This window comes from Bos indicus, chromosome 14 (genome assembly GCF_029378745.1).
Source record: "Bos indicus isolate NIAB-ARS_2022 breed Sahiwal x Tharparkar chromosome 14, NIAB-ARS_B.indTharparkar_mat_pri_1.0, whole genome shotgun sequence".
NCBI classification, from domain to species: Eukaryota; Metazoa; Chordata; class Mammalia; order Artiodactyla; family Bovidae; genus Bos; species Bos indicus.
The window spans coordinates 60,179,185-60,323,363 of NC_091773.1; the positions used below are offsets into that span (position 1 = coordinate 60,179,185).

General features: G+C 41.5%; 1 long non-coding RNA gene and 1 other non-coding gene across 2 annotated transcripts; both read right to left on the reverse strand.

Annotated features, from left to right (window-relative positions):
- Positions 1-9,257: 9,257 nt before the first annotated feature.
- On the reverse strand, positions 9,258-121,279 carry LOC139186819 (uncharacterized). Its single transcript, XR_011570423.1, has 3 exons — positions 121,092-121,279; positions 99,334-99,388; positions 9,258-9,519 (listed from the first exon to the last, which is right to left on the reverse strand). It is a non-coding gene; the product is annotated as an uncharacterized lncRNA (long non-coding RNA).
- LOC139187020 (U6atac minor spliceosomal RNA) lies at positions 60,757-60,882 on the reverse strand. The gene has a single exon (XR_011570726.1). It is a non-coding gene; the product is annotated as a U6atac minor spliceosomal RNA (small nuclear RNA).
- Positions 121,280-144,179: the final 22,900 nt, after the last annotated feature.

A 144,179-nucleotide genomic window follows, 5' to 3' on the forward strand; every position in this document is an offset into this window, starting at 1 on the left:
CAGCATCATATTGTCATAATGAGCAGGAAGAGCTGCTGCACTGAGTTTTGTTTCAATTACAGTTTTAAATAGCAGAAATTGTTATTGCCAGTTTCAACATAAAGAGATATACTCCAGGTATGTGGGACTTCCACATTTACTGGAAGGGCTAGAGGAGCAAACTCTAGACTAAACTTCCAGGCACAGCTGCCAGCCCCCAGAACTCCCATCATAAGGAAAGTGAGTGCTGCTCCCGTAGGAAGCCCCTCCTTCCGGGAGCTGCTGACAGCTGTCACCTGTCTCTGTCACAGTGTGTCAGCAAAACAGGCACTTCACTTCCTGAAATCTCTCTCTCTCCTTAACTCTGTTCCATATTCAAGTGTTATTTGGCTGCGTGTCGTTGTTGAAACTGAAATCAAACCCAGGACGTAAGCTGCAAGAGAGTCTGAGAAATGTCTTTTTCAGCTTTCCACCCTCTGCAATGAAGGGGTTACCCCATAGCGGGGTTTGGAGAGAATGTTGAATAGCCAATTTGCAACATCCGCAAGTATCTCCTATGTGGCAGGTACTTTGCCAACTGGGGAAGGTAGGTACTATACCCCTACTTTTCCAACAAGGAGACAGAGGCTCAGAGAGAGTAAAATCTGGTTCTGGATGACCCGGCATGTAGGGGTGGGCTCTAATTCAAAGTCAAATCTGCCTCATCCCAAGACTGTTCTTTCAACCACACCAGTTAATGACAAGTGCCTTAGTTAGTAATACCTCACACAGGTCTGCAGTAAATTAAACACTAAGAAGTAACAAAGTCTGTCCCTTGTTGTTGTCTTCATGTTGCCATTACCCCTGATCTTGGGAAATATGTGTTTGTGGAAGAAAGCTTTGTCTTTTTACTAAGGTCTAACAACAGTGTTTCCATTGTTTCCCCATCTATTTCCCATGAAGTGATGGGACCAGATGCTATGATCTTCGTTTTCTGAATGTTGAGCCTTAAACCAACTTTTTCACTCTCCTCTTTCACTTTCATTAAGAGGCTTTTTAGTTCCTCTTCACTTTCTGCCATAAGGATAGTGTCATCTGCATATCTGAGGTTATTGATAATTCTCCCAGCAATCTTGATTGCAGCTTGTGCTTCTTCCAGCCCAGCATTTCTCATGATGTACTCTGCATATAAGTTAAATAAGCAGGGTGACAATATACAGCCTTCACGTACTCCTTTTCCTATTTGGAACCAGTCTGTTGTTCCATGTCCAGTTGTAACTGTTGCTTCCTGATCTGCATATAGGTTTCTCAAGAGGCAGGTCAGGTGGTCTGGTATTCCCATCTCTTTTAGATTTTCCACAGTTTCTTGTGATCCACATAGGCAAAGGCTTTGGTATAGTCAATAAAGCAGAAATAGATGTTTTTCTGGAACTCTCTTGCTTTTTCAAAGACCCAGTGAATGTTGGTAATTTGATCTCTGGTTCCTCTGTCTTTTCTAAAACCAGCTTGAACATCTGGAAGTTCACAGTTCACATATTGCTGAAGCCTGGCTTGGAGAATTTCGAGCATTACTTTACTAGCGTGTGAGATGAGTGCAATTGTGCAGTAGTTTGAGCATTCTTTGGCATTGCCTTTCTTTGGGATTGGAATGAAATCTGACCTTTTCCAGTCCTGTGGCCACTGCTGAGTTTTCCAAATTTGCTGGCATATTGAGTGCAGCACTTTCACAGCATCATCTTTCAGGATTTGAAAGAGCTCAACTGGAATTGCATCACCTCCACTAGCTTTGCTCGTAGTGATGCTTTCTAAGGCCCACTTGACTTCACATTCCAGGATGTCTGGCTCTAGGTCAGTGATCACACCATCATGATTATCTGGGTCGAGAAGATCTTTTTTGTACAGTTCTTCTGTGTGTTCTTGCCACCTCTTCTTAATATCTTCTGCTTCTGTTAGGTCCATATCATTTCTGTCCTTTATCAAGCCCATCTTTGTATGAAATGTTCCCTTGGTATCTCTAATTTTCTTGAAGAGATCTCTAGTCTTTCCCATTCTGTTGTTTTCCTCTATTTCTTTGCATTGATCGCTGAGCAAGGCTTTCTCATCTCTCCTTGCTATTCTTTGGAACTCTGCATTCATATGCTTATATCTTTTCTTTTCTCCTTTGCTTTTCATTTCTCTTCTTTTCACAGCTATTTGTAAGCCCTCTTCAGACAGCCATTTTGCTTTTTTGCATTTCTTTTCCATGGGGATGGTCTTGATCCCTGTCTCCTGTACAATGTCATGAACCTCTGTTCATAGTTCATCAAGCACTCTGTCCATCAGATCTAGTCCATACAGTGGAAGCAGTGTCAAACTTTATTTTGGGGGGCTCCAAAATCACTTCAGATGGTGATTGCAGCCATGAAATTAAAAGACACTTACTCCTTGGAAGGAAAGTTATGACCAACCTAGATAGCATATTAAGAAGCAGAGACATTACTTTGCCAACAAAGGTCCATCTAGTCAAGGCTATGGTTTTTCCTGTGGTCATACATGGATGTGAGAGTTGGGCTATGAAGAAGGCTGCGCGCCGAAGAATTGATGCTTTTGAACTGTGGTGTTGGAGAAGACTCTTGAGAGTCCCTTGGACTGCAAGGAGATCCAACCAGTCCATTCTGAAGGAGATCAGCCCTGGAATTTCTTTGGAAGGAATGATGCTAAAGCTGAAACTCCAGTACTTTGGCCACCTCATGCGAAGAGTTGACTCATTGGAAAAGACTCTGATGCTGGGAGGGATTGGGGGCAGGAGGAGAAGGGGACGACAAAGGATGAGATGGCTGGATGGCGTCACTGACTAGATGGACGTGAGTCTGGGTGAACTCTGGGAGTTGATGATGGACAGGGAGGCCTGGCGTGCTGTGATTCATGGGGTTGCAAAGAGTCAGACAGGACTGAGCGACTGAACTGAACTGACTGAACAACAGTGTTGGGGTAGTGTAAGTTTGCATGGAGTCTGGTAAATCTATTTTTCACTAAAAGTTCCTGAATTCCAAAAGTAAATTGAATGTCATTAACTCCTGAGAGCAGCTAACCTTATTTTCTGTTTCTCTGTTCATGATGTAAAGCAAAGCACATTCTCATTCTGACTCAAGTCCTTGCAAAATTACCCAAATCAGTGTCAGTATCATCAAAGGACGGATCTTCTGCCTCTATGCTGTCTTTTTTGTGGCTTCCTGAGTCATTTAACAGTCACTCTCAGAATCAGGAAAGTCAGTGTGTTGACAGATCTTAAACAATATAAGCAAGAGAAAATTCTCAGAAATATATCAAGGGCTGAGTAAGTCGGGCTACTTAGCTAGAGAATTGCTGAGAAAGAGCAACAATAGACAAGTCACCTCCAGAGTGCTATCAGAGTGCTATCACTCCTGGCAACTGAATGAAGGTCTGGGGAAGTCAATGGAACCCAAAGAGAGAGCTCTTAAGAGTACATGACCAGAGGACAAAACCAGGTCCTTGTCACAAACAGAAAGCCAGGCTCTCAAGCATGTAGGGGAACATGGCAGTGTGTGTGAAGAAAAATACTGAAGTGGAAGGCGAGAGACCCAGTACCTGATGGCGGTGTTATAGTCGCTAAGACATGACCCTGTGGACTATAGCCCACCAGGCTCCTCTGTCCCTGGATTTCCCAGGCAAGAATGCTGGAGTGGGTTGCCATTTCCTTTTCCAGGGTATCTTCCTGACCCAGGGATTGAACCTGGGTCTCCTACACTGCAGGCAGATTCTTTACCAACTGAGCCACCATACCTCTTTGCAAAGACCAAGATAGACCTAGGTAAGGTGCAATGTTGATGTGTATAAGGGCCAGAGATTCATTTAGATAGTTCCGTGGAGCAGTAGGGAAATACCAAAAGAAGGACAGAAATCATCTTATCATCAAGGTTCAAACCAGACAGTCCAAGTTCTAACAATACAGTAAATCCCCTACATAAGAACTTTCAGGCTGCAAACTTTCAAAGATGCAAACTTATATTTTACCAATGTCAGACGTGAGTGAAATTGCAGCTTACCCTCCATCTCCAGATGATCTTTCAGCTCTAGCATCTCCCAGCCCCTCTCCCTCCTCCAGTCAGTAACTCCTCTTGCCTGTTCACTCAGTGCCTCTTGCCTTGTACTACACACTGTACTTTTCAAGGTACTGTACTGTAAGATTAAAAATGTTTTATTTGCATGTTTGTTTTTTCACGTATTAGCTGTGTGAAAAGTATTGCAAACCTACCACAGTACATTTATATGTAGCCAATTATGTTAGTTGAATATCTATGTTGCAGGAAGCGGGACCCCTTCCAGGGCCCGAAACTGGGCTCTTGTCTAACACTCAGAAATGAATTGTCTGAAGAGACACATGTGCTGACAAAGCAAGAGATTTTATTGGGAAAGGGCACCCGGGGGAGAGCAGTAGGGTAAGGGAACCCAGAAGAACTGCTCTGCCGCGTGGCTCGCAGTCTCGGGTTTTATGGTGATGGGATTAGTTTCCGGGTGGTCTTTGGCCAATCATTCTAATTCAGAGTCTTTACTGGTGGCACACACATCGCTCAGCCAAGATGGATGCTAGCAAGAGGGATTCTGGGAAGTGGACGGACACGCGGTGTCTCCTTTCGACCTTTCCCGAACTCTTCCTGTTGGTGGTGGCTTATTAGTTCCGTATTCCTTATCAGGATCTCCTGTCATAAAACAACTCATATAAATGGTTACTATGGCCAGGGTGGGAGGTTTCAATCAGTGTACTTCTCCTAACAACTGGGCTAACTTTGTTGGACTTACAAATGTGCTCTCAGAACGGAACTCATTCGTATGTACGGGACTTACTGTAGTTCAAGGGACATGAGAGAAGCTACAAACTCAAGCCACCAAAATAAGCGAATCAGAGGCTAAGTAGAGACTATAATGTGAATGAGGAATCATTCCATTTTTCAGATTACCTGAGACTAATTTATATTGATTATTGAGTACCTGAGTTATTGCCCTGACTTTACAATATCAGGGCAATAAAATCTGAAATCCTACTTCAGAAAAATATCACTCTGATAAAACCGTCTTCTCCTTCCAGTCGACCTGTACAACCAGCTTCACTATACCTGTTCTTAGACATCACCAGAATCTTCAATAGTTCTCACATCTTTATTAACTCTATATCTTTTCAATCACCCCCTTGTCCACACACTCAATATCCTGGCTCATTTGCCCTTTCTTCATCCACTGTTCTGTCTAACTTTCATCCATGGCTGTGTTGCAGGAAGGAGGATCCCTTCCAGGGCCCAAGAGTGGGCTCTTGTCTAACTCAGAAATAAATTGTCTGAGAAAATACACATGCTGATGAAGCAGGAGACTTTACTGGGAAGGGGCACCCGAGTGGAGAGCAGAAGGATAAGAGAACCTAGGAGAACTGCTCTGCCATGTGGCTTGCAGTCTTGGGTTTTATGGTGATGGGCTTCGTTTCAGGTTGTCTTTGGCCAATCATTCTGACTCAGAGTCCTTCCTGATGGTGCGTGCATTGCTCATCCAAGATGGATTCCAGCAAGAAGGATTCTGGGAGGTGGTTGGACACTTGGCATCTCCTCTTGACCTTTCCAGAACTCTTACAGTTGGTGTGTTCCTTACTAGGACCTCCTGTCATAAAATAACTCACGCAAAAGGTTACTATGGTGCCTGGCCAGGGTGGGTGGTTTCAGTCAGTGAGCTTCCCCTAACAGCTGAGCCCACCTCATTGACTTCTTCATACCTCTCAGAGGACCCAGAGATGGACACTGCACAAGTGGAAAGACTGGTATCAACAAAAATTCATAGTCAACAAATGGGTGCCCAGAAAAAAAATCTAATAAAGAAAATCAGAGATGGGTCTAGGCATATGTGCTTGAAAGCTCTACAGATGATTCTGATGTGACAAGAAGACCTCTCAGAAAAGTTGCTCTCTCCTGTCCCCTCTTTTTTTTCTCTACCTCTCTCTCTCAAATAATTACAAAAATCTAAACTCCTAGTTGCTTCAATAATCTTTATCTGAAGATAAGCATGTGAGGAAGACAACAGCATGAAAAAGAGAAAGTCCCAAAAGAAGCAGCAGTGTCCAAAAGCCCTGGGGTGTCCCTAGACAGCCAGCACGCTGGGGGCTGTGGGAGGGATTACCGGCAAGGATTAATATTACCTCAAAGTGCTCCTCTAGAAGGAAGATCTCCAGACACCCAATGGACCCAATCAAGGGGCCATATTGCAACCAAGTAGGACCCCATGGGGCCTTCCCTGGTTAGACACCTCCCCCACATCCTCTGCTCTAGCTCCTCTCTGAAGTACTCAGATAATAGTATCTCATGCATATTTCCTGAGTTTTTCAGATGCTAAAAAACACCAAAAGGAAGAAATTAACTACTTTGATCATGAGCGCATAGCTCCCAGACCTATTGGTGCCTAAGGATTAATAATGGTCAGCTGCCCTGTTATCTCAACATCAACCAGTCAGAGAATTGAGCATGAACTGATCACGATCACAATCACGTCCCCTGGGATGGCCCTTCCTCGTGTTGCCTTTAAAAAGTCTCGCTGAAACCCTCAAGGAGTTCGAGAGGTGGTGGGGAGGGGGGCGGTGGGTGTGGGGACAGGGATGAATCACAGTGTCTCCTTGCTTCCCCTGCAGTAAACATCACTCTGCTCCAAACTCAGTGATTTGGTTCGTTTGTCCTTGCTGTGCACAGGGCACACGAACTTACACTCAAACAATTCGATCATTGTGTCCTCTGGGTAAACCACTCAACCATGACCAACCCAAGTCAGAAACTGCAAGGTGAGAACAGAAGAAAATATTGCTAGAAAATAGGTGAGATTAGTGAATATTGGGATTTAACAAACATTGATGACACCCAGCCTAGATGGTGTCCTCTGAGGAAAGCAGCCTGGGCACAGCCTGTCCTAACAGAATGGAGCAGACAGAGTCAGAGGAGCCTGACCCAATGCATCTTATCAAGTGTCCCCAAAGCAGTTCCATCATGTCCTGAAGAGGAAGACATGGTAAAACTCAGCAAAACTCAGAATTGACACAAAATGCATGTCCTAATCAGAACTGGATTAACCCATTATCTGATAAATTCCAAGGATTTGGACTGGGGAAAGGGCATTCTGGGATGACTCTGAGACCAACAGGCTCAAACTTTGAAGAGAAAGTAGAAAAAGCATTTGGTGAAGTCTGAGAGGAAAGCAGAGAGCTCTCCACCTCCCAGTGCAAGGTCCTGAACCCCCATGATCCCTCCCTGTTTTCAGCACTATTTTTAGGAAGTTAGATGAAACCTGAGCCTTTCTTGTTATGTCGACCAGACCCCTCCCCACCAGCACCAATAATCACATGAGCTTTTGATATTGTGTGTTCACAGTCTAATAAGTTCAAAACTTTCTATAACAGATCCAACCTACTTTGGGGAGATTAGCCCTACTACTTAGATCCATTGACAGCAAAAGTCAAAAGAGACTTCGCTTCTAATCCAAGCTCTAGCACCATCTACCATACCCTCACTACCATTTTTTGAGCCCACTTTTGTGGGCTCAGAAGAGGCCAGGCTCTTCATCTACAGTATCTTATTTAATCCTCATGACAACTCTATGAATTAAACACAAGTATTGTTTTTGTCTTTCGGATGAGGAAATTAAGGCACAGAAAAAGTAAGTCACTTGCAATAAGTCACAGTAGCAATCAGAATGTCAGAGGCCAAGTCTGACTGCCCGGTGTCTGTTATCTTAATTACCACGGCATATGGCTTCCGATCACTCTGAAAATAGTACCACCCACACTGGAAGAAATACAACAACCCTCACTAGACAGCAAGGTCTCTGTCTTGAAAGATAAAAGAAATCATGGCAGCCCTAAAGCCAAGTAAGCCATGGTTCTAAAGAAGTCATATATATTTTGCCTCTCATACCTGCCTCTTGAGTCTGGGTTTTACAAAATCCTGTGCTCTAAACTCAGAAGTGTTTATCTTCCATCTGTCTCAGTAACTGATGTACAGGAGAAGGCGGTCAGGATAATAACAGCTCAGTTTGGAGACACTGGCCACGTGACCAGTGTTGTGCTTCAGTTAACACGTATTACCTCATTTATTTTTCCAACAACCTTAAGAAGCTGATAGTTGAGAATTCCTGTTTTATAGATAGATATGCAGAGAAAATGGATATACAGCAAGGTTAATAACTTGCCTCACATCATATAGCTAGTAAGGAAAAGAAGAAAGATGCAAACCTGGGCAATTTGATGCCAGGGCCTACGATCTTGCACCTCCTTAAGAAGTTTCTGGGGAAAATGCAAACTGGATATTCCTTCCATGACACTTTTGTTTTCAGCAGAAGTTCCAAATATTCTCACAATCTGTGCAGGTCCTGCTGGGACACTGTATTCTGCCCCCTGAGCCCAGCCCCCAGTCTGTGTAAGAGACACTCAGAAATTCATTGAGCCTTGCAGGAGGCAAATTCATAGAGGCAGGCGGTGAGGATGACTTTGGGTCAAGAGACCTAAAGAGACCCAGGTGACCCTTCCCTCTGGGTTGCCCATCCAGGGCAGAAGGTAAGCAGGCAATCTTGCCCTTTGCCAGGTTAAGCCAAATAAGGGGGCTTCAAAAGAACTATTTAGGGAGTGAAACAGGTAGTCTTTTGAGTTTAAAGGATGTAGGGACCAGCCCCTCAATTATGTCTGAGAAGTCTAAATACGAAAGTCTGGACTACCCAAAAGGGCCTCTGACAGCCTATTCCAGAGTTGGGGGGATCCCCAAGGAACTTCTGCAGGGAGAAGAATAAAAAAAAAATGCTGGACTTTTCTTCTGTCCACAAGAGAGACCAAGTTATGAGTGCCTCGCCTGTCCTCTCTGATCCCTGTAACCAAACCTGCAGAAACCCACAAAGTAGGTGCAGGTAGCTGGGGAACCAGAATAAGAAGCTAACTATCCCCACCTAACCCACCCCAGCTTTCCCAGCAAGAGGTGAGACCAAGATGGGAGAAGGCCGGAGTTTCAAGTTAACAAGACCCCGTGACCATCAGGATGAAGAACAATGCTCTTCAGTGCCCCAAGAAAGAATAAGATAGATTTAGATATATCTTATCTAAAGATATATCTCACTTACATGCCGGCCCAGTAATCTTGCACAAGGAATGTACCATTGTTAATTTTCAGTTTCCTTTAACCAAGAAAAATGAGAGTTTGGGTTTCTTGTGAGGATTAAATGAGATGCTGCAGGCAACCTCTTCCATTGCCTGTCACACAGTAGGCAATCACTTCATGATATGTGTTTTTATTATCACTGCTTGTGATGTCACGTTTCAATCTGCCAGGAAGACTGTCAAAAGCTCAAGCAGCTTTCTACAGAAGAGCTCAAATTATAAAAGCCGCATAAAATGATGTGGACTTCGGAGAAACAGTTCTGGGCTCATTGTAGCTTTTCCACTTATGGATTATGTGATCTCAAGCACGGTATTTACTTTCTGAAACTTGGTGTCTTCATCTGGGTTTTTTCTGTCTTATTCACTGTTTTTTTTTTTCTCCAGAGTCTGGATCACTGTAAGGCAGAAAGAATAAATATTTATTGAATAAACTAATTCTTCCATAAAATCATAATAACAATACCTTTCTCACACTGTGATTTGGAGGATTAGAGAAGCTAAGGCATATGACACCGTAATACACTGGCATATTAATTTCTGTCTTATTCTTGATTCTCTAGGAAATTCCAGAAAATGAAAAGCTGATTTTTCCCCCCTCTTCCTCCTTCCCATGTCTTAGCAGAAGAGGCCTTGGTCTTAGACTTGCTGGCCACAGAAGGAAAGAACTTTTTCTTTAGTTGCATTATCTTCCCTGATGACAACCCACACATAGGAAAGTCTGTGAGAATTGAATCCTCGGAGGGCAGTTGTGGACAAGAGATAAGAGGAAGGCAGGTGCTTTGATGAGGAAGGGATACCCCAGGCCCAGATACTGAAAGGACTGGGGCCTGGAGGAGAACCAGAAACCTGCCCCTAAAGATGGCAGAAACCCCAATGGATGAGTGGGGATTTGATATCAGCCCCTAACTTCTCTGGTGGCTCAGACAGTAAAGAAACTGCCTGCAATGTGGAAGACCTGGGTTCAATTCCTGTGTCAGGAAGATCCCCTGGAAAAGGGAATGGCTACCCATTCCAGTATTCTTGCCTGGAGAATTCCATGGAGAGAGGAGCCTGGTAGGCTACAGTCCATGGGGCTGCAAAGAGTTGGACATGACTGAATGGAGTGACCAACACTTTCACTTTTTCACCTCAAGGTTGGACGGCAGGAGCAGCGGCCCAGGGACTAAGCTGGGTGAAGAGTGGAGACACAAAATAAATGTCTTAGTAACAATGGGCCAAAGACCAGAGGTCCTTTCTGAGCCTCCTGTCTTGTGCAAATCCTGAAGCTATGGTGCATGCCCAAGGGAGGGGAAGAAACTTATTCCTCCTCAGTAAAAACTCAAATTGAGTTTCTCACCAATCCTAACTGGTCTTGTGTTGTTCAGCAGCTAAGTAGTGTCCAGCTCTTTGTGAGCCCCTGGACTGCAACATACCAGGCTTCCCTGTCCTTCACTATCTCCCGGAGTTTGCTCAAACTCATATCCATTGAGTCAGTGATGCCATCCAACCATTTCATCCTCTGTCATCCCCTTCTCCTCCTGCCTTCGATCTTTCACAGCATCAGAGTCTTTGCCAGTGAGTCAGCTTTTCACATCAGGTGGCCAAAGTATTGGAGCTTCAGCTTCAGCATCACTCCTTCCAATGAATATTCAGGGTTGATTTTCTTTAGGATTGACTGGTTTGATCTCCTTGCAGTCCCAGGGACTCTCAAGAGTCTTCTCCAGCACCACAGTTCAAAAGCATCAGCTCTTTAGACCAGTCTATGGCTGGTATAGGCCAATCCAGATCTAATCTAATTTAATAAGAAAAGAAATAGAATGGTTGGACACTTGAGTGTTGTGGAGATAAGTCATTTAAGTCCTGTATACGCACAGCCTCTGATCTAACGTCTGGCACTTGGGAGAAGCTTAAGAGATGCTACTTTCCTCTTCTTACTGACCAGCAAATTCTGTAATGGTCAAATCTGTTGATCTTAGAGATGATGGATGAGGCTCCTGCTCAAAATAGGAACCTTATGTTCTTTATTTCTCAACATGAGTCAAGTTCTTTGACCTCATTTTCTCTACTCTCTGCCTCTCCACTCTTATGGACAGCTGAATGTTCCCCACAAACTATGCCAGCCACTATCTTCTTATTCCTTAAAGATATTTTGCAAATATCCATCCTTCTGCCTTTTCCCTGCATCCGTCTCAGAATATCCTCCTTTCTTTCCATTCCTCTATGTCCTGTCCATCCTCCAGGTATCACCTTCTATCTTTATTCCTTTACAGACTTCTCAGTGCCTACTAGATGCAGTGCTTGCACATAGAGGCTCCCTTCCCTCAGACATGCTTGCTGTTCAAATATTTATTCATTCATTTAACAATATTTTTTTCAAGTGCCTATTGCAGTTCAAGCTCCATCAAAGCTAAAATTGTTTGCCTAATTTGTTCACCACTACATGTGCAATGCCTATTATAGTGATTTATATTTTTCAGATGTCGATAAATATTCATTGAATGCATAAATGAAGGGGAAACGTTGGTGAACAAAAGAAATAAGACTCTTGCTACTAATTTTTGTTGTCTTATTAGAGATAACTGTTGTAAGTTTTTCTTTTCCACATCTCAAAAATGATAAAGTCCACCAAGGTTCTGTTTTAGATATTTTTTTTCTTACTCCAGTGGCAATGCCATCCACTCCTGCAGCTGCAGCATCATCTCTACACAAGTACATCTGTCTGATTAAGGATTGATTTTTCTTCAGTAACTTCTTTTCTGTCCATTTAAGTCGACCTAAACCAGAGACACACATCCTCAGGCTAAGGGTACAACCCAACTTTCACATCATCAACTAATCACTCAAGACACAGGAGAAGAAAAAAGAAGATCCATAGATGGACAAGTAAGGACTGCAGTTTCTCACCACTCCTAGTGGCAGAAGAAAAGGAGTTCCATGTGAGATTTGGAATGGGCAGGAGAGGGAGGGTGTCCTGGAGCCCACGGCTGAGGATCTGGGCCACAGAAGAAAAGGAACTTCTATTAAGAGTTCCAGAGTGTAACAATAGCCTAGCCAGGTATTTCATGCATATTAACTTAGTAAATACAATCATCCTGATGTTACTGTTCCCAACTTTACAGACAAAAAAATTGAGGCAGAAGGAAGCTCAGTAATACCTCCAATGTTTACGGAGTCTGTGAATAACTGGGTAGGACCCAACTGAAGCCAAAGGGAACACTTTTAACCACTCTTACCATATTGTCCTTGTAAATACAAAGTGATAGTTGCCGGGAAGGGCAAAGCTTCCAGGCATGGGATTATCACAGACATACCTCAACCAAGACAAATACATATTTCTAATCCTGACCTCCTTCCTAAATTCCAGACTATGTTTATATCTCGGTTCTAAAGAATTTCACCAGATTGTCTCTCCAGAATGTCAAACAAAGTATGTCTAAAGCTGAAATCATTACCTTGTCTTCCGTACCAGTTTCTCTTCCTGAATTCTCTAGTTCTGTTAGCATTACCCCTACTTTTTCATTCATATTGTCCGAACATCAATATCTGCTTTCACTCTTCCCATTCCTTTTCACTTTACCCCCAGTTAATTGTCATGTCCCATAGACTGACTTCCGTAATATCTTTAAGACATGACCTCTTAACTCCATTACAGCTTCAACCCTGATAACCATTCTTCACTGCATAATAGCTATGATCCTTCCAAGTGTTTATCCTGAATCACCCTCTATACATTTATCCAAAAAATCTTTATTATAGTCATCTTCACAATTCAAATCGATGACTATTTATTATAGTCGTCTTCACAATTCAAATCGACGACTATTTATTATAGTTGTCTTCACAATTCAAATCGACGACTATTTATTATAGTCGTCGGAGCACAATTCAAATTACACTGCTACCATAGTCAAAAAATCAAGCCTTCCATGACACCCTGACTCCCCATAAATATATACAAATGCACCCCTGTGAACAGAAACTCCCACAGTCCCCCTCTTTTTCCATTTAATCCTCAGTGTCCGGCCTGTTGCAGTCCTCTAGTGCTTTCCTATGTATCTCACACTATGCTATGCTATGCCCATTCAATACTTTCCTCTGAGATTTTCCTCGGAAACTGTTCTGGCCTTAGCTTCTATCTGATGTGTCCTTGTCCAGGTCACCTCCAGGGGTATGTGAACTCCCACTCCTCAGAACCATATATTGCTTAGTTTGCATCCCTCTTAAGACACATATCACATGCTACTTTGCATTTTCATGTTATGATGTAGTTACTATTCCATTACCTTGTTGGAAGTTGAGACTGTGCCCAAAAGTGCCCTTAACCAGGCACTGTGGCAATCCTGAGCAGCCCCTGTCCACTCTGGTCATGCTCAGGTGGCAAGGAATTTGCTGCCATGACAGTATTTTCTCGGGTGACAGAAAGACTGGAGCGGTAGCTCTCCTCCAAGCTCCCATACAGCAGGGCTCCCAGCACTCTGTAACTGGTCTGGCCTTCCAAAACCATAATCTCTGTTGACTCAGCTTTTTATGTTTACACACACACACACACTCCTTGGCCAAGCGGTGTTCTAGCATCAGCCATGCACTGATGCTCCATGTCTATTTCTAATAAGGACTCTACCTTGGACACTGCTCAAGACCCCCTTTCTCCTTAAAGTGAGTTTCCTCTTGAGATCTTCATTTATAAACAGTTGTCCTCGATCATGGTCACTTCAATCCATCAGACATAGAACACTGGATTTCAATGCAAAGTGATTCATTCCCTTCCTCCAAGAATCCTCCTTGGTCCCTATCCACATCAGCTCTACAGCGTTTTGTTATTATTGTTGTTTTTTGAGGGGGCCGCGCTTTGTGGTGTGTGGAATCTTAGTTCCCTGACCAGGGATCAAACCCCGTCCTCAGCAGTGAAGTCGAGGAGTCTTCACTGCTGGACAGCCATGGAATTCCTTGCCCAACATCTTAATAACCAAGTGGCTCCACCAACGTTTATCCTTTCCAAATATAGAAGGGATGTTGTAGAGTAGTATTTCTACCTCTGGCTACTAATAACTTCTTAATGACAATTTTCTCCTCTTATGATTCTTCTGAGTACCATATACTATGCATCCTCTCCAGTTACTTCACAGGAAATAGACCTTGAGGGATCAGTGAATTGATAAATCTTTTCTCCTTTGGTTTCTGTGGCCCTCTAGCTCATGGCCTCAGAAATTTCCCCTGCACTTAAGTACTGTATTTCATGGTATTTATATTTAATAAAAGTATATGGCAGTCTCACATTTGGCCTGTTGATGTTGGGTATGTGGTTCAGGCTTTTTGAAACTCAGGCTGGGGAATCTGAGGAAGTGATGGGGAGGCACTGAACTTGAGCACTTAATTTCAAAGTAATAAAAGACTAATTCTCTGCTTTATCAAGACTATATACTCAGCCTAATATATACCTGAGTTTTTTCAAGCAATGGATAGCTTTGTTAATTTTTTTTTTTCCCGTTGCTACTGGAAAGCAATTTATACCTGCAAGGCAGTATCAGGGTTTCAATAAACTCCTGGAAAAAAAAAAAAAAAAAGCAGCTCCAGATTGGAGAATTTTCAAATACTCCTCATTTTTGCAAATCACATTTCAAAAGGGAGAGAATTTGCATATTCAGGGTGAAAGCCCATGGAACTCTGCCTCATGCCCAGTTTTATAGAGTAATTATTTCTACATTTTTGAACTGGCACCACCTTCAAAATATGTCAGCTCAAACTGCACACTAGACATAGGTATTAATTAGTCAGGCTAATTATCCGAACTTGTTTAGACTAATCAAGTGATGAAGCAGCTTCAATCTGTTGGATTTTTCCTGAACAACTTCACAGTGAAACATGAACTTGTTATGACTAGTGAATTGCACAAACACAATTTGCCGCTGAGAAAGGCCTTCCGCATTGGCTGAACAGGGGTTCCTTCTCACAAAGCCCAGTCCACCGGTGGACTCTGCCTCCAAGGTACTTTGAAAAAAGGTCTTTCTGCCTCCTTCCACCAGAAAATCAATACTGCACGCTGGAGGGGAAGACGGAGAGTGAAAACATCCTCTTCACCTGAGTGAGTAAACACCAGCTCTGTGCTAGGGATGGCGCAGCACAGAACTGCAGGCTGTGAGACAGACTGCAAATAAAACCTTTTCCGGAGCCGAGAGTGGCCAGGCCAACGCTGAGCCCCTAAGCTGGCACCGCGGAGCCCTTGGCCTCATATAATTTCATTTCTCTGCGACTGAGATCAGTGCGTGCCTGCAAAATTGCATAATGTGCCATTCGTGCAGCTGTTACCCGGCAGACCTATTCTTTGCACACCGATTAGCCCGCCTGCCTCATCAATCCCCAGGAAGGGCGAGAGAAGCAAAGTTTCCAGCATCACATTGCATTCTTGGCCTCTCCTGCATCGCAAACCCCCCTGCCCCTCCCACGGTGAGAAGAAAATCATAGGCCTGGAAGCTTCAGTGAATGAGAGCTTTGCGTGGGTCCTGTGTTCCCCAGCTTTCAACACTTTCTGGGAAAGATAAATGTTGTTCACATCCTTTGTATCTTAACCTGGTTCTGTCTCCCTCTCTCCGGGTTTAAAACAAAGCTCCCTTGCCTCCTGGCTGCTCCTCTGTTTTTTCCTGAATTGTTCTGGTATTTCTGGCTTCTCCCCACGTTGAGTCAGATCCGAGTATGGGTGGCAAAAAGCTTCTAACGTCATCATGAAATAGGAAAGGTGGGCAGGCTCTGACAGCTTTTAGCAGCCCACAGCCTCAGGCTAGTATTTTTCCGCTACAATGCTGATAAAAGATAAGACATTGTTCAAATGTGCCTATGCTGGGAACCGTCTAAGGCAGGGCTTTCAAAATACAAACCGGTGCTGGTTCCCAGGGACAGAATTCACATCTTCCTTTGTTCTGCTACAAAGCTCTCAGGCACCCCGGTAGAAGGGAGCCCTCATTACTCAGGGCACTTCTGAGGAGCTGTGAGAAGCACAGAAGGAAGTGGGACTGGGAGCCATGCCCTGGATGCATCTGAAATCAAAATGAACTGCCAGCATCCTTTCCCTCCAGCACTCCCTGAGCTCTGCTTGGAGGGAGCCCCTTGCTTTTTTCTACTGATTTTTTTCACTAGTAATTAAACTAGATTATAGAGTAATTTCTGGACTATTCATCTCTCCTAATATTAAACTATCTATGTATATGTGTTATTTAAGTTATAGCATATAAATAAAGGGAAATGTGCATAGGTAATTGAATTTAAACCATAGGCTTTTTGTGTGTGTTGTGTTGTATTTGATAAATCAAAATCCTTAGGAGCTTCACCATGTAAAGACATTTTACTGTATCAAAGTGAAAGTGTTAATCACTCAGTTGTGTCTGACTCTTTGGGACCTCATGCACTGTAGCCTGCCAGGCCCCTCTGTCCATGGGATTGTCCAGGCAAGAATACTGGAGTGGGTTGCCATGCCCTCCTCCAGGGGCTCTTCCCAGTGCAGGGATCGAACCCAGGTCTCCCGCATTGCAGGCGGGTTCTTTACCACCTGAGCCACCAGGGGAGCCCATTTCACTGTATGCTGCTGCTACTGCTAAGTCGCTTCAGTCATATCCGACTCTGTGCGACTGTATATCTGCTTTCAAAACCCATAACGCTTCTGGTCGTGTGGTTCTTCTCATGCATTTTTTTCCAGGTGGGACGTGTTTTCTCATCTTAAAATGAGCATAAGAGTACATTTCTTCAAATAGAAAATTGTGAAAATTTTCCTAGATTCCTATCTATCAGTGCTCCTTAAGGCTAGATTTTGAATAACCTATGGTCCAAGGTCTGGAATAATCTCAGATAGATCTTCTGCATCCCAAAACATAGCATTTTGCTCTAGACTAAAGTGTACTTTGACTCAACTATCTTTGCAGCATTGTTGCCTTTTGTCCAGAACTGCAACTGCAGTTTTGGGGTGAACTATAAATATAAATATGAACTATAAATGGGGAGAAATTTCTGAGGTCCCTGTTACCTTTTCATCCTAATCACTGGGCAGAAGCCTCTCTCTCTCCTCCTCTGTCTTGTACATGTACACGTACATATACATACACATTTTTAAAAAATCATCTTATTGGTTGGTCAGTCTCTAAGGTACTTCTGCAACATACCTGATGAGTGCTCATCCAAATTTTACCAGAATATCTTCACTGAGAAGAACACTGCCATCTCAGAAGTACGTTTTTATATTATATATGTATATGTTTTGCTGTTGTTATTTAGTTGCTCAGTTGAGTCCAGCTCTCTGCGACCCCATGGATGGTAGCCCTCCAGGCTCCTCTGTCTGTGGGATTTTCCAGGCAAGAATCCTGGAATGGGTTTTCATTTCCTTCTCCATGTATTTACCATACATGTATTTACTGCATACATAAAAATACACCTAAGATAAAAATTACTTTCAGTGACATAAAGTACTTAGAGTGGTGTGCAACCATCACCACCCTCTAGTTCCAGAGGATCTTTATCACCCAAAAAGGAAATCTGTACCCGTTAAGGACCCATGACTGCATCCCCATCCTCCCCCTTCCTTCCCAGACCCTAGCAACCACTAATTGTTCTCTATCTCTCTGTGGGTTTTTCTGTTCTGGATATTGTATATAAATGAAATCCTATGATGTGGTCTTTTGTGTCTGGCTTTATTCTTTTGGCATCAGCAGCCCTTCTGGGTACAACTCATCTCTAGTTAATTGCTCTGAGACCCATCTTCCATTTCCCTCCTCTCACCTCCCTCCCCAGGCACGCACCCGGGCTGTTTGCATCTTACTCAGTGTGCAGCCACGGGTCTGAGATCGCCACCCCCGGGGAGCACCTCTGAGACACCGCACTGACAGCCCTTCTGCCAATACTTGTTTCGGGTCTGGCTGGGGCCTCCTGAGGCGCTGAAAGAGCAGCAAATCACCCTCAAACTTCTCCAAGGTTTTTTTTTTCTATTTTAAAATAAAATGTGAGAGGCGCTTTTCCCCTTCCTGACAACTGTGAGTGATAATTAGCTGGTAACAGAAAGTCTCCCCTGAAGCGTCACAATGAGCTGGTAGTTAACAGAGCGGGTCTCAGAGCTGCACCACGGAGCAGCTCCAAGTGGGACTCGTGCTCATGGCCAGAAGAGCTGGCGCTGATCCCCTGTTGCAGACATCTAGCCATATGCAGGGTACGCACACAGCACCTGCACTGCCTTTGGGTTCACAGATGCGGCATAAGAAAGAGCAGCCTGTGGTGCGCTGGGGACAGGGCTGGACTCCAAGTGAGAAGATCCAGGTTTGAATCGTACTCGCTGTCGTTTACTAGCGTGACCATGAGCAAGGCATGGACCAACCCAGCCTTCCGTTAAAGAGGAAGGTCACGTGGAATGTGACTAACCTCACCAGATGGTGGTTAAGACTGAAGAGAAGAAAACAACTTTTCTTCAAGAGAAGAAAAAAACCACATAAACACTGTCCGTAGCCTGTGAACATAGTCTCCAGATGTCCATAGCATGAGAGCATCAGGAAGGCGGGAACCTGGTCCTGATTCCTGCTGCCATGCCTAATGTGTCGCTCAAGACAGAGTAGACACTTGGTAAGATTTTCATGAATTTGTGAAATGAGGAATCATGTTGTTTTTCTCAGTAATCAGAGTCACACAATTAGCTGCCAAGGAGCAGCATCACTAGGTAACTATCCAGATTATTTTTATTCATGGTAACCAAGTTACCATAAGAGAGTGTCTTGCCCCATTGTATTTCTTCTGAATGACGCTAGACTTGGAGAGGAAATGAGAAACACGGTTCTACTAAAGAAGAAAACAGGAAACAAAAGGTGCCTTCAATTTGAGATGAGCTCTTTTTATGAACCTAAGAGAACTGACTCAAAATGTACCACTTCAAGTATTCATGCTTCTTGGGCTCTACCTGCTCTGCGATTATATTTTACTTCATGACCCATCACAAAGAGAGTGTATTCACCAGTGTGTATAATATCGTAAATGTTGTGCTTTTAACTCTAGAAGCTTATATATGTACTGGCTTGGAACCACGTAACTTCCTCTTTCTTTTCTTCCCCCTGTCATTCTTTTCTTCCTTTCTTTATTGCTTCAGCAGTAACTTAACGTTTTGTTTTCAAATAAAGTTGTTGAGATGTAAGTGACAATATTTTCATGTAAATCCTTGATTTACATTTAGTAGTCATTAGTATTTTTAGTATTTCATCCTAAATACTTCGGATTTTACCATTCTTTTAAAGTTATTTTGTCATACAACCACAATATAACGACAACATTTTGTCATGCAACCACAACAGCAATGTTGGTGTTGTCACTCAGTTGGGTCTGACTCTTTGTGGCCTGATGGACTGCAGCTCGCCAGGCTTCCTCGTCCTTCACCATCTCCCAGAACTTGCTCAAACTCATGTCCACTGAGTTGGTGATGCCATCCAACCATCTCATCCTCTGTCACCTCCTTCTCCTCCCGCCCTCAATCTTTCCCAGCATCAGGGTCTTTTCCAGTGAGTCGGCTCTTGGCATCATGTGGCCAAACTATTGGAGCTTCAGCTTCAACATCAGTCCTTCCAATGAATATCGAGGGCTGATTTCCTTTCAGATTGACTGATTTGATCTTATTGCTGTGTAAGGGACTCTCAAGAGTTTTCATACATACATACATTTCATACGTACATACATAACAATGACTTCTCATTTTATCTAGTATCCACTCCAAGTTCAAAATAATTTAAAAGAATGAAAATGTCCTTTTACATTATTGCTTTATTTAATTCAGGATTTGCTCACAGCCTATTAAGTACTGGGCTTTGTTACCCTACTTCTTGGCCTTAGCGCAGCTTAGGACTGTTCAATAGGTGCTCAGTGGAACACACATTTTTCATGGAACAAACATTTATTGACCCCTTCCATGTGCCAAACCATGTCTTAATTGCTAGTGATGCAAATATAAATAAGATACATTATTTTTCCTCAAAACCTCAAAATTTGGGTGAACCAAAATGAATATTGAAGTAAGCTAATGAAGACAATCAAGATGAATCTACTAAGCTTAGTATTTGTTATTTTTCCTTCAGATAAAGCTTTTCAGGCAGAGTGTGATGACTTTTCCCAATAGCAGCATCACTTTATCATTTCATACAGCTAAAAATGTGGATTTCAATCTCCACTGTATGAGCAAAACCCCAGAAACTTTGCTGAACACACATTCTTTTTTGTTGGTGGTGGTTCAGAACTGATATTTATGTTTAATTGTCAGAAAGAAACTGGATATTTAAATATTCGATTAGCCTGCTCAGTGACAAACCAACCCATCCTGTAGTGGCTTTCTGCCACCTACAAGATAAAGGGTCACCTCCTTTAGCCTCCTGCCAGACCCTCTATAGTCTGATCTTGCCTGTTTCTCCAACCTTATTTTCTGCCTTACATCTTAGGTTCTACACAAACTGAACAGCTGATTTGTCCCACCCCTAAATCCTCCCGTATTCCTCTTAGGACTTACGTACTTGGCCTCCTCCAGGCCTCTGCAAGGAATACTCCCCCTGACCTTTTCATGTCCTCTGCCCCAACACCTAGGCTCTACACATCATTGAAAACTCAGTTCAGGTGGCCTTCCTCCAGGAAGCCTTCCACGACCCCCTGAACTTGACTGGGTACCCACTTTGGTCTTCTAGGACACCTTGCATAAATCTTGTTTAGTACATACGTAGCACATGGTGCTGAAATAATCTGCTGGCAGCCTGACATCTCCCTCCTCCCCTACCTCAGAGCACACATGGCCCTCTCCAGGGCCAGGCCTAAGTGCTCTGCATCTCAGCTTCCCCAGAGCACAGCCAAGGCCTGGCAATCGGAGGCCCTCAAGAATTTCTTGGGCAGAATTACCAGAGGATGACCATGAGAATTAAGCACAGAGTTACACATTTTTAAGAGATAAAGATCACAATGTTGTTTTCAATCACTTCCTAATGTTGCCGCTGGAAGGATGTAAGGGAATGTTCTAGTGTAGTCCTCTTTTTGGTAATAGAAGATACAGGAGGAGAGAGGACATGAATGTTCATTGACACCCAGGATGTTATTCAAGTCCTGACAGAAAAGAGACAATGATGCCCTTTAGCAAGATAATTCCAGGGGAGTTTGTTTGACAAAAGGACTATTTACCAAAAAAAAAAAAGAGATGGGTGTAAGGGCAGCACAAGCTGTGATTTAGTAACCTGAAGCTAGAAACAGCAGAGGAGCTATTAACCATTCCTAGGATAGGGGAACCAGCTCATCCCTGTTTGTCCGGGACTGTCCCAGTTTTAAAACTCAAAATCCCATGTCCTGGGAACACCTCAGTTCCAACAAACCAGGATGGTTGATCACCCCACCTAGAGCGGAAGTAGATAATAAAGGAATGGTTATTGAAACCTAGGAAGAAAGATGGTCCCCTTCAAAAGGAAGTGAGTGATCTTCGGACAAGGCCACATTCAACTCAAAGTGACCACAGAGGGAGGAGGTCAGGTAACAGAAACTTCACTTTCCTCGCTCCTTCTCACCTCCTGCAGAGGCTCTGCGTTGAGTTCCCCATGAGCCAAAGCCAACCAGAAGCCAGGCCTGCACTGGTGAGCATCCATTGCAGGGCGGAGGGCAGAAGATGCACACAGAGCCGAAGCAAGCCTGCAGCGCACGGAAGGACCTGAGGAAGATGTCCAGCTCTGTCTAGCAGGGACCTCAAAAGTCTCAATGCAAGTAATGGGATGGCGTTGATATTACTCAAGACTTTAGATGCTGTTGTTGTTCAGTTGCTGAGTTGTGTCCGATTCCTTGTGACCCCATGGACTACAGCACGCCAGGCTTCCCTGTCCTTCACCATCTCCCAGAGTTTGCTCAAATTCATGCCCATTGAGTTGATGATGTTATCTAACCATCTCATCCTCTGTCATCCCCTTCTCCTCCTGCCTTCAATCTTTCCCAGAATCAGGATCTTTTCCATGGAGTTGGCTCTTCACATCAGGTGGCCAAAGCATTGGAGCTTCAGCTTCATTATCAGTCCTTCCAATGAATATTCAGGATTGATTTCCTTTCAGATTGACTGATTTGATCTCCTTGCTGTCCAAGAGACTCTCAAGAGTCTTCTCCAGCACCACAAACCTCAGGCTCTCCCTGATTTCCAAACAATTTCAACAACTGAGGGTTGTGGGGAGAAGGATGCCTTTAAATTCTTATGCTCCCCTCTGGCCCTCACCTCTTCTTCAGTCTACTCATTGCCTTGCCATCCAATGGAAGTTATCGCTGGTTTTCATGGCACAGATTCAGATGTAAATTGCAACCCTTGCCTCAAATTCCACAAAAAAACATCCACTCACAAAGGCAGTGTTTGTGTTTATCAGATTGTATTGGAGATTACTCCTTGGAAGGAAAGTTATGACCAACCTAGATAGCATATTCAAAAGCAGAGACATTACTTTGCCAACAAAGGTCTGTCTAGTCAAGGCTATGGTTTTTCCAGTAGTCATGTATGGATGTGAGAGTTGGACTGTGAAGAAAGCTGAGCACTGAAGAATTGATGCTTTTGAACTGTGGTGTTGGAGAAGACTCTTGAGAGTCCCTTGGACTGCAAGGAGATCCAACCAGTCCATTCTGAAGGAGATCAGCCCTGGGACTTCTTTGGAAGGAATGATGCTAAAGCTGAAACTCCAGTACTTTGGCCACCTCATGCAAAGAGTTGACTCATTGGAAAAGACCCTGATGCTGAGAGGGATTTGGGGCAGGAGGAGAAGGGGACGACAGAGGATGAGATGGCTGGATAGCATCACTGACTCAATGGATGTGAGTTTGAGTGAACTCTGGGAGTTGGTGATGGACAGGGAGGCCTGGCATGCTGCGATTCATGGGGTCTCAAAGAGTTGAACATGACTGAGCAACTGAACTGAACTGAACTGAATTGGAGATTTGGAGGGAGATCAAATAAAAGTTTACATCTCAAAGAACTTCAAGTTGAACAAGGCATCCTTGTGCTTGGAAGCCCTTCAGCCCAACCACCAGAAGACTTGATGGGCTACATAATCCTCCAAGTTACTCAGCCTCACATTATGCCTTTTCCACACTGTCCACCTCTCCTCTCATGTACTCCTTCAATAGCACAAAAAAATGTAACCTTTGTTAGCCATTTCTTTCCAGGCTTCTACAGAACCCAACACTCAAGTCCTCCAGATCTCACCTTCTTCCCCACAAGTCAGTCTACCTGAGCCAGCTCCCTTCTTGTGATAAATTCTGCTGCCAGCTGTCAGTGGAGAAGTTTTCTAGGGAAAGCTGTGCATTTTGTTGTAATTCTTTGAGAAGGTTATTAATCAATTTGCATAAAAGCTTCTATCAATCGCTTTCTTGTCTCATGGGATGCAATTCTTCCTCTGAACACCTCACAGTGGGAGACATCACCCAGAGTCAGCATAAGTGAGCATCTCGTAGTTGGAGTAACACAGTCATGGCATACTGAGCTCGTCTCTTTCTTTTAAAAGGCTGATTCAGGCAGCTTAGGCTCTCAGCTCTTTCAAATTACACTGAGATGAACATGACTGCATACAAGCTGCCAGTTCAATCGTAATTTTGATTTCCAAATCCCGTAAGTTTCCATTTCTTCAAGGGTTATTTTCAAAACGCCATCTGCATGCCCAAGCCGTTTACAACTTTTACCTTTGCCTCTAATATAGGACCAGTTGTGAACAAAAGGCAAGATCCTTTCAAAGAAGCACAGAATGTTAGTTTCATTTTCTATACCTGTAGACTTGATAGGGAAAGGCAAAGGGAAGTGACTGGATCCAGCTCATGGCACTGGGGAATTGCTCCCAGTTTATTCTGATTCTTTTGTGGGTAATTAGAGAGCGACACAGCAGCAGCAGCAGCAGCAGAGAATGTGCGCACTCACTGCTTGACTTCTGGGTAGAGGAATATCTAAAGGCAACTGAGGGCAAATTAAATTATTATTAAGCCACTTAACTCAGAGTTCAGTTCAGTTGCTCAGTCGTGTCCAAACTCTTTGCGACCCCGTGGACTGTAGCCTACCAGGCTCCTCTGTCCATGGGATTTTCCAGGCAATAGTCCTGGGGTGGATTGCCATTTCCTTCTCCAGGGGATCTTCCCAACCCAGGGATAGAACCTGGGTCTCCTGCATCGTAGACAGACGCTTTACCATCTGAGCCACCTGAGACTGCAAATGTCTCATGTTGTTTTGCCTTAATTCAGACTTCAGTGTTATATAGATACTTGCATCTTTAGGACCTACTCTCAGCCTTGCATTTGCTAACTTATTTCCTGGAATTGGTCGATTTTAAAGATTCTTAAAGATTAAACATAATGTGAAGTTACGCCTTTTTCATTACTACTATCCACACATCTTATTGTTCAGTTCTAGAAGGAGTCTGTGTTTCTTTAACTTTATAAACTTTATATACAGAGTCAGAGAGGGATAAAGGAAGAGGGACCCTGTAGAGATGGCTCCTTGGTTTTAGCATTAGCTCTCTGAACTTTGGAGATTGAGCTTTAGTAGTTGTTAGGCTGTTTTTAGGGCTTCCTTGATAGCTCAGTTGGTAAAGAATCTGCCTGCAATGCAGGAGACCCTGGCTTGATTGCTGGGTTGGGAAGATTCCCTGGAGACGAGAAAGGCTACCCACTGCAGTATTCTGGCCTGGAGAATTTCATGGGCTGGATAGTCCATGGAGTCACAAAGAGTCAGACATGACTGAGCAACTTTCACATTTTCCAGGCTGTTGTTAGCTATAGATTATAGAAGCACTGCTGGAAACACCTGCCTAAGGAAACAATAAATGTCTTTATGGCTTAAAGCCCTTTTAATTGGGTTTCCTGTTATCTAGCATCTCTGGAATTCCCTGGAAGAGAGACTTACCCATCATAGTCACAAGGTGGCTGCCACAGTGGCAGCCATTGCACTTGGCTGTAGTTCAAGGTAGGAAGCAGGTAGGTAGCCAGGACAGTAGGAAAGTACTATCCCTGTATACTACTCTCTTTTTATCAATGAGGAAAAATCCTTCCCAGAAATTCCCTCATCCATCTTATTGACCTGAACCAGGTCAGGTTTAAGAGGAGGCTGGGACAGTGGGTAATTTTATCAAACTTTATAGTGGCAGGCAGACAGGAGAGAATGTTTTTCAGCATAACTGGAACAGTTGCCATTCCTGAAAACTGCACAGTACCCAGTGAGCCCCCTCCTGGGAAAATGCTCTAGACCTGCTATATTTAAACCGTTCCCAGAGCCTCATGACTGTAATAATACAGAAGTATATATCAAATCAAGCAGTAGCCCACATAATTCACATGATGACTATAAGGAAACCTTCCTAAAAGGAAATAATTCAAAAAGAAAACTAGAAAATGGAATACGGGAGAAGATTCACAAGTGCTTCAAGTTGCCAACCAAATGCTATCCTAGGCCTTTCATCCAGGCGACCACTTACTAATAAATCAAAAGTGGAGGAGCGAGCAACAATGCTTGCACAAAATGACATGCTCTGCATTGGGAATAGACTGTCCTGATGAATTCAAATTGGAAAACAAACTGGTAAGGTTCTCCCTTTGCTGCCTGCCCTCTCCTTAGCCACTTGCCGGACCCACTACCTGAGCACAGACCCTGCAGATTCAGGTGCCAAAACCTGAATTAGTCGAGGCAGAATTTAAGCTCCAGCTTAACAGTAAGCATTTGGTGACTCGTTGAGACATGCCTCATGAAAGAAATGTCACCAGTTTGGCAGACACAAGTGTCTTGAAAGAAAACATTCCAATAGAATGTACTGAAACACAAAATCGGAGCACTGAGCCAGGCTTTCTGAAGCAATCCAAACATATCCAGGGGGTGGGAAGGCCAGAAAGATTTTATATATATATATTACACATATATATGTAATTTGCAATTTTATTCTAAGTATCTTATACATAGAACAAAATTCCAAATTCATGTGTCTTTATTGGTATGTGGAAATATCACATCTGGGGTGGCAGCCAAACATGGCACATCTGTGCTAAGTAAATTTAAGTTATGTATTCTTTAAATGCTTTTTGAGGACGTGATAGGATTTTTTTCTACCAACACTTAGCCATCTTAGCCATCTTCTCAATTTACTCATCCTGACCAGAGATAATCCAATCCAATCCAGGGTCTAACATTTCTCCCTGCAGTTTAACAGCTACATACACTTGCTGTTTATTTAGCTGACAGACACAGAATCACAGGAGAACCACTAGGGGCCTGTCCTTGGCTTTCTCTCCTGGACACTGGAAGGAGCATAGCAACTAGAGGTGATGAGTGTATAGGAGGCAATGTCCTTAGAGGTAGGAATTAGTAAAGGACAGGGCCTTTTGGAAGAGGCAGTGCATCAATCCCACCAGGTGGAAATGCCACAGCCGGCCAGCACTGGGACCCCAGCAGTCTCCAGACAGGGTGCTTGCCACCCAGAGCTTCAGATACCCACATGCAGCTGGCCTGGGACTAGTGGCAGAAGAGCTTCTGCCAGCCCGGTGCAAGCAGAGTGGAGCCGGGAGACCCTTGATTCTCAATCAGGGACATTTTGTCCCCTGGCAATGGCTCAGCAGGTAAAGAATCAGCCTGCAGTGCAGGAGACAGAGGAGACACTGGTTTGATCCCTGGGTCAGGAAAATCCCCTGGAGGAGGAAATGGCAACCCACTCCAGTATTCTTGCCTGGAGAATCCCACGGACAAAGGAACCTGGCAGGCTATAATCCATGGGGTTGCAAAGAGCGGGACACGGCTGAATGATTAAGCACACAGGGCGTATTTGGCAATGCCTGGAGACATTTTTGGTCATCGCAATGGGAGAGTGCTGCGAGCATCTAGTGGGTAGAAGTTATAGATGCTGTAAACATCCTGCAACACACAGGACCACCTCTCATCCTGACAAAGAATTATCCATCCCCTCACATCAATGGTTCCCAGGTTGAGAAGCCCTGCCCTAAACCCGAGAGGAAAGCTGAGGCTGGGAACACAGAGGAAAGCTGCCCAGGACGCAGTTCTTTGTCATTAGCACTCAGTAAATTACAGGGATTGTCATGCATTCATTGTAAACCCAGCTGTATTGCTAACATACAAGCGTTGAAAAGCTTGAATTTGATCAAATTCCTTTATCTCACTCTGTCTCTGCTGTTGCTGCTGCTGCTGCTAAGGCACTTCAGTCATGTCCGACTCTGTGCGACCCCAGAGAAGGCAGCCCACCAGGCTCCCCCGTCCCTGGGATTCTCCAGGCAAGAACACTGGGGTGGGTTGCCATTTCCTTCTTCCACTCTGTCTCTACTTCCTCACTTATACGTTGAGGATGATAAGAATACCTACCTGATAGGGCTGTTGTAAATAATTCATATATTATTTTCTGAGCTTCATTATGGACTTTCACGAATATTATTTACCTCCCAGAATTTTTCAAGGACAAGATGAAATAATGCATGTGAAATTATTACAAAATGTTAAAACACTAAACATGTAAAGGGTTAAAGGATTAGAAAGCTGCCTGCATGGGCTTCAAATACAACTCAATGCAAATATTTTGAGAGGGAAAAAACGGTGTGCCCATTTTCTTACTGATAATTTTCTATTCATTACAGTAGGATAACTAAGCTATTTAAAAATATATTCCCCACTCTGCTGCCCATGTAGAAGAGTAAAGACTTTTTCAGTGTGACTTTAAGTGGGGCTCAGTCTTGGGACTTCTTTTCTCTGTCTACATCTATTTCCTAGACAAACTTATCAATCTCAAGATTTAAGTATTAACCAGTAGAAAATAGTTGCCTATTTTCTGGAGACAACTATTTTCTCCAGTCCAAAGCTCTCATTTGAAATATAGACTCATAGATTGTCCTAAAATATACAGTTGGCATCTGAAACTTAGCATGTTTAAAACTGAACTCAATTGCCCTTAAATAGTCATTCCATCGTCTGGCCAAAAAATGTAGGAGCCATCTGTGCCCCCATTTCTCACATCCCACATTCAATAGGTCTGTAAACATATCCAGAATCAAAAGACTTCTTGCCTCCTCCACAATATTGATCTTTTTTCAATATTTATTTTTATTTATTTAGCTGCACTGGGTCTTCATTGTGGCATGTGGAATCTTTAGTTGTGGCATGCAAGCTCCTAGTTATGGCATGTGGGATCTAGTTTCCCGACCAGGTATCAAACCTGGGCCCCCTGCGTTGGGAGCGCAGAGTCTTAGCGGCTGGACCACCAGGCAAATCCTTGCCACATTGATTTTGATCGAAGCTACCATTACCTTTCTTCTGGATTATTGCAATAGTTTCTAAATAGCCTCCCTACAGCTGAATTTCAACAGATTAGCCAAAATGATCCAATTACAAATTAATGAGATCTTATCAGCCTTCTGCTAGAATCCCTGCACTGTTCCCTGTTCCACTCTGAATGAAAGCTCCAGTCCCCATAGCATCCTCCAACATCCCAGCACCTCCACCCTTTCCTTGCCAACTTGGCCATATCTCTCACTTTCTTCCTGACTCCACTCTTCCCCAGGCTCTCGAGCCTTTCCTGGTGGCCTTTGCATTTGCAGCTTCTCTCTCTGGAACATTCTACCCTGACTCACATCAGGGCTCATAGGTCACCTCCTCACTATTCTATTTAAAATTGCAAACATCGTCACCCCACCCCCACCCTACACTTGCATTTGCTCTCCTCTGCTTTGTTTTTCTCCATAATAATCCTTTGCATCTGACAAGGTATTCAATATTTATGTTACTTAATTATTGCTTTCATTCTCTTCCCCTACTAGAATGAAAAAAGCCCCAAGATGGTAAGAAGTTTTGTCTTTTTTGTTCATTACTTTATTTTCAGCAAGCACATCAGTGTTTGATGCATAGTTAAATAAGTTAAATATTTATTAGTAAATAAATGCACGGAATATTAGAACACAGAGACACACACATTTCAATAATTAATAATAATTCTTGGAGGGACAGTCTAATTTTATGTTAAAAAAGAAAATTGTTCACTAATGTTACCTAATCTGTATAACATTTCCATCTGAGAATAGATATGCCATTTAACAATGGGGAGGGTGAGGTGAAGTGGGAGATTAGGATTGACGTATATACACCGTGTGTGTCTGTGTGTGCTCAGTCGCTCAGTCGTGTCTGACACTTTACGACCCCATGGACTATAGCCCTCCGGGATCCTGTGTCCATGGAATTCTCCCAGGTAAAAATATTAGATTGAGTTGCCATTCTTTTCTCCAGGGGATCTTCCCAATCCAGGGATCAAACCCAGGACTCCTGCATTGCAAGTGGATTCTTTAAAGTCTGAGCTACCAGGGAAGGCCCATATATATACTACCATGTGAAAAATAGATGGCTGGTGGGAACCTGCTGTATAGAGCAGGGAGCTCAGCTTAGTGCTCTGTGATGACCTAGACGCGTGGGATGGGGGGAAGGATATCCAAGAGTGAGGGGATATACATATAGACATAGCTGATTCACTTCATTGTACAGCAGAAACTAACACAGAATTTTATAAAGCAATTATACTCCAATACAACAACAAAAACACTGGCTTAGAGAGATGCTTCAATTCCCCTTAACTGGTTTCAGTCAATGTCCTGGAACTTGCAGATACGTAGAAACAAGAACCATTATAATATCCATCCAACCAAAACTTTACCCTCTACTGCTTTCTTTTGCAGAAAAACCTCTCAAAAAATCTGTAGTTACACTTCTCCTTTACTCTGTGGGTGTGTTTGTATGTGTATGCTCAGTCTCTCAGTCGTGTCCTACTCTGGAATTTCCCAGGCAAGAATACTGGAGTGGATTACCATTTCCTTCTCCAGGGGATCTTCCTGAACCAGGGATGGAACCGCTTCTCTCTGTGGCTCCTGCATTAGCAGGTGGATTCTTTTACCATTAGTGTCACCTGGGAAGCCCCACATCAAATTCGTTAGCAGAGTGTTTTCTCCGATGCTTCCCAAACTCTGTCTGCTGAAGGGCTGTAGTGTAGGAATTTTAAGTTGTCCAGAGAAAGCGTTCCAGGTGTTGGGATGGAAGAAGAGTTCTAGATGCCTGTGATTTGGCCACACCTCTGCTTATATCATGTATTTTTGAAAAGTTAAGAAATCTCAAGAGGTCCACTGCTTCAGTCCAAATGTGTAAACTACATGTCCTAAGGTCCATGTAGGTTGGTGTGATTACTCCAAGTTTGGTGTCAAATTTCTTAATCTCTCGAAGCCTCTGTTTGCTGACCTACAAAACTGAAATGGTAATACTATCTTAGTACCTGCCAGGATTGGAGATGGCTGTCTGTCTAGACTGAGCCTTTTTCACTTTATTTCTTTTAGTGCAGAGAGCAGGAAATTGTAGGACTCGAGAAGTCAAAGATAGTCAAGGAAGTTTTCTCTCCCTTTACTTCCCATCTGAGAAAGTGCTATGGAAATTCACACTTTACCCTCCCTACTCTCATCTCTCTGCTGAGGTTGGACTACTTTGCTGTCTGGCAGTCAGTCCCAAGCCTCGGAACAGGAACAGCTTACTTGATCAGAGAGAAAGACCCAGAGAAGTGGGTCTTTCTCTGTAAGGGTCCTTCTCTGTAAGGAGTTTCTCTGTAATCCCCACACAATTTTGACCCTATGGGGCAACTGCTTCAAAGGTAGAGGGTGTTCTGGTCCTTTAATAGGTCCCCTAAATGAAATGGTGGCCCTGTGGAGGCAGCCAGTCATCTCTCTCCCATCATTTGGGATATATTTATTTTTTGGTGTTCTGTTATTTAATAGAGATGGGGAAATCAAACTAGTGTATGTTTAAACAGAGTTTTTCCCAAGAAATTTGCAAACACTGCATTTTTTTAAACTATATATGGTTCTATCTTCTGGGAAAAGACACATGGATCTTTATAAGAAAAGCAACAATCGCCACAGCCTATTAACTCTGCATTTCAGAAAATAAAAAAAAAGAAAGAAAAGAAAAAGAAATTACATGGTGAGCACATGTGGTGAGGGTGGAAGCAAGGAGGTGCTTAAAGTTCCTGAAGAGGTTTTTAACCACAGGAGCTAAGTAATAATCACATATTTCACAGGAGTTCTCTAAGGTTTGAGTGAAATCAAAATATGAATTCATAGCTGAGAACGTAAGAACTTTGTGCTTAGTAGATGATAGTTCCCTCTGCCCCTTTCTCTTACATTCACATCAGAATGATGTCTAGTGAAGTTGAATACTTCACCAGCTCCCTAACACCTCTCACTGCCCCTAAAAAATGGGGGCAAACATGATGATGCTCTTTATTTAAAAAGCAAGCAAGAGCGGGGTGAGGCAAAGGCTGTGGAGACAGGATTTTTTTCTCTGTGGACTGTTTTCAATATATGCACATGATGCCACAGGGACAAGTTAGAGAAATAGCTGGTGAAAACAGGGCTAGTAAGACATTTTTGTTACTATAGAAATGATTATTCTTTGTTGATACAGGAGCAATTAAATGAATTATCATATAGCTCTTCCTTGAATACCAAGAATGAGATAGAGCTCAATGTTGAAATTTAATCCTATTTCACATATATATCTATGCCATATGTAACATATATATGATACATATATGTGTATGATACATATATGTGTGATTTACTTATGCAGTTACACACAGGTGTGTGATATACATATGTGGTTACACTTCTGTGTATGTATAATATACATACACATTATATGTATGCATTTGTCCTTGTGTGGGATGAGTGTGTTTATCTGCAAGGCCATAATTCAAGCAGTTAAATATAAAATTTTTGATGGAAGGAGAAAAGTGGACATTCACTTGTATGTGCATATGTGGCAGAAATATTTAACTCTCATCAGTTTTCACTGGCTATCCATAGGCTTCTCCAATTTTCCATTTTCCCATGCAAGTATGTGGAATTGTGTGACTGGTTTCTGCACAAGAAATGTGAGCAAAAGTGACATATGTCACTTTCTGTCTGGGATACATGAGTTGTGAGTCCTCCAGGCAATTTCCTTATCACAACATGGAAGCAGCCTGGATCACTAAGTTCCCATGGAGGAGTTTCCTGGGTGCTTAACTTGAATTGATGAAGATGTAGTATGAGCATGTGAATGTGTGTGTTGGGGGAGGAGGCTTATTATGGAAAGCCACTGAGATTTAGGAGTTAGTTAATGTAATATATTAGTTATCTGTTGGACATAAAGAATTTCCCCCACCCTTCCCAGCTTAGTAGGTAGAAGCAACAAACATTCATAATCTCACTGGTCAGGAACTCAGGAGTGGATCCCCTTGAGGATCACTATGAGACTGCAATCAAAGTGTTGGCCAAGGGTGTAAACATCTCAAGGCTCTCCCGGGGCAGGACAGTCTTCTTTCTAGCCCACTTGTGTGACCATTGGCTAGTCCTAGCTCCTTGTGGCAGTTGGCCAAAGACACAAATGGCCTCTCTGGAGGCCAGGCAACTGGCTTAGAGAGAGTGAGATATAAGAGAAAGAGAGATTCCAAGATATTATAATTTAATATTATAATATCAGCCATAGTCTTTTTATAACCTAATCCCTTAAGTTATAAATGCCCTATTCTGTTTGTTTGAAGTGAGTCACTAAATCCATTCCAGATTCAGGGAGATAAGAATTTCAAGACTGAGAGTACCAGGAAGTGGCTCACTGGGGCCATCTCAGAAGCTGATGACCATACACAGCATTGCCCAGTCTGCCCTGAACAATACAATATTCTCTTCCACTCGCATGCCATTTTTAAGCATGAGTTACCTTTATAATGAATTACCTTCATAAAGACTTCCCTGGTGGTTCAGACAGTAAAGAACCTGCCTGCAATGCGGGAGACCCAGGCTCAATCCCTGGGTCGGGACGATCCCTTGGAGAAGGGAATGGCTACCCACTCCAGTATTCTTGCCTGGAGAATTCCATGGACAGAGAAGCCTGGTGGGCTACAGTCCATGGGATCACAAAGAGTTGGACAAACTGAAGGACTAACACTTTCACTTTTTCACTTGACCTCTATACTACATCAACAAAATCCAAACATTAAAACCTTCTTCTATACCATGTTTAAAAAAAAAAAAAAAAGCTACCCGGCTAGAATCTCAGTACTTTTCCCTTAAAACTAAATAAATAACCACCTAATGTGATGGCCAGATGGTAAGATTATCCTCACTTCAAAGTACCTCATTACTCTCCAGTTCTTAAACACACATCTTGGAAGTGACTCATTTTATCCCTGCTTCATTTGTACTTTTGTCACACTCAAAGATATCTCCTTTGCTATAATCTAAACTATTGGGAGGTCTCCTGACCATTCTTTACAGGGGAAAAAAAAAAATTGCTACACGTTAATTGTATAGAGACGGACATGACTGAGTGACTAAGCAGAAGAGAACCAGACAGTAATTCCTTTCTAAAGTCAGGTTCCCAAAGCTTACACCAAGTGTTGGAGATGCTACCCGTCAGTAATTAGCTTCACTTCTGCTCAGGGCTACTCTATAGACACGTGACTGTTTATCCACATCTGTACCATAGCTCTTCAAAATGCTAAGATAATAAGGCAACTGGGAGATTAAGCTAGACTAGGACCTGTCAGCTCACCAAGCCAGTAGGATTTGGGTCCATCTTACAGGATTATCACCCATCTCAGGTCACTGTCTTGATGAAACAGGAAAGGAAGAAAGTGAGTATAATTACATACTGAATGCCTTTACATAAAAGGTAAGGATAAAAACTTCAAGAATTTTCCTCTATATTTGGAAAGAGAAGACTTAATAGGTAAAAGTCCAGAGACATCTTTAGTGAGAGAAAATCCAGAGGTAAAAATAAGCTGATATCGGAGATAGGATCCAGGAGGTAGGACATAAAATCAAACAGAATAGGGGGTATTGAGGAGATAAGATTGACCTTGATAGTTAGTAGATTTCAACTTTCTAAACAATAGTCATCAAATTCCATCCATGCCATTTTGAGAGTGGACTCACTTTGACCATTGTACTCTTTTTAAGAGCTGGGTAAGATTCAAGTGAATCTAACAGCATGGTAAAGTTGGCAAGTGAGGATAAATCATTTTTAATAGTTGCAGTTTGTAAAATAATGGTTCCTGTGGGAAGAAAGTGAGGAGTTTTTACCACAGCTGGGTAGTCCCTATAATTTCCTCCATTTTCCTCTAAAATCCCACATCAGCAATGTAATTGTCCGCCTCACTGTCTCCCCTCCACCCCAGATGGAAGGGAGCAAGAACACTGAAGAGAATAATAATGTGACATTCAATAAAGTGTTCTCAGAAGAGCCCCGGGTTAGGCTGAGGAGTAGGACAGAATCCAGAGGGGGTGGAAATAAAGCACCACTTCTGGGCACAGTCCTGGGTTTCCAGAGGCCAGAGTTACTCAACAGAGGTCCCCCCTCCGGGGGCCAGGAGAGGGCAGATATCACACTTCATCAAGAGGGACTTGATATCATTCTTCTTTCAGAGCATCTTCCCTCATGTTGATTTTACTTACTGGCCTTCACTTAGGTTTCATTTGAAAGAGATTGGAAGTTTAAAAAAAAAATTAAAAAATAAAAGGAAAATATTTTTTTAAGAGAAATTGTCTAGTGGAATATCCATCAAAGATAGACAGAGGAAAGGGGGAAAAAAATCAAAACCGGAAACAAGCTCATATTCCAACAATAGTTTAGGACCTTCCAGGAGACATAAAAGCAGTCCTGCTGGGCTTTCTGTATTTGCCTTGTCTCCCTCAACTCTTCTAGCCTCAGAGTCTATGGGTGGATAAAGATCTTCCTGATTGTAGCAGGATTAAATGAAACTGCATGTGACAGATAAGCCACTAACAGTGGTCTGAACAGCATAGAAATATGAAGGCTCCACAACGGTATTAGGGACCCATATGTTTTCTAGCTGCAACCCCACCATCCCCAGGGTCTGGCCTGCATCCTCACTCCCCACAAAAGTAACTAGAGTTCAGAGACCAAATCTGGTTTTCCAGACAGCAAATCAGACAAACGAAAAGAGGACAGCTCTTTCGGGGCTGTGTTGCAGGGTGTTTCCGGGGCTGCCTGTGTCAGTCAGCTACTCCACATAGCGCTGTGTTGCGGGGTGTTTCCGGGGCTGCCTGTGTCAGTCAGCTGCTCCACGTGGCGCTGTGTTGCAGGGTGTTTCCGGGGCTGCCTGTGTCAGTCAGCTGCTCCACGTGGCGCTGTGTTGCGGGGTGTTTCCGGGGCTGCCTGTGTCTGTCAGCTGCTCCACGTGGCGCTGTGTTGCGGGGTGTTTCCGGGGCTGCCTGTGTCTGTCAGCTGCTCCACGTGGCGCTGTGTTGCGGGGTGTTTCCGGGGCTGCCTGTGTCTGTCAGCTGTTCCACGTGGCGCTGTGTTGCGGGGTGTTTCCGGGGCTGCCTGTGTCTGTCAGCTGCTCCACGTGGCGCTGTGTTGCGGGGTGTTTCCGGGGCTGCCTGTGTCAGTCAGCTGCTCCACGTGGCGCTGTGTTGCGGGGTGTTTCCGGGGCTGCCTGTGTCAGTCAGCTGCTCCACGTGGCTCTGTGTTGCGGGGTGTTTCCGGGGCTGCCTGTGTCAGTCAGCTGCTCCACGTGGCGCTGTGTTGCGGGGTGTTTCCGGGGCTGCCTGTGTCTGTCAGCTGCTCCACGTGGCGCTGTGTTGCAGGGTGTTTCCGGGGCTGCCTGTGTCAGTCAGCTGCTCCACGTGGCGCTGTGTTGCGGGGTGTTTCCGGGGCTGCCTGTGTCTGTCAGCTGCTCCACGTGGCACTGTGTTGCGGGGTGTTTCTGGGGCTGCCTGTGTCTGTCAGCTGCTCCACGTGGCGCTGTGTTGCGGGGTGTTTCCGGGGCTGCCTGTGTCTGTCAGCTGCTCCACGTGGCACTGTGTTGCGGGGTGTTTCTGGGGCTGCCTGTGTCTGTCAGCTGCTCCATGTGGCACTGTGTTGCGTTCCTCTCATGCCTGGCCATCTGACCTAGGTTTGGACAGCAGGGTGACTCTGCTTCAGACTGCAGACCTGACCAGGCTTGGCACCAGACTGTAGTTTGGACATCAGTCTATGTTTTATTTGTTCATTTTGTGGCCCTGGGTTGATAGAGTCAGCAACATGAAACACGAAACATGTTTTTCCCGTGGTGGAGGTCAAATGCTCCCAGAAGGTGAGGTAGAAACATGCAATGCCTCTTAGAGTCTCAGCTTTGAACTGGCACAGAGTCACTCCTATCCATGTCATTGGCAAAAGCAAGTGCCAAGGCCAAGTTCAAAATCAATCGGACGGGAAAGTATACTCTTCCCATGAAAGCTGAGGGAGAGGAGTAAATATTTTCTGAATAATAACGTAATATATTACACTATCTGTGCCAGGGGTCCCCAAGACCACCCACTGATTTGGTGATTCACTAGGACTTACAGGTCATTATACTAGGTTACAGTTTATTATGGGGAAAAGATACAAAGCAAATTCAACAGGGGGTGAAATCCAGAGGACCCTGATGCTCACTTCCCAGAGTATCTCCTAGAGGAGTCCCCCGGCACCCACAATTCATCCACACAAAGTGATGTCGGTCAGGGAAGCTTGACTAAGTTGATGCGTCCAGCATCAGTCACGCAGGCATATGGTGCCTGTGGGATTAACTGCAGACACTGAAGTCCCAGACCCCAAGAATGAAATTGTTTGCACAAAATATCTAGATGAGCTGGTACAGTGTGATTGAAAGCCCAGAGCATGCAAAACACTTTTATCAGTCAGAACATTTCAAGAGCTCAATTCTCAGAAAGCAGCCAAGGGCCAGGCATGGAGCAGACACTTCTTGGGCATGTGGAAGGTTTGAGCAATTGGGCCCTGTTCAGTTAACACTTTCCTGGACACCATCTCATAAAGCTTCCTCTGAGAAAGACCAAAATGTAATCACATTGGCCACAGTTAGTGCCACACTGACCACTTGATGTGAGATGGGAAAGTGAAAGCAAAAGACAAAGTTAGGGAAATACCACTACTTAACCAATGACAGGGCTTCCCTGGTGGCTCAGCTGGTAAAGAATCTGCCTGCAATGCGGGAGATCCCTAGGTTGGGAAGATCCCCTGGAGAAGGGAAAGGATACCCACTGCAGTATTATGGCCTGGAGAATTCCACGGACTGTATCGTCCATGGGGTCGCCAAGAGTCGGACACAACTGAACGACTTTCACTTTCACTTTGACCAATGACAATAACAGCAATACTATGCTTTACCTCAACCAAGATGCCATTAATTATAAGACATATCATGATTTTAATACTGCTAAGAAAAAGGGGAAATGCAGCCAATAAGGATATAATGCTTTCACTTTACATATTTATCAAAAAATATGAAACCCATAAACAGAGCTCAGTGAATTTTCATAATGTGAACACATCCAAGTAAACAATACTCTAAGAGCTAGAACATTGCCCTGAAAGACCCTTATGCCTGTCCTCAGTGACTACCTCCCTCCAAAGGTAACAATTATCCTGGTTTTTAACAACACTGATAATTTTAAGCTAATTTTGAATTTTATATACATGAAAATGTACATTATGTGCTCTTCTGAGTCTGAGTTTGTTCTGCATTATGTTAATGACATTCACTCATATTGTTATATATAGTTATACTATAGTTACTATCATTGCTATATAGTATTCTATGCATGAATATACCATATTATAATTATCCGTTGTAGTATTAATGAATATTTGGGCTATTTACGATTTGAGTATGCTACAAATAAGGCTACTATAAGCATTCCTATATTTTTATTTGGTGGAAATTTAGATGCATTTCTTTCGAGTTCATGACTAGAAGAAGAATCACAGGGTTAGAGCAGATACGTAGACCATGCTAAGTTGCTTCAGTCATATCCGATTCTTTGTGACCCTATGAACTGTAGCCCGCCAGACTCCTCTGTCCATGGGATTCTCCCTGGCAAGAATACTGCAGTGGGTTGCCAATTCCTCTTCCAGAGGACCTTCCCAAGCCAAGGACTGAGCCCATGTCTCCTGCATCTCCTGCACTGCAGTTGATTCTTTTACCCCTGAGCCACCAGGGAAGCCCCCACCACACCTCCATGACCAAGGTGCACTTTCAATGGATTTGGAGCCTTTTTGAAAGACCATCACTTTCCCATTGTTCTGCAATGTCACCTTGTCATAATCATCATTTAGAATTTGTTTTGTGATCAGAGAGCACTTCTGGAATTATTTTGATAAAACTTATTACACATCATTGTTTTGTATTTAATAGATGCAAAAGGAAAACAAAAGCAAAATTAATTTATTTAATTAATTATTTAATTAATTATTCCTGAAACTTTCATTCCTTCAAAGTCTGACTCTTTAACCTTTCAACTCAGCCACTGATGACTGTTTTTCCACAAAATGGGGTCCTCTGTGCCACCAAGAATGCTGGCAATGCAGCAAAAGAATGCTCCATTGTTGTCCCAGGATTTTCTTTATGCTTTTATTTCAATGTGCAAAAGATGACATTAAACAACTTCAGCCAAAGCCACAGTGATTTTAAGATATGTCCAGATTTCAGAATTACTCAAATATGAAAATATGGATGGCTTAAAATCAAAGAACTACAGTTTTTATCTTGGTTCGGGCTACTAGAAGCCTGAAACAGATATTTTAGTTTATGAATTATGAAGAAAGTGTTTTGTAGGGAGAAAAAAAGAAATGCCCCATAAGAAAGGGAGAGAAAGAGGAGGAGAATGGGAGAATAGGAAAGGGGAGGAGCTAGGCAAGAATGTGATCTGCAGAGACATTTAGCTTTTGCTGGCTCCATGCTGGGGAATGAAAGAGGGCAAGGAGGGTGGGGTGGCCTGTATCCTTTTGTAACCCATGTCAGTCAATCATTGGCTGCCAGCATCATGGAGCAGGGTGAGTTGCAATCTCCCCATAGAGTTTCCTCCCTCTTGATAAGAGCAAGTCCTTAAAGATTAGGGTGATCTTTCAACATCAACAGCTCAATGTAGCCATAATACTTTAAATTAATTGAGCACTTACTACATCCATAACAGGTACTCCCCCCTTTTAACAAATAGGAAACAAGTTTGGAGAGGCCAGGGTGATGATGCTTACAATAAAAGGTACATGGTAAAGTGCCAGGGTCACACAACTAGTCAATGACTGAGTTGAACACTGGCAGTCTGATTCCAGGGCCCTCGTTCTTAATCTCTATAAGTGTGCTACTTCTAAATAGGGCTTCCCTGTTAGCTCAGCTGGTAAAGACTACACCTGCAATGCAGGAGACCCCAGTTCAATTTCTGGGTTGGGAAGATCTCCTGGAGAAAGGTTAAGCTACCCACTCCAATGTTCTTGGGTTTCCCTCATGGCTCAGTTATTAAAGAATCTGCCTGCAATGTGGGACACCTTAGTTCAATCCCTGGGTTGGGAAGATCCCCTGGAGGAGGGCATGGAAATCCACTCCAATATTCTTGCCTGGAGATCCCCAAAGACAGAGGAGCCTGGTGGGCTGCAGTCCATGGGGTCTCAAAGAGTCAGACAAGAGTGAGTGAGCAACTAAGCACAGCACAGCACTTCTAAGTAAACTCAGACAGGTAGGTAATCAAGTGCATTATTTACATGATGGAAATGAGAAGCCCCTTGGGAACGGAACACCGGCCAAATAAGCAAGACAGAAAGATTATATTTGATTTTATAATGCTGATTATTTTTCCAAAGTCACAGTTCTGTTTTGTTATCAATCCTGGTTTCTTTAGATTTCCAGACAGATTCTCATCTCATCTTTGGTGCCAAAGGAGATTAATAAAAAGTAATTAATACTTCACCATGTACTTTTATTTGTAAGCATTTATCATCACCTTGGGTTTACCCTCCTGGACACTTAGGCGTTACCCTCCGATGTTTTCCGTGTGGAAGGAACAGTTAAGGCTTTATCTTGTGATCATGGAAGATCTTTGCAACTCACATAGCTGATTTTCTTATTGTGGCAATGATTACTTTGGTTCTTTGTAATTTTGGTTTTCATGAATTCCCTTTGACATTCAAAACCATTTTCTTCCTACATTTCTCCAGCAGCTTTAAATAGCACTTCATAGGCACAGACAGCAGAAAGCTGAGACTCACCTTTGTGTCTATTTGATTGACTTGACCTCAAAAGAAGCACAAAAGTTGGGTCTTTGCAAAACTGCTTAGACTCATATTAAAATATTCATCTCATTTTTTGGCCCCAGCCATTGCTGATTCATATTTCTTCTTTCCCATCCCTCCCCACCCTCCATAACCTCATCTCAAAAAAGAAATCAGCATTTTAAAGTGACAAGCCTTGTATAAACCAAGTCAACATATAAATCTGTAGCCTAAAATACAAACCAGAGACCGAAGAGACTTGTATTTGAATCCCCAGATCATTTCTGGGGTACCCCCAGGCTTCTCCTGCAATTAGCAATGCTAGCTCAAGATTATCAAAGCTATTCAGGGATTGTACTAAATCCCAAGGTAATTCTTCTGGTTACACTTGGTAAAGATCCAGGCCCTCATAACTAACTTCATCCTTCATAATTGAACCAAAAGATAAGCAATCTAAAGCCCACAATGGTTCCTTAATAGCACATATCAGAGGGGAAAAAAAAGTGGTGCTAAATGTTGGCAAGAATGAACACTGGCAGTTGGTGAGGGGCAGAGTTTTATAAAAGTCAATACACTGTAAGGACAAAACTGATCTTCATCTTGAAAATTCTGTTTAGGCTTCCCTGATGGCTCAGCTGGTAAAGAATCTGCCTGCAACGTGGAAGACCTGGGTTCAATCCCTGGGTTGGGAAGATCCCCTGAAGAAGGGAACAGCTACCCACTCCAGTATTCTGGCCTGGAGAATTCCATGGACTGTATAGTCCATGGGGTCACAAAGACTGAGCAACTTTAACTTTCATCTAGAGAAATGTAACAACTCACATCAGAGCTTTGGCACCTGCTGTTCAGTGTCTTTCACCATGCTTAGAAAGAGTCAGGGCTGGGGCAAAAGAGATTGCTGCTCTGCTGGACAGTTCAAGGTAATAATCAAAGGGGATAAAGTTGACCTCCAGCATCTTCTCACTTCCTCTTTTAAGTAATTCTTTTCTTTATGCAGCCAGTGCCTCTACCTCTCCAGGGTCACCTGGTTCTCCTGACCTCATTTTCCCTTCTTTGTGTGACAATTCAAAGAGATTTGAGCAAAAATTAATGTCAGAACCTTTGGAGAGCAGAGGGGCCTTCAGGGTTCATGTTGATGTTACTGTATGGGCAGCACCAATCACAAGAAAAATTGCTTATATAACAAGTAATGGAGACGAAGATATTTAAGAAGTCAGAAATCCTCATCTCTTATTCATAGTTCTGTGTTTTTCCGGTTGCCACTGTTGTGTTTTTTAATCTCAGTGGGAAGGAAAATAGTTGAGGGCTGGATTCCCTAGCTGATAAATGTAGACACAGAAGAGTAAAAGGATTTGTTTCCTGGTGTGAGGAAATGGAACGGTGTTGAATTTTTTTCATGGAGATTCGAATGAATCTGAGTGCCTATGTTTTGTAAGCTAATAGACAAATCCCCTTAATCCTGGAATAAATGATTCCAATATTTATAGAACACTTAGCAAAGTGCCTTCTCAAATATTTTCCGATTTATCTTTCTATTATTCTGTGAAACAGAATGACCTGTTTATCTTTATCCCCGCTTGGTGATTAATTGTCAGGCCAACACTTACATAAGAGTTAGTGGGTAAGTCAGGATGTAGCCCAGTCCTCTGGCCACTAGTTTATGGCCCTGCCAAATCTCTCTGATCGGTAGGGTAACACAAGGACTTGATGTTTGTGCTACTAGCTGCAATTCTGAAATTTGAGCGCACCCTGAAGTCTGTGACAACATTCACCTCATCTGTTTTTATGAACCTGGTATTAGAGGCTGGTCTGTTGACAAGTCTATTCAACTAATTTCAAGACACATGAATTTCTCTTTTCTAGAGCCATTGGTTTTGCCTCAGTTGGCTCCCTTGATTCACCGTTTCTTCTGTTAAGATAAAACTCACAGAAGAATTATCTCCTCCACCTGGGAAAGCAGTAATATGAGACAGTGAAATGACAAGACAGAGCAAGAGGAAAACAAGACAGAAAATCTTTTTTTACTACCTGCAACTCAAAGGAGACTGCTTTTATGATAAGGTTACTCTGAATACCTTCTTTAAAGTCCTAGTAAATAACAGTGAGCAATTATTTTAGTGAAAGGGCCATTTTGACTAATTCAAGAGTGGACACGCAAGAAGGAGTCGAATCTAAGAAAAAATATAGTTGTTATGGGAAGTATGTTGAATGAGCTATCCTTTCTTTCCTGGAAATCCTGACTTAGCTAATGGCTAGTGCAGAAAAGAAGCATATTCTATGCATCATCAGTAGAATGGGTGCTTCACGAACAGAAAAGATGAACATCCCCACCCTCAGAGGCAGACAATGAACCATAAAGTAATGAATAATTTAATTTTATACTGTTTTACTACTGTGGAAAAAGAAAAGATAGAGCACGATATGAGGAATCAGGAGTGCTGGTATTTATAAGGTGATAGGGTAGGTCTCAGTGAGAGAGTGATACTTAACGCAAAGACTTGATGGTATGAAGATTAGCCAAGAGAAGCCAGTGCAAAGGTCCTGAAGCATGAATATGCCTGCAGGTTTGAAGAAGAGCAAGGAGGCCAGTGTAGGGCTTCCCTGTGACTCAGACAGTAAAGAATCTGTCTGCAGTGCCAGAGACCCGGGTTCGATCCCTGGATTAGGAAGAACCCATGGAGAAGGAAATGGCAACCCACTCCAGTATTCTTGCCTAGGAGAATTCCATGGACAGAGGAGCCTGATGGGCTACTGTCCATGGGGTCTCAAAAGAGTTGGATATGATTGAGCGACCAACACTTTCACTTTCTAGGAGGCCAGTGTGGCTGAGGCAGAGAGAGCAAGGAGGAGATGAGATTCAAGAGGAAATAAATTTTGCTGACCTCAGAAGCCACTGCAAAGACTTGGGCCATCACTCAGCCAGAGCCGATCCTCCATGTTTCTAAGGAGACAAGAGGCCCGATTGCCCTGGATCATGCTGGCAGCTGTGCTGAGACCACCAGGGAGAAAGAGGAGACAAGAAGAAATCAGGGAGACTGGTTTGGATTTACTTCAGTTAGTAAATTCTTCATCTTTTCTCCTGTAGTCTAGATATAGCTAATAGAACAAGTTTTTATTACTCCCTTTCAATAAATTCTTTTAAAATGGTCTAACATCTGCCTCAGAAAGTGGAGATACTTGGAATCTATTGTTCTTCACTTTAATACTTCAGATACATTTGAGTCAGTTCTAATGAGGTGGGTGAAACTGGAGCCTATTATACAGAGTGAAGTAACTCAGAAAGAAAAACACCAATACAGTATATTAATGCATATATATGAAATTTAGAAAGATGGTAATGATGACCTTATATGCAAGACAGCAAAAGAGACACAGATGTAAAGACTCTGTGGGAGAAGGTGAGGGTGGGATGATTTGAGAGAATAGCATTGAGATGTGTATATTACCATATGTGAAATAGATTACCAGTCCAAGTTCAATGCATGAAACAGGGCACTCAAAGCCGGTGCACTGGGATGACACAGAGGGATGGGATAGGGAAGGAGATGGGAGGGGGGTTCAGGATGGGGGACACATGTACACCCGTGGCTGATTCATGTCAGTGTATGGCAAAAACCACCACAATATTGTAAAGTAATTAGCCTCGAATTAAAATTAATTAATTAATTAATTGAACAACAACAAAAAAAGACTTCAGACAAAACCCCAAGACAGGAAGAGTCCAGCTTTAACACCGTGGGCCACTCACCGTATGATACTGGAAAGAGGTTCTCCTCCAGCCTGGCTCTCCCAAGGAGCATTGCCCCTTATGTGTGCCTAAGGCTGCAGGAACAACCTGGGGATTTCAGGATCAGCAAATATCCCTGGACACAGGTCCTAACTGCATCTCACTTATTGCCACTGGGATACCAGGCCCTCTGCTAGGGATATTTAAACACATCTCCCACCAGGGGTTCAGTGATAAAGAATCGCCTGCAATACAAGAGACACAGGCAACTTGGGCTCGATTCTGGGTCAGAAAGATCCCCTGGAGGAGGAAGTGGCAACCCACCCCAGTATTTCTTGCCAGGAAAATCCCATGGACAGAAGAACCTGGCAAGCTACAGTCTATAGGGTCGCAGAGTTGGACATGACTGAGTGGCTGAGCACACACACACACACACACACACACACACACCAAAAAAAGGAAAACTCTAACCTTTAGGACACCAGGGTTAGTAGGGGAAAAAAATCTGTAAATAATAACTACAATAGTAGGGAAAATGATGGCTTTGTCAAGAGACGGATGAATCAAGTGCTATGGGAACAGAAGTGGGGGCCGGCGTCTCATTCCACCTGGCTGATAGAGGGGGACTCTTCTGAGGAGGCAGCTTTTGAGCTTTGTCTTGAACATGCCACTGGGTTTAGACAAGTGGAGGCAGGAAAACATTTTTCAAGAAAAGTAAATAGTTTGACCTGAAGTGTGAAGGCTGTCCATTATATAGCATGCTCAAGCAGAGGGCGCTCATGGGGCTGCCTGGTGATCAAAACAAGGGTTGGGATGTAAGATGGGTGAGGGGCACAAGATAGGGGTGGGGTCAGGAAGTGTGCTGGGTGAAGGCCACTCAGGGCGCCCACATGATGCCAGCAGTGTGCAGCCAGCAGCACTATTAGGCAGGGGTGGGGTGGGGGGGTGATAGGATCATATTTCAGATTTTAGGAAACCATCTGAAAGATGATTAAGAAAGGGGAAAGAATTCTAAACAGCATCTTTCAATATAAGAGGTAACAGGAGCCCGTGCTGAGGCAGTGACCCAAGACATGGAAAGGAGGGGACAGAGTCAAGGCACATTTTGCAGGGATGATATAAAGAAGCTGAAGTAAGATTATCATGTAAATGGCAGAGAAGAGATAAAAATATGCAACAACACTGCAGAACAGTGATATTGCTAACAAACTAACAAACACTAGGGAGGGAGGTCAAGGTTGATGATCATGGCTTTCTGCATATTAAACTATTTCCTTCTCTTGACAAATGCTTATTACCATGCAATGTTTCTGTACTGCAAACATATCTTGCTACCAGGCCTTGAATGCAAGAAACCAGATGAATAGGTAAGCAGAAAGAAAAGGCGAAACTGGGAAGGTGTAGGTGGGTCAGAGGCCACAGCCCCAGAAATTGGTTATGATCTCAGGTGACTCTAGAAATGTCCCAGGCAAAGTATAGCGGGAATCCAGAGCCTGTAAGACCCAGCTGAGCAGGCGGAATCATTGCTCCTGGATCTCAAGACAAGGATGTCCCCTGTTGTGTTCCATGCCGCTCACGGAAGATGGACAACCCTGGTCAGTGGACCCTGGTCATTGGGTGTCTGCAGTGGCGGAAAGTAGGTCAGAGCCTGGGATGGAGCCTGCCTTTGCTCCCAAGAAAGGCACTTTCTACCAGACTTGCTCTTCCACATAGATCATATTTTGTCATGCAGTGAAACCAGTATTTTCCTTTTTGAATATTTTAAAACATATCAGCACACGCGAAAAATACAATAAGTAGTGTTAGTCACTCAGTCGTGTCCAACTCTTTGTGATCCCATGGATTGTAGCCTGCCAGGCTCCTCTATCCATGAAATTCTCGAGGCAAGACTACTGGAGTGGGTTGCCATTTCCTTCCCCAGGGCTCCTGTAGGGGAAAAAATTACAGCACTGAGTTTTAATTACAGAGCAACAACTTCCCCTGAGAGTGGGTTCTGGAGAGCACAGGGAACAAGGTTTTCAGGCTGTGGGATTCTCTTACTGACTTTCTTGGCTCTATCTCATCTTAGGGAAGAGAGATGGAGGAGACAAAGAGAAGAAGAAGCACTTCAGGGAGAGAAAGATGAGGGTGGACTAAAAGCGGGGAGGGAAGGCAAATCAGATGAGAGAGTCAGGGAGAGGGTGGGGAGGGCAGAGAGAGGCAGCGCCAAGGCCAAAAACCTCAGAGCAAATTTTGCATGAAAATGAGGAAGGGAGGGAGGAAGGAAGAACAGCAGAACAGAACTGAACACAGCATAGCAGAACATAGCAGAACTGGACACAGCATAAGATGAGATGGAAGCTGCGGGAGTGGTCCAAGCTCAAAACCAAACTGTGATTACACACTCTCATTTCACAGGAGGCTGACCTCAAGAGTCTACCCAGAGCAAGTGAGAGAAGTGGGACCTACAACTCCTTTTGAATGGACAATGCCTGGAATTAGACAAGACAGATGTTGCCTTATTTGCCCCTGATTTTAACCATTTCAAGCCAGGATTTCCACTGTACATCTGCCAGCTGGCCATCCTCTGCTGATGACCACCCCCCACCCCCGACGGGAGTGCCCAGGGAATGAGCAGGCAAAGAAGCAAGCTGCCTCTCCCACCAGATGCACACCCCCATCTCCCCTTTCCCTTCCCTGACCTATCCCCCACCCCTCCCCCTCCCCCACCCCTCCCCCTTCCCTGTCTGGGCAAAGCCCTGCATAAATTAATAGTTTGACTTTTGGCCTCCTTCACTTTCCCTTTCTACTTCCCTCCCTCCAGAGCCTCACCTGTCCAGGTTCACTCATGCTAAGGTGTTAGATGGCTTAATGAGTTGCTTCTCTTGAGTAGATTTGTACTTTTAGAGAGAAGGCTCAGCTAAGCAGACATCTACCACAAGGGTGAAACAGGAAGCTTAGATGCCAGTCTTGCACCAGCAAGGCCAGTGATGGGCTGCTGACGATCACAACCCAGAGAATTTTGTTTTCTCTACCCAGGCCCTGTGCCCATACCTGACACCAGTTCCTCAGCCTACAGCTCTTTCTCTATCTTCCGTTACCTATCCCCAACCCAGGCCTCCTTTCTCAGAAATTGCCCTGTCCTTCTGGGGGCGTGGGGTGGAAAGTGACTGCAAAGACCCCTTCCACAGCCTCCCATCTGTCCCCTCTTTTCTGTCTCTCTGAATCATGCCAGGTTATGGCTAGAAAGCTGCAGCTTCTGAAAGCATGTAATGAAATTAGACGACAAATGGGATGTCTTGATTGCTACTTTGATGAGAGTGCCATTCTTCTAATATACAGAACTGTAGAAAGCATTTGAAGGCATTACATGACCTTCCATCCGGCCCCTAGGACAACAATATAATTAACTTGCTTCACTACCCGGCTTCCCCTGAAAAAAATTTAGAACTCTGGTCTATGGGCATATTTATGGCCTGTATTCCTTGGAATAGAGAGTTGTTATTTTCCATGAGAATTGCAAACATCTTTATGTTTATTTTAAACTGTCTATTCTCTGCATTCGTAATTCTTTAAGTATTAGTTATGGCTTATCTGAGACTTACGAACAAGAAAGAGGCTACTACTTCGAAGCGCAGTAAATAATGTCATATGTAAGCTCCAACTGGGTAAAGAAATTGTAAAGCTAAAGAATTCAATTTAGTTTCCAACTCCCTCCAGGCTATGTAACCTTACAAACCCTTTGAGGCAGGTTTCAGAATTCCAGCAGGGTTGAACTGAAATAATTTTTAAAACATTGCTTGAATTAAGTGGGGATGGGGTCCCTAGGAGTCCGCAAGAGACAGTCCAAGGTTATACAATCGTTTTCCTGCAAGGAAATGTCTCCTGGATTCAAGAAACAATCCACTTCTAAATGAACGGTCTCTCACAGACTTAGAGAGTGAACGTACGGTTGCCTGTACACACTACTATATTTAAAATGAATAACCAACAATAAAACTCTGCTCAATGTTAGTTATATAGCAGTCCGCATGGGAAGGGAATTTGGGGGAGAATAGATGTATATGTATGGCTAAACCCCTTTACTGTTCACCTAAAACTATCACAACATTGTTAATTGGCTATACCCCAATACAAAGGGCTTCCCCGGTGACTCAGAGGTAAAGAATCCGTCTGCCAATGCAGAAGACACAGGAGACACGAGTTCTATCCTTCAGTTGGGAAGATCCCCTGGAGGAGGAAATGGCAACTCACTTCAGTATTCTTCTCTGAGAAATCCCATGGACAGAGGAGCCTGGTGGACTACAGTCCATTCGCTGGGTAGCAAAGAGTTGGACATAGCTGAGCAACTAAACAACAACCAATACAAATAAAGTTATTTTTTTTATTTAAAAAGAAAATAAATGGCCTCAGTCTACTGAAGAATTCCAAAGTCATTTTTCCCCCAACCCAGTTTCTTTATAGAGCACCCATTGCCCGTTATCACTGGAGCTTAAAATGTTCAGCTCATTTAATGTTTTCTGTACAGACTTGCTCCAAGATGCCACCAATGACCTAAATACTATGATCACAATCCACTGTTGTCAGTTATCTGGGAAGCTCCCAACACAGCAAATTGAGGACAAACACAAAATTCTTTCAGACAGTCATCTGGAAGGAGAGAGGAGGACCATCCTGTCTCACAGGGTTGAAGCTGTAATTTGGCATCTTGCACTGCAAGCCTAGCTGCTTTTGAAAGATACCCAGTGAAGTGGCCAGAAGTGAAACAAAAACAGTTCTGCCCTTCTCTGTCTTGGCTGTGTCTCTGAGTACCTCTCTACAGGAGAAGAGCTAAAAATATTTTCAAAGTGGTAGTAGCTCCTTGCCCCCAAGCACAAAGCCGTTGCCTACAACACATAAACTACCTCACTGTCAAAACTGCTGCATAGCTGTATATGCTGTTATGAGAACAAGATGTATTCTCATACAGTGTCTTATTCAATCCTCATAATAAACCCATGAGGGCAGATATTTTGCAAAGTTGCTGCACAGGTCATACATCTATTTAAAAGTAAACTGCTGATTGGAACCAGGGGATTCTCATTCTGATTCTTGTTTTTGCACTACTTTTTTTTTTTTTTTTAACTCTGCATTGCTTTCCAGCCTGACTTTGCAGTGATCTCCTTAAGAAATCCAGAGTCGTGGGATTCCCTTAGTGGTCCAGTGGCTAAGACTTCACACTCCCGATGCAAGGGGCCTGGGTTTGATCCCTGGTCGGGGAACTAGATCCCATATGCTGCAATTAAAAGGTCACATGTGACACAATGAAGATGGAAAATCCAGCATGCTGTAACTAAGACCTGGTGCAGCCGAATTAATTAATTACTTTAAAAAAAGAGAGAGAAATCCATTGTCAGGAAACAGGACTGTCTGCCATACCACTGAAGATAGGGTTAACTGAAAGGGAGAAGAGAGGTGGCCAGATGTGAAAAACCCTTAAAGGCTGAAGTGAGTTATATTTCTAGATGCTCAGGACAATTTGCTTAAATGAGTGCATGATTCACTGTTAGATTATGGGATTCAATACAGATTAGGTGCTGAAAGAAAGTTGCCGACTTGGAAACTAATCAAAATAAAAGTAATGGCTTAGGCAAACATTTTAGGATTCTGTTGCATGGTTAAGGATACGTTTATTGGACGGTTCTTAGGAGATATGATTGGACAAGTCACAATGGACTGGTCAGATTCAGAGGAGATAGGGATCCTATTATTTGCTTCTAATCTTATCTTTATGGTGTACAACATAAACCAAGCCTAGGAATTTCTACCAGTTATAACCTAGAAATTTTTTTACTGACTGAGATTTTTATTTTATTTCAGGCCACTTTACTTGTAACAGAAAATGTGCTCGGTCACTTAGTTGTGTCTGACTCTTTGTGACCCCATGGACTGTAGCCTGCCGGGCTTCTCTGTCCACAGGGATTCTCCAAACAAGAATACTAGAGTGGGTTGCCATATGTTCCTCCAAGGGATCTTCCTTGCTTTATCACAACTGCATCTCCTGCATTTCAGGTGGATTCTTTACTGCTGAGCCACCAGGGAAGCAGTAAAGAATAAAGATTTATATAAAGTGGGTAAGTATAAAGGTTTTTGTATTATTTCAGGCAACTGTATTTTTTTTAATTTTATTTTTAAACTTTACATAATTGTATTAGTTTTGCCAAATATCAAAATGAATCCGCCACAGGTATACATGTGTTCCCCATCCTGAACCCTCCACCCTCCTCCCTCCCCATACCATCCCTCTGGGTCGTCCCAGTGCACTAGCCCCAAGCATCCAGTATCGTGCATCGAACCTGGACTGGCATCTCGTTTCATACATGATATTTTACATGTTTCAATGCCATTCTCCCAAATCTTCCCACCCTCTCCCTCTCCCATAGAGTCCAAAGGTACAGGCAATTACTTTTTAATTTAAAACAACTTTGTAAGGTATAAGCAGTAGGAAGGAACACTGGTAACCAAGAAAACTCCATGCTCCTCTCAGAAGACCTGAGGGCTGGGTAGCTCAGGGTCTGCTAGTTAAAGCCTAGGGTGCAGATTCTTCCGGAAGCAAGCAGATATCCTAGGGTAAGGGCTACTCTTCACCTATTGGTTGCTCAAAGAACCAGGCATATTTTTCAAGTCATAAGAGGGGAGTATAGTCTACTCAATAGATCTTTTTCTGATGTATTATATTTGTTTAAAGGCAAAACCCTGTTATGAAGAAGGGAATGGCAACCCACTCCAGTGTTCTTGCCTGGGAAATGACTTGAACAAGAGGAACCTGGTAGGCTACAGTCCAAAGGGTCATAAAGAGTCAGACATGACTTAGCAACTAAACAACAATGAAAGCCCGATAAAAGTATAATATTTTTTAAAAATCTTTGTAAAGTTTAATATGCATATAGAGAATCACACCTATCACAATTATAGGGTCCGTTTTTACAGCTGTCACTCTCTAACCAGCACCCAGGTTAAGAACACTATCAGCACCCAGATTTCCGAGTCGTCTTTCCTTCAAATCAGCACTCCTTCCCCAAGGGTCACCTCTCTCCTAACTGCTAGGTTGGGCCCTTTCCTCTAAAATAAACTAAGCTCCTATTAAAATGACTCATTTTGAAACACTTCTTATCTGTGTGAAAGATTAGAAAACCTCAAATACACCTCTATTCTAACAACCAGTCAGTATAGAAGCACAGAAGACCTATTTTCTAAGGCTTTTTATTCTTTATAGAGACCACAAGGGAGAGATACAGACATGCTGTATTTGGAGACAGTCAGGCCTGACATCTGAATCTTCAACTTTTTCACAGAAAAAATTCTTTTGTAAGATGATAAGCAAGAGTAAATATTTTCAGACCGTTTCAAGAAATGCTTTTGAAATCTCTCCAATAGAAGGATGGGTCAAGCTCTCCATTTCTATCCATCTTCATTCTTTTTGTTAAAATCTTGATCTATTGTTGAGCACAAGGATTATTCCCCTGTCAAACTCAGAGCTACATACATGTTGTTAGGAAAGTAGTTAGTATTCAAGACACCAGGAGAAGCCCTTTCTAAATTAAATGAAATTTCAGTGTGGTTATATAATACCAAATCAGATTGCCTGATTTTAACAGAGATTTGGTTAAACTCAATTTTATATGTAATTTTCTATTTGTAGAAACTAATAGAAGGAAATTGTAATAGACATGAAAGAGAACAGGAATCTTACAGAGTTTGTCATACTCTGCTATGTATTAAAATGATAACACTGATTTCATGGTCCACTATTTCATTAAATTTCCTGCTGTCATTAATGCTTTTATAATTAAAATAGCCTTAAATTTAATTCAGAACTTACTACCTATTTACAACTTTCCCCTAACACTTGGCAATCAGATTTTAGAGGGTTTTCGCCTTAAAGGGATGTGATTAACCTTTGCACCAGAGCATGTATTTGATTTTGGCAGCCAGGAGAAGCAGGAAAGAAGAGCTTATTTAATAGGAATTTTGCATAAAATATTTCCTAGTAGGCAGGATTACCTAGTATGCTCTAAGGGATTTCTTTTGAATTGTTAGTCTGTTGGGGGGCTATCATTTCATTAAATGCAACCCTGATTCCCACCTTTTGAAGCTCACACCTTATTATTAATATATGTGTTTGCATGTGTGTATGTAAAACCATACTGTATATAAACATATATGTGTGTGCCCCTTCTCTATTCACTCCATTCTCTATTCACTGTGATATTTCTTTTATTGTAAATGTTTGTGTATAGATATATAATGTATTTATGTATATTTGTTGTTTAATCGCTAAGTCATGTCTGACTCTTTGCAACCCCGTGGACTGTAGCCTGTCAGGCTTCTCTCCATGGAATTTCTCAGATAAGAATACTGGAGCAGTTTGTCATCTCTTTCTCCAAGGGATCTTCCCAATCAGGGACTGAAGCCATGTCTCTTGCATCAGCAGGCAGATTCTTTGTCGCTGAGCCACCAGGGAAGCCTGCTTATGTAGAGGTATATATGCATTAGTATTTATGTGTGTATATGCCTCACGCATATTTATTTGTGCACATAACCTCAGATATGCAGATGACACCACCCTTATGGCAGAAAGTGAAGAGGAACTCAAAAGCCTCTTGATGAAAGTGAAAGAGGAGAGTGAAAAAGTTGGCTTAAAGCTCAAAATTCAGAAAACTAAGATCATGGGATCTGGCCCCATCACTTCATGGGAAATAGATGGGGAAACAGTGGAAACAGTGTCAGATTTTATATTTTGGGGCTCCAAAATCACTGCAGATGGTGATTGCAGCCATGAAATTAAAAGACGCTTACTCCTTGGAAGGAGTTATGACCAACCTAGATAACATATTCAAAAGCAGAGACATTACTTTGCCAACAGAGGTCTACTAGGACCTTTGAGTTAGACAGCCTTGTCTAACTCAATGAAACTAAGCCATGCCCATGGGGCAACCCAAGACGGGTGGGTCATGGTGGAGAGATCTGACAGAATGTGGTCCACTGGAGAAGGGAATGGCAAACCACTTCAGTATTCTTGCCTTGAGAGCCCCATGAACAGTATAAAAAGGCAAAATGATAGGATACTGAAAGAGGAACTCCCCAGGTCAGTAGGTGCCCAATATGCTACTGGAGAACAGTGGAGAAATAACTCCAGAATGTATGAAGGGATGGAGCCAAAACAAAAACAATACCCAGCTGTGGATGTGACTGGTGATAGAAGCAAGGTCCGATGCTGTAAAGAGCAATATTGCATAGGAACCTGGAATGTCGGGTCCATGAATCAAGGCAAATTGGAAGTGGTCAAACAAGAGATGGCAAGAGTGAATGTTGACATTCTAAGAATCAGCAAACTAAAATGGACTAGAATGGATGAATTTAACTCAGATGACCATTATATCTACTACTGCGGGCAGGAATCCCTCAGAAGAAATGGAGTAGCCATCATGGTCAACAAAAGAGTCTGAAATGCAGTACTTGGATGCAATCTCAAAAATGACAGAATGATCTCGGTTCATTTCCAAGGCAAATCATTCAATATCACAGTAATCCAAGTCTATGCCCCAACCAGTAACACTGAAGAAGCTGAAGTTGAATGGTTCTATGAAGACCTACAAGACCTTTTAGAACTAACACCCAAAAAAGATGCCCTTTTAATTATAGGGGACTGGAATGCAAAAGTAGGAAGTCAAGAAACACCTGGAGTAACAGGCAAATTTGGCCTTGGAATACGGAATGAAGCAGGGCAAAGACTAATAGAGTTTTGCCAAGAAAATGCACTGGTCCTAGCAAACACCCTCTTCCAAAAACACAAGAGAAGACTCTACACATGGACATCACCAGATGGTCAATACCAAAATCAGATTGATTATATTCTTTGCAGCCAAAGATGGAGAAGCTCTATACAGTCAGCAAAAACAAGACCAGGAGCTGACTGTGGCTCAGATCATGAACTCCTTATTGCCAAATTCAGACTGAAATTGAAGAAAGTAGGGAAAACCACTAGACCATTCAGGTATGACCTAAATCAAATCCCTTATGATTATACAGTGGAAGTGAGAAATAGATTTAAGGGCCTAGATCTGATAGATAGAGTGCCTGATGAACTATGGAATGAGGTTCGTGACATTGTACAGGAGACAGGGATCTAGACCATCCCCATGGAAAAGAAATGCAAAAAAGCACAATGGCTGTCTGGGGAGGCCTTACAAATAGCTGTGAAAGAAAGAGAAGGGAAAAGCAAAGGAGAAAAGGAAAGATATAAGCATCTGAATGCAGACTTCCAAAGAATAGCAAGGAGAGATGAGAAAGCCTTCCTCAGCGATCAGTGCAAAGAAATAGAGGAAAACAACAAAATGGGAAAAACTAGAGATCTCTTCAAGAAAATCAGAGATACCAAGGGAACATTTTATGCAAAGATGGGCTCGATAAAGGACAGAAATGGTATGGACCTAACAGAAGCAGAAGATATTAAGAAGAGATGGCAAGAATACACAGAAGAACTGTACAAAAAAGATCTTCACGACCCAGATAATCACAATGGTGTGATCACTGACCTAGAGCCAGACATCCTGGAATGTGAAGTCAAGTGGGCCTTAGAAAGCATCACTATGAGCAAAGCTAGTGGAGGTGATGGAATTCCAGTTAAGCTCTTTCAAATCCTGAAAGACGATGCTGTGAAAGTGCTGCAATCAGTATGCCAGCAAATTTGGAAAACTCAGCAGTGGCCACAGGACTGGAAAAGGTCAGTTTTCATTCTAATCCCAAAGAAAGGCAATGCCAAAGAATGCTCAAACTACCACACAATTGCACTCATCTCACACGCTGGTAAAGTAAGGCTCAAAATTCTCCAAGCTAGGCTTCAGCAATACGTGAACTGTGAACTTCCAGATGTTCAAGCTGGTTTTAGAAAAGGCAGAGGAACCAGAGATCAAATTGCCAACATCCCCTGGATCATGGAAAAAGCAAGAGAATTCCAGAAAAACATCTATTTCTGCTTTATTGACTATGCCAAAGCCTTTGACTGTGTAGGTCACAATAAACTGTGGAAAATTCTGAAAGAGATGGGAATACCAGACCACCTGACCTGCCTCTTGAGAAATCTGTATGCAGGTCGGGAAGCAACAGTTAGAACTGGACATGGAACAACGGACTGGTTCCAAATAGGAAAAGGAGTATGTGAAGGCTGTATATTGTCACCCTGCTTATTTAACTTATATGCAGAGTTCATCATGAGAAACGCTGGACTGGAAGAAACAAGCTGGAATCAAGATTGCTGGGAGAAATATCAATAACCTCAGATATGCAGATGACACCACCCTTATGGCAGAAAGTGAAGGGGAACTAAAAAGCCTCTTGATGAAAGTGAAAGAGGAGAGTGAAAAGGTTGGCTTAAGGCTCAACATTCAGAAAACGAAGGTCCCATCACTTCATGGGAAATAGATGGGGAAACAGTGGAAACAGTGTCAGACTTTAGTTTTTTGGGCTCCAAAATCACTGTAGATGGTGAGTGCAGCCATGAAATTAAAAGACGCTTAGTCCTTGGAAGGAAAGTTATGACCAACCTAGATAGCATATTCAAAAGCAAAGACATTACTTTGCCAACAAAAGTCCGTCTAGTCAAGGCTATGGTTTTTCCTGTGGTCATGTATGGATGTGAGAGTTGGACTGTGAAGAAGGCTGAGCTCCAAAGAATTGATGCTTTTGAACTGTGGTGTTGGAGAAGACTCTTGAGAGTCCCTTGGACTGCAAGGAGATCCATCCAGTCCATCCTAAAGGAATCAGTCCTGGGTGTTCTTTGGAAGGACTGATGCTAAAGCTGAAACTCCAGTACTTTGGCCACCTTGTGTGAAGAGTTGACTCATTGGAAAAGACCCTGATGCTGGGAGGGATTGGGGGCAGGAGGAGAAGGGGATGACAGAGGATGAGATGGCTGGATGGCATCACCAACTGAATGGACATGAGTTTGAGTGAACTCTGGGAGTTGGTGATGGACAGGGAGGCCTGGCGTGCTGTGATTCATGGGATCGCAAAGAGACAGACATGACTGAGCGACTGAACTGAACTGAACTGAACTCAACATACAAGTAGGTACATATTTTTATGTGTATCCATATATACACATGTGTATATATATATATATATATATATATATATATATAATGTGTGTATATACGTGTGTGTACAAGTACATGTGTATACACTGTGCTGTGCTGTGCTAAGTCGCTTTAGTCGTGTCTAACTCTTTGTGACTTCATGGACTGTAGCCCACCAGGCTCCTCTGTCCATGGGATTCTCCAGGCAAGAATACTGGAGTGGGTTTCTGTGCCCTCCTCTAGGGGATCTTCCTGATCCGTGGATCAAACCTGCGTCTCCTATGTCTCCTGCATTGGCAGGAAGGTTCTTTACCACTTAGCGTCACCTGGGAAGACCTTGTATATACTATATAGATACAAAAAATTGTACAAATACATATATATATACTATACAGATACACAAACATTTATAATAAAGGAAATATCACAGATGAATAGAGAAGGCAAATATATGTTTCATTATGGTATGTTTATATATAATATGCTTATACATACACACATACATATAATAAGGTGACTTCATATAAGTCAGAAGTACTTTTTCTGTAAATCATCTCTTTTTGCCATATGTTTATTAGTGCTGACAATCTCTTTTTTATGGTATTAAATAGCTATTATAGTTATTGTCAAGAACCACGCAAGGTCCAAGATTCTACACTAATTACAAGCCAATATGCCAATCTGTCACTGTTTCATGAATGCTGGCAGAAGACACGAGAATCCTGGGTCAGAAAAAGAACTTTACTCCTCATGATAGAAGCAGTAGCCAGTGTGCCAGCACCCTGCTTGTGTGACTTCTCCATCTTCCTAAAGGATGAGGGGAAGGACTCAGCCTGGACGACTGCACATACAGTGGGCAGAATTTATAGAAGAACTCTGAGATTGGGATCCTCTTCACTTGAAAAGTAAGAAGAAGGAAGCCTGCTCTTTCTGTGGGTGGAGATGTTACCTCTTCCCTCAAAGTAGCTTGCTGCAAACCCAAGCCTGAGAGCTGGGCAGAATAAAGCATGGCCAGGCCAGGACCTTGAGTTCTTGGCACATCCGCCAAGAATATGCATGGATGCTTAGGGCTGTAGCGGATCTTCTCTCACAAAAGTTGTACATGAGTGTTCTTGGGTTTTCAGGACTTGTATTATATGCAGCAAATTTGTTGAACTCTTATTTTGAATGGTTTTCAGTTGATTCTTTTGGATAAAGTACAATCATTATTTCCTTTGTACATATTTTTTAATGGTATGTATCAGTGTGGTCAAATAATTGTCTATTTTATTTGAAAATATATTTTTATAGTAGTATTTATATTACCGTATAATGTTGCCATCATCTGTTTTATATATGTTCTTTGAACTTGGATTCTTAGCTCTTTGAACAGAGGCTGAGTTTGTGCCTCTTTGCAGCCCTGGTATCCTGTAGAGTGCCTGGAGTGGGCCAGGATAGATATGGCTGAATGGATGGATGGGTGGATGGATGGATGGATGGATGGAGTGATGCACATATGACTGCAGCTTTGATCTACATCCTCAGTATATCTAAGAACACTTCTTTCTTCGGCAAACTTGTTCTAAACAAATTCTCTACATTTTATTAGATTGTTTATAGATAAAGGAAAACAACAGCATGAGTTTTTGAAGTGTCCTGACAAAGATGAATTGATTCATTTGACTTTAACGAAGACTATAATGTTGGATGGGGCCAATAAATATGAGTCCTCACATTTGCTTTTATTTAATAAAACTATGAAACAAGTTAACAACTTTAAACACCACATTCTTTTTTTTAATTTGATTTATTTATTTTAATTGGAGACTAATTACTTTACAATATTGTGTTGGTTTTTGCTAAACAGTGACATGGATTAGCCACGGGTGCACATGTGCCCCCCCATCCTGAACCCCCCTCCCACCTCCTTCCCCACCCCATCCCTCTGGGTTGTCCCAGAGCACCAGCTTTGAGTGCCTTGCTTCACTCATTGAGCTTGCACTGGTCATCTATTTTGCATATGGTAATATACATGTTATATGTATATTATATATACAGTATACATGTTATATGTATATTATGTATACATATAATGTATCATGTCATTGTTATTGTATTATCATACATATCAATGCTATTCTCTCAAATCATTCCACCCTCACCTTCTCCCACAGAGTCCAAAAGTCTGTTCTTTACATCTGTGTCTCATTAAAGCACCACATTCTTGGCTTTTATTCCCTGACTACCCACAACCTTTAAATCAAATGAAGGCTTAAAGGGCTTGTCCCTCAAAGAGTTTACAATTTGCCTTAGCCTAGAAGTACTGTGCATTGTCAAAGTGGATTCTCAAAAGTGTAAATATGATCATGTCACTCTTCTCTTTAAGGAGGAAGCACACACACATCTTTAAGAGGCTCCCTTTTGCCTTCAAGATACTGGCAAAGAGCTTGACAAGAAATCAAAGACTCTCTGATCTTCCCACTTCTCAAGCTTTGCCATTTAGCATGGCACACCCCCAAACCTAAGCTTCAACAATGTCAAAATGATTGGCGTTTCCCAAGTAAGTCCAGGACCCCAGGCTTTTGCATACCCTGCTTCTGTCTGGAACATCTTTATGTGTGCCACTTCCTGGACACTATTTAGTCATCTTTCAAGATTTATTTCAAATTTCACATTTCACAGAAAGCTTTCCCTGAATACTTCTCATGGAAAATTCACCAGGCTCATTCTTGCATCTCCATCGAACTTAATCATACTCTGTTTGAGTACGCATAATATTTTGTTGCAATTACTAATTTGTAAACCTGTGCATTCCTACTATGTTCAATTCATTATTTGGCTCTGGAGTCTAGTTCAAGACCTGGCATATGGTAGGTATGTTTAACTGTTAGTTTCTCCCCTGCCCCATCCTTCTCTTTATGGCCAATATATTATTACTGGTGAGAGCATTCATGAGCAGTCAACTCAGAGACCTAACTCCTGTGAAAATACATGAAGAATTGGCATTGTAAAGTAGCTTAATGTGTTCTGTTAATGCTCTTCAGCAACCACAAAGTCAAAAGGAAAGGCTTGATATGTTATATGTGACAACACAGGTCCTAGGAATATGGGGGAGGGGGGAACATGTGCCCACATATATCACAGGACGTAGAGAGTTGGTGATGGCACAAAAGCAGAGTCTGTCTTGGGTGTGCCTCTAGATACCTCCTGGAGTATGAGGGGCTGATGGCTCAACTGAGTTCCTCTCTGGAATTTGTCATCATTCTGATGGGTCATCCCTGTTCCCGAGCGTCTCTGTGGGACTGGCTGAGGATTTCCTTATTACCCCAAAGAACTGCCTTCAATAGACTTCTGGCTTAAAAATCTCCATCTCAGAATCTACTTCCTATAGAGCCCCACAAAAAAAAAAACCAGAGGACTTACTATGTGGCAGAACTTTCTTTTGTGAGCTCATGGAAAGTGCCCTATATAAAATATTTCTCAGGACTTCTTTGGAGGTCCAGTGGTTAAGAATCTGCCTTGCAATCAGGGTGCCATCCTTGGACAGGAAACTAAGATCCCACATGTCGCAGAGCAACTAAGCCTGTAGCTCACATGGTAAAGCCTCTGCCTGCAATGCAGGAGACCTGGGTTCGATCCCTGGGTCAGGAAGATCCCCTGGAGAAGGGAAAGGCTACCCACTCCAGTACTCTTGCCTGGAAAATCCTATGGAGGGAGGAGCCTGGTAAGCTACAGTCCGTGGGATTGCCAAGAGTGGGACATAACTGGGCGGCTTCACTAAGCCTGTAAGCCACATCTACTGAGCCTATGCTCCACAACTACAGAGTCAATGCAACAAGGAGATCCCACATGATGATGCAATGAAAATCCAGTGTGCCTCAGCTAAGACCGAACACAGCCAAATAAATAAACAATTTTTTAAAAATAAAGTAAAATAAAATTAAAGTACAAAATAAAATATTTCTCTGGTCTTTTTGTGTTACTGAAGGTTTCGGGGTATTTTTTATTCTATCTAAACACTTCTGGGAGTGATATCTGAACTCCCTATGACATAAAACAACCAAATGAATGAACAAATGGACCTTGTGTTTTCATTTCGTTTCTTTTCTATTTATCTATTTATCAACAGTATAAATCCAAATGATAATTTCAATTCAACATGAGTGAATCAGTGCTAAAAAAGAGTGAGCTGAAATACTTATCACCAAAAAAATAAAGAAACGTGATTTTTTTATTAGCTCATGAACTTTTATTATGAAGTAAATATACAGTGTTTAATCCTGATTTTTTATTCAGTTATTAAAAATAGAATACAGACTCCCATTATTACCTCTGTGTGTCCCAAGAATAGACTCTAAACTCTTCTGTTTTATTTTAAGAAATAAGTAAGGAAGAAACAGAAGCCAAATGATGATGTTTCATCACCAGGACCTCCATCTGTGATTATCACACCTATAGGTGAACTGAAATAACCCGCCAATATAAATGAATGTGCATGCGTTCTTTTTTTAATTAATTAGCTTATTTTAATTTAATTTAAAAGCATTACAATATTGTAATGGTTTTTGCCATACATCAATATGAATTGGCCATAGGCATACTTGTGTTCCCTCCATCCTGAAACCCCCTCTCACATCTTTCCCCACCCCATTCCTCCAGGTTGTCACAGAGCACCTCCTTTGGGTGCCCTGTGTCATACATCAAACTCCCACTATCTGTTTTACATATGGTAATGTATATGTTTCAATGCTAGTCTCTCAAATCAAAAAAACAGTGGTTAGCTACCACAAAGTAGGTGGCAATGCCTTAACCACATGCGTGTTGTCAAGCCCGAGAGCCTCTTCCAACTTTGTCAAAGGAAGTTCTCACCTTTTCTCCTTTCATACAACATGCACGTGTTCTTTTAATTGATTAATTAAGCTCTCTTTTTCTTGACATGGACTGGTTCTTTATTTAAACCAGTAAAATATCAAGGCCAGATCAGTATCAACTTGTTGACTGGCTTCAATATTTGAAGTGCCAGAAGGATAACAAAGCTTTCTGCAATGGCTTTATGAAACTGTATTGATAAAGATGACTTTGGATGAAGGTACATTCCCACTGGCACAGCCAATTTAGAGCAAAAGTGTTAGGTAGCAATTCTCCACTGTCTTTAAAAAAGTTACCTTCTTTACCCTTTCTGGGTTTCCTTGGTGGTTCAGATGGTAAAGAATCCACCTGCAATGCAGGAGACCTGAGTTCAGTCCCTGGGTTGGGAAGATACCCTGGAGAAGGGAATGGCAACCCACTCCAATATTCTTGCCTGGAGAATTCCATGGACAGAGGAGCATGGCAGGCTACAGTCCATGAGGTCGCAAAGAGTCAGACACGACTGAGCAACTAACACTTGAGAACTTGAACCCTCTTTCTAGAATCTTAATTCTAGAAGGACCCAGTACAGTTCTACTATTGTGCCCTTCCTTTCTTTCTAGGATGACAAATTAGACGTGGAGGCATGTCTGGGAGTCTGTAAGAAATTCCCAAATCATTGAAACACCTAAAAAGTTTTGTTTTGTTTTTTATAAATACAGATGCAGATTCATGTCATTAGACCTTCTGACTCCTCCACAAGTCTGGGGTAAGGCCCTGAAATCTGTATGCTTAACAAGTACCCTCGGGGCTTGGGATGATCAGCTGGATTTGGGAACCACTAATCTATGAATTCATTCTTGTCAAGAGTTTAAAACTTCATGATTAGCCTTCTCAGAGGATTTGCCTTTTAAGGAGCATCTTAGAGAAAGGCAGTGCTTAACTGAAAGGAATAAATCAGAGCAAAAAGTGGAGAGAATGTGGGGAAATTGGACAGTCCATGTCCAACTTATCAAATCAAACCCCACAGAAATCATCTTACTCCATCTGCCCTTTGAGGTTCACTGAGGTCATTTGTGTCTGTCTCAATGTCCAAGATAAAGGAGAAATGGAAGAGAATAGCTGCCTCTCTTCCCTCCCTGGCAGCTCCCTCTTCCTCTTTATCCTCATCCTTTATTCTCCCTTCCTCTCTTTCATTTCAGAGATTTGTGTACTAATCCTTTCTTTTCCAAAAAAGAAAAACAATCATCACAAGATGCTATAATTTATAAAGGCATTCGAAGGCCAAAATTAAACTAAAGCACTCAAAATTAAACTGTATACATAAGGACAGAGAACCTAAAACAGCTCAGTTATAAAAGACTGCCAGAGGAGGCGGCAGCTACTTCCTCATGACTAACCCCAGACAAGTGGCCCCCATGCTCTGAAATTTCCTGCATGTGTCCTCTCTGCCCACACTCTGATGCAGGCAAACAATGCTAGGTCTTGGCACCAGTTGTTAAAAATAAACTGGGAGCTCTCAGAGGAAAGACAGTCTTCGCAGGGAGACACACCGTGAGGGCTTGAGCAAAGAAACTCTCCATCCCCAGCACTGGGAAATATCTCAATGGGCACAACTGGCCCACCAGTCCCCAGGAGAAACCCAGCCTAAGATCGTTGCTTCTGAGCCTTTCAAAGGAGCAATAAAGAAGCAATATTGTCAAGTTCCCTCTGTGATATTCATTTTTTATCTCGGGATTTTAAGGAGAGACCACACCAGCCCTGATGGGGGTTAGGAGTCAAGCACCTGTAATTTTCTTGCATTTGACACATGGGTTCAATAAAAGTCCCGGCAATTTTCTGAGGATATTTTTCTCTGCATCTTGAGCTCATGGGTAGTTTAAGGGAAGATTAATCCAAGGGCTTGCTGTATTATACTTAACCTCATTAAAATATTGCTTTGGAAGACATGTTTAATACCCAGGGATCTTACTGATCCTCTTTATTAAGCCCTTTAAAGGAACTCCTTAAACAGTGAGCAGAGCTGAATATTACAGTTTTCATTTAAGTTCAAGCTTCACTTTTCTACCAGGGTGCTTACCATCAAGGTTTGGTGATCCCTGAGGACATTGACACACAGGCTCTGTAATCTACATGTTATCCTGGACTTTTACAAGGATAGAGAGATGGGAAGGGTCTGTAGGAAGACAAAAGTAGCTGAATGGCCCTATCTCTCTCCTCAACCACACTAAGTGTTCCCACAGGATAGAACCCAAACTAGCAGAAGTTTATAAAGCACTTATTAGGTAAGCAATGTTCTGACTTATGTAAACCAACAATGTTTTGAGGTGGATGCTATTGGTAATTCTGTTTTACTGATGAGGAAACTGAGGTGAGTAACTTGCCCTGATAACTTGCCTGTGAGCCATGAAAAATTAACCACGTGGTCATTCATGGTGGTTTAGTTGCTAAGTCATGTCCGACTCTTGAGACCCCATGGACTGTAGCCTGCCAGGCTCCTCTGTCCATGGGATTTCCCAGGCAAGAATACTAGAGTGGCTTACCATTTCTTTCTTCAGGGGGTCTTCCCAACCCAGGAATCAAACCTGGGTCTATTGCATTGCAGGCAGACTCCTGCATGGCAGATGGATTCTTTACTGACTGAGCTACAGGGGAAGCTCTGTAATTCAGGGTATCACCAATTCATCAAATATCCCCCATGGCCCATCCAGCGCTGAAAGATCTACCTAGCTTGTTGTTGACATGTCATCCTTCCTTACTGAACTCCAATCTCTTGCCCCTGTGGTCCCTTTTCCATCTTAAAACCACAGGTGATCCTGAGGAGTGTCAACACCTCCCAGAAGAAAGGACTTTCCTTGCCTTCAGGAGAACCTGCTCCTTTTCTGGCTTTTTCCTGAGTCATCTTGAACAAATCTGAGCCTCCATACTCTTATTTTCAAATAAGATTGTTATGAAGCTCCAATGAGTTATGACTTTGAGAGTTCAGTGACAGCACGCTCAGTCGTGTCTGACTCTTTGAGACACTAGACTGTAACCCACCAGGCTCCTCTGTCCATTGGATTTTTTAGGCAAGAATACTGGAGTGGGTTGCCATTTCCTTCTCCAGGGGATCTTCCTGACCTAGAGACCAAACCCAAGTCTCCTGCATTGCAGGCAGATTCTTTACCTGTTGAACCATCAGGGAAACCCCAACATACAGGAAAAACCAACTGTAAATTGTAAAATGCTGACCAACATTGGTCATAACTATCAATAAAAATGTAAGACATAATTCAATAGCCATGAAAGAAAACACAACCAGTTCTGACACAGTCAATATATTTGGTACAAAATCAGGTTATGTTGATAGTTGAATAAGGTAATAAAACAGGCTAAAATATAAATATATTCCTAGGACCCTGAGTCAGTAATATTGAGAGCAGGTAATGAATAAATCTTTGTCATCATCATAAGTTAATTCTGTATAATATTTTATAGCTTATAGAGCTCTTTGGTGATGGTGTTTATTTTATTATATAAAATATTGTCAAGTGGAATGTGTGAACCAGGAAAATGATTGCTATGGGCAGACATGTCCAGATAAATATTCACTGCAGTGGCCTAATTACAGCTCCTCAGGGCCTCCTGAGCCCTTAGAATAACCTGATTGACTTTTTGAAATGTGAAGGGAAGGGAATGAGACCAATAGAGGAATCTTAGAAATATTTCACCCATTCTCACTCCAAGTCTTCATTTTCAGATGTTTTTATGAGAGCGTGGTCCTCTAGGAACTGTGTGTACTATTTTCTATTGTCTGTGTAACTCACCAGGCTGAAAATAAAAATATAGACAGTTCACACCTGGTTTCCCAGGACCCTTTAGCTGTGGACTTCAGGAAGCTTCTTCTCAGGAGAAGAGATTTCTTTGAAGGATCCTGGGAAAAGAAGATTCCCTCCATGATGGGAGTAGTATATGTTTTAGATGGCATAGGCTCAAGTCTGTTTTTTAAAGAAGCCTCTTGAAGACCTCTAAGGCTTTGAGAGAGCAAGGAACAGGGTGGCAAGCATGTTGGTTAGGGTGTTTTCATCTGCAAATAATAGAGCACTCAACTAAAAGTTATAGTTTAAACAATATAGATATTTATAATGTTACATAATAATTAAATATGTATGGTACATAATAGGCTCTGTAGAAGTATTAATTGTCTTTATTGCCAGGAATAGCAATAACAGTTACTATTGTGCACGCTTGTCACTCAGTCATGTCCAAATCTTTGTGACCCCACAGACTGCAGCCTCCCAGGCTCTTCTGTCCATGGAATCTTCCAAGCAAGAATACTGGAATGGGTTGCCATTTCCTCCTCCAGGAGACCTTCCTGACCTATGGATCAAACCTGCATCTCCTGCAGTGGCAGGTGGATTCTTACCACTGAACCACTTGGGAAGCCCAAAGTTACTGTTATTACTATTAAAGCTTCTGCCTGCAATGCAGGATACCTGGGTTCGATCCCTGGGTCAGGAAGATCCCCTGGAGAAGGAAATGGCAACCCACTCCAGTATTCTTGCCTGGAGAATCCCATGGACGGAGGAGCCTGGTGGGCTACAGTCCACGGGGTTACAAAGAGTTGGATACGACTGAGCGACTTAACTTTCACTTTCACTTTCTTTCGCTATAACAAGTAAGTCAAGGCAAGGAAGTTCCAAGTTGGGTGCAACAGCTCATGAACCTGGAGCTCTTCTTTGTGTTTTGACACCTAAAATGTGACATTGATGCCTCCCCTCATGACCTCAAAAAGGCTGCAATGGTTCCAGAGGTCATATGTTGACAAATCACATTCAGAAAACAGAAAAGGGATGCTTCCCATTTCTAGGAAGAAAAGCCTTTTTTTCCAAACCCTTATCAGACATTTCTTCAGGTTCCATGGGTCAATATTGAGTTACTTCCCTATATGCTAATTGTAAGGAAAACTGGGGAAAGAGTAACTGGTGTTTCCAGTGGTAAGAGAAGGGCTTGTCCAATAAAGAAAGGGCGAGGAAAACTCCTGGAAAGGCCACCCATTATATTCGGGTAGCTCTCCCACTAGAAACTGCTCAGAAAGTGTTGGAGAGCTATCAGTTCCTGTAAAACTGGGCCTTTTTTCAGAGGTAGTGAATTTCTAGAAGAAAAAATCTACTATTGGACAACCTGAGGTTGGCATGAGGAGCTTTATAATTTGGAGTCCATCTTTTCCTTTCTGCCTGTATTAGGAAAAGGCATTAGGAGCCTGAATGGAGGGTGTCACTCACTCCCCTAGCAAGGGATCATTATTACAGGAAAAGAATTCCTTGGGAAATGGCAACTTTTCTAATAGAAGCTCCTGTAAACAGAGCAGACCACTTCCATCACAGCACTCACCTGAGCCCATCACACAGACAGCCATGCAGGGCAGCAGGACCCCAGAGAAGAGGGACTCGGCAGAATTCACTGTTACTGGAGGACAGGGAATGATCAATGTCCAGCAGCTGTGGGAATCCTTATGACCACACCTTTCAATGTCTCTTAGCCTTATAAGCCCCGATGTTCAGAAAAAAAAAAAACAGTGCCAGCTGCTGATGAAATGGAAGAAATACATCAATCTCTAGATGAAAATGTTGTTCTGCCAAGTCATTCCACTGTGGAAATGACTGAATATTGAGGCAAGCTGGTTCAGACAGGTGATTTGAGGAAGCAGACATTAGGGGTTGGATTCCTATGGCTCCAGGGTGAAGTACTACTCAAGTTTATTTCCACAATACTCGCCCTTCAGGGGTGTTTATCAGTGATTAGTCTACAGTCAGGCTGAGTGTATTAATGGAGAGTCTAGACCTCAGGGAGATCCAGGCAAGCAGCCGACCGAACGTGAACCTGAGTGCCAACTACCACTATGTAGGAAGGACTAGTTCTTAACCGGCGAACCTGGCTCTGGTTAAGAACTAAGGCTCCACTACCAGGTTTTACATCAAGTCTCACTTCTTAATGACATATGTGTGAACTCTGACCAATTACTTAACCTCTCTAAGCCTTAATATCCTTACATACAAAAAGAAATAATGCTTATACATACCTTCCTTAGAGTGTTGATGAGAGGATTAAAATAATTACATATACATTTCTTAGACTAGTACCTTGCATATGTAAATATCAGTGACTCATTATTAGAGGGCAGGTGAGAAGACCTATAACTGGTCTGAAATCAAATAATGAATAACTGACTTGATTAAGGTGAGTCAGTTAACCTAAGGACACAATGCAAGCAGATGGGAAATCTTGTGGCAGGGCGGGGGGGCGGGGATACAACCTTTTTTGCCCATGATATAAATTAATTTTATTCCGTTAATTGGGCTTTTGTAAGGCTACTTACTTCCCTGTGTTGGAGATGAAGGTCAAACATCTATGGAACAATTTGGAACATTTCTGAGATGTGCAGGGCAAAGAAGCTGAGCTGGAAAAGGTTGAATCAGTTGCAGAGTTGATTGCAATTCCTGCCAACCTGAATGGAGACAAGGCATGTGTGCTCTTTAACCTCCCTGATGTTTTCTTGAGAAACAAGACCTGTGTAATGTAAGGATGCACGTGGAAAGGAGGACAACAAGGAACCTGTGGAACCTGAAGGTATTGGAAAGATGAGGCAACCCTGAAAAGGAACGAAGCTCATGAGCTGGGAGGTTGTCAGGAGATCCAAGGCAATTCTAAATCTTGGTTACCTTGTCATGCCCTCAGCCCCTGAAGTCCATAGAGTTCTCCTAGTATAATGAGTCAGCATTTTACTCTCTCTCTTTTTTACCTCTCCCAGTGTGGCAAACAACTACCCATGGCATCTGGTTTCCACTTACTTATCACTCTGGTTTCCACTTATTTATCACTCTGGTTTACTCAAGATGTCTGCTTACTCATCATTTCTCTTGTTCATGATCCTTCATGGCCCATCTGTACTACAACCTTACTGGCTTCATTGTCTAGGTTTCATTTCAGAAATTCAGATTAATCCAATTTAATCCTCATCATTCTGGTTGAACAACATTCTTGCTCCACACCTCATAGCTTATAGATTGTCCTTGGCCTGATGGCCACATCTGGTCTAGTCAGCCAAGGCCAAGAAGACAAGCCAATGTCTTGGCCAAGTCACATTGTGACAGGAACATATTTGCCTAAAGAACTGCCTAGAATGTTTCTTCAATGAGGAAGGAAGATGGCCTCTGAAAGAGGACCCTAAACTTTAGAGGCACCCTGAAGCTTGGACTAAACTCTGCAGCAAGTTTCTCAAACTAGAAACTAGATCTAAGTAGGAGGAAATCATCTAAGATCTTTTAAATTCAGAAAAGGCTTGAGTTTTTGTGCAAAAAGGACTTTAGCACTTGACTGAGCATAAAAGTACCTTCAGAGGGCCAGTTACACAGACAAAACCAGACAATACCAAATCAAGCCACCTCAGCACTGGAAGAGAGGAAAACCTTAATTTGGTACCAACTTTACATTAGAATAAAGACCTTTGGGAGTTTAGTGAAGCAAGTTGATACTTCTATTGGGATAGGAGATAACAAAGCTATTTTTGTTGTTGTTCAGTTGCTCAGTCACGTCTGACTCTTTGTGACCCCATGAACTGCAGCACACCAGGCCTCCCTGTCCTTCACCATCTCCTGGAACTTGCTCAAACTCATGTCCATTGAGTTGGTGATGCCATCCAACCATCTTATCCTCTGTCATCCCCTTCTCCTGCCTTCAATCTTTCCCAGCATCAGGGTCTTTTGCAATGAGTTGGCCCTTCACATCAGATGGCCAAAGTATTGGAGCTTCAGCTTTAGCATCGGTCCTTCCAATGAATATTCTGGATTGATTTCCTTTAGGATGAACTGGTTTGATCTCCTTGCAATCCAAGGGACTTTCAAGAGTCTTCTCTAACACCACAGTTCAAAAACATCAGTTCTTCAGTGCTCTGCCTTTTTTATAGTCCAACTCTCACATCCATACATGACTAATGGAAAAACCATAGCTTTGAATAGACAGACCTTTGTTGGCAAGTAATGTCCCTGCTTTTTTCAAACACTGTCTAGGTTTGTCAAAACTTTTCTTCCAAGAAGCAAGTGTCTTTTAATTTCATGGCTGCAGTCACCATCCACAGTGACTTTGGAGTCCGAGAAAATAAAGTCTGTCACTGTTTCCATTGTTTCCCCATCTATTTGCCATGATGCGATGGAACTGGATGCTACAATCTTGGTTTTTTGAATGTTGCATTTTAAGCCAGCTTTTTCACTCTCTTCTCTCACCTTCATCAAGAGGCTCTTTAGTTCTTCTTCTCTTTCTGCCTTAAGGATGGTGTCATCTGCATATCTGAGGTTATTCAGAGAATTTATTATTATTGTGTCATTTTTCCATATATATTTTTATTGGAGTGTAATTGCTTTACAATGTTGCATTCATTTCTGCTGTACAATGAAGTGAATCAGCTATATGTACACACATATCCCCTCCCTCCTGGACCTCCCTGCCGCCCTCCACCCATCCCACTCATCGGGGTCATCACAGAGCACCGAGTTGAGCTCCCTATGCTATACAGCAACTTCCCACAAGCTCTCTGTTTTACACATGGTAGTGTGTATATGTCGGAACTGCTCCCAGTTCGTCCCGCCTTCTCCTTCCCCATCTGCGTCCACAAGTCTGTTCCCTGTGTCTGTGTCTCCATTCCTGCCCTGGAAATGGGCTCCTCTGCACCACTTCTCTAAATGAATGGATAAAGACGCTACGGTATATATATACAACGGAATAGTATTTCATATACCTTAAATGTTCTTATTTATCACTTTTTAAATCTTCATGTGTGAAAGTTACAGTCTGTCTTACCAATGCTGAGGGACAGATCAAGGTACGGGAAGAGAGATACATGCCCAGGGTGAGAGTCACCGGGAGAAGGCAAATCTCAGCACTTCTTGTCCTTGTTCTTGTGTCTCTTGTCCTTGAATTTGTTCTTTGGGGGGTCTTACTTGTTTGGGGTTTTGTTTTATACAGCCAAGTGTGACCTAATGGAGACATGACAACTAAGTGTACTGTGTATCTTGAATGGGATCCTGGAACAGAAAAAAACACTAGGTGAAAACAAAGTAAAATCCAAACAAGCTATGGATTTTAATTAATAATGTATCCATATCAGTTCATTGGCTTCCCTGGTGGCTCAGATGGCAAAGAATCCGCCTGCAATACAGGAGACCTGGGTTTGATCCCAGGGTTGGGAATATCCCCTGGAAAAGGAAAAGGCTACCCTCTCCAGTATTCTTGCCTGGAGAATCCCATGGACAGAGGAGCCTGGTGGGCTACAGTTCATACGATTGAAAAGAGTCGGGCATGACTTAGTGACTAACACACACTCGTTGGTTCATTAATTGTAATAAATGCACCATGTTAATGTCAGATGTTAATAAAAGGGGAAACATGGTGTGGGGTAGGGAGAGGCATATGAGAACTTCCTGCTTAAACTAGTTGCTCAATTTTTCTGTAATTCCAAGACTATTCTAAAAAATAAAGTCTCTCTCTCTCTCTGGATATATATATATATATATATATATATTTAAATATATATATATTTTTAAAGACCCATTTCTAGCATTATATATATATATATATATTGTATATATATATACAATATATATATATATTGTATATATATATACAATATATATATATATATATAATGCTAGAAATGGGTCTTTATTTATATGAGTCTTTATATATTTAAATATATATATATATATATTTAAAGACCCATTTCTAGCATAATTTGGCTTCCCTGGTGGCTCAGATGGTAAAGCGTCTGCCTACAATGTGGGAGACCTAGGTTCGATTCCTGGGTTGGGAAGATCCCCTGGAGAAGGAAATGGCAATCCACTCCAGCACTCTTGCCTGGAAAATCCCATGGAGGGAGGAGCCTGATAGGCTACAGTCCATGGGATCACAAAGAGTCAGACACGACTGAGCGACTTCACTTTCACTTTCTAGCATAATTTAGACACTTATCTAAACACTTATCCAGTTCACTTGAATGGTGTGTGATTTAAGACACTGCAAATACTCCTATTTGAGGATAAAAGATGAATTATGCAATGAGAAGAGGACTGTTAGAGAAAACATCAAGATCATCATTTGTTGGGCCACCATTTGACCTCATCAACCATCAGTATCCAAACTGTCATCCTTTATTCTTCAAAGTGCAACCTTAACTTACTAACAGAAAAACTTAATCAGGAGAAACAGCAGGTTGTAATTCTAATGCCATGACTCTGCACTTCAAATCCTCATGTGGGCTACTTAACTTAGGGGAAAAAAAAAGAATACAAAGTGTCAAACAGGTGGTACCTGATGGAGGGCTGGAACAGGACAGTGAGTTCCTCATAATGAGAAAGCCTCTAACAAGAGCTATTTCAGATATAATCAGCTCAGGAAAGAAACTCGGCAGAACAGAATGAACATTCTAATTCAATTTATATTATTATATTGATGATGCATTTATATAGTGCTTTTTGTCGCCAAGGCTGTCAAGCACATCAGGCTAAGTTCTGCACAACAGAATTCAGAATATTGAAAGGAGAACTGCCCTGTAAAATTCCTCACCTTCAAAAGTCTTTCAGGAAACACACATAAAAACACACATTTTGGGGTAGACATGACTTAGGTAGGAATTGCAGCTGCCTCAGGAGAATGTTTATCAAGATTTTACTTCTGGTGTTTTCCAGCTTGCTCTTGAGAGAGAACAGCCGCCCCAGTTTCCCAGTCGTTGTGGCCCAGGTTGAAAAAGTAAAAGCTCTGCTGGGCGTTCCACACGCTGGCGAGTCTCTCACGGGGCCGTGGACGACGGTGAAGTGATGGCAGCCCACGCAGAGTCCACCAGGGCTGCCCTATCCTTTTGCTTGTTTCCGAGGATGCTTTTCTGTCTTTATCAAAGTTATCGCAATGAATATAAAGTATCTACAATCCTGGGTTAAGAGGCAATCTTAGTTAACAAGTAAAACAGAAAATTCCTAGAAGTTCTAAAAGTCATAAATGGAAGAGTCAGACCAGGCAGGAATGGGAACTGGAGGGGCCGAAAGCAAAGCTTCGCCTTCCGTTCCACAGCGTGTCCCTCGGCTCTCACCTCCGTTCCCCTCTGGCATCTGCCTTCCACCCATTCCCTCTCTGCAAACTGCCTTTCAAGCTTATTCTGGGCCTCTCCGCTCTGCCACAGTTCCGTTTACGAGTGGCTTTGGCTGGTCCCAGCGCTAACTCTGGATCTACCCAGCGTGGCTTTTCAGTTTGACACTATGTGGCTCTGCCTTTCAGTGTCTCAGCTCCAGGGCCCCAGGGGGAATGTCCGGGATGGATGGGCTCCATCCACCTCATCCAGGGACTGAGGGTAAGAAGAAGGTAGTGGGGGGAGTGGGGTGTCGAGGAATGAAATGTGAGATGGCAGGAATTGACTTATGGGTGTCAAGAGTGTCCCCATCTCCCCTTTAAAACTCGATTTATATTATTATGCTATTAACTTGTATTCCTTATAGAAAAATAGACAACCAAGATAGGCAAACATACCTTTAAATACTTCCAATCCCAAATAGGCTTCCCTGATGGCTCAGTGTTAAAGAATCTGCCTACCAATGCAGGAGACTCAGATTAAATCCCTGGGTCTGGAGGATCCCTTGGAGTAGGAAATGGCAACCTGCTCCGCTATTCTTGCCTGGAGAATTCCATGGCCAGAGGAGGCTGGTGGGCTACAATCCATGGGATTGCAAAGAGTCAGACATGACTTCGTGACTAAACAACAACAACAACAAAAATTCCAAATAGAACTATTGCAAACATTTTGGCACAACTTTTCAGAATTTAAAAAATGCTGTATTTATATGTATGAATTCATATACATGTTACTATTTTTAATAAAAACAAGATCACTTTATACACACTACTTTAAAATCTTCTTTTTCAGTTAAAATTATATGTGAGTATGTTGAATATATATCCATGCCCATGAACATAAATCAATAAATATCAATGTTAACTGCTGCATGATATTCACTGGATATGCCATAATGCAAACAGGAACCACCCGTTGATACTTCAGTGATTTCAATTTCTTTCTTCTTATTAACAGTAATACTCTAGTCAACATCTTTATATGTCTGTACAATGTTCTGAAACTTGCCTGAAACTTTGAAATATAAATACTTTCAAGTAGATTTGCTTGGGTAGAAGACATAGGACATATGACCAGAGTATTTTGCACAAATGTGGTTCTGATATACATTTCCATGGGTACTCTATGGAGAAGGAAATGGCAACCCACTCCAGTATTCTTGCCTGGAGAATCCACTCCAGAGGAGCCTGGCGGGCTTCAGTCCATGGGGTCGCACAGAGTCGGACACGACTGAAGCAACTTAGCACTCATGCATGGGTACTCCATCCATATGATGTACCAGTTTCTCCATATCCTGAGTATTATCATTCTCTTTACCTCCGTTTCTCCTTAATTGACTTATTTTTCCCCTAATTTGCCATCCATGTGGCAACTCCTTCTATAGTAATTTAGGTTAAAGGTCCCTTTAGACCAAAGGCACCACATCTGACTCTCCTTGGCCAGATGTTTCATTTGAGAGAGCATTATTTTTAGCTTGATCTTCCTCTTTCTCACTGTCTTTGTGATTTGCTAAAATATTTGTACTGAGCATCTGCCTTTCCTTTACTGGCTTTCTTTCTCTATTTAAATCCAGAAGTATAGTTTTCTTTCTCTATTTAAAGCTGTCAAATATACCATCACCAGGTTTAGCCCAGAGAATTTACTGAATATTTATCTTTGGTCAAATAGCGCAGGCATATCTGCTGAAAGAAACTGACAGCCTGGTAAATTATCTGAGGGTCTTATACTGAGTCAGGCTTTGCCATGATGGTATCTGCTTTTTGTCCAGGGGAAACACATTCATTCCCCTACCCATTCATTTATTTATTCATTTATCCATTCATATTTCCCAAGGAGAATTAAGTTATAAGTCTCCAGACTTTCTTAGGGAAGACTTTTTTGATTGACTCATCTTTATATAAATCTTTTAATATGACATACTTTACCAACAAGGACAAATGAGAAACAGGTAAGTATGCAACAAATTCATGTGATCAATGACAAAATATTTTAATTATTTTTAATAAAAATAAAACAAATCCAAGAAAGATAAAAAGCCCAAAAGAATCATCTGTAACTATATGATTCAAAGGTAATCAACAGGAGAGTCACGTTTATTATCAGTTTCTGAATGTTTGCTGTTGTTGCTATTGTTGTTTAGTCACTAAGTCGTATCTGATTCTTTGTGGCCCCATGGACTGCAGCACACCAGACATCCCTATCTTTCAGTATCTCCTGGAGCTTGCTCAAGCTCATGTCCATTGAGTGGGTGATACCATCCAACCATCTCATCCTTTGTTGTTCCTTGTCCTCCTGCCTTGACTCTTTCCCAGCATCAGGGTCTTTTCCAGTGAGTCAGTTCTTCGCATCAGGTGGCCAAAGTATTGGAGCTTCAGCCTCAGCATCAGTCTTTCCAATGAATATTCAAGGTTGATTTCCTTTAAGATTGAGTGGTTTGATCTCCTTGAAGTCCAAGGGACCCTGAAGAGTCTTCTCCAGCATCACAGTTCAAAGGCATCATTCTTCGACACTCAGCTTTCTTTATGTTCCAACTCTGAATCTTCATCTTCAACATAATCCTGAATAATAGCTGCCAAAGAATCACTTCCAAAGGCCTTCAGGATACAATTGAAGTATTATCATTCAGGATGCAATTGAAGTATTATCAGATACAATTGAACAATCTTTAAACTGGCAGTTTATACAGAATGAATGATAACCACTGGGATGCAACAACGGTGAATACCTGGACAGTGTTAGAGAAAGGGGCGGGGGGGGGGGGGAGAAGAGAGAGGGAAAGGAAATAAGGTAAGATCAGGGAGAAATGGAGAGGAAACAAAAGGAAGAAAATATCCACAAAAGAATGAAAATGACTGTTGATTTATAAAAGCAAAGGAAACAATATAGAAGAAGGAGAGGCAAGGAACCAGCATCAGAGCAAATCCTTTCATAATCAGGGTTCTTTTAAAGGTTGCAAGTGATAAAAACTCGACGTGAAGTAGGATACACGAAAAGCGAAAGATTATTTAGACACACACTCGTGTGTTTCTAGCAACCAATGAGAAGATTAAACAAACAAATCCATGCAGAGTTAAGCTGTGCCTCCCAAGCAGCGGGAACCAGGGACTCAAACCCACTAGGATTCTTTTAGCACATCTCTTATCCTTCTTTTTCTCAGTGTATCCTATCCCACTGCAGACTCTCTGATACCATGTAATAGAAAACACAGCCGCCCCAAATTGGCGGGCTTCCTATCCCAAGTCTCCCACAACCTGAGAGAAATTCACTCTTTGTTTCTCCATTCCAGTTAGGAAAATCCCAGGAATTAATTTTTGAGTTTCCCATTTTGGATAATTTGTACACACCTGAACCAATCAGCTGTGGTGAGATGGATGATATTAGCTAAGAACGAGGTGACTCCTTCTAGAACCATGTAGCTAGAGTGGGAGGAAAGGCAACTCCCAAGAGCGTGCATGCTAAGTCACTCAGTAGTATCCAACTCTTAGACCCATTGGGCTGTAGCCACCAGGTTCCTCTGTCCATGGGATTTGTCAGGCAAGAACACTGGAGTGGGTTGCCATTTTCTTCTCCAGGGGGTCTTCCAGGTCCAGGGATTGGACTCGCACCTTGTATGTCTCCTGCACGGCAGGCAGATTTTTTATCTGCTGAGCCATGCTTTTGTGCTAAGTTGCTTCAGTCGTGTCTGACTCTGTGTGACCCTAAAGACTGCAGCTTGCCAGACTTTTCTGTCCATGGGATTCTCTAGGCAAGAATACTAGAGTATGTTGCCATGGCCCTCCTTCAGGGGGTCTTCTGGACCCAGGGACCAAACCCACATCTCTTAGGTCTTTTGTATTGACAGGTGGGTTTTCTACCACTAGCGCCACCTGAGGCATCAGGGAAGCCAGTTTCCAAGAGTGGGGTTATTTCCAGAAGGCTCTGGACAAGCTAGAGATGCTACTGTTCTCAGAGCATCGAGATTTCAAACCATTTGTAAGCAGTGTGAGAGATAAGAGCAGATCACAGTAGCTTCTTGTTTCCCAAGAAAGTGTAAAACAAGCAGGCTCGTCCATGGTTCATCCCACCAGTGTCTGATTTGGGGGCTCCATTCAATGCCTGACAGTAACCTCCACAATGCTGGCATAGTTTCAAGAAATATTGAGCACCCAGAAAGATGGGTCTCTCCAAGGCCAATGTAAGGGTTTTCTTTTCTTTTCTTTTCTTTTTTGGTAGCTGATTAACAACGTTGTGATAGTTTCGGGTGGGCAGCAAGGGGACACAGCCATACATACACATGTATCCATCCTCCCCCAAACTCCACTCCTATCCAGGCTGCCATATAACTTGGCGCAGAGTTCCCTGTGCTATACAGTAGGTCCTCATTAATTACTGCTATACACACAGTCATGTATATATGTCATCCCAAGCTCCCAATTCATCCCACTCCACATTTCCCCTCAACAAATGGGCAAGAAGATCGAAATAGACACAGCACCAAAGAAGACATACAGATAGCCAAGAGGCACATGGAAAGATGCTCAATCATCAAGACATGTAAGTCAAACCTACAACCAGGTATCACCTCACACCAGGCAGAATGGCCATCATGAAAAATTCCACAAATGATAAAATGCTGGAGAGGATGTGGAGAAGAGAGAATCCTCTTACGCTGTTGGTGGGAATGTAAATTGATACAGCCACTATGGAGAACAGTATGGAGTTTCCTTAAAAAACTAAAAATTTGAGCTACCATATGTGTTTTCTTATTCAAGAGCTTTGCACAACGCTCAAAACTTTTGAAACGGATCCCCTATTATTATAGTTCATGAGTGAGCCAGACCAGTAGAGGGCATCAGTGAGGCATGGAGGGTTGGGGGAGGGGCACCACGGTTGCTTGGTAACTCCCTTGTGTTGAACTTAAGCCAAAGCCCCAGGGACTGAGTCATGAAGACATGGGAGAAGGGGTAGGGAGTCAGGGTAACTTGGGAGAGGAAGGGAACCAGCCTGTGAGTCAGGTCTTCACTGGGAAACAAGAAGCCCTGGCCTTTGGTGGCATGACTCCAGGAGTACTTCATCTATCCTCAGAAAATGCCACGTGCCCTGGTTTTGTTTTTTTGTTTCTTCTTCCTTTTTTCTCCATCTCAGACTAGGCTTTTGTTTCCCCCTTCATTTATCTGGTATTCTTTGAGTGACAAAAGTAAGAGTTTGCTTCAAGGACATTCCAACGGTCTTTATTATCCAACTTAAAAAAAAAAACAACAGGCAATCACTGTAGTCCATCTGTCCTGCTGAATTATAAACTCCAGGAGAGCCAGGGATTTGTTTGATATCATCTGTACTACTCTCTCTTCTACCTTCCAGGTTCTTGGTAAAGTGTGGCCAGGAAGGCTCTGCAAATATTTGTTCAAATGAATCAACATATAATCATATAATGCTTCGACTTGGTAACAATGTCTACAATTAAAGGAGACTTATAGCACATTCTCTACAGAAGATTTTTCTAGTTCAGCCTTTCTGTTTTTAAATCTTATTCAATTCACTTCAGCCAATGTTTATTGAGGGACTTAAACTCTATACAAATCATTGTACTAGACACCCACAGCATAGGTTCAGTGAAATTATCGCTTACTGCTCCAAAAGGACGGATGCTCATAAAGAAATGTTAGACTGCTAGAGAAATAAGGAGCAGGCAGACTAAAATGCAACCACTCTTTGCTGTCAGGATGTGGGGGATGAAGCTGACAACCCCAAGCTGGCTACAGATTCCAGCCCCCTTCAGTGACTCTTATATCAGGAAACCCAACAGGCTAAACCCAGCATTTTGTTGCTGCTGTTGCTGTTTTAAGAACAAGCTGGTGAGTCAGAGGGGCCAAGTTTTTTTTTTCCTCCAGAGTGTTCTCCAGAGAAGGGCATGGAGAGTTACTCCATATGAAGAGTTGCAATTATTGTGGAGCCACTGAGTTGTATTAACTAGATTATTCAGGAACCGTTTTGCAGACCACTTCAAACTCTGACGCACTTAATTGCACATTTGGACAGTTAACAGCACAGTCTAGTTTTGTTTTCCTTATGTCATTCCCTTTTGGAGAGTTGAAACGTTCTTTTTTCATTTGGCCAAAGCCAGTTTTGTTTTGTTTTTTCAGCTCAATGTCTGTGCATTGCCAAAGAGGGAGTGCTTTCCCTTCTCTCCAGACAGGAGGCTCCCAACATTGAAAACATTTCAGGAAAAAAGTAACAAAGGCAATTCAAACAAGAAGTCTAAATATCCCAGGCCATCCAGCTCCAGAAATGACATAAGATTGAATTTTTGCCTCTTTGCATCCTGGAAATAAATGAGTATGACACAGCTATGACATTAAGAGGAAAGATAGAATATTCAATAGACCTATCACAGACCTTTCATCACCCTGATGGATGTGGGACCTAGGGAACAGCCAACAGAATGGTAAGTCTAACCACTTCTCACTTTGACCAAGTCAAAGATGTGGTCACCATGATAATACTCAAAGTGCATTTTTATTCCTGTTTCCTGCAAATAGAAGCCACTATGTGTCTTTCCTTATTGTTTCTCCAAACATAACCTCTATCTACAATATTCTTAAATAGGAAAGCTTTAGCATCTTTGGTCACAGGTTAGTATAGCAAATAATTTTGAAATGTGGCTAATTACATTAAAATCAGTTCTACTGATGAACTTTTTTCTTTTCTTTTATTTTTTGCTAATCGTGTGCTAATAACCATTTAAAATTAGATAAAATAGCCCATCAAAAAAATGGAGTAAAACTTAATAACATGATGGCTGTATATAGTTCACAGTTCAGTGTTTCCAATCAAAATAGTTTTAAGATCCAAAATCTTAATTTATGCTTCTTACTTTGTACAATGCCTGGCTTTGTTGGCATTTGCTTGCCTGGATTTTATTTTTATCAACTCCTCATCATCTGAATAGTTATTTACTTTTCAAATTTGATCATAAAAGAAATTATTTGAAATATGGCAGTGAATCATTTAACAGAACAGGCCTTTCACATACTTGAGGGAAGATTGTTATGTGTTTGGCTCTGGTTATCAAATCAAAGCAGGTTATGTGCTAAGTTGCTTTAGTCATGTCCAACTCTTTGCGACCCTATGGATGGCAGCCTGCCAGACTCACTGGCCGTGGGATTTCCCAGACAAGAATACTGAAGTGACTTGCCATTTCCTTCTTCAGGGGATATTCCAGACCCAGGGATCAAACACAAGTCTCCTGTGTTTCCTGCATTGCAGGTAGATTCTTTAGTACTGAGCAACCATGGAGGCCCCCAAAACAGGATATAGCTCTAACCAATACAATAATGATTATATCTCATCCTAATTTTGAGACCCAGGAATACAATCATCTCTCATAGAAACTTATAATAATTTTTCTCAGTACTTACTTTTTGTTAGTTTGGCTAACAAATGAAGTGTGCTTAATTTAGCCCTCAGTTCAGTTCAGTCACTCAGTCATGTCTGATTCTTTGTGACCCCATGAATCGCAGCACGCCAGGCCTCCCTGTCCATCACCAACTCCCAGAGTTCACTCAGACTCACGTCCATCGAGTCAGTGATGCCATCCAGCCATCTCATCCTCTGTCATCCCCTTCTCTTCCTGCCCCCAATCCCTCCCAGCATCAGAGTCTTTTCCAGTGAGTCAACTCTTCACATTAGGTGGCCAAAGTACTGGAGTTTCAGCTTTAGCATCATTCCTTCCAAAGAAATTCCAGGGCTGATCTCCTTCAGAATGGACTGGTTGGGTTCCTTGCAGTCCAAGGGACTCTCAAGAGTCTTCTCCAATACCACAGTTCAAAAGCATCAATTCTTCGGCGCTCAGCTTTCTTCACAGTCCAACTCTCACATCCATACATGACCACAGGAAAAACCATACCCTTGACTAGACGGACCTTTGTTGGCAAAGTAATGTCTCTGCTTTTCAATATGCTATCTAGGTTGGTCATAACTTTTCTTCCAAGGAGTAAGCGTCTTTTAATTTCATGGCTGCAATCACCATCTGCAGTGATTTTGGAGCCCCCAAAAAATAAAGTCTGACACTGTTTCCACTGTTTCCCCAACTATTTCCCATGAAGTGATGGGACCAGATGCCATGATCTTCGTTTTCTGAATGTTGAAATTTAGCCCTAAACTCAGCAAAAACAGCTGATTCATAGCCTTTGTAGGCAACATAAAAGATTTCTGATCCATATACAGCAAACAATAAAAGAACGCAATCATCTTGTGACTTTGCTTACTCATGGATTTGGTGTTTCTCTAGCATTCACCAGTGATCATGACTATTTCCTGGACAGAACAAAATGCCAATAACTTGGATGCAGCAACTTCACAGGAACATATGAAAGACATGCAACATGGAAAACTTATGGAAGAGCCAAGGCCCAGTGAGAACACATGCTAAAATATGGTAAATATGGAATATGATAAAAACTGAAATCTGTGAATAGTAATAAATCTAGTATGTTTTGACAGCTTACCATTTTCTATCTTCTCAACAATCCTTTAAGTCTCATTATCCTTATTTTATAGACAAGGTAACTGAAAAATAGAGTTTGTGTAACTTTCTTAATATTTTATAGCTAGAAGGAGATGCAGGGCTTCCCAGGTGGCAGTGGTAAAGAATCTGCCCATCGATGCAGGAGATGTTAGCTTTGATCCCTGGGTCAGGAAGAGCTCTTGGAGAAGGAAATGACAACCCACTCCAGTATTCTTGCCTGGAAAATTCCACGGACAGGGGGGCTTGTGGGCTGCAGTCCATGGGGTCACAGAGTTGGACACAACTGAGCACACAGGCACACACACTCCCACATTAGTGGATGAAGCTGGGACTTACACCCGAAGCCTGCCTCCAGAAGCCAGGCTCTTAACCATTGCGTTACACTGATGAAGAGTCTACTCCAAAATGAAGCTGTACACGTGTTGCTTTCCACGGAATTTGATGTTCTCTAATCCAGCTGCCTCAGGTGACCTCCAAAATTCCCTACAAGACTTGAAAATGATTATACTGGTATGACTGGGGTATGTGTAGAAATAATATAATATTTTAAAAATTCTTTGTTTGTGATATTTCTTGTTGCTTGCTTTTCACCTCTTGCTTTTATCTGGCTTTATTTTTATGAAATGCCTGTGCCGGTGGCCTATTTAATTAGTGAAAGAGTGACATGCTTTCATGATTATTGCAGTAGTCATAGTCTCTTTTATGCTGTACAGGTGTGTAATCAATGCACCTTTTAAATTCTGTGGAGTGTGGTCCTCCTTCTAATTGCAGTAAATTGGTCGCACTAATCACTTTGAGTTGTTGGCCAACATAGTTATAGATTTCTACCAGGTGTTCTACCAGAAGATAATTGCTTAACAGTACAGAATATTTCAACAGTGCTGAATGTAAAACAAATGCAAGGGTAATTCCAAAAGCTGGCTTCCTAATTCATTAATTCATTTATTCATTCACTCACTTTAGAAAAATGCATTATTGTGCATTCTGTGTGTGCCAGCCATTGAACTAAAGATCAGGAAAACAAAAGGCATAATATTCACTCCCTTCCCTGCCTTCAAGAATCTCAGAATTTAATGGAAAGTATAATGAAATAAAGTATTATATGACCCATGAGAAAACAGGGATATGTGAAAATTTCCACAAGAGCCCAAAGGAGTGAATGATGGACTCTGCTTTGGAATTATAAACTCAAAGTCAAAAAGGAGACAATGACACTTGAGCTAAGTCTTGAATAACACGCAGGAATTTGCCAGTTGTTTCTGTTGCAGCTCCCGGAAACATCGGTACATTTTATATGGTTGACACAGTGCAGAGCAGGGGAAGGGCTGGAGAGGAGGCTGTGTGGTAGAGTGGATTTATATTGTGAAGGATCTTCTGTCTTAGGAGAAGGAAAACTCTTGTTCTTAGGAACAATGAAGAAACACAAAAAAGTTTTAATGAGATAAAATATGTAGTGCATGGCTTCATAATTTTCTGAGTACAAGTCTGTCTCCCTCAGTTGACTTGTCACAAGAGCCTTCCCATCATAGGTGCTCCATATAGTCAAGTGAATCCTGAATGGTTGGATTAATAAATTGATGGGGATTTTTTAAAAGATAACTTGGTCAGCCATGCAAGACATAGCTTTGATTAGGGTCAGAGAGAAGCCAAGGAGATCTTTCAGAAAACTTGTGTTTCTGCAGCTGTGACATAATGAGAGACTGAACAAAGCCATGATGATAAGAAACATGCCAAGCTACCATTGTAGTGAAATGGGCCACCAGCCATTCTGATGAATGACCTTGTGATAGCCTAAGAACAGGCATGAGGACACATTTCAGGCCTGGAAAAATATTGTGCCAATCACCAAGCTTGGAGGCACTCACTTATTCTGCCACCACCTCCTTAATATCCCATAGTTTTGTTTGGGGCCAACGCTGGCAAACTCTTCATAAGTAAGTGATGCTAACAGGTCTTCCATGAACTTAAAACTATTTCCCTGGTAACCCACATTTTCAGCAAACACTTTAGGTTATAATCACATTGCTTTAATATGAAGTCTATCTGAGCAGTCAAAAACTCAAACTATGTCTTTTCCTGGTCTAACAACAGCGACTTCCAGCATCAGCAAGATTCTGCAGTGTCAGTTGAAACACTAATACTAAGCCAAAAGGCTTATAAATAAGAGAGGGGCTGAGATTTGACAACACATGGAGAATGTGGAGAGAAAATATTGTGAGGGCTTGGCGCACATTTAAGTACCATGCTTTATAGCCAGAGCAGGAACCTGGATGGCCCAAAGAGCTAAGGGATAAACAAAACTATTGCAAAGAAAGTGCTTTGAGAATGTAATAGACCAATAGTAAAAACCATTACAGAAGGGAAACTACCCTTTTACTACAATACTATTAGCACTATCTATTTATACAGATGGATAGAAATTGTTCTTCACCTGATTCTTGGAGACACCTTTTGAAACAAAAGCGGTAGAAACATATTTTTTAAGCTATGCTACTTTCACTCGCTCAAGTTCTTCCTATGGACTCAGATTGTTCTTTTCCTTTCTAAACTCAAGCCAGGAGTACAGGCAACTCCTTTTCCTCATTCCCTGTGTCGCCCACCATCTTCAGAAGCTCGAAGGGCCTCTCAGTTATACCATTACCAGCTAGCTTGCCAGTGACAAGTGAAAATTATGAGTGGAAGAAATCAAATGCTAAGAAGTGAATGTCTTTCCATTTTAGGCACAAACATGATTAATTCTCACATCACATACTCATAAACAAAAGCACGATCAATATTAGACTGCTATGCTGAGACAGAGGCAAATGACATTTGAAAAACCATCAAACTTTGAATAGAAAGAAGAAACCAAGAGCTGGTCTTAGAGGGATAGGATGAGTTTGGCCTCGGGCAATGCTGCTTTTGAAGGAAGGAAAATAACCCACATCTTGGTAAACTGTCTTTCCTCATCCTCTATTTCATTTTAGATAAGAGTTTAACAAAATACAGAATAAATATTAAATGCCTTTCTGTTTTCAGTCTGCATTTTAAGAACTTAAATAAGCAAGAGTACTAAAAAATAATTTCATACAAAATGGAGATTTTTATAGAGGACTCTCCTGACAAAAGTTTCCATTTCATCACTTGTTCTTAAGGTCTCTACAGCTTGATGTTTCCCTGATCAGAACCACACTCTTGAAGATTCACAGGAAACAAGACATTTTCATGTTTAAAACCTAAAACTCACCAACCAAAATATACACACCATGACAATTCCAACAGCTCCTTAAGTTGATGAATAAAAACAGGACTGTACATCTGTTCTAACTGGCATTTCCATCTCAGCTGACTCATCCCTGGGACCTGACACCCTGTGGTCTGTAGCAGGTTCACATGCCAGGGCTTGAGCCAAGGTGACACCAAGTAACCTTTCTCTCCATGGAATCAGCAGCCTGTTCATTTGAATAGATGTCCAGAAATAGGTTAACAGATTTTCTTGTGAACACCCAGCAGGAAAGCATATTGTTTCCATTTGCTTGTTAGCATCAAACTATAATGATGCCTTTAATGATTTGGGAGAAAAGGGTCACATGTTAGCTTATTAGTTTTTTGTTTTACCAATGAATCAGTTGATATGGAGATATTGCTTCATTTGAGCACCTATATGTCAATAAGGTACTTTTAAAAATACCAAATATTCACACAAATCATCTCTCTCTTTCACAAACGCATACAACACACACTTAAATGTTCTGAGTATCTGTTTATTCGTGTGTTTTTTAAAAAAAGATTTATTTTTGACTGAGATGAAGGAGTGATATTCTGATAAAGATGTCAAACAGGTGGTGGGATGTTGGCTCTGCAGTTAAGGAGGGAGGTACAGTATGGGATAGAAAGAAGGCATGGCATTAACAATTGAAGATTGTCAGAGAATAAAATCACAGATGGAAGAAAAAAGTGCCTTTGTGAGTGTCACTATTCTAAATTTTACATTTATTTCATAGAAACAAACTTAGTTACTAATGTAGTGAGCATTCTTTTTTGGTTCTTGGTTCTTTTGGGGAGGGGCGGTTGTTTGTTTTTGTCTTTGCCTGGTCAGCATCCAACCTCACTTAGGGTTCAGTTCAGTTCAGTTCAATTCAGTCGCTCAGTCGTGTCCAACTCTTTGCAACCCCATGAATTGCAGCACGCCAGGCCTCCCTGTCCATCACCATCTCCCGGAGTTCACCCAAACTCACGTCCATCGAGTCGGTGAGGCCATCCAGCCATCTCATCCTCTGTTGTTCCCTTCTCCTCCTGCCCCCAATCCCTCCCAGCATCAGAGTCTTTTCCAATGAGTCAACTCTTCACATGAGGTGGCCAAAGTACTGGAATTTCAGCTTTAGCATCATTCCTTCCAAAGAACACCCAGGGCTGATCTCCTTTAGAATGGACTGGTTGGATCTCCTTGCAGTCCAAGGGACTCTCAAGAGTCTTCTCCAACACCACAGTTTCCGGTTAGGTGAGATAATACCTCACTTTTCTGGGTGATCAGATCAGATCAGATCAGTCTGGGTGAGGACACTTACAATTAATTGGTGCCAAGAAAAATCAGTCTAAAGACTTCTGTTATCAGGAGAGATGATCCACTTCCAGTTGCTAAGCTAGAAGACCGTGAGCCTCAAGCTGTTATTCAGTCTTATCTTCTCCACCTTCTGGGGAGAGCTAGCCTTGAGATGATGTTAACACAGAAGAAAAACACACAGAGGCAGAGGGATGGCTTCCTGCTATCATCTTTTGGTCTATATGATCAAGGTGTGCCTGAAGCTGAACTGCTGCTGCTGCTGCTGCTGCTAGGTCGCTTCAGTCGTGTCCGACTCTGTGCGATCCCATAGACGGCAGCCCACCAGGCTCCGCCGTCCCTGGGATTCTCCAGGCAAGAACACTGGAGTAGGTTGCCATTTCCTTCTCCAACGCATGAAAGTGAAAAGTGAAAGTGAAGTCGCTCAGTCATGTCCAACTCTTCACGACCCCATGGACTGCAGGCTACCAGGCTCCTCCCGTCCTTGGGATTTGCCAGGCAGGAGTACTGGAGTGGGGTGCCATTGCCTTCTCCAAAGCTGAACTACTCTGAAGCTATTCATTCTATATATGAAAAAGAAGAAGAATGAAGAATTTGTAACTACTACTGGTTTATGTTACTAAGCCAGAAATAGTCCTAGTTAATATTTTGGTGTTTTTCCTTATCATTTATATATATGCATACATACACCTTGGCGGCTAAGCAGTAAAGAATCTGCTTGTGATACAGGAGACACAGATTCCATCCCTGAGTCAGGAAGATCCCCTGGAGAAAGGGAATGGCTATCCACTCTAGTATTCTTGCCTGAAGAATCCCATGGACAGAGGAGCTGGGCAGGCTAGAGTCCATGGCAGTTAGACACAACTTAGTGACTAAACTGCTCTACATACAACTGTATATTTGCTTATATAACATATGGTCTCAAAATTTTATTATGAACATTTCCCACACATTTACAAAATTATTGGAAATATGGCTTTAATAATCACATTAAACTCTATCATGTGAATGCTTCATAATGGATTTAATGTCTTAGCAACAATAACAATCAAAAATATTTACTGAACACATACTATGTACAGGGCACCAGTGCTAAACTCTGGAGGGATAGAGCAGAAGATGTTGTAGATACAGAAGGCATGGAGCTTATAATCTCTTCTTGTTGAACATTTGGACCATTTGCAATGTCTTACTATTTTAAGAAACAATGTGATGGACATCTTTCTACAGAAATCTTTCTAGAAGTTTTATAAATAATTGTTAAATAAGTCAGTAAGAAATATAGCTTTATCACAAATTTACTATCATATGAGTGGCATACACAAATATATATATGCAAAGTAATGAAATAAAAATCTTTAAAAATAATACTGCTTCCCTGGTGGCTCAGATGGTAAAGAATGCATGCAGTGCAGGAGACCCAGGTTTGATTCCTGGGTTGAGAAGATCCCCTGGAGAAGGGAACAGCTACTCACTTCAGTATTCTTGCCCGGAGAATTCCATGGACAGGGGAGCCTTGTTGGCTACAGTCTATGGGGCTATAAAGAGTCAGACATGATTGAGTGACTAATACTTTCACTTTCTTTCACAATCCTAACTATTTACAACATATTCTTATTTTTCTATTACAGTCTAGTATTTTTAAATTTCTTTCTCCAAATGACTAGTTTTGATCTACCACATTGAGTTATTACCCACTAATGAGTAAAGACTCACAATGAAAACCACTGCCTTAGAGCATGGTAGAGTGCCATGGTTTTCACTAAAGGATCTAATATGAACTCTAGTACTTACTAAGCATCAAACGCACTTATTGGCTATAGAGGAAGCACAATGTTTTCTAAAAAAGAAAAGAATCCAGCAAAATCTAAGAAAAGTTGCTGTTAGGGGGATTGTTACAGTCAGACAAAGAAGCGGGCACCAGAACCAAATGCCATCTCCCAAAGCTGTTATGCGGCTTCCCAGGTGGCACTAGTGGTAAAGAATCTGCCTGCCAAAGCAGGAGACACAAAAGACATGGGTTTGATCCCTGGGTCAGGAAGATCCCCTGGAGGAGGAAATGGCAACCCACTCCAGTATGCTTGCCCAGAGAATCCCATGGGTGGAAGAGCCTGGAGGGCTACAGTCCACAGGTTCACAAAGAGTTGAACACGACTGAGTGACTGAGCAAAGTTGTTACAGGTAATAGGATCTATTAAAGAGAGGAGCCTTAAGGGAGGAGTCCTTGCTAAGACGAGCTTCTTCAGTGAGAGTAGGTGCCAGGAGCTTTCACTAGCAGGATTCTCATTTGCCAAAAGCAGCTGAGGCAACCCTGGCATGATTTGAGCTTAATGGAAATCATCCTTAAAACATGAGACAGGGTGTCTGGATGGAGGAATTTAAATTCCCAGAGATCTTTAGATTCCTTTCTCTTCACAGACCTTGTCATCTTTGAAGTCAGGGCAATTGTTGAGTTTCTCAACACAGTTGTCACCAAGCGGGAAGAATAACAATTTTCTGCCTGGAAATCCAATAGGGTTAGATGCCCAGAAAAACCACAGAGACAAAAGTTGTCTGCCTTTCGATTTCCTGTGGCCCAGGAAGGAGGGTCAATGGGATGCAATTTGTAGTGAGAGCTTCACAGTGAATGCAGTGGTGAGCACAGTTTACTCTTTCAACGAGTAGGCGAAGGTAGGGTAGTGATGGGTGAGGATACAGGAGTATATTGAGAGTTAAATATTTTAGGGAGAGCTAAATATTTAAGAATTGAAAGCAGAAAGATAAACAGTATAGGATTTCTACAGTCAGGCATCTAGAATGACCAGGTTTGCTTGGACTGTCTTGGCTTTAGCACTGAAAGTCCTGCATTCCAGAAGCTCCTTCAGATCAGATCAGTCACTCAGTCGTGTCCGACTCTTTGTGACCCCATGAATCGCAGCATGCCAGGCTTCCCTGTCCGTCACCAACTCCTGGAGTTCACTCAGACTCACGTCCATCGAGTCAGTGATGCCATCCAGCCATCTCATCCTCTGTCGTCCCCTTCTCCTCCTGCCCCCAATCCCTCCCAGCATCAGAGTCTTTTCCAATGAGTCAACTCTTCACATTAGGTGGCCAAAGTACTGGAGTTTCAGCTTTAGCATCATTCCTTCCAAAGAAATCCCAGGGCTGATCTCCTTCACAATGGACTGGTTGGATCTCCTTGCAGTCCAAGGGACTCTCAAGAGTCTTCTCTAACACCACAGTTCAAAAGCATCAATTCTTCAGCACTCAGCTTTCTTCACAGTCCAACTCTCACATCCATACATGACCACAGGAAAAACCATAGCCTTGACTAGACGAAACTTTGTTGGCAAAGTAATGTCTCTGCTTTTGAATATGCTATCTAGATTGGTCATAACTTTCCTTCCAAGGACTAAGCATCTTTTAATTTCATGGCTGCAGTCACCATCTGCAGTGATTTTGGAGCCCAGAAAAGGCCTGAGAAAACTGGGGCAGTTGGTCACCCTGAGTTTGGGTACATTTAGTTTGTAGCTAACGAGAGGTGTGACCTATTTACTCAGCCTCTCTGGGTAATTTATTCAACATCTCTGGGTTTCAGTTTCCTCAACTGTAAAGGGGATGGTAGTGCTTACCCATCACCAATAAAAGAGTCAAAGTATTTTTTTAGTAGTTCTGTTCCTGCACAGATGCAGGGGCTTGCCTCTTATAATAGCAGTCAAGATAAGAATGCAGACTTCTGATTGAGTGTCTTCAGGTGATGTGGGGTTAGAATTATAGGACTTGGTTTCCAGCACCCATGGCAGCCTCTCACACTCCTGAGAGGTTGGAATTAATCTGGGCAGTATGCAAATGTCCTGGAACCCAAGGTTTCCTGAACAAGGGAAAGATCCGTTCAGTTCAGTCACTCAGTCATGTCCAACTCTTTGCAACCGCATGGACTGTAGCACGCCAGGCCTCCCTGTCCATTGCCAACTCTCGGAGCCTACTCAAACTCATGTCCATTGAGTCAGTGATGCCATCCAACCATCTCATCCTCTGTCATCCCCTTCTTCTCCCACGTTCAATCTTTCCCAGCATCAGGGTCTTTTCAAATGAGTCAGTTCTTCTCATCAGGTGGCCAAAGTATTGGAGTTCAACTTCAGTATCAGTCCTTCCAATGAATATTCAAGACTGATTTCCTTTAGGATGGACTGGTCAGATCTCCTTGCAGTCCAAGGGATAGAAGCTTGAAAAAGAAAAGCAAGTTTATTATAATTTTGTACCTGCATCCTGAAATATCTGTGACAAATATGAAAGCTATATAGTTTGTTTTTCCTTATAAAAGAACAAAAATTGAGGATAATTCCATTAGATGTAGCCTGTCAGGTGTAAAGAATATGATCTTACTCCAAGAGAGATTTTACACAAAATTCATATTTTATTGCCTTTACTGTGTCTCTCTCATAGTGAAAGTAGCTTCTTGCTTTGCTTGGTCTCATAGCGTCAGCCTTTTTTAAAAATCTGAATTCACTCTGAGATTCATATGTTCCAAACAAGTGAATGGCCCTGTTTCCGTTACTGATACAGGTCGTGGTTAAGCCACTGCATGTTCGTATTTTTATTTCTTACTGCAAATGTTCCTACACTATGACTATAAAAATGATTCAAAAACAATCCAAACTTCCTAAGGTAATAAGAACATTCTCTCAAGGTTAGCAGAGTGAAATGTAAGCCATTGAACAAAATCTTTGCTTGGGGATGAGGTGTGGAAAGATTCAATGAAGAGAAAAAGTGGATCTTATCAGCTACTATGATGACTAACAGATTTTCCAGAGAAGTGATACATAAACTTTAGGAAATTAACGAAGATCTTAAATTGTATCTGAGGCAAGAAATGAATAGGAATAAAATTTTAACATAAATACTGTAAGTAAGTGTTAGTTGCTCAGTCATGCCTGACTCTTTGCGACCCCACAGACTGCAGCCCACCAGGCTCCTCTGTCCTTGAGATTTTCCAGGCAAGGATACTGGAGTGGGTTGCCATTTCCTTCTCCAGGGGATCTTCCCAACCCAGGGATCGAACCCAGGTCTCCTGCACTGCAGGCAGTCTTTACTGACTGAGCTATAAGGGAAATATTGGGAGAACATCAAATTTAGGGAGAAACAAAATGTCACAATAAAAAAAAATCCCAATTATAATATAATACTTATAGAAAAGGAACTCAAAGATAAACATAATATGATTTCACTCATATGTGGAGGGTAATCAATGAAACAATGAACAAACAAAATAAAACTTGTAGCTACAGAAAACAAATTGGTAGTCATCAGAGGGGAACTGGCAGAAATGGGTGAAGGATATCAATTGTACCATGATTGATGGTTACTAGACTTATTGTGATGATCATTTTGTAGTGTATACAAATACTGAATTATTGTATTATATATATTAAACAGGTATAATGGTGCATACCTGTTTTACCTCAATAAAAGCAGCTTTATAAAAAAAAAAAAATCATGATTTGCACCTCATCCTATGTGTCAGGCTCTGAATTAGTTCCTCTCTTGGCAAAAAAATTGTGAGGTAGGTATTGGAATCCACACTAAATCTTAAAAGGATAAAAGAAAAAACTACTGAAGATTACAAAGCTACTGAATGGCCAATAAGCTTTGAACCCAACTCCATCTGTCTCCAAAGTACGTACATAACTCACATTAGTAAAGATGAACTCTTTTCAAAAATTGATTTGCATACGACTTTCCTTTTTTTAGGACTTAAATATGGTGATTTAAAATTTGACTTCTTTCTTAACTTCTAAATCACTAACGTTTAGGCCCATCCTCAGACTGAGCATTCATTCCTAGCACATAAACACACAGCTTTGCTAGAGGTTAGAGGTCACATCAAAATGGAGCCTCAGATTTTTGATAATTAGTATCAACAGTGGGAAGAGTCAACCTGGGTTTGCATCTGGTTTCTAATAGTTGTAAAGCCAGAGCAAGTCATTTATTCTCTCCAAGCTAAAAGTGAGGATAATAATAGTATCTTCATCTGAAAAATGAGGATAATGATAGTATCTATTTCTAGATGTGTCTAAAGATGAAACTAAATGGTATTAAACAATTATTCTAGTGCTTGGTGCCTGGACCAATATATGTAGTCATCCATGGGGATCTAGGCATTAGATCCTTTTTTAAAGCAAGCTACAAATATCCTACACTGAGACAGAAATCCCCAGGATTAGTTCAGGTTGATTTAATGTCCCGGGAGTTATGAGTAACGACCGAGGCTCCTTTGGCGTCATACAAACCAGCAATGCCTGGAGAGACTTAGATAAAGATCATTTCATGTTGGGACTTGGGCACTTGTTTAGACAGACACTTAACGCTAATTACACCCACCTTAGCAGGCTTAGCTGTAAGAACAACACAGCAGCTGGCAAAAGAGAATGCTGCTACGAATCTTCCACAATCTGTGACTGGGGCTGCTGGGGCCTTACCCTTGTTAATCCCTCAGTATTTAAGGATCAGAGTCATGCTATTTGGACTTCCCAGGTAGCTCAGTGGTAAAGAGTTCACCTGCAATGCAGGAGACACAGGAGATGCAGATTCAGTCCTTTGGTAGGGAAGATCCATTGGAGGAAGGTATGCAACCCACTCCCATTCTTCCCAAGAAAACCCCATGGACAGAGAAGCCTGGTGGGTTTGCAAAGAGTCAGACATGACTGAAGCGACTGAGCATGCATGCAACCATGACATGCTATTTACCTAAAAGTCTGCATCTTAAAGAATATGCAATAATTCATCCAGGCACTGTTCCACGGACAAAGGTGAGTAAGACAAATATTCTCCTAAGCAGCTCCTGTTTCAGTTAGAGACATAAATGACTAAAAAATATGATTTTGAATACCAATCAAAGTTATGATGGAAATGAGACAGGACACTGGAATAGAGAATGGTTGGGGGTAGGTCTAGAGTCATCTTAGAAGGCAGATCTGAGGAATAACATCTGAAATGAGACCTTAATACTTTAGAAAGTAAATGGTGATATAGGAAGAAAGGGAAGTGAACATTAGAAGACCGAATTACATAAAAACCACTACAAAAGCCCCTGGAGTGTCTCAGAAGCATTTATAGGATTGCAAAATTAGTGCATAATGAAGCATCTTCTATCACAGTTGGAAAGTTAACTATAATGACGTGTCCAATCCTAATGTGTTTTGTCTGGACATGGCATTCTGTCTATCTGCTTCTATTTCCTTCCATCTTTGTTAAAAATCAAAATACTGTCCTTAAGTGAAAAAGACTTTTACAGCAATAGGCCTCTGTATTCTCATCCATAAATGGAAATAATGCCTTAGAGTTTTTCCATGGACTTGTGGTTAGGACTAAAAGAGAAAACGTGCACGAAATACCTAGGCCAAAATTGATCAACAGTGGTGGCCACCTACAGAGCATATGCTTCCCATCTGCCTGAGAAAAATGACAAATTTGTGTGGCTTTGGATAACATGGGAGAAACTCAGAGCCTTGTGATGTTTTTTTAATGTATCCATGTGGGACTTTTTTCATGAAATTTTAAATCTCTGAGATCTTTATAATAACAGAAATATAAGAACCACAAGGCCAAATAAGAAAGAGAAAAACAGATGAGCATGAGTGGGTCAGAAAAGAGTGGGGAGAATAAAAAACAGTGACATCAAGGATCCAGAGAAAAGGGAGTGTAGGTCCCAGAAGCGTCTTGAGGCTACCTTGCCATCCAGGGAGAGCGCCATGTTCCTGAGTCATAGAATCTCACAGGACTTATTCCTGAAAGATGTATCCAGGAACCTTACTAGAAAAACGAATAGTCCTGGACTCACGTTTTCCTATACACAACATTACTCTCCATCTCCTTTGAATCAAATTAATGTGTATGTTTTGTGAGCAGAAGCATCACAGCAAAGCATTATGGGGGATAGTTTTCATTGATTCCACAAACGAAACGCGTTGAGACAGGTGTCATTATCAGTTATCATTACCATTACTATTCTTATTCTGTGTTAGGTTTGATGAAGGGCTCTGAAGTTGGGAGGTTTGGAAGCTTCTCTTCACTCACTCTCACCATGTCAGGGCAATGCCTCCGGGTGTGAGTTCCTGATGGGATAAAATCAGTTTACACAGGGGCTTGTGCACAAGTTCCCAAGTGAATCATGAATTAAAAGAAATGGAGTACTAAGCCTTTGCTGTTAATAGTGAATTAGCATATTCTCTTTGGAGTGTGAAAAGGAAAGTGAGAAGCCTGGTTAATTCTCAGTGTCCCAAAGGAGCTTCAACAAAACTAGTCAGTTATCTAATGCCTTAACATTTCTCAATGCTGCTTAACATTCAAAAACTGTAAAAGGAAGCCAGCCCTGGCTACTACCTAGTACAACTAACGAGAGCACTATCAAGAAAGATTTATAGCTTTAGCATCATCAAAACATGCATTTCCAGCAAAAATAAAAATAAAAATGGAACAAAAGAAATGCTATTTGGAGCTTAGCAAATACTTTGGTATCATCTATAATTCACATTACAAAACCTTTCAAAACACAGAACTTATCAAAAAGCAAAACATCCACTCAGTAGTGAAATCGATATAGCATACACCATTTCAACATGATGCATTAGAAATACCTCCGCTTTCTTTCCAATGGTCTTAGAATCTGCATTTTAAATGGTTGTGTTTTCAACCTGAGCTAGCCTTATGCATTTTTTTCTTCAAATTAGTCTTTGGTAAACCTCAGTTGCCCATCATTGCCAGTTGTTTGGTTCAAGTAAGTCTAAACTCAGGTAATTACTTAAAAATATACCTTTTGTGGTGGAGCAGAGAGACTCTTACACGCACAACATGTTAACAGGAAGTTTCATTCTAGGTTTTAATGAGGGGGTCATATATGCAAAAACATAGCAGGTTTATTCATAAGTCACATTCACAGGACTTTAAAACCTTAAAAAAATAAAATTCTATTCATCAAGCACAACAGGAGATTTAAGCATATGGTATTTTACTTAGTCTTTAACAGTGGAGTAGGTACTGTGATTCCCACTTTACAAACTGACAAAACTGACAAGCTGAGTGCTTTAGAAAATTTCCCAGGTCACTTATCTGGAATTCAAATCCATGTCTGCCTGGTTCCAAAAATCTATCTGTACTGTACAATTTCACGTCGTTTAGTCGCTAAGTTGTGTCCGACTCTTTGCGACCCATGGATTGCAACCTGCCAGGTTCCTCTGTCAATGGGATTTTCCAGACAAGAATACTGAAGTGGGTTGCCATTTCCTTCTCCTACTCATATTATCATGGCTCCCTTTCAATCTCCCCCACTCAATGACACTATGGAATAAACCAAACCATACCCTATTGTCTATAGAATTTCTCTAGAACTAGGGAGACGCAAGAGATGCAGGTTTGATCCCTGGGTTGAAAGATACCCTGGAAAAGGAAATAGCAACCCACTCCAGTACACTTCCCTGGGGAAATCCCATGGACAGAGGAGCTTCGCAGGCTAGAGTCCATGGGGTCACAAGAGTCAGCCACCACCTCAAGACTGAGTACACACACACAAAGAATTGGGATATTCTCTGGAAATAATCTGATTAGGCATTTGATCTCAGATGAATTTACAGCATTTACCTTCAATGCTCAAAGGTGAGAGTAATACTACCTACATTTTCAATTTACATAGATTCTTTTTCTAAAATGTAGAAACCTGTTTATTTCAAAAGCTAAGTTGTTGTTGCTCAGTCGTGTCCGACTCTTTGCTACCACGGACTGTAGCACACCAGGCCTCCCTGTCCTTCACCGTTTTCCAGAGCTTGCTCAAACTCATGTCCATCGAGTTGGTAATGCCATCCAACCATATCATCCTCTGTCGTCCCCTTCTCCTCCTGCCTTCAATCTTTCCCGGCATCAGGATGTTTCCTAATGAGTCAGCTCTTTGCATCACGTGGCCAAAGTATTGGAGTTTCAGCTTCAGCATCAGTCCTTCCAATAAATATTCAGGACTGATTTCCTTTAGGATTGACTGGTTTGCTATCCTTGCAGTCCAAGGGACTCTCAAGAGTCTTTTCCAACAGTATAGTTCAATATCACCAATTCTTCAGTGCTCAGCCTTCTTTATGGTCCAACTCTCACATCCATACATGACTACTGGAAAAATCATAGCTTTGACTAGATGAACCTTTGTTGGCAAAGTAATATCTCTGCTTTTTAATATGCTGTCTAGGTCAGTCATAGCTTTTCTTCCAAGGAGCAAGCTTCTTTTAATTTCATTGCAGTCACCATCTGCAGTGATTTTGGAGCCCAAGAAAATAAAGCCTGTCACTGTTTCCACTGTTTTCCTGTCTATTTGCCATGAAGTGATGGGACTGGATGCGATGATCTTCGTTTTTTGAATGTTGAGTTTTAAGCCAGCTTTTTCACTCTCCTCTTCCACCTTCATCAAGAGGCTTTCTAGTTCCTCTTTGCTTTGTGCCATAAGAGTGGTGTCATCTGCATATCTGAGGTTATTGATATTTCTCCCGGCAATCTTGATTCCAGCTTGTGCTTCATCCAGCCTGGCATTTCACATGATGAACTCTGCATATAAATTAAATAAGCAGAGTGACAATATAGAGCCTTGATGTACTTCTTTTCCAGTTTGAAACCATTCTGTTGTTCCATGTCCAATTCTAACTGTTGCTGCTTGACCTGCATAAAGGTTTCTCAAGAGGCAGATAAGGTGGTCTGGTATTCCCATCTCTTTAAGAATTTTCCAGTTTGTTGTAATCCATGCAGATTCCTATTCTAAAATGTAGAAATGTATCTATTTCAAAACCTAAGTGATCACATATAATTAATATGATAATTTTGGAAGAGGCTTTTAATAACACATTTTAAAGGAAATATATATGTATACATATGTATATAGACAGACCTATGAGAGAAAGGAAATATAATAAAAAATACTCTTGAATACAACTTCAGAAACAGTGTTCATTTGTGTGACCATCCCTCCACCACTTCCCAAAGGATAACTCAAGAATACAACGGAAATGGTGCTCTCTAGAGTCAGACACTACAACAGCCCAGGCTTAGCCACTCCAGGCAAAAGGAAAAGAAAGTGAAAGCATGGAGAGGTGATGTGGAGGGGAGGGAAAAATGAAGCTGTACTGGACAGCAAAAATGAACAAGCTTAGATTTTGCTAGCAGATCTCAGTGTGTTTTTCTCCAAAAGAGACGTGACAGATTCATGACACACTCCTATGGGCATACCATAGTTTGATGAAGTCCAGCACTATAATAATTCACAATCACCTTTTGGTAATACTAACTATTAGCTTCCCAGGTGGCTCAGTGGTAAAGAATCCACGTGCCAGTGCAGGAGACTTGGGTTTGATCTTTGGGTCAGGAAGATTTCCTGGAGAAGGAAATGGCAACCCACTGCAGTATTCTTGCCTAAAAAATTCCATGGACAGAGGAGCCTGGCGGGCTACAGTCATGGGGTCACAAAAGAGTTGGACACAACTTAACAACTAAACAACAAAATAAGCAACAACAACCAGCAGATTAGTAAAGGTAGTTGTTTGCAAAAGACTGCAGCCTACCTAAGATTGCCCTCAGATTATAGGTAATTCTGCCAGACTTACTGGTAACACTCAAGAAACCGCCTCAGATGCAAGAGAGATTGACAAAGTGTGGAGAATCAATCTGCTGATGATTCATGTTGAAAACAATGTTTCACAAACTCCTGCACTTCATTATAAGCAACCAATTATATGAGACACACCTAAATGTGACTGCACAGATCTAGTTGATTGCAACACGCCAGCATGTTGCAACTCCACATTGGACAGCCTTACAGCAAGCAGTAGGGTTCCCAGCAGAGTTGTAAGTGTGTTTGTTAGAAAGGTAATTACATGATGCAATTCATGTTTTAGAAAGTCCTCTTTAACAGTAGTGAAGAGGATAATGTATATCCTGTCTCAGTCCCAGCCTGACACTCTAACCACCATGCACACAGCCATTGACTAATAGACATGAATCATAGATCATCCCAGTCTATTCCTCAAACGGTCACTCCCTGACCTACCTCTTCCCAACTCTAAATTCCTCACTTCTCCCCTACTTTGAACCCTATCTTTGGCACTTTGGCCTTGGCACTTTGGCATTTTTGGACCCTCTAACATTTAACTCTCCACATTCCCCAATGGACTCGTATTTCAATGAGCCTATTTACTTCCCGCATTTCTAGAACACCTTTGGCAGGAGAGTTTGTGCTGGTCTTGTTTTCTCATACTCAATTCCCACCATTGTCCCTTTGATGGAAATCCCATCTGGGCCAGTACCAGGCCCTTTACAAAGAAGAGGCTAGAAATGATGAGATAAAGGAAGTAGAAACTGGAGGCAAAACAAACAAAAAGCTAATGAGAGCAAAACCACAAGAATTCAAATCAGAGACAATGGGGGAATAGGCTGAACTTAGAAATGTAACACTACGCAGAAAAGGGCTGAGTTGACAATGACTAATTCCTTGCTGAGAAATGAACTGTGAAAAGTGTACTGAAGTGCTAACTTAGGCAAATGTATACTAAATACACACAGAATAAATAACATAAAATGAACTTTCGGTATTAACTCTACTCCCCTCACATTTGGGAGCTAACAGAAAAACAACAAAACAAAGAACCCCTTAGCCACACATGCCTTTAAAATATAACATGATTTAGAAATATCCTTCTTTTATTTTGCTTGCCTCCTTAAGAAAGGACAATTTCTAATTTCAGGGCTTTCTAGTCATTGTTGAAAATTCTCACTGCATACAATTGCTCAAGTCCAAATTCTAAACACAGAATCTTAGAGGGCACAAATCGACCTCCGTGTGTTATATAGGGTCATTCTTTTCTTTTAGCTCAAATTTTATCTTAAAAGGCATCATAACTTGATGGGTGTTGTGCTTGGTGGCAATAAAGACGCCAATATCTTACTTGCAGCCTGCTTCACGCTTTATAGGATCCTCTTGGTCTCTGTCTACATTTACATTATCTGCTTGGCTCTTGCACACATTTCGGTTTACTATCTCTGATATTATTTTCAGAGCTTTACCTATATATCTTTCCATTTGCTCCTACTGAGACCTAGACATTATGGAGTTTAAAATGGCTTCACGTTCCTCCAATATTTACTCTCCAAAGCTGTCTGCTTCTGCAGCCTTTTATCTAGGCACTCTCTTCCCCTGCCTCCTCTGTCCCTCTCCCTTCATGTGTCCCTCCTTCGTTCATGCCCACACATTACTCAAGGATTATAAAGAATTTAGACTGAGTACTACCTGAAAAGTACACCAGAGGATGAGATGGTTGGATGGCACTGCCGATTCAATGGACGTGAGTTTGAGCCAATGCTGGGAGACAGTGAGAGACAAGGAAGCCTTGCGTGCTGCACTCCATGGGGTCGCAAAGAGTCAGACACTACTTAGCAACTGAGCAACAACTACCTGGAAAGTAACCCCCACGGTACCAATCCAAGGGCCCCACCTCTCTCGCTGGGTTACATTATTAAGTACCAGACCCCCAAGAGGGTCCTGGCCAACCCAACCCGCCGAGAGACACAATTCAGTAGTTTCATGGCCTTCCATCTATCTACATAGCCTGAATAAAGCTATTTTTCAGAGGCAAATTCACTACAGCATTTGAAAAATCTTTCACCCAACTCAGTCCATGTGTAAACCATGGGATTATGCAGTATTAGCCATGTTTGCAATCAAGCATCTAATCTCATCATATCCCACACACACACCATCAGCATCACAAATTCTTTATATCATTTATCTTCAGACATAACCTATTTTTTTAAATGTATCTCTCTACTTGAGGGAAAGAAAATGTAGCAGCACTAATAACATTTTTAGTTTGGGTGAGGGTGGAAATGGACACTGCTCACTCTGGCAATTACTCTACTCTCCTGGTAATAAATGCAATCATCATAAAAATCAAAATTAATAAACTGTGTTTGCAAACCTAATAACTAGTCGTCAGCACATTAATTTCCCTATATGCTAAGCTAACCGTATTGTTTATTTGTCGGTAACTCTGAATGAAATGGGTTGCATTAAGGCGACCATCTGCTCTGTTTGATTTGATAAGTGGAATTAAGACAAGAAGCAGCCAGTTTATAGTCAGTGTGACTTAAACTTACATAACAGAAGGTAAATGGTCTTTCATTTGGAGGGACAGAATAGAATATACTCCAAGGATATAACTTAATGCTTTTTCCACAGCAGTTCAAGCTAGATTTTTTTATGTGTCTCCAGTGGACATAATGAAAGCTGAACACTCACATTTTGAGGACTTGAACATTGGATTGTTGCATTTCATCACTCTTCCATGCTTCATCTGTGATAAGAAGAAGTAAATATTATATAAAGCTTTCTAGTCCAATTAGGTTATTCAATAATTATGTTTATTCTCTGTTCTGTAAAGACTCTTTAAAAAAAAAAACTTTTTATTTTGTATTAGGGTATAGCCAATCAACAATATTGTGATAGTTTCAAGCAATCAGCAAAGGGTCTCAGCCATACATATACATCAATCCATTCTCCCCCAAACACATCTCCCAACCAGGCTGCCACATAACATTGAGCAGAGTTCCCTGTGCTATACAGTAGGTCTTTGTTGGTGATGCATTTTAAATAGAGCAGTGTGTACATGTCCATCCCCAACTCCCTAACTGTCCCTTCCTCTGCTCCCCTCTCCCTGCAACCATAAATTGGCGATCTAAGTCCATGAATCTCTTTGTTTTGTAAATAAATTCATCTGCATTATTTCCTTTTAGATTCCACATATAAGGGGTGTCATACAATGTTTCTCCTTCTCTGTCTGACTTACTTCACTCAGTACGACAATCTCTAGATCCATCCATGCTGCCCTGTGCACACTCTGGATAGCATCTTGTTTATAGAGCTTCTTGTTGACTACGGATACCATAGGGGACTCTTTTGATTCTTTCATGGCAGGAGTGAGGCTGTTCCCAATTTTTAACATGAATGACTACCCTCCTGCAGGCTCTTGCTATAGATCATCAGAGTCATTCTGGCAGAGATAGAACTTAAAAGCAGTAGGAACTTGCTAGAAACAGCTGCTTTGCTCAACCAAAGAAAGAGCCATCAGAATCAACAACACTGGACAAGCTGTGCTGTGGTTCACAAGGCATTTTTCCACAAGATCCAAAGAATTCTTAGATGCTTTATGTATGTGCACCCCAATTTTCAGGATTAATAGGGTTTGTTTCTTAACTAGTTATAGTTTTTCTAGAGCTTTAAAAATTATGTCTTTTTCCACTTTTATGGGTAATTCCTTCTTACTGCCTGCAAGAGTAATCAAATTATTTTTATCACTTCTTCCAGGTCATTAAAAAGGACATCCACTGTAAGTGGCTTCATAATAATAATCCCACTAGCATTCCCCTAGGCAACCTTTTGCTCTCTCAATTCACAACAGCACCATCTTTCATTATGTTTTATGTGCCTTGCCCCCCCATCCATTCTCCACATGCCAGTTCCCAGCAATCTTTTAAAACATGTCACTCCTCAGCTTAAAATTCTTTATGAGCCTCCCATTATACTTAGGAAAAAGTCCAAAGTCTTTAACCCCTTCTCAAGGGCCCTCCGTGACTTTGCTCCCACCTAACTCTCCGACCTCATTTTATACCAGTTTCTTTCTCATGTAATAGTCTATTGGCTTCCTTTTATTTTATTAAAACATGCTAAAGTCTATCTCTCCAACTGGTCTTTACATATACATGGGGAATGCCAACCATATCCTGAAGCTTGAGCTTTATTAGCTTTACATTTATTTCCTCCTTTTCCCTCTGGATTTCTTCATAACATGTGATACAATTTAGTTAGTTATTTGTTGACTGTATCCCCAGTTTTACTGTGAATTCCACAAGCACAGACCTGTGTTCATCCTATTTATGACTGTAGCCTCTTGTACACATCACAGGTGGGGCTTCCCAGGTGGCTCAGTGGTAAAGAATCTGCCTGCCAAGCAGGAGAGTGAGTTTCATCCCAGGGTGGGGGAAGATCCCTTGAAGAAGGAAATGGCAACCCACTCCGGTATTCTTGCCTGAGAAATTCCATGGACAGAGGAGCTTGGCGGACTCCAGTCCACCGGGTCACAAGGAGTCAGACTGGACTTAGTGACTCAACAGCAACAGCAGCAGCACGCATTGTAGGCACTCGATGAATATTTATGTAGCATAAATATTTATGAATTTGCGTGGATATTTATGAATATTTATGTGGAAGTCTCTCAGTTGTGTCCTACTCTTTGTGACCCCATGGATTATACAGTCCATGGAGTTCTCCAGGCCAAAATATTGGAGTGGGTAGCCTTTCCCTCTTCCTGAGGATCTTCCCAACCCAGGGATGGAACCCAGGTCTCCTGCATTGCAGGCAGATTCTTTACCAACTGAGCTATTAGGAAAGCCTGAATATTTATGGAATGTATACATTTTTCAAGAATAAGTTTACATCTGAATTATTTAGCATTTTATTGTAATTTTTTTTAAAGATAGAGAAGACATTGTTTGGATTATTGTAGTACCAAAAGTTTCACTTCAGAAAAACATAGCTCTTTCTCTTTCAGTCATCCCAGGAGAATATACGCAACCCCACAAACTGACGCTATATAGAGAAAACATTTGTGACACCAAACCAGGGTGATATTTCCATTATGCTTGAATGTTTCAAGTTTTGATCATATGCTAAGAGGACAGTCTCATTCTCTCTGTCATCTGCCCACACACACAATAGGTTTCATTAGGTCATCTTTCATCTCTCATAAGGTTGCAAAAGATATAATAATTTGTGCAGTCTTTGAGCATAGAAATACTGAGTTAAACAGAACTGCATCTAGTGATAAACTAGTCAATGTTTAACAGCCAGCTGGGTAGAGAGGGAGAAAAGCTATGACCCGAAGCACTTGCTAGCTTCTGGGATGTAAATACTTCTACCCTGGCTAATTTCAAGCTGTGTTTAATAACCGACTTGCAAGACTCCTGAAAATTTAACAACTGGCTCTTATAAGCCCATATAAGCATCTCTAGCAGAGCACCAGCTCTATCTCTCTGCAAAATTACCCTTATTTTTTTTCACATACACACACAATTGCATAGGACACAAAATAAATTTAATTCACTTGCAAAAGATATGCTCTGTGTGATATAACTTGGAAGGTGAAAAAAGAAAAATAACCTGTAGGTACAAAGAATGTATTCTGTCAGTTTACTGTGATAAAGTTTATTTGTAATCATTTGATTTCCCCATCCTATTCCCATCTAGAGTCCACCTCAAAGCAATTTCACAGCTGAGACCTCGTGTGTTTCACTTTATTCTGAACTTTTAAGTAGTCAAATTTCAAATGTTAAATATCATCATAACACTCTCCTCGTCGCTAGAAACAACAGCTGATTCTTCTCTATTGTGCCCCCACTCACTGTTCACTCTAGTACATTCATCATGGCATAAATGTGTTTGCCATGAGCCGTTTGGTGGACTGATGGACTCTGGAGGTTCTAATAGACAAATCCCCAAGGTTCAAGGAGCTCTCAGCCAGATTAGGAGATAGGCAAGGACACTTCCATGCAGGAAGCCCTAGGACAGAGGTAACCACAGGGGCCCAGAGAATACACAGAATGTGTATGTAATGCCACCCAGATTAAAGAAGACAACACTGAAGCGGAACGTCAAGGATGGCTAGGAATTGACTATGGAAAAAAGGAGGAGAAAGGCATTCAAAGGAGAAGGAAGAGCAGGGACAGACATATATGCGAGGAGGGTGCAGTCATAATGATCATAACTGAAGCATAGAGTGTAGGAGGAGGGAGGGAAGGATCCTGAGGCTACAGAGACAAGCACAGGCAGGGCTGGGCTTCATGAGGATCCTCGTGTGCCATGCACAGGAGCTTGGCTTTTGTCCTGAAGCCAGTGCATCAGGGGGATTTAAGAATTTTAATAGCTTAGTGGTGGGATTCATGATTTAGAAAGAATGTTTGGACAACAGTGAGAACACTGGATGAAGTGAAATGAGGAGGGGGAGACGGCCTGCTAGAGTCATGCCCTCGCCCAGCAATCAGCTCTCCTTCCATCATGGTTTTCCCCTGAGTTCTCTGTCCACCTGAATTCTCCACAGCTTCTAAGTCGCTTCTTCACATGTTGAAGAAAAACGGTGCCACTCTGTTGTCTCCTTTGATCCCTAACTCTCTTTCAGGCTGACTTCCCCTGAAAACATTACTCAACGTGAGTTACCATTTTGCATCGTAAATGTCAGAAAGGAAAAAGGCACAGGCTGCACAAAGTAAAAGATGCCCAGCACAAAGTTAAGTTTTGCCAAGGGAATGTCATGGCTGCCCCAGTTATCTATTGCTAGATCAGATAATAAGCCGAATTTAGTGGTATCAGACCACAACAATCATCATCATCTCTCATAGTTCTGAGGACGGACTGGAAAGTGAAAGTCGCTCAGTAATGTAGGACTCTTTGTGACCCCAAGGACTATACAGTCCATGAAATTCTCCAGGCCACAATATTGGAGTGGGTAGCCTTTCCCTCTCCAGGGGGTTTTCCCAACCCAGGGATCGATCCCAGTTCTCCTGCATTGTGGGCTGATTCTTTACCAGCTGAGCCACAAGGGAAGCCCAAGAATACTGGAGTGGGTAGCCTATCCCTTCTCCAGTGGATCTTCCTGACCCAGGGATCAAATCAGGGTCTCCTGCATTGCAGGCGGATTCTTTACCAGCTGAGCTTCAGTCTTCAAATGGTGGCTGGAGGCAGAGGCATCTCCAGGGCCTCTTCATTCACATGTCTGGTGGTTGTTGCTGACTTATTGTTTGGGATCTTGATAAACACTGTCAACTAGGCCTATCTACATGATCCAGGCTTCCTCAGAGTATGGTGCTGGATTCCTAAGCGAGTGTCTCAAGAGAGAAAATCAGGCCTTTTCCTAGAAACCTGGCTTAGATTTCACATAGAGTCACTTCTGCCACATTCTATCCTTTAGAGGTGAGTCACTATGGCCACTTCATAGGGCAAGAGAATAAGAGTTCACTGCTTGATAGGAAAAGTGTCAATTTACAGACATATTTTAAAACCATCACAACCATTTTCATGCATTTGACCAATGAAAGGGTTGTCCATTTTCATTTTGGTGCACCAAGTAGAAAGTGGAAAAGTATAAACGTATAAACATAACTAAAAATTTCTAGAATACATTGAAATGGATTGAAACTTCCCATATATGCCCTCTGATAGAGGTTCAAGTCTTAAGAGTCTTGACTAAAAGATAAAGACACAAGCAAAAGATGAGACCAGGTCTTAAGTGTCCCTCTCAAGAAGCAAACATATAAGGGGCAGAAGGAAGACAATCCAAGACTGATCCCTCAGCATGGCAGAAGGGCTATTTCAATTTCCAAAGTGAGAAGATGCTAAAGACTGACAATAGCATCTTTTTACTTTGAGATATATACCTATGTATTTGTTGTTTACTGATTAAGTCATGTCTGACTCTTCTGCAACCCCGTGGATTGTAGCCTGCCAGGCTCCTCTGTTGATGGGATTTTCCAGACAAGAATACTGGAGTGGGTTTCCATTTCCCTCTCAAGAGGATTTTCCCAACCCAGGGATCAAACCCCTCATCTCCTGCATTGGAGGCAGATTCTTTACCTCCAAACCACCGGGGAAGCCCATACCTATATATAGCAAGTTGTAAATACTTGTCATTATAGACTATGAGTTGAATAATCCTCCAAAAATTCCCCTTATCACCTTCACAAAGGTGATAAATAACATCTCTACTTGTTACATATATAGATGCTTGGATCCCAAAGTGAACAAAATGAGGTAAGAAGCTTTCCTAACAGAATTTTCTCTTAACAAGATTTATTTATGCCCAGGTGTGATATACTTTACACATCTAACTTATGAAATGAAGAATATTTGAAATTCACACAGCTTACAAGTAGGTTAGACTCATGTAATTTACAATACCTATATACCCAACAGTTGTGGTTTAAAAAAAAAAAAAGCTGAATAGAAGAGGAGAAAAGTGATCACACTAATTATAAGTGTAAAAAGAAAGGCTGAAGGTAACTGTTCCTTCCATTTGGGAGAGAAGAAACACTTCTATTCTTACCCTTTTATAGATTGTCCAGTTTCTCAATCTGTTCTTCAAATAAGGCTGCTGCTGCTGCTGCTGCTGCTGCGTCACTTCAGTCGTGTCTGACTCTGTGCAACTCCATAGGCGGCAGCCCACCAGGCTCCCCCGTCCCTGGGATTCTCCAGGCAAGAACACTGGAGTGGGTTGCCATTTCCTTCTCCAATGCATGAAAGTAAAAAGTGAAAGTGAAGTCGCTCAGTCGTATCTGACTCTTTGCGACCCCATGGACTGCAGCCTACCAGGTTCCTCTGTCCATGGGATTTTCCAGGCAAGAGTACTGGAGTGGGGTGCCGTCGCCTTCTCCGTCAAATAAGGCAATTTGGTTTAAAAGAATAGAATCAGAGACCATTATCTAAATTCAGCATATCTGGTAGCCCTATATGTATTGATCTAGTAATGATTATCTTGATAAATGATTTTCAAATTTTAAATCTCTTAAGAATCATCTATGGAATTGACTTAATTGACAGATAAATGGATAAATAAGCTGTGGAGGTATACACAATGGAATATTACTCAGCCATAAAAAGTCACACATTTGAGTCAGTTCTTAGGAGGTGGATGAACCTAGAGCCTATTATACAGCATAAAGTAAGTCAGAAACAGAAATATAAATATTGTATACTAATGCATATATATGGAATCTAGAAAGATGGTACTGATGAATTTATTTGCAGGGCAACAGTGGAGAAACAGACATCGAGAATGGACTTATGGACACAGCCAGTGGGGTAGGGGTGGGGGAGGAGAGGGTGAGATGTATGGAGAGAGTAACATGTAAACTTACATTACCATATATAAAATAGAAAAGCAATGGGAATTGGCTGTATGACTCAGGGAACTCAAACAGGGGCTCTGTCACAACCTAGAGGGGTGGGATGTGGAGGGAGGTGGGAGGGAAGTTCAAGAGGGAGGCGACATATATATACCTGTGGCTGATTCATGTCGATATTTGGCAGAAAAGAACAAAATTCTGTAAAGTAATTATCCTTCAATTAAAAAATAAATTAATTTAAAAAACAAAATAAAAAAATCATCTATCGAATTGACTTAAAATGTAGATATTGGTATTATCACAAAGATTCTGGTTCAGCAGTGGGTTTGAGATGAGAATTAAAATTTATTTAAGTACCTTCTATGTGTCAATTAATGTTCTAGGCAGACGGGATATAGCCATGAACTAGAGAAAGTCTCTGCTCTTCTGGAGCTGACATTCAAGACAGGGAGATGATAAATAAACAAATAAATGTATTACATAATTTTAGAAAATGATGTGCTATCATGGAAAAATGAGCATTCTAAGTAGACGAAGAGTAGTGAGTCATACTGTCTTATTCATTTTAAATGGAAGTGTCTTTATTGTTCATTATAAACATTAACACACCCAAAGAAAGAAAGTAAAACATTGTATGTATAAAATAGAAAGTCCTTAAGAAATGATAATTATTAAATTATGCTCATTTCTCTATCCTGTTTCACATGAAACATTTGAACATAATTGTGCTGAGATCCTAAGACCCATTTGTTCATTTAACAATTATTTATTGGACACCTATTTTGTGCCAGCTGCTGTTCTAAGAGCTGAAGACAGGGCAGTGAGGAGGCAAAGACTCTTAGACTGACAGTTTTTCTAGTGAGAGATTGTGATAAGTGTTATAAGAAAAAAATGAAGTCGAGATGGTATTGAAGAAGTGGTAGGGAAAAAATGGAACCATAAATGAAAAGATTTCTTGGCAAATAAAAGCAAGAAATTTTATACCAAAAATAGGATAGAAACAACAAAGAAAGAGTCAGATTAGAGGCATCTTAAAGTGAAGAGAGGGAACCAAGTGCATACGTGTCAGTCAACTTGGCTTTCTCACTCCAAGAGAAGGTCTTGTCCCAGAGAGCTGATGGAAACTGGAGAGAGACCTGAGGAGCCTGGGGTTGAAGGTCAGCTTTCAAAAGACTGTGGTGGAAAAGCTGATTAAGAATCAACAAGTTAGGAATCAAGAGATCACTCAAGAGCAGAAAAGCTCTAGAAAGCACCTCCAACCTGAAAAGCTTGGCCCAAGCTCCTGCCATCTCTGCCTGAACTACACCCATCTCATTTCCCCACATCCCCTGAAATCTCCAACGTCAGCTCCCGCAGACACTCCACTCCCTTCTCCACCCTGCAACCTGGACCATGTGTCTTCGTTCATGTCTTTTTTCTCCCGTCAGGTTGATTTCTCACTGAGTTCTTCCACGAGTCTAGAAACTCATGGCCTTCAGGCTACAGTCCATGGGGTCGCAAAGAGTCAGACATGACTGAAGCGACTTAGCACACGTGCACACACAGTGGGAACAAAAGCCTGATCGAATCTGATTGGGGAAAAATGACAAGAGAAAGTACTGAGAGATTTTCAAGGGGGGTTGTTAAAAGGGAAGCAGAGGTGTGGGGAAGTAGCTACGTGAAAACAGCAGTCTAAAGAATAGTTTAGGACTGGAGTTAATAGAACATTTTTCTATATCAAAGGGAATGATCCAGTTGACAGAATTTGATGATAGAGAAGATTCAGGGGGATAACTGTGATGACAGTTCTTGGGAAGGTTAAAAGGGATAAAACCGAAACACAAGTGGAAGAGTTACCTTACAGAGAAACAGGCACAGCTCATCCATTGTAACAGCAGGAAAAGCATAAGAATATAGACTTTTCATGACCCTAGGTGATTCTGATGTGGGTGGGCCCCTAGCCACACTTTGAGAAATACTGATGTAGAGAAACACTTCTTATACAAGGAAGAAAATTAGAACCATGTGCCAATGGAAAATAAGGATGGGGCAGGAGATGTGAAAAGAAAAAGTGACTCTGCAAAGAGCTGTTTCACTTAAGTGCCACCAGGGCTGTCAGTGTCAACCCTTAAATGACGGAAGAAGAACCCACCTCAGAAGAAGACGTGGTACCATGAGATTTTGCTCCCACCGCTCAAATTCTATATGGAGTTCTCTCCAGCCCTCTGCCCACCACCACCTTCTAGAATGGGGCCAAATCCCTTCCCAGTTGCTCCAGACCAGCAATACCTAGCTTTCTTGAGGTCACTGACTGAAATGAAGTTGTAATGAAAGTTTTGAAATTTCTCCCCAGTTAAAAAAAAAAAAAGTTATACACTCACTAGAGCTCTTAAGTTGCACGTCCCAGAACCACTTTTGACACAAACAAAAATAATTTATAGAAACATGTGGGAAATTCAGAGATACAGAGGGGAGGCTGACAAATTGACTAAAAATTAGGAATTACTCAGGCATCTCTGCTAAATCACTCCAAGAGATTTCAGCTTTGTGTTACCTGGTTCACTATTCAAATTAGAAAATGTGATTGTTTAACAAGTTTCATGTGCCTAGACCTGGCTGGTAGTGTGGGACACCCTCATTAATAGTCTACCCAGAGTGCTTCCAACAAGGAAGAAGTTATACACCAAAAGAATATAACTCATCAATGAGGTGATGCCATTACTAAAAGAATGTGGAATGCAGAAGACTGGAATACCCAAAAAATCTGTTTCAATTACACAGAAATAAAAAATTTTACATATAACTTTGGAAAGTTCACAGATCTTCTGAAACCCACACAGGTATCTTCTGGGATTCTGGTACCGAACAGATCAAGAATCCCTAATATAAACATAACTATTGAATATTCTTGGTTATCACTTTGTTGAATGCATGGTTATTCTGAAAAAAAAAAAAAAAAAAAGTGGTGGCTTTTCTTCCCTATCTTCTCCCACCTCTTCTAGTTGCAAGATCTTGGATTGTCCACACTCTCCTGAAGGAGAAAGATGGCATTGAACTACTGGCAAATCTTTATTGTAGCCCTACAGAGTACAAGAAAAAGACTCAAATTCTGGAACGAGAAGATATGAGTTTGATGCTCATTCCTGCAACCTCAAACCAAGAGAATCTCTTTGAGCTTCAGATTTTTGCCCTTAAATTTCCCTGCTTTCCTCAGCTTTTATTTTTTGGTTCATGTAATTATCTCAGAATATGTTTTGAATACTGTAAAGTTATGAACAAGTTTTAGATATAATCTCTACACCTATATAGATCAACAGATGATAGAGAGCAAGAGAGGGATATAAATAGCAGATAGAGTACTTCAGGAGTTGTCAAGTCTGGTTACTAATAGAAACATCTGAGAGCTGTTTTTAATTCAAATACTCAGGTTCCTTCCTAGACCTATTCAATCAAAATCTCTAGGGTTGGGGATACATGTGAAGACATATATGAAAACACTTCACATTACTCTGCAATTAGCTAGATCTGAAATCCCACCACATTTCAAATCAGAATTATCCATTGTGACCTGTTGTTTGTTGATGATTCTAACAAAATGCAGTATTACTAGTTGTGAGACTATCTAGATTTTTACTATATAAAGAAATATGCTATTAACTTATTCTACTCCATGAGATATAGCCAACCACAGAAAGTAAGGGAATCCAACAGCCCCACTGAGTATGGTGCAGTATAGCAATAACTTGCTCAGAACAAATTCTGCTCTCATTTATATGCTAAGAACCATTAAAGTAAGATTTTACAGCTCATGATCATTTTAAGCACCATCAATTTATGAGCATGACTGTTTCCACCATTTCAAAAACTCTGCAGAGAAGTCTATAGCTTCCTGCAGTCCTTGCATATGGAGATGACGTAATGTATTCTTCAGTTGCGGGAAAATGAGAGAAATTAATAAGAATGTAAAATACAAAATAATGGTGCCAGGCTAAGCCATAACAGCATTTTTTTTAACATCAGAGGTAGCTTTATAGTTAAGGTATGAGAATTCATTTTTTCCTTTAGTCTTCCTTAGAGGAGAAAGAAATTGCATGAAGTCTTTAGAAATCAAGTCAGAGAAGACCGTCCATAAATACCTTCAGTTTCCTCAAACTTCTCTAGTCCCAGCTTGGCAGTGTTTTATAGTAGATCTTAATAATGTTCCATTCTGTTTTGCATTTTTTAAATGTTAACTCTTATAAGCCATAGATAAGCATGACACAGGCCCTGTCATCTTTCTTGTAGTGGGTATTAAGTTTTCTTCCCGAAGACGAAGCTGAATTCAGTTCTATTTTCCCGAGAGACTAAAGGCAGCATGTTTCCCCTGAGCGCTTTGCCAAGGTGGTTGCTTCCAGAGACAAGCACCATCCTTCCTTGCTAACACCTACTAGACAGAGGCCATCTTAGAGATGCCAACATGGAGTCAGAAGTACCATAAATCAGGATCTCAAGTCAATCAATAAAAATGTTTCAAGATTTAACATTTTAAACAAAACAGACTGCAAATGTAAATTGAGAAATGAAAATACTCCCTTGCACACATTAGCTATCTCCCCTTGCATACATTAGATATCTCCCCTTGCAGGTTTATGTACAAAAGACAGCCCCCAGTGCTGCAACACTGAGACCACCTCATCACAGATCAGAAAGTGTTCAGTCTCTCCTCCTCCCAGATCCCCCCTCTCCAGAACGTTCAAAAAGACCCCCAGACTGCCTTCTGGAATCCAGAGTTCTATCTGATCTAATCTCAAATCACATTTAGGCCGAACTACCTCAGGCTGATGGCAGCTCAGCATTCATGAAGGCTGGGTTTCCTTCTCCAGAAGGTAACGCAGTGCTGTTTTGTCATGATCAGGTTCACACTGGCCCCGACATCATCACTGATCTCTGGTGCTGTCACCACTACTTTGCCACTGATGAGAGTGATCCAGCGTGTGTGCTAAGTCACTTCGGTCATGTCTGACTGTGCGACCCTATGGACTGTGGCCTGCCAGGCCTGTCTGTCCATGGGATTTTCCAGGCAAGATTATCGGAAATAGCATGGAATACTGGAATCCCATGCCCTCCTCCAGGGGATCCTCCCCACCCAGGGATCAAACCTACATATCTTATGTATCCTGCATTGGCAGGCGGGTGCTTTACCACTAGCACCGCCTGGGAAGCCTCCAGGGTGACCTAGAGGACTCGCTAGAACACAAAATGCTGATCCCCATCCTTAGAGACGTTGACGCAGCAGGTCTGGAGAGGGACCTTAAAAAATGCACTTCTAACAATTTCCCAGAGTGAGCTAATGCTGCCACTCCAGGGACCACACTTCCCCAGAATAGCAGCCTCCCAGAAGCCCTTTCCCAAGATGGTCTGAAGCAATTCTCCCTTTGCTTCTGCTGTTGCTTTTCTAAGGGCATAAATTTGGCTGGTCCACCTCCACTCTGGCGGAGACTCCTGGCTAGACCACACCGAGCCTTCTCTGGCCTAGGGTCTTTGCCTTGAAGTTTTAGCAGCTGCCACTCAAGTCTGCCATCTGGACGTAGGTGGCTCAGTGGTAAGGAATCCACCAGCCAATGCAGGAGACACAAGTTAAATCCCTGGTGGAGAAAGATCCCCTGGGGTAGAAAATGGCAACCCACTACAATATTCTTGCCTGGAAAATTCCATGGACAGAGCAGCCTGGTTGGCTACAGTCCACAGGGTTGCAAAGAGTCAGACACAACTGAGCAACCAACACACACACACATACGTAGGTTCTAGTGTCTACTGTCTCGTTGACTCCAGAAAAAACTTTGTTCTTTAACCATCTATCATGTTACCCAAGCCAATTCTGTAGTTTTAAGTCTTTTTAACTCCTGTAGTAATTTTATCTCATAATTTTAGCAGTGAAGTTTCTACACCTACACCAGCACTGGACCTCACTCAGGACCAACAAGTCTGCCTCCATAGGTTTTTACAATATAACACTAATTTTTGTGACATCTCAATCCTTTGTGTCCTGGAGGGAACCTGGGTTTCTAATACGATTTAGTTCACCCCTGTCTTAGCAAACTTTGAGCTTGATGTTTGAGATGTTGGAAACAGACTAAGTGTGGCTAAGGGCTGCTGATAGATTTCATCACTTTAGGTGATGATCTGTAATTAACACAGTACATTTTTTTGTGGAGACATGTATGCACGTGCCCATACACACACACAGGAAAAAAGAAATTACAGAACAAAGAAAAAACATGCAAGGTTTTCCTTTGTTATGAGATGGCTATACACCCTGGGAGTCCCATGTGTCACAGTGGGTTGAGCATGAAGTTATTCAGGAACAAATAGTTTTCAGCAACATTATATAACACATTCCAACCCCTAGCACTTAGTAATAACCATCGTGATGTCAGCACAAATATGAGCATCATTACCAAGTAGAAAAGTAGACAGTAAATCTTTCTTCTTGATTGTTGACCTTTGTTATTTCAGCATGGTGTTTTATTATATACACACCCCTAGTAGGCTTGGATATGAATATTAATAGTAACAAAAACCTTGCATTCTGGCCAACATTTACTTATTGGATATGTATAGAGTTTTAAAAGCTTTATAAAGGCAAAATTTGTTCAAGGTTATTCACTACCAATGTTTATGCTGTCAAGTGCCTTAAGGCACTCTCAGCATAAAGGGTATTATATAAAATATTACTTTCTGTTCCTGTCACTAACCTAATAGTTAGAATACCTTCTGGTGTGGTTTAAGGTAAGAATAAATCACTGATCAGCATCTTTCACAGGTAAACAGCAACGAGGTAGCAAATTTAAAATTAATAAAATATAAGATTTTTTGATAGCATCACTGACTCAATGAACATGAATTTGAGCAAACTCTGGGGATAGCGAAGGACAGGGGAGACTAGCGTGCTGCAGTACACGGGGTCACAAAGAGTCAGACGTGACTTAGTGCCTGACAACAAGATTTTTTCTATTATAGATAAAATCATATTTGTATTTCATAGTTTAAGCATCTTTACTGCAACCTTAAAGCCTTAATATTTTTAAATTTCATAGACTTTTAAAAATATTTTGAATAATTTATGCTTTGATTTCATTTTCATGCTTTTGTACAAGTAGTACTCAATTATGCATAGGTTGTGCTTTTTGACTTTTTTTCTTCTGTGAAATATAACAAACAGCTATATGCACAAAATAATAACGTGGAGTTCAATGAAACTTACATAACTATAAGCCAAGTCAATGGAGAGTCAGGATAGGGGGATTATTCTGCAAGCCAACAGACACCACCAGCACCCCAAAACCTCCCACCTGTCCACTGCTGAGTACTAACCTCCCTCCTTCAGAGATAACTACTATGCTGACTTACACAGTGATCCAACCACCTGAGCTTGCATGCCCTAAACCCTAGTGTTTAGCTTCGCCTCCTTTTTGAACTTTATGTAAATGGGATTGCACACCACGTGTCCTTTTGTGTCTGGCATCCTTCATTTATCACTGTGCTTGTGCAATGCATCCATGATGCACATGTAGGTGCAATTCATTCATTTTCATTGATTGAAAGAATTCCATCATATGGAATATGAATTCCACACAATTCATGTGTGCATTCTAGCACAGGTGGACATTAGAACTGTTCACAGTTTGAGATTGTGAAACACTGTAGGTGTTTGGAGCAATACGTTTTTCAGTAAATCGGTAGCAGTCAGAAAAGTTGCACATCTCATTGGCAAACCCTCAGTGTTGAGCTCTAATGAGGCTAGCATAAATGTGAGCATCGTTACTAAGTATATAAGTATATATAGACAGGTAGTCCTTGTACATAATTATACAAGACACAGACTTTCTGACATTTCTGTTGAGTATATACCTGAGCAAGGATTTTCTAAGTCATAGGGCATATGTGTGCCTACAACATCCTGTAGTTTATACCGAGGTGTTGTATTAATGATACACTTTCTCCAGCATTAAATAAATGTGCCTGTTGCTCTTCATCCAGGTCTCAGCTCAGATTTTATCTCCTTTGAGCATCCTTTCCTGGCCTTTCTAGTTAGAGTAGCTGTCTGTTAAAGCACCCCACCCTCACCCATTCCCCTTACTCTTTTGTCCGTTACTCTATTTTCCTCATGCCTCTTTCTGCTATCTGAAATCATCTTATTTTTTCCCACTCTCCTCCACTGGGAGGTAAGCTCCATGAAAGAGGGACTTTATCTTGCTAGTGTCTGTCACATAATGTCTGGAACATAATCGATTCTTGATAAATATTTGTTGAGTGAATAGTTGAGGGCTTTCTGTATTTGGTAAATATTCTCAATAATGCCAAAAGAAAAAATTTTACAGAATATAAAGTTTGTGATTCTTTTTGAATAAAAGTTTCATGCTTCATGTAATATGTTTAATAGCCAGGGTTCAGGAAAATAATTATTCATTCAAATTTTCCTATAATATGGCCATCACGACATGTGTTGAATAATTTTTCTTTTCTTGTGAACACAGTGACACCAGCATTGCATATCCACTGTGAGAAAACAGATGCCTATAAATCAAGGCTTCTTATTTTTTTGAAGCACAGTCCATAATAATCAATTGACAAGCCTGCTATAAATAATAATGCATGGTTTCTCAAGGAACCTAGCATGTAATTGATTCCCTGGTCTGAAGAAGCTATAGGCCTGTGGATTTTTCTGATATCTATGGAATCCTTCAACCAACTTTATTGTCTTGTTTTTAGCTAGCTCTTGAAATAAAGGTTCATGAATCTTTATTGTGCATCCAGCCTCTACGAAATAGAGAAGTAGTAGTGTGCGACTCTCGGAATATGTGCAGCCTTATCTATATAGAAATATATATATTTCTATATATATATATATAGAAATATATATATTTCTACTATAAAGACATGGTGACAAATAATACCCAGTGAGGTAGCCAACCGTGAGCTTCTTTTGTGTCCAGAGCCATCCTCAGGTAGACCCAAATGCTTGAGGTAAGCAATGATATATCAGCAAAACGATGTATTTTGGGTATATTTTCTCTCTCTCTCTCTCTCTCTCTCACACACACACACACTAAATAGGCTATCCCCAAATCACCAAATACTCAGCTAATGCAGCTATGGATCAGAGAGGGATGTTTATGTTCTATGTTCTTGACTGTCCATAGTTTCTATTTTTAAGGAAAGCTGACCCTGTGACCTCTGGCTGCAGTGAATTGGAACGAGGATGGGTAATCAAAGGCGAGGCTGGCAAGGGATATGTGAAATGACATGAGATCTCTTCTAACAGAGCTGTTCTTTGTAGGAAAGTCACCAACAAAATAAATCAGGTTATCTCTGTTGTAGAATTTAAATGCAGGGCATCTGCAGCCTTAGAGAGAGGTGGGAAAACATGATAGACTATGTGATTTTAATTACATAACTTGGGAAATATAAATCACAGTTGAATCTCCTCTATAATCCTGCAAATATTAAAATTATTCATGAGGATAGAAAATAAAAGCAAATAAAAACTATGAGCATTATCTAGTGCACAGATCTCCTAATCTCTGACTTAAGACTTTGTGCAACTTTCTCCTGGACTATGATAAAATCATCAGTTGAGAAGAAAAGAAGAGCAGACCGAAATTCAGAGAAAAGGCAGGAAGCACAAGCATGAGGCAGTACCAGCTTTAAGGTAGTAGAAACCGTAAGTGAGCAAAAATCAGTAGGTAAAAGTAAGAGAATAGAGTATACCAGTGATAAAGGCTAAAGAGATTAAAAAAAAAAAAATCAGAGTCACAGTGGTGAGATACCAAGTAACAATACTTCTAATGAAACAAAATCTATCATTAGAATCACACTGACTCACAAAAACTGTAACTGTTTTCTGTAAAGTCTGAAAGTGTGGTTACCAATGCATTTATTGGTCTTCCTTTAATTAAAAATTTGGTGCACTCAACAATCCTTTAGGGTGAGAAGTCAAAGTCTACTATCACCAGAAAGAGAAAAACATATATCATATATTAACACTGCTACTGCTAAGTCACTTCAGTCGTGTCCAACTCTGTGCGACCCCATAGACGGCAGCCCACCAGGCTCTCCTGTCCCTGGGATTCTCCAGGCAAGAACACTGGAGTGGGTTGCCATTTCCTTCTCCAATGCATGAAAGTGAAGTGACTCAGTTGTGTCCGACTCTTAGCGACCCCATGGACTGTAACCCACCAGGCTCCTCCATCCATGGGATTTTCCAGGCAAGAGTACTGGAGTGGGGTGCCATTGCCTTCTCCGATATTAACACATATATATAGAATCTAGAAAATGGTATAGATGATCTTATTTGCAAAATGGATATAAGAGTTGGACTATAAAGAAAGCTGAGCAATGAAGAATTGATGCTTTTAAACTGTAGTGCTAGAGAAGACTCTTGGGAGTCCCTTGGACTGCAAGGAGATCCAACCAGTCCATCCTAAAGGAGATCAGTCCTGAGTGTTCATTGGAAGGACTGATGTTGAAGCGGAAACTCCAGTACTTTGGACACCTGATGTGAAGAGGTGACTCATTTGAAAAGACCCTGATGCTCAAAAAGATTGAAGGCAGGAGGAGAAGGGGACGAGAGAGGATGGGATGGTTGGATGGCATCACTGACTCAAAGGACATAAGTTTGGGAAACTCTGGGAGTTGGTGATGGACAGGGAGGTCTGGCGTGCTGCGGTCCAAAGTGTCAAAAAGAGTCGGACACGACTGAGAGACTGAACTGAACTGATTTGCAAAGCAGAAATAGAGACACAGACGTAGAGAATAAATTTATGGATACCAAGGGAGGAAGGAGAGTGGGATGGGAAGAATTAGGAGATTGGAATTGACACATATACATTATTGATACTTTGTAAAAAACTGATGACTAATGAGAACCCAAGAGCCTTTGACTGTGTGGATCACAATAAAATGTGGAAAATTCTTAAAGAGATGGGAATACCAGACCATCTCACTTGCCTCCTGAGAAATATGTATGCAGGTCAAGAAGCAATAGTTAGAACTGGACATGGAACAATGGACTGGTTCCAAATTGGGAAAGGAGTACGTCAAGGCTGTATATTGTCATCCTGCTTATTTAACTTATATGCAGAGGACATCATGAAAAATGCTGGGCTGGATAAAGCACAAGTTGGAATCAAGATTGCCGGAAGAAATATCAATAACCTCAGATATGCAGATGACACCACCCTATGGCACAAAGCAAAGAGAAACTAAAAAGCCTCTTGATGCAGGTGAAAGAGGAGAGTGAAAAAGCTGGCTTAAAACTCAACATTCAAAAAACAGGCATCCGGTCCCATCACTTCATGGCAAATAGATGGGGAAACAATGAAAACAGTGACAGACTTTTTTTTCTTGGGCTCCAAAATCACTGCAGACGGTGACTGTAGCCATGAAATGAAAAGAAGCTTGCTCCTTGGCAGAAAAGCTATGACCAACCTAGACAGCATATTAAAAAGCAGGGACATTGCTTTCCTGACAAAGGTCCATATAGTCAAAGCTGTGGTTTTTCTAGTAGTCATGTATGGATGTGAGAGTTGGACTATAAAGAAGGCTGAGCATCAAAGAATTGATGCTTTTGAACTGCAGTGTTGGAGAAGACTCTTGAGAGTCCCTTGGACTGCAAGGAGATCCAACAAGTCAATCCTAAAGGAAATCAACCCTTAATATTCATTGGAAGGACTGATGCTGAAGCTGAAACTCCAATACTTTGGCCTCCTGATGTGAAGAAATTACTCATTGAAAAAGACCCTGATGCTGGGAAAGATTGAAGGCAGGAGGAGGAGGGGACAACAGAGGATGAGATGGTTGGATGGCATCACCGACTCAACGGACATGAGTTTGAGCAAGTTCCAGGAAATGGTGAAGAACAAAGAAGCCTGGCATGTTGCAGTCCGTGGGGTTGCAGAGTCAGACACGACTGAGCGACTGAACAACAACAGTGAGAACCAACAACAGTGAAAACAGCAACACAGCAGACTCTACTCGGTGCTCTGTAGTGACGAAATGAGAAGGAAATCCTAAAAAAAGGGATATATGTATAACTGATTCACTGTGCTGTACAGTAGAAACTAGCACAATATTGTAAAGCAACTATACTCCAATAAAAATCAATTTTAAAAAGGTGAAATCTACTACATCCAACCCCTAAAAGCTTCTGATCTAGTATTCAGGGGCATGACCTAGAAACTGTCATTTTATTTATCTGAGCCTGATATTCCAGTGAATCCTCTCTTAAGAAACATTAATCTAAGATATTCTGAAGTGCTGTATATTCCTTGAAACTGGAAAGAAAAATCTGCCTGAAATAGATCCCACGTATGACTCAAATTTTGCAAACATAACACAGAGTTGAGGCATTTAAAATATATTGCTGTGTTAATTTTATGATTATTTTCACATTAAATCTTATTGCTAAAAATGGCTACATTTCAAGTATTTCAAAATAGGGCCCTTCCCATCTCAGTCTCCATGGACAAATCAGACTTGTCTCCCTCTGTTCCCTGAAAGACCTCTGCTTTAGGCAAAGTCATTGATTCCCAATACAGATCAATTTTTTTCATGCCTGAACCCACGCATATTCCCACCTACCCTATCCCCACTTAGAGAACAGTGAGGAAGAAGCTATAGGATTGGCCTGTATGAAATATAGGATAAGGAGAGTGTTGGATCCCATAAGACTGATTATGGGTTGGAGTGGAAACCAGAACTTCCTACTGAGACAGTCCAACAGACCAACAATCAAGACAGTAATCAAGTCAGCGTCCATTGGTAAATATTGAGTTTTAAGACTGGAGAGATTAAGGCCAAAACCAACACAGAAGCAGAAGTCAAAGCAGGGTCTCGGGTAGAACGTAGAACAGGCAGAAAAAGAGCCTGAGTGAAACAGTACTGAGAAATCTAGCCAAATGGCACAGGCAGAACTGGTGGTTGCAACTTAAATTTATGGGCTGATGAACACATGGTGAATGGATGATTCAGGCCAGAGTAAAGATCCTTGAATTAACATATTAAGCCATCTCCTAACAACTTACTTAAAATTCTCAGGTCCTTAGGGCATTAAGTTTGCCAAGACAGTCTTTGCTCAGGTAGCAGTACTAATTGTGAGCAGAATTTCTTTGCCATTTGACTGGTAAGTATCATTTGATGTCTTGATATCTTCATTTGTAAAATGGGAATTATATTAGCATCTGATCTATAAATTAGTGAGGATTGAGGAATTAATACATGAGATTAGACCATTTATCTGTGCCTGTGCCTTGGCAAACACCTAAAAACTGTTGTTCACTGCGGCTACTATTGCTGTTGTTTAATTCTCTTTGCTATAATTAACTCTTCGGAGAAGGCAACGGCACCCCACTCTAGTACTCTTGCCTGGAAAATCCCATGGACGGAGGAGCCTGGTAGGCTGCAGTCCATGGGGCTGCTAAGTCAGACCCGACTGAGCGACTTCACTTTCACTTTTCACTTTCATGCATTGGAGAAGGAAATGGCAACCCACTCCAGTGTTCTTGCCTGGAGAATCCCAGGGACGGGGGAGCCTGGTGGGCTGCCGTCTATGGGGTCACACAGAGTCAGACATGACTGAGGTGACTTAGCAGCAGCATAATTAACTCTTACCTATGTGCGGTTAATTATCTTGACATTTTTCTCCTTTCCACTAGATCTCTTGATACTGACTTCTTGCCAAGACTAGGTCACATGTTGTTGGCTCTTTTCCTCCAGATGCTATATTACAGACTGAACTATTTCCCAGAAATTTCCTGGTGCTTGACCTATACTATGATCTGAATGTCTGTGTTGCCACCAAATTCATATGGTAAAATCCTAAAGCCCAATGTGATGGTATTGGAGGTGGGGCCTTTGGGAGGTGATTAGGTCATGAAGGGGTAGCTCTCATGAATGAGATGAAAACCTTATAAAACAGGCTAGAGAGAGCTTCCTCACCTCCTCCACCAGGTGAGGATATAATGAGAAGTCTGCAACCAGAAGTCTCCAACCATGCTGGCACCCCAATCTCAGAATTTCCAGCCTCTCAAACTGTAAGAAATAAATTTCTGTTGTTATAAGCTATGTAGTAGATGGCGTTTTGCGATAACAACAAAATCTAAGATAATTCACCACCTACTATTTCCTGAGAGTGTTACCTCTCCTACCAGGTAGGAGGTAGCAGGGCATTCCTACTCACGTTCCCAGATAATATAAATTCATTCTCCCTTCCCAGGCATTTTTGAAGGTTTAACTGAACTACTTCCTTCTTCAGAAAGCCTTACATAACCCAAGGTTCTCCCACTCTCTGGAATGCTTACTATACGTAGTCTGAATAATTAATCTGCCAATTAATCACTTACTGCTTTGTGGAATCTTTTCAACAAGTCTCAAATTGTTATTTAAATTATGTATTATTAATTTATCACACATTTGTCTTGTGTACCCAAAAAGATAGTACCTTCCTTAATGATAGCAACTATATCTTAATCATCTTCGTATGCCCCACAGCTAAGCACCATGCTTTGCACAGAGCTCAATAAATATATGTGATTTGATTTGAAATGCTTAAGTTAGAATACCATAAAAGACTACTGCTCTTCCACACTCTGAGGAAGTCATTAAGATTTAAAGAGGCCATTAAGGACTAATCCCATAACTGAAAAGGGAGTACATTGCTTACTTTTAGGCACATGTGCTAACTTTCTAGGCCACTAAGGTTCTATTTAAGCAATTTATTAAAAGTAAATTACTAAATGGATCCAGGTAGCTCAGAAAGGTTACCTGTAACTTCCTCCTAAGAGGAACCTCAGCCAAATCCATCTACTGCTGATAAGATATGGAGAATTGTATCTACAGAAAGTGACCATTTGGACTGAATGTACGTGGCTGAGCAGAGCAGTTGTGTAAACTGCCTGATGGCAGCACACTGCTGCCACCCAGTCTCTGCTGACTGGCTATGATTTGAACGTCACTCTTCCTTTCTTACTTCATTTTCTAAAAAGCTCATATGTAACGGGAGAAAAGGAAAAAGAATTAAATCAATTGCATTCACTGTTAATTGATGCTGGAACTGCACTCAGGAGTAAGGAAAGACTGAAAACATCATACCTGCTTTGTGGAGCTGGAATTAGGCAACAAAGGATGGGATGGTTGGATGGGATCACCGACTCAATGGACATAAGTTTGAGCAATCTCCGGGAGTTGGTGGTGGACAGGAAAGCCTGGAGTGCTGCAGTCCATGGAGTTGCAAAGAAAGGGATGTGACTGAGTGACTGAACAATAACAACAAATTCCTATTTGAGGGTGAAGAACTGGGAAAAGAGTCGAATAGGAAACACATAAGCATTTATGTACATATCATTTATGCCACATAAGCATTATGTGGCATATCCTATGAGTGACACTTGCAAAGTATTTGGAGAAGCAGATTGAGGAGTCCTGCCAGCTTTAGGGGAGAAATAGGAGTTGCAGGTACCTGAGCTCTGCCTTAGGGGTTATCAGGAGGTCTCTAAGGGAGCCCAGGGGAAAAAAAACTTTTCAAACAGAGAGAGGTGAACAAAGAAATGGCTTGACTAGGAAATGGCAAGAATCATGGAAATGCTGGCTTAGATATACTTTAATCCAAGCTCTGAATTTTATAGACGGAAAGACAAAAAGGAGGTCAAGGGATGTTAGGGGATACATAGTTGTTGCTGTTCAGTTGCTAAGTTGCATCAGCCTCTTCTGGATCCCATGAACTGCAGCATGCTAGGTGATACATTGTTACACATTTAAATAGCAGAAAACCTAATCTTGAATCTGCATCTGCCTGACCTATGTCAAATTTAATGCTTCAGTCAGTCAGTCAGTTCAGTTGTTCAGTAGTGTCCAATTCTTTGCGACCCCATGAATCGCAGCACGCCAGGCCTCCCTGTCCATCACCAACTCCCAGAGTTCACTCAGACTCACGTCCATCGAGTTGGTGATGCCATCCAGCCATCTCATCCTCTGTCGTCCCCTTCTCCTCCTGCCCCCAATCCCTCCCAGCATCAGAGTCTTTTCCAACGAGTCAATTCTTCACATGAGGTGGCCAAAGTACTGGAGTTTCAGCTTTAGCATCATTCCTTCCAAAGAAATCCCAGAGCTGATCTCCTTCAGAATGGACTGGTTGGATCTCCTTGTAGTCCAAGGGACTCTCAAGAGTCTTCTCCAACGCCACAGTTCAAAAGCATCAATTCTTCAGTGCTCAGCCTTCTTCACAGTCCAACTTTCACATCCATACATGACCACAGGAAAAACCATAGCCTTGACTAGACGGACCTTTGTTGGCAAAGTAATGTCTCTGCTTTTGAATATGCTATCTAGGTTGGTCATAACTTCCCTTCCAAGGAGTAAGCATCTTTTAATTTCATGGCTGCAGTCACCATCTGCAGTGATTTTGGAGCCCAGAAAAATAAAGTCTGACACTGTTTCCACTGTTTCCCCATCTATTTCCCATGAAGTGATGGGACCGGATGCCATGATCTTGGTTTTCTGAATGTTGAGCTTTAAGCCAACTTTTTCACTCTCCACTTTCACTTTCATCAAGAGGCTTTTGAGTTCCTCTTCACTTTCTGCCATAAGGGTGGTGTCATCTGCATGCTTAGTCTACCTTAATAAGCTGCATATTTAATAAAAGTTCAATGCAAAAAGAAGCATTGTTGGGGACTTCCCAGGTGGTCCAGTGGTTAGCAAATCCAAGCTATCATTGCAGGAGGCCCAGATTTGATCCCTGGTCAGGGAACTAGATCCCTCATGCAGCAACTAAGAGCCTGAATGCCTTAACTAAAGAACCTGCATGCCACCACAAAGACCCGGTGTAGCCAAATAAACAAAATGAAAAACAAAAAGGAGGATTGGTAAACGAATGCTAATCAGTTGGCCATTCCCCACCAGCTGTGTTCATTCATTCATTCATTCATTCACTCACTTACTTACTCATTGAATACTTCGTGGCATCAGCTAGGTGCCAGATACTCTACTAGGAGACAGGAAGCTAGCTCTGTCATAGCGACCAGGACAGGCACAAACTAGCATGTCTCAAAGTAACAAACCCATAGAGGATTTATACAAGTAACAAACGGGCAGTTAGAATTGGGTTAAGGGTCATGGCAGGGTAGGTAGAGTGTGCTATGAGAGAACAAAGCACTCAGGCTAAAACCAGAAGGTTGAGGAGTAGGCAAGGTGCTCCTGGAAGAGGTAACAGCGTGTGTCAAGGCCTGAAGATGAACAAATATTCGAACATAAGAGAGCACAGTGCACTTAAGGAGAACTTGTACTTTATTTTTTTTAACTTTTTTAAAATGTAGATCATTTTAAAGTCATTACTGAATTTGTTACCATATTGCATCTGTCTCATGTTTTGGTTTTTTGGCCACAAGGCATGTGGGATCTTAGTCCCCCATCAAGGACCAGGGATTGAATTCGAACCTGTTGCATTGGAAGGCGAAGTCTTAACCGCTGGCCCACCAGGGAAGTCTGCTGTACTCTAAAGGACATATGAAGTATGGAAATCTGATTGGCTTCCTTTCTCCCGGCACTGCTCCTCAGCCAACTCTCATTTATCCTTCAAGTTGCAAATAACTTGTTACTGCCTCCCTTCCCTGACACCCTCAAACTCTGGTCCTCTTAGTGCCAGGGGCTTCTCTTCATTGTAGACTTCAGTTGCTGGTTTATTACCTGGTTTTCCCACCCAACCATAAGTTCTTTGAGGGCAGGTACCATATCCTGGGTCATTGCAGCTGCTCCCATACCTCACACAGGGTCTTGCGTGAATGCATGTGGAATTAAGGCATGCACATTGTGATAGACAGGAAAGTGTCCCGTAAAGAGATCCTAGTCCATCCCTGGAAGCTTTATATGTTACCTTATAGGGAAAATCTTAGCAGATGTGAATAAGTAACAATCCGGAAGGGATTATTCTGGGTTATCCAGGTGACAGAGGATGAGATGGTTGGATGGCATCACCAACTCAATGGACTTGAGTTTGAGCAAGCTCCTGGCAATGGTGAAAGACAGGGAAGCTTGGCATGCTGCAGTCCGTGCGGTCCCAAAGAGTCAGACACGACCGAGTGGCTGAACAACAACAACAATCCAGGTGAGCCCTAACTGCAATGAAGTGTCCTTCTGAGAGAGAGACAGAGTGAGTTTTGACTGCAGACAGAAGAGAAGCAAACCATGTGACCACAGAGGTAGAGATTGCAGTGATGCAGCCACGAGCCAAGGAATCCCAGGGGCCACCAGAAGCTGGAAGAGGCCAGGAATGAGTTTTCCCCTAGAGATTTTGAAGGCAGCACCGCCTTGCTCGCACCTTGATTTCAGCCAAATGATAAAGATTTGGAACTTCCGGGCTCTAAAACTGTGAGAGAATACATTTCTGTTGTTTAAGCCACCAGGTTTACTGTAATTTGTTAAGCAGTCACATATGCTAATACAAACACTGATACACATCTTTCCGCATAAGGACTGTTTTGATTTTCCTTCTGGCAATGAATTCCTTTGGACAGAGCCCTAGAAATGAAATTCTGGGTCAAAATATATGACCATTTTTTAGGCTCAGTGAAGATCACTAAATTGATTTTTAAAAACAACCTATATAAACACCAATGCTGTAAGAGAATGTCTATTCTCCAAAGCACCTCTGCCACTCTTTTCATTCATTCTCACGTATGCTATATATTGATTTGCAGAAACAGCATGCCAATCTTTTCATTTCTATTTATTTGGTTGCTAATGAAGACAAACGTTTTGCCATATTTGTTTATCATTTTTATGTTCTGTGTGAATGAAGTTAGTATTTTAGAGAGATTTGCGCATATCGTCCCTTTAGTAAAGATATTAAACTTTGTCTCTTAAATTAGATAAAAAAATACTTTATTTTACTCTATTGTTTGCCAGCGTATTTAGGAATTTGCTTTTAAGAGGCTGTGCACTTTACACGAATAAGACAAAGCTGTTGATCTTTTCCTTGGTGCTTTCTTCTTTTGTTACTAAGCTTATGTAAGTCCTCCCCCTTCTAGAAACCCAGTAACAAGTAAATTCTATTTTCTTGTAGATTATCCATGAATTGACTTTATATTTAACACTTCTGCCTGAAATTTACTGTTGCGTATGGTGCAGAGTGAGTAACTAAATTGATTGTTTCTTCACAGTATAACAATGCCAATTGTCACATCATTTATTGACTAATCATTTTGTTCTCTACTTCTTTGTAGAGCCTCTTTTGTTATGCATTAAATGCTTATATATATAATGGCATCTGTTTCTGGTCTACAAGCTATGTTTCTCTGATCTGACTGTCTTACTATTGTATCAGTAGCATACATTGTTAAATACTGCATTTTGAAATTTGTTCTCAAACATGGTAGGTCTCCTCCCTATCCATATTATTAATACTTCTGTTTTCAAAGTATTTCTCTGCATTTTTAATCTTGCACTAACTTTTCAAAGAGCATTCTAAAATAATTTTATATTCCTTTGAAACAGATTTATTCTCTAGCTTTACCCACAACAAAAAATAGTCACAGATCCATAATAAGTGCTTAAGAAATACTAGGTGTTATTATTACTGCCAAAAAACAACTGTCATAAACACTCACTTTTGCCTATTTGGTTTCTGAGCTATGTCGAGTAGTTTTTCACCTTGTCAGTTAAAAAACAACCAAGGCTAAAAATTATAGCCAATCTTCTTTTAGTGAATGAAACTATTGCTAGCAGCCCTCACACAAACACTCATACACACATATACATACTTGCTAAGTGGTATCTGTTTTAAAAGACTTTAAAACATATGGTTAAGAGAGCAGTTCTTCTCACAGTAGGCTGAACAGACCCAGAATCTTTTACAGGACTCTTTCCAAAATTGCTGAACTGTGCTTGCCCTGTGAGCCCTGAAACCACATGTGAAAAAATGAAAGTCACACAGTTGTGTCTGACTCTTTGCGATCCCATGGACTGTAGCCCACCAGGATCCTCCGTCCATAGAATTCTCCAGGCAAGAGTACTGGAGTGGGTTGCCATTTCCTTCTCCAGGGGATCTTCCTGACCCAGGGATCAAACCCGGGTCTCCTGCATTGCAGGTGGATTCTTTACCATCTGAGCTACTAGGGAAGCCCCACATGTGCTCTTTACTAAAAATTAGGTCAATGGTGAAGTTTGACTAGCGTGAGAAACCACTCACTTCTCCATATTACTCAACATCTTGCAATAACTTTAAAACTTTAAGGGCATGCTATTGCTTATTAGAGATAGCTGATCTAGACTCCTCCTTATCATCTCTTGCCATCCAAGAGCAAAGCTAATCCTTAGGGATCACCTGTTTGTGCAGTTAAATGTTAGTCCTTCTACATTTGTTTTTGTTTCCTATGAGCTAAGTGCTGGAATACAAAAATTAATTAGCAAGAGAAGTAGACAAGTAAACAAAGGCAATGATACCCTGAGATAAGAGCTCACTTCCTTCAAATGGAGTCAGCAGATGTTTTTATCTTGAGAATAAGACAAGGTGGAAACCACAAGGATCCCTCTCCTAACCATATTTAGTTTTCTTTGAAATAACTGCTGCCACATCCCATGATGACAACATGTGTGCTTGCTCAGTCACTTCAGTCATGTCCAACTCTTTGTGACCCCATGGACTATAGCCCGCCAGGCTCCTCTGTCCATGGAATTCTCCAGGCAAGAACAGTCATGTAGTTAACTATTTCCAATATAATAGGATGCAAATTATGACCATGGACTAAGATGATAAGATGATATTTAAACTGGGCCTCAAAGAATAAGCAGGAATTTTTTATTTGATTCTTAAACATGGAAAAGGATGGGAGGCATTTCAGAAAAATGGAACATGAGAGTGAGAAAGAAAATGGAGTATCCTGGGAAAATAAACTACTGCTGCTGCTGCTGCTAAGTCACTTCAGTCATGTCCAACTCTGTGCAACCCCATAGACTGCAGGACAGCAAATGTGTAGAATGTCAGTCATACACACATATGGAAAAGGTACGATAATCTAAGGGGGTCAAGTCTTAAAAAGTAAGTTGGAGCTAGGAATTATAAAAATCCTTCAGTGAAAATTTGGTCTTCATACTGTTGTCAATAGAAGTCATATTAGGCTCTAAAGTAAGACAAGTCATCAACCCAGTCCTTCTGGCTTTCGCTGTCTCCATTTTACTCAACTATGACTGTCAAGGACACAAGCAGTTTCCATGCGGCAGACAAGAGTTTTTAAAAGTGTTTTTTAAAAAATAAAGATGGTGGACATATGGAAGGTTGATTAAAGAGGATTAAGACTTGTGGCAGCAGTACCAGTTAGGAGATTTTTGCCACAATGAAAGCAAGAAATGCTGAAGGTCTGAAAGAAGGAACTGGCAATAGTTTACTTATTGTAGAATTATTTATAACATGTAAAACAGAGAGAAATCAGTGACTTGTAAAGGAATAAAGAAAAGAAGGAAGGGAAAAGAAGGACCGGGAGGTAGGAAAGGAGGGGAGGGAGGGGATGAGAGAGGAGGGGAGGGAGGGAGAAAGGGAGAGAGGGAGGGAGGTAAGGAGAGAGAAAAGGAACCAAGGGAGGAGAGAGACAGACAAGTACAGGCAACCAGAAACTAAGGGTTTGGTTTTCAGGAAAGCATCACAGAAAATTACATAAGGGGAGTAGCTTTAGTTTTTATATTAATAGCTCTTAAGACTATAACGGAAGAACTTCTCTGAGCAGACATTTGGGATTTGCCTTATGACACCAACACTCACACAACAGAGAGAATTCAGGCTGATAATTAAGGCTGGCAATCAGGGTTTTTCAGCTCTTGTGAATTTAACAGCACTTAATTTGCAAACGCTTGTGCCAGAAAGACTGCATCTTCACAAAAATCAAACACATGAAAACATGACTAATAAACAAGCACCAATATTTGACTAAATATCTGAAGAATAATGAAAACCTCAAGAAACATTCCAATCACTCTATCCTCAGAAAACAGTCAGGAAAAGGCAGACTAGAATGCTTTGCAGGATGCTTTAAAGGTTACTTGGAAGAATGGTGGTTGTGCCAAATCTCACCTTCTCTCCCAAATTCTCAAAGAAACAAGTATCCTTCTTCCTTGGTCTGGGCTGACCTCTCCACCTGGGTTCCTGAATCCATGTCTTCCCATCCCCTCTGGTGGCTAGCTGTGAAGGTATTTCCTCTTTCTCCCATATTTCAACATTTTGTTCCTTCCTATACTCCTTCCAGAAGGCTAAACCAGCTCCAGTTCCTGTTTGAAAACACTCCATGGCTTTTAATTCCCCACCAATAGTCTCCATCCCCTCTCAGCAAGCTTTGCCAAATAATGGTTTTTCTTCTCGTATTGATTCTTCAGTGAACTGTAGTGAAGACTGTGCCCTTCCTGGCCCCCATGACTCTGTTCTGGCATAGGTCATCTTTGACATCCTAACACACTGATCTCTTTTCATTGGAACTCTTGACCTCTGTGCGTCACTTGACATCTTCCTATCACTTGACATCCTCCTGCATGGAATAACTCTTCCTTTGCTGCTGCTGCTGCTGCTGCTGCTGCTAAGTCGCTTCAGTCGTGTCTGACTCTATGTGACCCCATAGACGGCAGCCCACCAGGCTCCCCCATCCCTGGGATTCTCCAGGCAAGAACACTGGAGTGGGTTGCCATTTCCTTCTCCAATGCGTGAAAGTGAAAAGTGAAAGGGAAGTCGCTCAGTCGTGTCCGACTCTTAGCGACCCCATGGACTGCAGCCCACCAGGCTCCTCCATCCATGGGATTCTCCAGGCAAGAGTACTGGAGTGGGGTGCCATTGCCTTCTCCGAACTCTTCCTTTGGTCAACTGGAAATAGCTCTCTCGAGTTGCATGCTACTAATCTTACTACCCCTCTTGGTTTATATGACAGATCTGTTTCCTCTCCAGTCTGCTAATGGTAGTAATTGCCAGAGACGACTTCTCTGTGGTTTTCCAGTATTAACTTCCTTCCTAGTGATCTTATCAATTCCTGGAGCTACAACAGCTTGACACATACACGCTAGTAACACCCAAATCCATGCCTTTACATCAGACCTCTCTCCTGTGGTCCAGAAATACCTATTTTACTGCCTAGATTACTCACAGACATCTCAAAATCATGTCTAATCTACAGGCTGTTTGGTCCTCTTCTGAGCTTTTCCCCAGGTTAGCGAATGGCTGGTACTTTATCTGGTCATTCAAACCAGGAAACCAGGAATCAGTTTAGATGTCCCCTTGTCCTTTATTCCAGCCCACAGCCAAGTCCTGTTGACTCTATATTTTTAAAATCATTTTTCCAATCTGTCTCCTTCTTTCCATCCTTGTGGATACTGCCTTCTTCAGTCCCACAGGAACAGTACTCTAAGGTTCTCTCTGTCTCCAATCTAACATCTTGTTTATTCATCTACCATGTTATGGTCAGAAAGTTTTTTCTCAAAGTGCAGTTCCTCTAAGTCCTATGTCTTTACACTTCTGTGTCTGCTCACCTACATGCCTTGGCCTGGAGTGTCTCAGTCCTTTACCCACAGAGCATTTACTCATTTTTCAGGCATGTTTTGAAGATAACCTTTTCCAGGGGGATTTCTAGCAACCCCATAAAAATTGATGACTCATCTTTATGCTCCCATCACATTCTATGCAGACATCTACCGTGCCACTCCAAACACTTTATTGAAACGTAAAATGATTCTACAGGATTCTAAGTTTCCCTAACTTTAAGTTCTTTGATGTCAGGACCAGAACTTATTCATCTCTCTGCTCCCAGCACAAACACACTGACAACAACAGGATAAGCTTGCTGAATGAGTGAATAGCCCTTACATTGTCAGGAGAATAAAACTCTCTCCAAAGACAGCCCTTCTTGTCTAAAAATGGCAATAATACAGCACATTAAAAATTCACCACATCAACACCCATCCCTACTCAAAATTCAGTTCTGCCTTTAAACTATAATCCTAACTATAACCATAATGAAATATTAAATTTTCATTGAATAATATTTTCCAAGGCAGATGGAAAGCATGGGGTTTTGATGATTGCCTGGAGATTTGCTGAACAATTCAGGAAGGCCCTTCTATTAACTTCATCCCTCTGGTGCTCCCCCATGTAGGAATACCATGCTGACCTCTGAGTGCTCCCTCCAGCCTCTGAGTGCTCCCTCCAGCCTCAGAATGCTCCTTCCAGCTTCTGAGTGCTCCCTCCAGCTACAGTTACACACCCGTGGGCCCTGTGTCACCAAAGCAATGCTGGTGCATAAGAGTGCAGACAGCAAAGAGCAGGGGCAACATGATTTTACATGGGCACTTTCTGCTTTTCAAGGGGTCCCTGGTCTGGAATCAAGTTCACGCTAGGATTCTGCAGAAATGTTACCCAGCACTCATGACCTTGCCTCACTTAGCTTTTTCTTCCTCCCTCAGTCTAGTCTGAGGCTCTCACTCATTTCTTGCCTGGACTTTTAATTCATCCTCAGAGTAATTCCAGGAGGACATGCACCACATCCTATACACAAAGGGAGAGAGCAGCTAAGTGAGGAAGAATTCACTGAAATTTGCCAAGAATAACAAACCAGAGCCAGAAATGGGGGTCCCCCATTGCAGGCATCAGAGACCAAGATTAACAAGGAGCTACTTGCAGTGGGGATCATTTTTCAAAGAATAGAAATATCTAATCACAATGCTGTGCACCAGGAACTAACATCGTGTAGGCCATAAATTACACTTCAACAAACAAGCGAACAAACTCATAGAAAAAGATCAGGATCATGGGTATCAGAAGGAGGGGATATGGGAATTAGATGAAGTTGCTCAAAAGTAGATATAAATTTAGTTATTGGGTGAATAAGTGCTAGGGATATAAAGTACAAATGATTAATATAATTTACACTGCTGTATGTTATACATAAAAGTTAAGAGAGTAAACCCTGAGTTCTCATCATAAGGAAAAATTCTTTTGCTTTTCTTTCATATCTACATGAGAAGATGGATATTCACCAAACATACTGTGATAATCAGCTCATGATGCATGTAAGTCAATTCATTATGTTTGTACACCTCAAACTCACACAGTGCTGTATGTCAGTCATATCTCAATAAAACTGGAAGGGAAAAAAAAAAAAAAGGAGCTACTTGCAGATGCAGTTCACTGTCAGCTACAGTTCCTTGAGAAATAAAAGATTATATGATCCAAGGAGGAATGTTTCAAAAGTAGAAAAAGCTAGAGTAGATCTATCAGAACCAGACAGAACATTCCAGGAACTGGTCAAACCCCCAGGATAAGTGTGGAGTCATCACAAGAGCCCTATTGTCAGACTCCCAAGCCTTTGCTTATGGAGCGAGCTCCTGGAAACTGCAAGGGTGTTGGTGAAAACCAAAGCCAAGGTATCAGACAGTTTGCTCAGCGTCTGGCACATACTAGGTGGTTGCTGTTCATACTCCCATTATTATCTCACCCCTGACCCCACTAGGTCATCAGCCACTTTTTTCCTCAGGGATTTGTCTTAACCGGTTCAACAGTTCACCACCTGAAGAAATGTTTCATATGTTTCAAACCCTAAAACTTCATCACGTTCACTTTTCTCACAAATTTTTTAAAGGCATTAGTACATTACTGTCACTACTTTTTCCTTGGGAATTCCACCGTGAATTTTGCTCTGTGCAGAGAATTTTCTGATATACTTGGTTATTCTTCAGTATATTTAAATAATCTCATTGTGATTTTAAAATATGGTCCTCATTCTTTGGTGACTTCGTTTTGTTTTGTTTTAATGATAAGCTCCTGGACTGTTTCTGGATACACTTTCTTGGTGTCAATGGTCCTCTCTTCCTCCACTTTGACATTTAACCCTTAAAATTCCAACACTGATCCTCCTCACACTCTGAAGAAGTGGGCTATAACATCTTGTCAGAAGCTTAGTAAACTTTTAAAATACTTTTAAATGGCTAAATATTCCAGTTAGTATGCTTTGTTTCCTATACACATGCACTAAAAATCACACATAAAACATGTCTTATTAGCATGTTTGATAAAATGAAGAGGTGAATTTACAAGATGAATAATCTTACTAAAAATAAATTGTCGTATCATAAGAACAACATTAAGAACCAAAACAGCCTTTAAATTTTTGTTATACTAGCACAAAAACACATATACATGTTTTGAAAAGCTTAGAAGACATCAACAAGACAAACTTTGTTCAGCTTTCTTATGTTTATATTTTTAATTTTGCATAATTGATTCTACAAAGAAGCAAAAAGATCAGTAACATTAAAATACACTCTGTGTCATATATGTTGTCACTCGGTAATACACAATTATAAATTCAGCAACATGGAATCCTTCGGATGAGTAACTGTATTAATATTTTACCAAACTGATAGTCCTTTAAAAAATTGATTATGCTATTTGGCAATTTTTTTTGTTGTTTGTTTTTTTTTCACACACATTTGGCTATTTGGCGATTTTGAAGACTGAAATCTGAACTCCTGAAAGAGTATTCACTTTTTGTTGTTTGTTTTGTCTGTCTCAACTTTTGCTGTTGTTCCATGTCACATGTGCACGAGTGAGGGTAGAGTTTCTAGCAGCCTGGACCACAGCTACAGGAAACAACACATTACCCAAGTAACCAAACTCAGATCAAGTGCCTAAAGAATAATTCTTTTATTGCTAAAACATACTGTTGATAGTAAAGAGTTATACTCCTTCTTGAAAAGAGCTAGGAAGAATTTGGAGTCCATAAAGGGACACTTTTTTCAGGTTCTTCCAAACTTATAACTTTGGGTCACAAACTTCCTAGCATTGTGTCAATGAAGTCATCCTGACCAAAATGATTTATCTATTGAACATGGGGAAAAGAGACCAAGAACGATACAGACTTAAAAGATTATACTTATTTCACAGATTAAAAAATACCTTTGCAATTGCTAGTGACATTTGTTTCCAGAGAGCAACCCAATTTATGATTTCAGCATGCTTGGTTGGACTGCCTTTTATTACTGTTTCTCAGCAGTCTGCAGTTACCCTTCATGGTATGAAATGGGTTTTCAGGTTTTTAATGGGCTTCTTCTGCAGCCCTCACTTGCATTCACTTCCTTTAACTTTTATAGACAGTAGAGTTCTTACCACACAGCTCTCATATATTTCAAAAACCATTAAGAACTCTACTTTTTAAGAAATAATTTTTCTACTACTGTTAAAACCATGAAACTTGAACCTATAAGACCCAATTTTGCCACTTAACCAGCTTCGTAAATATGAACAAATCTTGGTCCAGTCTGAATCTCAGTTTCTTCATCCATGAAATGGGAATTGTAAAGACATCTCCCTTACTTATCCAACTTCTACCAGGTTGTTTGATTTTGGAGCATTATTTAACCTTGCTGTGTTTCCATTTCTTCTTTTACAAAAAACTAAAGGTAGTATTATAATATTACCTATCTCGTAAAGCTGTTTAAGGATTAAATGAGATACTACATGCCAAATATATGAAATAGATACATGGTAATTGTTTTTAAAAATGTCAGTTTTTGCCAGTATTGAAAAGATAAAATGAATTAGTGCATGTAGCATGACAGAGTTGAAAGAGAAAGGGGTTCAGAGTTCAACACCATGCCTTCCTATCTCTTGGCTGTGACATCTGACGTAAGTGACCCCACCTCTCTGAGCTTTAGTTACCCTAATTGCAAAATTCAAAATTATAAATATTGGCAATAGCAGGCATAAAGAGCAGCACGAGTATTTATGAAAAGATGCTTATTATGAGTAATTATGAAAAACTAACTTGCAAAAACAAATTGTTACTCAAATAGTACTTATAAGAGAATAGTATTCAGAGATATGTGAAGAGCCTATCTCAAGCCTTAGCAGGAACAGTAATAAGAAAGCATATCCTAAAGAAACAGGAAAAAAAAACAACAATGAAATGGAACAAAACTCTTATCATCACAAAATAATGACTATGCCAGCAAAATTTACAAAATGGAGAGAGTGTTCATTGGTCTTATAAGCACAATCTTCTGCTTGGTAGGTTTGCCAAATAGCACCTGGTAAGTTATGCATATATATACTTCTAAGAAAATCAGACTTAAAGAATGACTCTCACTGTAATCCTAACAAACATATTTACTATCCAAAGCTAAAAAGGGAAATATGTATGTAGCATAATGCAATTGAAAAAAAGTCAGGGTGGTAACTTCTTTTGGCCTGGTCTGACACGCTAGGCTACAGTGAAGGTTATATAGTGATATACTAGTCCTATTTGCTCTACTAAAGGTGACAGAAGTAGGATCTCACTTTAGAAATGACACATCTCTCTGTCCATGATGACATTTATCGTGACATAGGAAAATTGCTCATAATCATCTCCATTGTTGCTATTATTAAATTCAAACACCCAGTGTTCATTGCCACAAGACAGCTTCCTAAAGTTATTTTTATATTTTAGAAACAAGAAGTAGGGAAAATACAAAAAATACACATCTTCAGTTAAAAGAAGCATAGAGGATGCATTTGTTCTATAACATGTGATATACATCTTGTTTAATGTATTATATGTACTATAAGGAAAAATGAGTGTTATAATTATTAGACAAATATATTCAATAAACATGACTAGAACGTCAATGACCACAGCTATCATGCCCCCTGTACTCTAACAATTAAAGACCATGTTATAATTATCTGATGTGCTAACTTTGCTCCTGATTCTAAACCCAATCTTCATTCCTATATATCAAGACAATAAAATTCTCTAGTATTAAGTTAAACTGAACATAGGATGGGTGTTCCTCCTGGCTCCCAACTCAAGCTTCCACAACATTCTTTCTTTCTCCTCCGTTTCATTTTCTTCTAACTTTGATTCTCATTTGGTGGCTCAGACAGTAAAGAGTTTGACTGCAATAAAGGAGACCTATGTTCAGTCCCTTAGGGTGTGGATCACAATAAACTGTGGAAAATTCTGAAAGAGATGGGAATACCAGACCAACTGACCTGCCTCTTGATAAACCTATATGCAGCTCAGAAAGCAACAGTTAGAACTGGACATGGAACAACAGACTGGTTCCAAATAGGAAAAGGAGTACGTCAAGGCTGTATATTGTCACCCTGCTTATTTAATTTCTATGCAGAGTACATCATGAGAAATGCTGCACTGGAAGAAACACAAGTTGGAATCAAGACTGCTGGGAGAAATATCAGTAACCTCAGATATGCAGATGACACCACCCTTATGGCAGGAAGTGAAGAGGAACTCAAAAGCCTCTTGATGAAAGTGAAAGAGGAGAGTGAAAAAGTTGGCTTAAAGCTCAACATTCAGAAAACGAAGATCATGGCATCTGGTCCCATCACTTCATGGGAAATAGATGGGGAAACAGTGGAAACAGTGTCAGACTTTATTTTTCTGGGCTCCAAAATCACTGCAGATGGTGATCGAAGCCATGAAATTAAAAGATGCTTACTCCTTGGAAGGAAAGTTATGACCAACATAGATAGCATATTCAAAAGCAAAGACATTACTTTGCCAACAAAGGTTCGTCTAGTCAAGGCTATGGTTTTTCCAGTAGTCACGTATGGATGTGAGAGTTGGACTGTGAAGAAAGCTGAGCGCCGAAGAATTGATACTTTCGAACTGTGAAGTTGGAGAAGACTCTTGAGAGTCCCTTGGACTGCAAGGAGATCCAACCAGTCCATTCTGAAGGAGATCAGCCCTGGGATTTCTTTGGAGGGAATGATGCTAAAGCTGAAACTCCAGTACTTTGGCCACCTCATGTGAAGAGTTGACTCATTAGAAAAGACTCTGATGCTGGGAGGGATTGGGGGCAGGAGGAGAAGGGGATGACAGAGGATGAGATGGCTGGATGGCATCACCGACCCGATGGACGTGAGTTTGAGTGAACTCCGGGAGTTGGTGATGGACAGGGTGGCCTGGCATGCTGCAATTCATGGGGTCGCAAAGAGTCGGACATGACTGAGTGACTGAACTGAACTGAACTTATGTTCAGTCCCTGGGTTGGGAAGATCCCTTGGAGAAGGAAATGGCTATCCACTCTAGTATTCTTCCCTTGAGAATTCTAAGGACAGAGGAATCTGGTAGGCTACAGTCCATGGGGTCACAAGAGTTGGACAGGACTGGGTGACTAACACTTTCACTTTCTTCAGGCTGTACCACTGTGATGGTTAATTTAGTAAATATGGTTAATCCACGATGGTCAGTTTGGCTAATCTAGCCTATACCACTGTGATGTGTCAACTTGCCTAGGCTCTGGCACCCAGATAGTTGCTCAACCAGTCTAAATGTTGCTGTGAAGGTTTTTTTGAGGTGAGACTAATATTAATATTTAAGGCAGTAGACTTTGAGTAAAGCAGATTACCCTCCATACTGTGGGTGGGTCTCAACCAATCAGTTGAAGGTCTTAAGAGCAATGATAAAGTTTCTCCAGGAAGAAGGAATTCTGCCTCTGGACTACCTTTGAAACTCAAGGTGCTTCCCCAACTCTTCCTGGGTCTCCAACCTGCCAGCCTGCCCTGCAGATCTCAGACTTTCAAACATGTCAGGCCCACAGTCACATAAGCATTAGCCAATTTCTTAAAATATAATCTCTCTCTGCCACCCTCTCTCTCTCTTCCTATTGGTAAAATCTCATAAATATTATCTATTGCCATGGAGAACTTGCACCCAGCTTGGGGTACCTGATTAGATCACATTTAATGCTGGGAGGGATTGGGGGCAGGAGGAAAAAGGGATGACAGAGGATGAGATGGCTGGATGGCATTACCGACTCGATGAACGTGAGTTTGAGTGAACTCCGGGAGATGGGATGGACAGGGAGGCCTGGTGTGCTGCGATTCATGGGGTCGCAAAGAGTCGGACACAACTGAGCGACTGAACTGAACTGAATTTTGTTTAAGACCAACCACTTCAGATAACCATTTCAATATATCTCAATAATGCATTTCTTTCAACAGACAGCCTCTTTCCGACTCCCTAGTCATAAGATAAGTTAGAAACTCACCCCACCACTCCACTGAATCTAATCCTTTCAAGGTCACTGAAGTCCTCCATGTTGTAAATCTAACATTCAAGACTCAGCCCTCATTTTAATTGACTTAGCTAGCAGCTTTTGTCCGGAGAAGGCAATGGCACCCCACTCCAGTACTCTTGCCTGGAAAATCCCATGAATGGAGGAGCCTGGTAGGCTGCAGTCCATGGGGTCGATAGGAGTCAGATACAACTAAGCGACTTCACTTTATTTTTTCACTTTCATGCATTGGAGAAGGAAATGGCAACCCACTCCAGTGTTCTTGCCTGGAGAATCCCAGGGACGGTGGAGCCTGGTGGGCTGCCGTCTATGGGGTCGCACAGAGTTGGACACGACTGAAGCGACTTAGCAGCAGCAACAGCAGCAGCTTTTGTCACAGTTAATTGTTCTCTCCAACTTGAAACACTTCCTCTTGGTTTCTAGGATACGGGCATTCTCCTGGTTTTCTTGAGAAGGCGCCTCTTTCTCAATTTTCTTTCGCTGGTTCCTCATCTTCTCTAAAATGAGAAGGACCCCTCTCTTCCTTATCTATTCTCACTCCCTTGGTGATGTCACTCAGTCTCCTGACCCACAAGTTTACAACTCCATCCCTTTCACTCTGGCCTCGTGTATCCACACGGCTCACTCTCTTACCTCTTTTTATTTCCCTACCTTGTCTGTAGGGCTTTCATTATATAAAACCAAACATTCCCCTCCCCACCCTTCCCTGACTCTGACAGTGCTTATCCCACCCTTCCTTCCTACTTTATGATCTCACATACCTGTTTACTTATTTGTTTTGTTGTGTGTCCTCCTCCACTAAAATCTACATTCCATAAGAACAGGGATGAGGTCCTTTTTGTCCATTGTTTTATGTCCAGAACTTAAAGTATTTGACACGTTGCAAGTGCTCAGTATGTTTGTTGACCTGTCTTGTTTAGCTTTGTTTCCTATCATCCCCAAAACTTCCTACAGTCTTCCTACAAATTAGGGTTTTCAAAATCTGTTGATAGACTTCTTTGATTCTGATGCTCCTGCCACCTCCGCTACTTAGTGGCCTGCCATCTGGAGTGCATCAATTATGTATACCTTTTATGCATGACTGGGCTCTTCTGATCATTTTGTTAATGGTACTCATTTCTGTCCTGAGGTCAGAGAGTTACTGGCTTGTTCAAGGAACATCAAGGAGGTGGGTGGAACAGGCTGGAGCAGACTGAGCCAGAAAGACAGTGGAAGGAGATGATGTCAATGTGGTAACCAAAGGGGAAGATGCAGATCAAGTAGCAAGTTGCATAACTCGAAAGGACTTTAGCTTTTTCTTAGGAAGTCTTTGGACATTTTGGATGTCGATGTAACATGTCCAGCTTGTTTTTAAAATTTCACTCTGGCTGCTGGTTGAAAATAAATCACTGTTCAAATTCATTTAATTTTTCTGTACTACATTCGCAAGACCAGTAAGTTAGATCATTTTAGGTTACATCAACTTTTAAGAAATCATAAACATATGAGTAAAAAAGGATTTTGTTAAATCCCTAGTTGAATTAAACATTTTGTGCTTGACAACAAACAATAAATCAATTGCTTAACTTGACACCGTTTTTTAATAAATACTTGGCAACAATTAATTCATGATGATCTAGGCTGCTCATCAAAGTGCCCTTCACATCCTTAGACTCTGCTATTTGCCAGGGCCTTACAGATATTTTCACATGTCCCCACTGAAACTTGGCTTGAAGAGCTTCTGAAAGGAAAAATGGCAGAGATTCAGCAAATGCAAAATTTATTGTGACTCAAATTTGGATGAAATTAATCAAGTCTTGGCATGAGAAATTGAAAGTACAATGTTTTGAGATGTATTGTTTTCCTGATAACACTTTCAAAAAAATCCAAATGCTATCAGCCTAACCAGACCAAGCTATCAAATTTTGAGATACTGAAGATTTTTCTGAATTTGACTCTTAGTGTGAGAACAGGCTATGTCACGGTTCTCCAGAGAAACAGAACCAGTAGGATGATAGACAGATTGTTGTTATTGTTCAGCTGCTCAGTCATGTCTGATTCTTTGCAACCCAATGGACTGCAGCACACCAGGCTTCCTTGTCCTTCACTATCTCCCAGAGTATGCTCAAATTCATGTCCATCAAGTTGATGATGCCATCCAACCATCTCATCCTCTGTCAACCCCTTCTCCTGCCTTCCATCCTTCCCAGCATCAGGGTCTTTTCTAATGAGTCGGTTCTTTGCATCAGGTAGCCAAATTCTTGGAGCTTCAGCTTCAGCATCGGTTCTTCCAATGAATATTCAAGGCTGATTTCCTTTAGGATTGACTGGTTTGATCTCCTTGCTATCCAAGGGACTTGAAAAAGTCTTCTCTAGCACCACAGTTTGAAAGCATCAATTTTGATAGATAGATAGATACATAAATATTTTAAAGAATTGTCTCAGGTGATTGTGGGGGCCTGATACATTCAAAATTTGTAGAGTTGGCCTGTGGGCTGGAAATTCAGGCAAGAGTTGATGTTATAGTCAAAATTCCACAGGGTAGCAGGATTAAAGCTTGGGCAGAATTTCTATGTTGCAGTCTTAAGGAGAATTCCTTCTTCAGGAAACCTCAGTTTCTGCTCCTAAGACCTTTAACTAATGGGACACCGCCCATTCATATTATGGAAGATAATCTGCTTTATGCAAAGTCTACTGATGTAAATATTAATTATGTACCAAACATTTCTTCACAGAAGAATCTGGTCTGGATTTCAACTAAGCAGACACCAAATTTGGCCCCATAACCTAGACAAGTTGACATGTCACGTAAACCATTGTACCATGTTAACCTCCAGTTCAATGATCCTTCACATGGTGGGTAAATGCTGACCTGAATTATATTAATTTTCAACAACATGGATTATCCCACTCTTCTGAAATTTTGCAAGATGTTCTAATTACATTGTTCTTTACTTTTCTCTTTTTTGCTAGAAACAAAACAAGAGCCACAATTCAAAGTTCTATTATTAGATGCATGCATGAGAATAATCAGTATTATTAATGAGGAAGGAAAGGACAGATTTTCCTCTAATTCTCCATTCTTACAATACAGATGTAAGTTCTACTGAGAATTGCTGGGACTTTGCCAATAGTCCAGTGATTAAGTCTCCACCTTCCAACGCAGGGGATGAGGGTTCAATCCCTGGTTGGGGGCTAAGGTCCTGCATGACATGGGGTATGGACAAAAATTAAAATAAATAGAAAACATTCAACTTATTTATAAAAGAAAAAAGAAAACAAACTGCTCAAGTTAAATCTCTAAATTAGATTCAGTTACTAAATGTGAAAAGTTATGAGATAAGCAGAAAAGTGTTCTCCGTGACATTGGGTCTGCAATGTTAGAAGTGACTAAGTATATTTTCATGGGACTTGAAGCTCTCTTTCCCTCACAGCTGGAACCCCTAGATTCCCACAGACTATTGGGTTTTTTTTTAGAAAAATCCTTCCTTAAAAGGAATGTAGGGAGTCATACCCTAGCATCCTGTTACACACCATTTGCCTCTTTAGCCTCTATTAGCTCTCACCCTGCGCCCTCTACTAACAACCTCTCTTGCTCTAAAGCTACAAATACACATCTTGAACATTCTGTTAATTCAATGCTGATTATATATTTTTAGCCTAATTGGCATCCCAGTTAGGTATCTTTCTGGGATTGATTGAAGCCCTCTTCTTGCTCTTGTGAAGCTTCTTTTCTTTCCTTTTTTTTTTTGGTTAATTGGAATAGAATTGCTTTAGAATGTTGTGTTGTGTTAGTTTCTGTTGTACAATGAAGTGCATCAGCTACCTGTATACATATATCTGGGGCTTCCCAGGTGGCTCAGTGGTAAAGATATCAATGCAGGAGATGCAGGAGACACGGGTTTGATCCCTGAGTCAGGAAGATCCCCTGGAGAGGAAATGGCAACCCACTCCAGTATTCTTGCAGGGAAAAATCCATGGAGAAAGGACCCTGGCAGGCTACGGTCCTTGGGGTTGCAAAGAGCTGGACGTGACCGGGCATGCACGCATGCACACATATATCCCATTCCTCCTGGACCTCCCTCCTACCCCACCTTCAACCCACCCCTCTAGGTCATCACAGAGCACCCAGCTGACCTCCCTGTGCCATCCAGACGGTTACCACTAGCTATTTATTTTACACATGGAAGTTTGAGCCTTCCTTTCTTTCCAGAGATGGGATGCCTGCCTCTGGATTGAAGATGACTAACTAAGGCATGAGTTACCTGCTCAGGATTCACTATCTCCTCCTCGGATTTTCCAGTCCCAACTGCTGGCCTCCCAGTACCAGCTATGTGTTCTCCATCTGTTGAAATATTCCTGCTGCCTCAGCCCTTCCAGCCGATGCTACTTTTCCAAGATACGACATTGTTTCTGTTGCTATACCCTTCATATCCCACATCTTTCCCATGAGATTGCACTTCCTTTCTGGAAGCCAATTCCTCTTTTCTCCCCCATCTCCACCGAAGTTTCTCAGTCTAGCTCTGGGTCTCATTACTCCCAGGTTGCCTGTCTTCTAGCAGAATCAGAATTCACAGTGTACTATCACCCTTGCATAAATGAGCCTGGGTTTCTCACCTGTAAAATTAGGAGATTGGACTAGAGATGACCCTTTCAGCTCTGACAGTCTTATGATCCTATAAATGCCTCTTCTATTTAATGGTCCTTGACAGCACCTCAGAGAAAATAAAATCACACCAGGTCCTGAGTGGATTATTTCTATTCCTACATATCCTAACCTAGTTCTTTCTTTTCCTCATGATCAGTTTCTCACCATTCCTTTGAGGTAATGCTTCTATTACTTAGAGAGTCTTCTTCCTTAAATACTGTAGTTATTATCACAACTAAGGAACGTGTTGACGATCTTCCATCTGCTTTTCTTAAGAACAAATGTTGAACTTAAATGGAAAGCATTGTTAATCTACTGCTTCCTGTCCCTCAAGAGGCTTGTGTAAGCTTTCTGGCCTCTGATACTGGGCCTTTGCTGGTGAGATGTATGAACTTGTCCACTTCCTCTTCTTTCTTGGTAAGAGAATACATTTACACAATGCATTTGTTAGAAACCTTGTTACCTGAGGCTTAAATATAAATAAGGGATTAAGAGTACTTAATTGACATGAGATACAAACATACTCATGAAAGCATAACACATTTTAAATGTTATTCTGAGCAAAAGTTAACATAGTTTTCAGTTATATATCAGAACAAGCAAATTCTCTCATCATATATCTTTACTTTTAGAAACGAAGTTCATAACAATTAAATTTTTCACTAACTCACTTTTTTTTTTCCTAATCAAACGACTTCAGCAAAAACACTTTCAGGAAATATGGTATCCATATCATATGCATAAACTGAATCTTAAAAATGATTAATGCAGTTGTTTTCCTTTCTTAAACAACTGAATTAAATTAAAAGCATGATCAAGATACTTGGCTCTACAGAAGTCAGTCATTAATATTGTTGTAAAAAAATTCAGTAGGAAACAGCTGATTCAGTGGACATGGAAATATGGCCCCTGTGGACTTGAACTTGTCTGTCCCAAACCACATTTGACGTTATTCCAATAGCTCCGAGCAAAACAGTGACAGAGTAATTGGCATTAAACAAGACAAAGGATATGTGTGCCTTGGCTATTATGTTAGCAACTAAGTACATTGAAATACTATCAGCCAAAAATATAATTTCCAAAAAGAACATCATTGATATAATAAATGTTTGTGACCTTTCAGTCTTTAAAGGTTTAGTATGGTTCTAGGAGGAAAAATCAGTCATGCTAGAGCTGCTGTATCTTCTACCTTAGGCAGGGGTTGCTTCAAGGTAAGAGGTCACCTTAGAGGGACATCTGGAAATCCTCCTTGGCCCCAATTCTGTCCACCATCCACTGACATCTCACCCTCAAACATCCACCAAGGATGTTTAACATTTTATCTCCCATCCTTCTGGAAGAGAAACCATGTCTGGCTTCAAAACAGATTTACTTCGAAGGTTCTTTCTTGAGAATCATTTCTGATGCCTGCTGCTGCTGCTAAGTCGCTTCAGTCGTGTCTGACTCTGTGCGACCCAATGGATGGGAGCCCACCAGGCTCCCCCGTCCCTGGGATTCTCCAAGCAAGAACACTGGAGTGGGTTGCCATTTCCTTCTCCAATGCGTGAAAGTGAAAAGTGAAAGGGAAGTTGCTCAGTCATGTCTGACTCTTTGTGACCCCATGGACTGCAGCCTACCAGGCTCCTCTGTCCATGGGATTTTCCAGGCAAGAGTACTGGAGTGCGGTGCCATTGCCTTCTCCCTCCTTTTTTATTGTCAGTCTCCTACTTATATTTTGCTTCTCAAATAAAATTTTTTTCCATTGTGAGGCCCTGTCTGATTTTCCCTGTGGTTCTGGTATATCTTATGTACATGTACCCCTGCCATGGGAGTCACCATGTTCACTCACTGAGCAGCTCCAACATCTGAAAAAAATTACTGACACATAGTAGGTGCTCAATAAATATTTGTTGAATGAACGAGTGTTGCTTATATTTATTGATGTATCTGTTTCTTCACTAGATTACAAGTTCCCTTGTATCTGTAATAACTGGTCTGCCAGACTAAGATCTCTACCTTTAAGTGACTGAATTAGGTTATATGAGCTACATTTTACAGTCTTTACATATCTCAAGTATTCAAAAATATAAAGTGAATTCTTACTACAATTTCAACAATATTCTTGTTAATTTTGATAGAATTGATTTTATTTTTCCAAACAATCAACTTAAACAAATATATATAAATGGAGGGAAGGCCATATTGATGATAACAAATGAGAAACAATATTTCAGAATTTGGAAGTTGGAAAGTACTCTTTGTACTTACATTTTAATATGGGAATGACTAATAACCCAGAAATTCAAAATACATTAAACAAATCTTGAATTCATACTGGCTACCTGGGTTTCCTTCTCTGCCCTCTGATCCTGACTTCACATTGGACGTTGTTTTCATCACCTCTTAGACTGACGTTAAGGAACAGTTTAACTTCATAGACAATGGAATTGGAATTTCTCTACACACCCGAAGCAAGGCATTAATTCACAGTCCTCTGAAGGAGAATGCTTTAAAAAGTCTTCTTTTCTAAGGGTTTC